The sequence below is a fragment of the Pogoniulus pusillus genome, chromosome Z (assembly GCF_015220805.1).
Source record: "Pogoniulus pusillus isolate bPogPus1 chromosome Z, bPogPus1.pri, whole genome shotgun sequence".
Classification (NCBI taxonomy): domain Eukaryota; kingdom Metazoa; phylum Chordata; class Aves; order Piciformes; family Lybiidae; genus Pogoniulus; species Pogoniulus pusillus.
The window spans coordinates 93,631,337-93,775,515 of record NC_087309.1 but is presented as its reverse complement, the minus strand read 5'-3'; the positions used below and the strand labels follow the sequence as shown (position 1 = coordinate 93,775,515).

At 41.9% G+C, this 144,179-nt stretch overlaps 2 protein-coding genes across 2 annotated transcripts in view; one reads left to right on the top strand and one right to left on the bottom strand.

The window, feature by feature from the left end:
- Positions 1 to 35,559: 35,559 nt before the first annotated feature.
- On the top strand, positions 35,560 to 107,059 carry GRAMD2B (GRAM domain containing 2B). Its single transcript, XM_064139996.1, has 14 exons — positions 35,560 to 35,713; positions 59,367 to 59,489; positions 60,630 to 60,717; positions 61,002 to 61,068; positions 61,482 to 61,585; positions 86,925 to 87,020; positions 93,732 to 93,803; positions 93,995 to 94,075; positions 94,665 to 94,776; positions 96,835 to 96,957; positions 97,516 to 97,603; positions 98,008 to 98,109; positions 99,624 to 99,714; positions 105,768 to 107,059. The coding sequence occupies exons 1-14, from the start codon at positions 35,622 to 35,624 to the stop codon at positions 105,807 to 105,809; spliced, it is 1,281 nt and encodes a 426-aa protein (XP_063996066.1). The 5' UTR covers positions 35,560 to 35,621; the 3' UTR covers positions 105,810 to 107,059.
- Positions 107,060 to 129,898: 22,839 nt separating this feature from the next.
- ALDH7A1 (aldehyde dehydrogenase 7 family member A1) overlaps positions 129,899 to 144,179 on the bottom strand; it is a 15,373-nt gene continuing 1,092 nt past the window's right edge. Inside the window, exons 3-18 of the mRNA XM_064176783.1 lie at positions 143,839 to 143,904; positions 142,466 to 142,546; positions 140,751 to 140,874; positions 140,062 to 140,194; positions 139,440 to 139,484; positions 138,396 to 138,473; positions 137,504 to 137,601; positions 136,499 to 136,540; positions 135,288 to 135,382; positions 134,374 to 134,458; positions 133,706 to 133,812; positions 132,884 to 133,000; positions 132,342 to 132,439; positions 132,110 to 132,183; positions 131,175 to 131,250; positions 129,899 to 130,419 (exon numbers count right to left, since the gene is read on the bottom strand). Coding sequence (XP_064032853.1) covers positions 130,365 to 130,419; positions 131,175 to 131,250; positions 132,110 to 132,183; positions 132,342 to 132,439; positions 132,884 to 133,000; positions 133,706 to 133,812; positions 134,374 to 134,458; positions 135,288 to 135,382; positions 136,499 to 136,540; positions 137,504 to 137,601; positions 138,396 to 138,473; positions 139,440 to 139,484; positions 140,062 to 140,194; positions 140,751 to 140,874; positions 142,466 to 142,546; positions 143,839 to 143,904 — 1,374 coding nt within the window. The 3' untranslated portion in view covers positions 129,899 to 130,364. The remainder of the gene's footprint in view (positions 130,420 to 131,174; positions 131,251 to 132,109; positions 132,184 to 132,341; positions 132,440 to 132,883; positions 133,001 to 133,705; positions 133,813 to 134,373; positions 134,459 to 135,287; positions 135,383 to 136,498; positions 136,541 to 137,503; positions 137,602 to 138,395; positions 138,474 to 139,439; positions 139,485 to 140,061; positions 140,195 to 140,750; positions 140,875 to 142,465; positions 142,547 to 143,838; positions 143,905 to 144,179) is intronic.

The following is a 144,179-nucleotide window of genomic DNA, read 5'->3' as shown; positions in this document are numbered from 1 at the left end:
TCACAGGGATATTGTTTATTGGGTTTGATATTCAGGAGTCTCACCCCTGTGACTTCTAATTTTAATAATAATCAGTTCTTCGCATGGTCATGGAAGCATACAGAGGAATAACTAGATCTAGAAATAGTAGCAAAAATACAAATGTTAATTGAACTGGAAGAGGTTCTTGTGGTAAATATACCACTTGCGGTAAATTATACTACTTGTCCACTAGATGGATACAGAGAGCTCCTTTCTGCTTATGGCAGAAGGTAACTAGTGAATTACAAGAGGCTGTAATTATTTACTCACAAAATTATCTACTGACTCATGGGACTAGCTACAGCTTCAGACAGTACCCAAATGCTTTCAGGGAATTCTGTTACTGTGCTAGTTTGAAGCTAGCTAGAATGTTTTGGTCAGAAGGACTAGATTACAGGCTGTGAAAGGGAAACAAGGATGATGTCTACTTCACTCATAGGCTTGCTGAGAGGTATAAAAACAAGAATCCAAACATAGATAAGGGAGTTGCTCTTTGTCCAGGATGTGCGCCAACCCTCCATGCTTCCTTGGGGCACAAGGCAACATCTGGGGTAAGGTAGGCGAATGGGAGAAGGTAGAAGGGTGGTTGGGAGCCCCTCCTGGGGACTCAGTTTTCTGGAAGGGGTGTTGTGTTTCTGTATTTTCTGTAATAAGCTTCATTCAATTTCCAGAGCTGGCTGAGTCTAGTCTGGGTGATTTTCCAAAATGTGAGGGGGTGGGTAACACCCAAACCATCACAAGGACAACATTTAAAAGAAGGGGAAAAGTTTTCGAAGAAGGGAAAAAAATTGGAAAATGTGCAACAAATCTTCTTGTCTACACAAAACTGTTGACAACCTAGGAGATTGCTGGAATGACTGGAGAATAACTGCTTAAACTACTTAATAGCTCTACCACAAGGAATATGATAACAGACCTGTTGTTCACCAATGAGAGTGAGCTAATCAGTGATATAAAGATTGGATGCAGCCTGGGCTGCAGTGATTACACGCTAGTGGAGTTCAAAGTGCTGTGGGATACGGGCCAGGCAAGGAGAAAAAAACTGTGAATTTTAGGAAAGTAAACTTCTAGCTCATCAAAGTTTGTCAATAGGAACCCCTAGGAAATGGCCTTCAGGGACAAAAGAGTAAAACAGTGCTTTTAAATCTGTAGGGATGCTTCCAGAAAGTGCAAGAGCTCTCAGTCTGCAGGTGTAAGAAATCAAGCAAGCAACACAAGAGACAAGCACCACTGACCTGAGACTCATTGGTCAAACTAAAGAGCAAGAAGAACACAAACCAATGGGAAGCAGGACAATGGAAGCAAGGACACGTACCACAGAATGGTAGGGGATGGAATAGACCTCTGGAGATCATCTAGTCCACCTCCACACTGCTAAAGCAAGTATGCCTAGATCAAGTTCCACAGGAACACATCCAGGTGGGCTTTGAAAGTCTTCGGAGAAGGAGACTTCACAACTTCTCTGGGAAGCCTGCTCATGTTCTTCCACCCTTGAAGTAAAAACGTTTTTTTTCAAATTCATGTGAAACCTACTGTGTTTTCCTTTGTACTTATTGCTCTTTGTCCTATCACTGAACACCAGTTGAAAGAGTCCACCCCATCCTCATGACCTCCTCCCTTTAGATATGTATATGCATTTATAGAATCATAGAATGGTCCAGGATGGGAGAGACCTCCAAAGGTCACCTAGTCCAATCCCTGCTGCAGTCAGCAGGGACATCCTCAGCTAGACCAAGTTCCTCAGAGCTCTTCTCAGCCTTCTCTTTCCATGTTACACAGATCAAGCTCTCTCAGCTTCTCCTTACAGGACAGATGGTCCTGTCATCCTTGTTGCCCTCCATTGGACTCTCTCCAGTAGTTCCCTGTACCTCTTGAACTGCAGAGCCCAGAGATGGACACAATACTTCAGGTTTGGCCTCACCAGGGCAGCGTAGAGGGGGAGAAGAACTTGTCTCAACCTGTGCTAGTTTGAAGCAGGCTAGAATGTTTTGGTGAGAAGAACTAGATTACAGGCTGTAAAAGGAAAACAATGGTGATGTCTACTTCGCTCACAGTCTTGCTAAGGAGTATAGGCATAAGAAACAAAAATATTAGATGTTCACTCTCGCTGTTGCTTCTAGCTGAACTGCATCTCTCTAACCTCACCCTCCCTTTTGGGCTAATCCACTTTGCTTCTTAACCTCTGGCCAAACCTCTGTTCTTCCTTGGGACTGAGGTAAGGTTGAGAGGGGTAGGGGGAAGGTGAAGGGGTGGTTGAGAGCCCCTCCTGGGGACTCAGGTTTCTGGGAGGGGAGTTGTGTTTCTGTATTACCTTTTTACCTTGTCTATTTCTGTATATAACTGTATATACTGTAAATATCTGCTTGTATATTGTGCTAGCTGTAAATAAATAGCTTCGTTCATATTTCCAGAGCTGACTGAGTCTAGTCCAGGTGATTTCTAAAGTGGGGGGGGGGGGGGGGGGGGGGAGGGGGTTGGGAACACTCAAACCATCACACAATTTGCTGGCCACACTCTTCTTAATGCACCCCAGAATACTGTTGACCTTCTTGGGGCTGAATGGTCGTTGATGAACAAGCTAAAAAAGACTGGATGCAATCCACAGTATTCACAGACCTCCAACTAGACTGTGCACCCCTGGTCACAACACTGAGTGCTCTGTCATTCAGCCAATTCTCAATCCACCTCACTGTCCACTCATCTAACCCACACTTCCTAAGTTTACTTATGAGAGTCTTACGGGAGACAGTGTCAGAAGCCTTGCCGTTATCGAAGTAGACAACACCCACTTCTCATCACACCATCATAGAAGGTTATAAGATTGTTCAAGCATGATTTCTCCTTCACAAATCCATGACTATTTCTGATGATCTAATTTTTTTCCATGTCCTTAGAGATGACCTCCAAGACAAGCTATCCCATCTACCTTTACAGGCATGGAGGAGAGAATTGGCCTATAGTTTCCTGGGTTCTCCTTCTTGCTCCTTTTGAAGATTGGAGCTACACTGGCTTTTCCCCAGTCCTCAAGAACCGACTTTGTTCTCCATGACCTTTCAAAACTGATGGAGCATGGCTTACCCATAACATCTGTGTGATGGTTTGGGGGTTACCCCGCCCCTCCCACACTTTGTATTTGCCCCAGCTAACTCAGACGGACCCTGGGAATATAGATGAAGCAATTTATTTACAGCTAGCAGAATTTACAAGCAGCTATTTACAATATATACAGTTATATACAATTATATACAGAAATATACAAAGGATAAACAATATGAAAGCACAACTCCCCTCCCAGAAACCTGAGTCCCCAGGAGGGGCTCTCAAACCACCCCAACACCTCCCCCCGGCCCTCTCAACCTTACCCCAGTTCTCAGGAAGAAGAGAGGTGCAGCCAAAAGGTTAGGGAGCAAGGTTAGTAGGAGCAGGGTTAATGAGATGTGACCAGGTCTAAGGCAAAAGCAAGAGAGAGAGACAAAATGGAGAATGTTTTCTTCTTCTTCCCAGAGTTCTCAGCGTGACTGTGAGAGAAGTAGACACAATTGTTTTTCATTTCACTGCCCGTTATCTAGTTCTTCTACCAAAACATTCCAGCTTGCTTCAAACTAGCACAATCCACCCCTTGTCTACTTCGCTCAGAGTATCGCTGAGAATTATCCAATCTAATCTAAACCAATATTTACACTAAAACAATATATACAATTCAGTTCACACTTCAATCAGATGTAGGTGATTCAAAAGCTCAGAACAGGGACTCCCAGGTGATGTTGGGTTTCGTGCTCACGTACTGTAGATTCTATCGTAGATTCTCTCAGTGTTGGGCGCCGATGTTACCTAGAACAGAAAACTCCTAACAACTTGAATTTAAACTCTCTCAGCTAAGGTTAAATTTCTCTGTGGAATACACTGGATTTCACCATTCTCCTGCATTACCCAATATGTATGACCAGGACCTTCAGCAGAAACCACCCCTCGGACAGGTTTCCCTTTGCCCGAAGGAGAAAATACCCAAACAGTTTTCCCTAACAGATTCTTCTCACGTACAACAGGAACTTTATCACCGTCTACTGTTTGGACTAAATCTGATTGTGCAGGTCCTGCTCTGTTTACTGAACCTCTACTATTTACCAACCAAGTAGCTTGTGCTAAATGTTTGTCCCAGTTTTTCAGAGTTCCACCCCCCATGGCTTTTAGGGTGGTTTTCAGCAAACCATTGTAGCGTTCAATCTTCCCTGAAGCTGGTGCATAGTAGGGTATGTGATAGATCCATTCAATACCATGCTCTTTGGCCCAGTTTTTTACTAGATTGTTCTTGAAATGAGTACCATTGTCTGACTCGATTCTCTCTGGAGTTCCATGTCTCCACAAGATCTGTCTCTCCAAACCAACAATGCTGTTGTGTGCAGTAGCATGTGGAACTGGATAGGTTTCCAACCATCCAGTGCTGGCTTCTACCATCGTCAACACATACTGCTTACCAGAACGAGATCGAGGTAAAGTGATGTAGTCAATCTGCCAGGCTTCTCCATACTTGTACTTTGACCATCTATCACCATACCATAAGGGCTTGATTCGCTTAGCCTGCTTAATAGCAGCACAAATGTCACAGTCATAGATGACTTGGGTGATAGCGTCCATGGACAAGTCAATTGACCTATCGTGAGCCCATCGGTATGTTCCATCTCTGCCTTGATGTCCAGATGAGTCATGGGCCCACCGAGCTAAGAACAGCTCACCTCGGTGTTTCCAATCAAGGTCAATGTCAAGTTCAGAGTTGGTATCAACTTGAGCAATCTTAGCAGCTTGATCTGCCTTCTGGTTATGTTGATGTTCCTCAGTTGCTCTGCTCTTAGGCATGTGTGCATCTACGTGCCGCACCTTCACTGGAGTTTTCTCCAGCCGTGCATCAATGTCCTGCCATAGATCAGCACACCAAATAGGCTTTCCTTTCCTCTGCCAACCATTCTTCTTCCAGTCCTTCAGCCAACCCCACAGAGCATTGGCTACCATCCACGAGTCGGTGTAGAGGTAAAGGGTAGGCCAATTCTCACGTTCAGCCACATCAAGAGCAAGTTGAACAGCTTTTACCTCAGCAAACTGACTGGATTCTCCTTCTCCATCTTTCGTTTCGGTAACTCTCCTGGTTGGACTCCAAACTGCAGACTTCCATATTCGCTTGTTCCCAACAAGACGACAGGAACCGTCTGTGAACAAAGCATAGTTCTTTTCCTGATCAGAGAGATCACCATAGGGAGGAGCTTCCTCAGCACGAGTTATTTTCTCCTCTGGAGGTTTGGAACAGTCTGTGCCTTCCGGCCAGTTGGTGATCACCTCCACTAGACCAGGTCGGTCAAGATTACCCATTCGCGCTCGTTGGGTTATCAAAGCCATCCATTTGGACCAGGTTGCATCTGTGGCATGATGTGGTGATGAACCTTTGCCTTTGAACATCCAGTTAAGAACTGGCAGTCTAGGAGCTAAAAGCAATTGTGACTCAGTTCCAATCACTTCAGAAGCTGCTTTCACTCCCTCATAGGCTGCTAGAATCTCTTTCTCAGTTGCAGTGTAATTTGTCTCTGAACCTCTGTAACAACGTCCCCAGAAACCAAGTGGACGACCACGTGTCTCATTTGGAGCTCTCTGCCAAAGACTCCAAGTTGGACCATTGTCACTGGCAGCCGTGTACAGAATGTTCTTAATGTCCGGACCAGATCTCACAGGTCCCAAACCCACTGCATGGACTACTTCTCGCTTAATCTGATCAAAGGCTGCTTGTTGTTCAGGTCCCCACTCGAAATTGTTTCTCTTACGAGTCACATCATGCAGAGGTTTGACAATCTGACTGAAACCAGGAATGTGTAGCCTCCAAAATCCCACCACACCAAGGAAAGAAAGTGTGTCCTTCTTACTGGTGGGAACTGCCATGGTAGAGACTTTGTTGATCACATCCTGAGGAATGTAACGGCGACCATCCTGCCACCGCACTCCCAGAAACTGAATTTCTTTGGCAGGTCCTTTGACCTTGTCTCTCTTAATGGCAAAACCTGCTTGCAACAGAATGTCAATGATTTTGTTACCTTTCTCGAAGACTTCCTTAGCGGTTTGGCCCCACACAATGATGTCGTCGATGTACTGGATGTGCTCTGGAGCTTTACCTTTCTCCAGTGCATTGTGGATGACTGAGTGACAGATGGTTGAGCTGTGTTTCCACCCCTGAGGCAAACGGTTGAACTGGTACTGGATTCCTCTCCAGGTGAATGCAAACTGAGGCCTGCACTCCTTTGCTATGGGAATAGAGAAGAAAGCATTAGCAATGTCTATGGTTGCATACCATTTAGCCTCCTTCGATTCCAGCTCGTACTGGAGTTCCAGCATGTCCGGCACAGCTGCGCTCATGGGTGGCGTCACCTCGTTGAGGGCACGAAAGTCAACTGTGAGTCTCCAGTCGCCCGTAGGTTTGCGCACAGGCCAGATGGGACTGTTGAAAGGTGAATGAGCTTTCTCGATGACAGCCTGACTCTCCAGTTGACGAATCAGCTGATGAATGGGCAACAAAGAGTCACGGTTAGTTCTGTACTGCCTATGATGAACAGTTTGAGTTGCAATTGGCACTTCCAGGTCCTCTATGTCATGATGTCCCACAACTGCAGATTCATCAGAAAGTTCAGGTCTAACAGACAATTTCAATTTATCATCCTCAATCTCTACAGATGCTATTCCAAAAGCCCATTTGTGACCCTTAGGATCTTTGAAACAACCTTGTCTCAAAAAGTCAATTCCCAAAATGCAAGGCGCATCAGGACCAGTTACAATAGTATGTGTCTTCCACTCTTTACCAGTTAAACTGATCTCAGCCTGTATCTTAGTTAACTCTTGAGATCCACCAGTGATTCCAAAGATAGAAATGGACTCTGTCCCTTTGCAATTTGATGGCAATAAAGTACACTGAGCACCTGTGTCAACTAAAGCCCTGTATTTCCGAACTCTTGAACTGCCAGGCCACCTAATGAATACATTCCAATAGATTCGGTTCTCTCCACTATCCCTTTCCTCCTCCTGGCTGGAGGCAGGGCACCCCTAATGCTGAACATGGCATGTGGGGTGTACACAATGATTGGTGTTGTTGTGAGAGGAACTGCAACTGTTGGAACAATTGCAGTTGCTCTCGGGAGCTGAAGAAGTGACAGCTACCTTTCGGGCATTGCTGCCTCTGTTTCTGCCACTCTGCAGATCCCTGACTCTCTTTGAAAGAGCTGAAGTAGGTTTACCATCCCATTTGTTCATGTTCTCACCGTATGTGTCACGCAGAAGTATCCACAGTGACGCACGTGATTGCTGCTGTCTGGGTGGAATTTGTCTCCTCCTAGGCTGGAATTGCCTTGCAGGAGGTGGGCGTCTGTTCCTGACTGCAGAAACATGCACCCATTCAGATGATGCAGGAATGGTATCCTTTACCAGATTGGTAATGTTTTTGAGATCCTCCTTCAGTTCTTTCATGCCATTTCTAATGCCATTCTCAATACTATCCTTCATCTCTGTAGTCATAGTCTTTATGGCACAGATTATACCAGAATGTGACAAGCTATCCTCTATCTGCCTGAGCTGGTCAGTGAATTCACCAACAGTGAAAGATCTTCCATTATCACTCCTTGCTAGAAACTTACTGGCCAAGATATTAGCATAGGATGAAGGAGCAAGCTTAATCAGCTTCTTCATGAGACCTGTTCCCAAAGGAATATCGTCAGGCTCATGAGTACCATGATCTCCATAAAGCACTTCCTTCACAGCAAACTCCTTCAGAAGCTTAATTCCCTGCTCAATGGTGTTCCACTTCTTGGCAGCCCATGGCAAATCATCTCGGGAAGGATATCTCATAGCCACAGCCAATAGAAGGCGTGTCCACAAGCTAACCCTACCAAGAGGACTTGCTAGGTGTTTGTCCACTCCACTCTCCTTAGTGAGTGGTCCCAGCTGCTTGGCAGACTTGTCTCCTACCTGCAGAGCATTAGCACCAATGCCACGGCATCTCACTAGCCAGCTTAGGATTGGCTCACCTGATTCCCTTGTGTATTCCTTCCTAACTTCCCTGACCTCTCTGAGTGGATCCTTGGAGCCTTGGATGTCATCTTCCTCCTCTTCCTCCTGTTGTTCTGGTGGTGCCGGGCCTAACACAGTCTTCCTCATAGCATTCCTAAACTCATTGGAACCATTCTCTCTCCTGGCAGCTAACCTCACAGCACTCCTCTCACTTGAGTATTGTTGTCTCAGCACATCTACAAGGTCTCGCAGACTAACTGCCTCCTCTTCCTCCTCTTGCTGCTGATCACCAGAGGTCCCCTGTCTTACATCCTCCTGCGAACCACTCTTGGTCTTAGCTTTTGCCTTAGCAGGTGCCAGAAAAGCCTGAGCAGCAACAGACTTGGATGTGTCTGCTGGAGGATTTGAATCTTTAGGAGTCTGACTTGGAGGGTTTGAATCCTTAGGGGTCTGACTTGGAGCATTTGTATTACTGGCTTACCCATAACATCTGCCATCTCACTCAATACTCGTGGGTGCATCCTTTCAAGACCCATGGATTTCTGATTGTCCAGCTTGTCTATGCCATCTCTAACCCAGTCCTCCTTCACAAATTGAGAGTCTTCCTTCCTCCAGACTTTCTCTCTTATCTCCACAAACTGAGAGCTTGCCTTAGAAGTACAGACTGAAGCAAAGAAGATGTTCAGTTACTCTGCCTTTTCTGTGTCCTCTGTCATGAGGTCACTCATCTCATTCAGCAGTGGACCCACATTTTGCCAAGTGTTCCTTTCCTTGCTAATGTACTTGAAGAAGTCTTCTTGTTTCTTTTTACATTTGGCAGATTTGATTCCAAGAGGGCCTTCAATTACCACACACTCTGGAAATGTTCCTGTATTCCTCCTCAGTGAACAGTCCCTTTTGCCACATAACATGAACTTCCTTCTTCCATCTGAATTTTTCCAGAAGCTCCTTTTGCATCCATGAAGGTCTCCTTCCAGTTGACCCACCTGCCCTGCACACTTTGCCTATGCCAATGGCAGTGCCAACTGCTGCACCACACCCTTCTGACAGGCTTGCACAAGAGAGTATTTGCTGCTGCCACCCTTGCTCCTGCCCATGCCAAGTCAGAGATGCTGTTCATCAGGAGCTCATCCTCCCACTCTGCAAGGAAGACTGGGGATGCCTTCTCTCTCCCTGTGCCTTTGCACTTTTTCTGCATTTTTTCCACTTTAGGGAAGTTCCTCCACTTTGATTCACTGCTCTGGAGCCCTTCACTTTGGTGACTTCCTGGGAAGAATAGATGGACATTGCCCAGTTGTGTAGGGATGGGCTCAGAAAGGCCAAGGCTACAAGCTGAACTTGGCAAAGAATGTTAATAAAAGTTTCTACAGCTATGTCATCCAGAAAAGGAAGGTCAAGGCAAGCATACCCCCATGATGAGCAAGGCTGGCAAGTGCACTGAGGTACTCAATAATTGTTTTCTTTTGCCTCACTCTTTACTGGCAACCTTTCTTCCCATACCTCCTGAGTTAACAGACGGCAAGACAGAGACTAGGTGAGTGAAGTCCCTCTGACTGCAAGAGTTTAGGTTCATATCCACCTAAGGAACATGAACAAATACAAGTATAGGGGACCTGAGAGAACTGGCTAATGAAACTGTCAAGTCATTCTCCATGATCTTTGAAAAGTCATGGCAGTTAGTGAAAGCCTTAGTGAAAGGAGAGAGAAACTTTACACTATTTTTTTAAAAGGGTAGAAAAGAAAGCCCCAGGAACAACCAAATCTGTTAGTCTCACCACTGTTCCTGGGAAGACCATGGAACAGATCATCTTAGAAGCTAGCCTAAATTCCATGGACAACAGGGAGGTGATTCAAGACAGGCATCTTGGCTTAACCAAGGCTGAATCCTACCTGACCAAATTAGTGGCATTCTACAATGGAGTGATTATATCAATGGATAAGGGAAGAGCTATGGATGTCATCTATCTGGACTTCTGTAAGGTCTCTGACTTGGTCTCTCAGAACATCCTGTAGCAGCTACCTGTTTGCTTCTGCGAGAATGTGATCAAAGCTCACACAGATCAGTGTGATCAGAATGATGCCACATGGACTCCAGATGATTCAATGTGAATTATACCAGAGACCTTTATTGATCATTTTGGCTCTCATTATATAGTCTTGAGCATAGAGCGCACACCTACACATTAGCACACACACACATTAGCAGATGATTCAATGTGAATTATACCAGAGACCTTTATTGATCATTTTGGCTCTCATTATATAGTCTAGAGCATAGAGCGCACACCTACACATTAGCATAATTAGGCAAGAACAACCCAGTCTTTTACATACACCACACTTCGTTTTTCTCGTTAATGAGATGGCCACTTATCTATCCTTCTCCCCAGATAAGTAGCCTGCAGCTGTGGGAACCAAGGTCAGCTTTCACTTGTTATTATCCTTCTCACATTGTATTTCCACAACATCCTTCTCTCTAAGTTGGAAAGACAAGTATTTAATGGGTGGACCGTTTGATGCACATCAAATTGATCGGGTGGTTGAATCCACAGTGTAGAGGTGAATTATTTGATAGTCAGATGGAAATCTGTGACAAGTGGTGTCCCTCAGGGTCCATACTTGGACCTGTGATTTTTAATATCTTCATTAATGACATAGCAGATTCATTGCAAGTTTGCAGACAATAAACAAGATGACCAACATAGTTGACACACCTGAGGGACAGGATGTCATCCAGACAGACCTGGATAAGTTTGAGAAGTGGGCCAGTGTGAACTTCATAGGATTTAACAAGGCCAAGAGCAACAAGTCCAAGCCCTGCACCTGGGCTAGGACAATCTCCAGTATCAATACAAGTTGGGGAATGATGGAATTGAGAGCAGTTCTGTGGACAAGAACTTGGGGATACTGATGGATGAAAAGCTGGACTTGAGCTCGCAATGAGGTTTTTTATGGAGGGTATTAATGATGCAAGATGGGATTTTTTCAAAATTAATATAATTTCTTAATTTTGATATTCAGAACTCTCACCCCTGCCCAGTAATTTTTAATAATAGGTTCTTTGCAACAATCATGAAAAACATTACATAGGTGAGAAAAGAATCTAGAACATTTAAGAAATAACTAGCAATAATACAACAAATATTAAATTGTCAGAGATGGAAAGAAGTTCTTGCAGTCAATTATACTGCTTGCCCACCAGATGGACTGGGGAAGCTCATTTCTGCTTAAAGCAGAAGGTACTTGGATTCACTTAGAGAATTTACACATTTTTGCTAAAGAGGCTTTTGAGTATTTACTTACAAAAACTATTCTCTGGACTCCCAGGATTAACTACCGTTCCCAGACAGTACCCAAATGCCTGCAGGGAGTTGTCAGTCATTAAGTCTTCTGATCTTCCCAAGCTCTTAACAAGGTTGCTGGAAGAAAGGCAGATGATCTCTGACCTGATCCTGGTTTGTCTTGGCTCCAGACTCGGCACAGAGGCTTGCAGGTGTAGGAGGATGTCTTGCAGTCTTGGCACAATGTCACCCTGGCTAAGCAAGCCTATTGCATAAAGGCACCTAAGGCCTATTCCTGGCAAACTCGGAGCAAAAAAGCAAAATAAGTCAGATTGCTGAATTACTCCCACAGATCTCTCAGCACAGTCCTAACAAATAATGCATTGTTATGAATAGGCACTCTCCAAGTGCAAGCTTGGCAACAGCCTTCACACCAACTTTGATCCACTGTGAGATTATTGCATTATCTGTATCTGCAAGCTTGTATCATGCAATAGGCAGTCTGGATTAGTGTTTGTCATTTTAACAAGTGTATTCCAGAAAGTAGACAAGCTATAGAGTATATAGCTATCACAAAGGGTTTGTGATCGAGCATAAATTCCTTACCATACACAAAAACACTCAGAAATTTCTAAGTCCAGGTTACAGAACTAAACCTTCTTTGATTATACTTTTTTCTCCTGTCATATTCAGAACATTCTCAACTCTCACACAATCAGACCAGATTAGGATCTAATATATGTCACTCTCTATAATTCACTTCAGATGTGCAATTTAATATATCAGACACTGAATATTTTAAAGCTCTTGCATATGTATTGGAGAATAAGAAATACCCTCCCAGAGAACTAGGGGAGATAAAAAGGCACATTCAACTACACTTTGCTAGCTGACAAAGCTAAAGCAGAGCACAGACTCAGCAATTCTGCAGCTAACTAGCCTTCTCAGAACTACATACCTTCTCAAGAGTTTTCTTCCTCCACTTTCCCTTTTTTTTTCCCCATGAATGCTCAAGCTCTTAATTCACTGAGGCTAGTTATCATCCACAACAACCACTAAGCAATGTATGAATTATTCATAATAACTTTCATAGCTTTCCTTACAATCAACTAATCAGAAACATCACTAATGAGCTACTGGTTACTTAGGAGGATCTCATTAGTACTCACTCATACCTGGTGGGCACACATTCTACTCTGTTATTCAATAATCTCAGATGAAGAAAATGCAATACTGTCAGAAAATGTAGACAACACACAGTAAAAACCAGCATAACAACATACCTCTACTATAGAGAAAATCTGTATGAGACTTCCTGCAATTTGTAGATTTCTTACTTTCTGACATTTTGTATTAAAATCAGCAAATAACTCAGAACAAAATCACAGAATATATCTGGTTGGAAGAGACCTCAAAGATCATGCACTCCGATCCTTGACTCAGCACTAAAGGATCAACTTTAAACAGTGTCCCTAAGCACCAGGTCCTCATGCCAATTGAACACCCCCAGGGTTGGTGACTCCATCACTGTCCTGGGCAGACCAATGTTTGATAACCCTTTTAGTGAAGAATTATTTCCTAACATCCAGCCTAAACCTCCCCTGGAGCAGCTTATAATCATTTTCTCTAGTCCTGTCACTTCACAGTATCACAGTATCACCAAGGTTGGAAGAGACCTCACAGATCATCAAGTCCAACCCTTTACCACAGTGCCCAAGGCTAGACCATGGCACCAAGTGCCACATCCAACCTTGCCTTGAACTGCCCCAGGGACGACGACTCCACCACCTCCCCAGGCAGCCCATTCCAGTGCCCAATGACTCTCTCAGTGAAGAACTTTCTCCTCACCTCGAGCCGAAATTTCCCCTGGCGCAGCCTGAGGCTGTGTCCCCTTGTTCTGGAGCTGGCCACCTGAGAGAAGAGAGCAACCTCCTCCTGGCCACAACCACCCTTCAGGTAGTTGTAGACAGCAATAAGGTCACCCCTGAGCCTCCTCTTCTCCAGGCTAAACAACCCCAGCTCCCTAAGCCTCTCCTCGTAGGGCTTGTGCTCGAGGCCTCTCACCAGCCTCGTCGCCCTTCTCTGGACACGCTCAAGCATCTCAGTGTCCTTCCTAAACTGGGGGGCCCAGAACTGAACGCAGTACTCGAGGTGTGGTCTGACCAGTGCAGAGTACAGGGGCAGAATGACCTCCCTGCTCCTGCTGACCACACCATTCCTGATGCAGGCCAGGATGCCACTGGCTCTCTGGGCACTTGCCACCAAGAAGAAGAAGCTCTCCCCCTCCTCACTCCAACTTCTCTTCAGGTAGTTGTAGGGGTCCCTCCTCAGCCTCCTCTTCTCTAGAATAAACAAACCCAGCTCCCTCAGATACTCCTCATAGGTCATGTGCTACATGCCTTTCACGAGCCTTGTTTCCCTTCTTTGAACATGCTCCAGCACCTCAATATCCTTCCTGTAGTAAGGGGCTCAGAACTGAACACAGTGCTCATGGTGTGGCATCACCAGTGAAGACTACAGGTGGATGATCATTTTCTTATTCCTGCTGGCCACAGTGTTTCTAATATACGCCATGACAGCACTGGCTTTCTTGGCCACCTGGGTAGGCTGTTGGCTTGTATTCTAGTGAATTATCAAAAAACACCCACAGGTCCCTCTCCAAGTTGCAGTTTTCCAAACACACATCCCCAGGACTATATCTTATCATGGAGTTATTGTAACACAGGTGCAGGACCTGGTACTTGGCCTTCACCCATTGGTCTAACTTGCCCAGACCCCACCGTAAATCTTCCCTACCCTCTAGCAGATCAACACAGCCACCCAGCTTGGTATCATCTGCAGACTTACTAGGGTGCACTCAATCCTCTCATACAGATCATTAATAAAGACATTAAAGAGCACAGGCCTCAGTCTGGGAGACACCACTAGTGACTGGGCATCAGACAGATTTAACTCCATTCACCACTACTCTTCAGGTGCAGCCAGTCAGACAGGTTTTTATCCATACAAATAAATTACCAAGTACTTTTTTTTGATATCTGGCTGCTTCTGAATTTCAGCTTTCTCATTTGTTCCATCATTCTTGGTTCAATCCCTGAAAGCAGCCTTAGATTCTAGTCTTAGAAAAATAAACTACACTTAGGTAAGCATCATTTCATGAGTTAGAAGGGTTAATGGATCACAGCTGAGAAAATTGATACACTGAGCTTTTGCACTAATGTTTTCAAAACTCACTGTAGGACCTGCAGTTTATCGTTTTTATTCGGTATCCCAAGCAAATGGGAATTAGTAACTGCAGTATCAACAAGATAGCTGGTGACGTGGGTTCCCAACCCTGGCTCCGCGGAAGAGAAAGGCAAACGTCCTCCGCCACAAGCCACCAGATGGTGTTGTTCGCCTGCGTATTTGGATCTTTGGCTTTGGGCGGTGGCGGGGGGGGGAGGGCCAGGAGGAGGTTGCTCTCTTCTCTCAGGTGGCCAGCTCCAGAACAAGAGGACACAGCCTCAGGCTGCGCCAGGGGAAATTTAGGCTCGAGGTGAGGAGAAAGTTCTTCACTGAGAGAGTCATTGGACACTGGAATGGGCTGCCCGGGGAGGTGGTGGAGTCGTCGTCCCTGGGGCAGTTCAAGGCAAGGTTGGATGTGGCACTTGGTGCCATGGTCTAGCCTTGGGCACTGTGGTAAAGGGTTGGACTTGATGATCTGTGAGGTCTCTTCCAACCTTGGTGATACTGTGATACTGTGATACTGTGTGACAGGGATGGACAGAAGGAAGGCTAAATTAAAAAAAAATTGCAGAGAACAGAATGTGACCTTTTACTTCCTTTTTTTTTTTCTGAATTACACAGTGGGAAAAGTTATGAGGTCACTGCACACAAAGAAAGACTTTTTTTTTCCAGATGGCCTATTCAATCTTGTCTTCATTTCAGTGTAATCCCTTCCATATCCCTTGAGGGCATATCAAGGCAGGGAGACGAAGACAGTATTTTCAGAAAATTTAGACTGTAAAATGTCAGTAGAATCACAAAAGGTGATAGTTTTTCACTGGAAAATTAGGAAAGAAAGAAAGAAAGAAAGAAAGAAAGAAAGAAAGAAAGAAAGAAAGAAAGAAAGAAAGAAAGAAAGAAAGAAAGAAAGAAAGAAAGAAAGAAAGAAAGAAAGAAAGAAAGAAAGAAAGAAAGAAAGAAAGAAAGAAAGAAAGAAAGAAAGAAAGAAAGAAAGAAAGAAAGAAAGAAAGAAAGAAAGAAAGAAAGAAAGAAAGAAAGAAAGAAAGAAAGAAAGAAAGAAAGAAAGAAAGAAAGAAAGAAAGAAAGAAAGAAAGAAAGAGAGAAAGAAAGAGAGAGAGAAAGAGAGAAAGAGAAAGAGAGAAAGAGAGAGAGAAAGAGAGAGAAAGAGAGAGAGAGAGAGAGAGAAAGAGAGAAAGAGTAAGAGTGAGAGAGAGAGAGAAAGAGTGAGATAGAGAGAGAGACAGAGAGAGAGAGAGAGAAAGAGAGAGAGAGAAAGAGAGAAAGAGAAAGAGAGAAAGAGAGAAAGAGAGAAAGAGAGAAAGAGAGAAAGAGAGAAAGAGAGAAAGAGAGAGAGAGAGAGGAAGGAAGGAAGGAAGGAAGGAAGGAAGGAAGGAAGGAAGGAAGGAAGGAAGGAAGGAAGGAAGGAAGGAAGGAAGGAAGGAAGGAAGGAAGGAAGGAAGGAAGGAAGGAAGGAAGGAAGGAAGGAAGGAAGGAAGGAAGGAAGGAAGGAAGGAAGGAAGGAAGGAAGGAACAGTGGGGGGCAGGTAGTAATACAGACATTGAATTATTATCAGGAGAGGAATAATAGGTTGAGTTGTAGAAAAACATTACTGGAGAGGGAAGGGAGAAACATGAGAAGAATACTAAGCCAAAGAAGGACAGCAAAACACATAGAAAAGATCAGTCCTAATAAAAAACATTTGCAGTTTCAATAGAACTTTAAAAATAAGTGTCTTATTGCTGAAGGCCTAAATAAAATGAGAGGAGAATTCAAGACAGAAATTGCAGATGGTCAGTTAAGAATCACATTATAACCTACCTTTCCTAGCTTCTAAAAGAAATCTCAAACCCAAGGATGAACCCAAGGTTGAACATATATCAGGCAAAGAACAAATACTCTGCTTGCCTGAATAAATAATACACAGAAAACAATCCGCTGATGAAAACTGCTTATTGTACATGCAAAGTTCCATCACACTTGAAGAACCTAGTATAAAACAAAGAGTTTTGATGGCACTTTCAAGCATATAGCATTAATATTACACCATAATAAGTGATGTAAAACCAAACTTCTTAAACTAGGCAACAGTTCTGATTATATACCAAAGCTGATTCTGAGAATGACTGCAGATCTGTATTTCTGATATTTTGTGTCTGTTCTTTACAGAAGTACTTTACTGCCTGATAATATCACTCCAAAATCAAATTAATAGGTAGTATTTATTATTGTTAAAAATTGGTAGTAATTCAAAATAATGTTAATAATTTAAATCTAGGTGTTAAAAGCCTCACAGCATTGCTTCCAGTTTCACTGGAACACTGGGCTATATCTCCTGTTTAAAGAGTTTTTTTTCATTTACAGTACAATTCTATAATCAATAACAAATTGGTAACTGGGCATAGTGAACTGACCTACAAATCTATACTTAGCTTTAAACGTACAATTCTTTTCTGGACACATCAACAACTTATTTTGGCTTCTTTTAGCTATTAGCTTAGGCAACTTGTTGCATCCTTTTTGTTCTGGATAGAGAGCATTTTTCAATACAGCATAATACAGAGTAGTGGTCTACAGGGATCTCTAATTTCAAATAAATGTGTAACCACTGGGAGATACAAAATGCTTGTTGCACAGTGATTCTTCCACATATTTTCAAACACATTTCTGCATTTACTAACACTTAATACAATTGTTATTTTCCGCATTAATTTGTTTTATATTTTATTCACTCCCACTTAAGGGATATGAAAAAAAATATCCAAAGAACATAAAATCAGATATACAAAGGAGGTTGCTAAAAGTGTGACCAATTACCATCATCTGAAGAATGCATGCAGAGATGAACAGACCAATATTACCATGGTTCAGCTCCTTTAAGCAGTGATGCCTACTGCAAATTCAGATGAATAGCTTTATGTAATTATTTTGAAGCATGAGGAATCCTAAGGATACAGTCCTGTATTGCTGATCAAACTGACAGCTGTAATTTGAAAGGCTTTCCCTGCCTCACTTATCTGAGTGACACAGGCGGCCTGACTAGGCTTTTCAAACATTTAGCAGTAACTGGTAACAGAGACTAGATCAAAATCAGCTGAGTTCTTTTAACCTTCCCCAAATACACTCACATCTTCAAATTTCACTTAATGTAATTGTGAAAAGAGGTCTACTGTTATTCAACCCCCAAAAGTGGCATTAGCTTCATTAGGTGCTGTTTGTACAATGTTTTAAGCTACTCATTAGAACAGGCACTGAAGTATTTTAGACTAATGAGGCTCTACTGTTATAACCTGTCACTGCCTAATTGCAATTTTGTTTTAAGTAGCTGATGTGGTGCAAATGCTTTTAAATGTTAAACATTGACACAACAACCAGTTTTCATTTGTGTTCTTTAAAATACGTCTTCCCATATAGGCTACAGACTGCGTGACTACTGCAGTCGACTGCTTCAGTCAAAAAATCCTTTTAAAAAATGTGTGACCAACACCTCACCCATTTGCACAGCAGTGCTGTCGCCTCCTTATTTCTCTGTGCTCCCACTACAGAACCTGAACTGGTGACTCGAGACTCAGCAGCAGCAGACAGGCTCTACAACTACTGCTGAGAAACAGAGTCCGCTGCACTCCCAATTGTGGTATTCAGCGGGAATCTTCACTGGCAGTTAAGGTGTTTCACCACCTCCACTCATGCTAGAAGACAAGCAACCCATGAGTTCTGGACAGTCTCCTCTTTGATAACTGCGCAATAACAAGAGCTAAACCATATTACTGCAGTTGTGCTCATGATAGCAGGAAGGACAGATCAGTTAACTTAGCAAATGCAGCAAGTAATGCCATAGGCAGGACAACTACTTATGATAACTCATGCACAACATATAGGAGTGTTTTGGAATGAGAAAGTTAAGCAAATTGGGGGCAGGGGATTGGTGCAGAGGGGGGAAATTAATTGGTGCAAGATGATATTTTATGAAAATATATAATAATTTTAATATTCTGAACTCTCACCACCCCCAACCACTTAATTTTAATATTAATATTTGTTCATTAAGATGGTTATGGAAGACATTCTAGGAATAACACCAAACAGAACTATCATTATCTAGTAAACATTCAAACAATAAACAGAGAGAAAGAATTTCCTTGCAGCCAAATGCCGCTTGTTTACCTGTGTACCTCCTATTTATCAGATGTGGGCCAAGATTAATGGCCCATTGGCCACCAGAATGACCAATCAGCTTGGCAGTTAACCAAAGCACACCATAATAGGCAAGGGCCACAGGCCTGGCCCTCCAAATATGGGGAGAGCATGAGCCTTGCACCCGGCAGGCCATAAGCTAGACACATGGGCTTACACAACTGCGTTACACAACCTGGGTCCTGGGCAGGCCAGACTTTATGGCGTCTGGTCTATTGTGCCCCTTTTGTGCTCGTTTGTGTCCACTTAATGTGTTTACCTCTTGTGTGGGAAAAAAAAAACATGTCCAGGCAAGGTAAAGCATGTATATGCCTATTTTGGGCCTATGGGCCCTCCATGACAGAGGGGAGGGGGTGTTGGGGAAGGCAAATTCAAACAAAGCAAATAGGGAATTTGCTTGTGCAATCACTCTCCAACCCTTTACACTACTGATTGTGTTATACACAATAAAAATATACAATAAAAGGTAGGAAGGGAATGTAACAGCTAGAACCATGTTCTGATCAGGACTACAACAGAGTAGAAAAGGTCTGAAATCCTGGATCTGTTTACTTTCCTTGAGGGCGAGTCTGATGACTTCCTGAGAAAAGCAAAGCAATCAAATCCATGATTTGTTCAAACTGTCTTTATCTGTCACTATAGACAATTTTCTATCAAGTGAGGCTTATTTCCATGCTTCTTACCTACAAGTTAAGTTCATTACTGCAGCACAGGATTGCATGACAATGATCTAAAGTCTGTTGAATCTTCTGTTCATCTAGGTGGTAATTTGTATAATGTCTCAAATGTCCTTCCCACTTTAATGATTTGCTACACTGACATATTTCAGGTGCCCTTGTTGGAGTTTTATTCATATTACCACCTGGTAATACTGACAACTGTCTTACCAGATGCTAACTCACTGACTTTATTTCTGTCTTGTGCATCTTCCTGGTGCTGCTACACTAACTAAACGTTGTTGGAAAATGCTGTTTTATTCCCTAATGCTTTTGGCCATGCAGCCCTTCAGATAGAGTGTCAATGCACAGCCCGCAAGGGTATTTTACACTGTGCCTACCAAAGGGTTTGATAAAGCAGGAGTCTAGATGGAAGACAGATAGCATAAGATTACCTCAGAGATGACAGTACTATGGGTAAGCAAATTTTTCAATACTTTACAGCACTGCTTACTGAATTTATTACTTCCTTTTCTGTCAGCAGCCACCAGTTTAGTAGAATACTGCCACTTCTCATTTTTTGGAGCATTTTATTTCAGGTCTGTCTGCAATCCCTATCAATATCACAGAAAGTTTGAAAACATGACTTTGACAAACTTGTCAGACTCAAATGTATAATAGAAAGTTGTTGGCTTGGGTTATTTTTTCATTAACTTCCTACACTACTTAGAAAAGTCAGGGCAGAGGAAATAATTTTTTTTCTTGAATTGATAGTACTGCAAGCCTCTAAAGATGACCTCAAGAAGTAGAAACAAAGCCATTTACAAACCTATTTTTCTTTCCTCTTTACAGCATCCATAAGGCAGAAAACTGGCCACTCAAACAAGCAGCACCCTGCACAAATCGGATGCTAGCAGCTTGTTTCACATGCTTATATTGTCTTGTTTACACTGTCATTCTCACTTAAGCTGTTCAAGCCAGGGTTATTAGTAGCAGGAGTCCTTCAATCAAGCAGAAGATGTGATTTTGTTTGTTTAGGGGGGGTTGTTTTGAGGGTTTGTTTCTTTATCAGCCTCTAGTATGAAAACATTAAAGCTGTACTTACATCAGCTTTTTAAACTTCGAGATTTCCTCATGTTACAAGAAAACTTTTTCTTCCTATCCAATAACAAGATAATTATAGTAAAGATATAGGGACTTAAAACAGACAAAACACAATTGCCATTGCTAATGTATTTCAAGAATTGAGAAAGTTAAAAAACACTAACATTTCTCTTCCTAGATTAACTCACTTAGAAAAAACACAAATATAAAAAAAATCACAGTAGTCACGAGGATAAAAGAGCTGCAACAGCTTTTCAGTACAGCTGTTGCAGGCTGAAAATAAAATTGTATGAGGTTCAAGGACATCAACCACTATTATTTCCCCTCTGCCCAAGAGAAACAATTTCAACAGCACTAGATTCCACAAGATACAGTCTAGTAGGTAAGTGATAACAGTGTCAGTGACAAAGGTCAGAATTAAAGGGCATCATTTGATAACTGAGAAAAATGAGGACATGCTTGGCAAATATGCATATAGAGATGAAAAAAAAATCATTACAGCAAGAGAAACAAGAAATAAAGGGGAAGAGATGTTTTCATGTAAGACAGAAAATGAAGAGTCAAAAAATGTATTTGAGCTTAGAAGCTACTGAGTTAACAATTTCTTCAAAACAATTCTCTAGGGAGAAGTTGTGTACAGTAGATAGCCACACCATCGCAAGTATCAGCTTCTCTCCACACCTGATCCTCCACATCAGAAAGTGAAAAGATATTGGTATCTGTTAACTACTGTTAAGAGATCTGAACCAAGTAGCCAAGAAAAGTAAGTACTGTATCTGGCACTTGTCTCTATAGCTGAAATTTCTGCAGCAATTTAAACCACCTTTGGAAAATTTTATGGATACAAGAATCAGAAAGGCAGGGAGAGATAGACTATTTTTAAAAATTGCATAGTGATTATAAACTACAAGTTTGCATCAAAATGGGGCAATCCCAAGCTTAATCATACAGCTTAGATACACTTCCAATAAAAGTGACACAAATTTCATACTTTTTACATAGACACCACCTCATCAGCCCTTTCATCTAACTGCAAACTATCAGCTCCCTCTTTGACAGACCCCAAACAATCTCCAAAAAGTCTCAGTATTACAGTTGTGCAGAGGCACTAGAAATCAATAGTAAATGCAATTTGTCTGAGTCTGATAATGTGAGGAAAGTTCCATCCCTTCAGTGTATAACATCACTGCAATCAATGTATTTCTCTGTTCCCACCAGAAGTGCATCTGGTAGGCCTGCTCCTCTTCTTTCTGTCAATCCAAGCAGTTACTGCTGCCATAATCAAGAAAAGGTGAGCCCTCTTAAGAAGCAGCTGGAGTCTCCAGGCACTGTCACACAAGCCTGTTTTGCCTCAAGTGGCCATACATAATGATAATGTCATTGCAAAGAAGTTTATCTGGTAGACTTGGCAGTATTAGACTTACAGCTGGACTTGATGATCTTAAAGGTCTTTTCCAACCTAAATTATTTCATTGTTCTATGTATTCAGGCCTGAGCTAGTCCTAACTAGCTCAGTAATACCTGCTGTGTAGCTGCAAGAGCATCTAACCCACCAGCTAAATACCTGACCTGGTTGCTACAGGACTAGCATTGGAAAATATAGAAGTCCTTCAGTACAGGTATACACAATGCAGTCATATAATTGCAGGCTGGAAATCACAGTCAGAGAGGGGCATGGTGCTCTGCAGGAAAACTTCACTGTTTTGTGGACAATAGCAAATATGCATAAAATTGAAGGAGAGAAATCATGTAATGATTGTTTCTCACAAAAAGTATTCTTGAAATTATTAATTCAGGGAAAAAGTCTATTGTCCTCTATCTGTACTTGCAGTTTTACATACAGAAGGCACATAGATGCCATTTTTACTTTAATTGGTTTTGTTACATTTTTACTAAACAGGTTGTTTTAAAATATAAATACTTCATAGTCACTATTTACAACCTTACTACTTCAGTTAATTTTTATATTCCATTTTAAAGATGTTTATTTCTTTAAAAAGCATAAAGACTCCCTATTCTACATGCATAGATGTGAACAATGCACCAGAAGCCAAAGTCAATTCTCCTTGAGACTAGCAGAGAAAAATAGCTTTTGTTTACTGTATTTGTTCACTTGTTTTATGATGAGGAATAAAGTACAGAGACTTTGCCTAGGTGCTCACCCCTGTGTTTGCAATCCATCCATGGTGTCATGGGATCAAGTGGATTCAGTAACAGGGCCTAGGTGGCATGAAATCCAAAGATGTAGAGCATAGCTACTGAAGAAGTCTTTAATTCAGAATATTTAACTTGGGAAAAATAAGTCCAATTTGATTTCCAAGCAGATTAAATACTACTCTTAAGTACAAGTGTTCATTTTTTTCTATTTCACGGGGAATATCTAAGATGGAAAAAATAAGTGCATATTTCATTCCTATTTCTGCCTTTTTTCTTTCAAGATTTCTCACATTAGTAATTCTCACTAACATGGAAATGGCTGTTTCATTCTACCTTTGCTTATTTGCTATTATGTTAATTCTGTATTTTAATGGTTACTGTTCCTCCTCTTGTTTGTAACATTTATAGATTTAGTTACAGCTTGCTTAATACTGATCACAAAACAATTTTATATTTAAAAAAGTAAAGAGGCACTAAAGTCCTGCAAAGAAACCACTGTGGGGAAAAAACCCTCAAACATGGAGAAAGACATCATAATTTGACCAGATATCTTCAAGCTTACAAGTAAAACCTGGGAACAGGCCAAAGGCATTTTTATTGTTTCACAGACCTGTTCATAGATGCTAAGAATAGAAAGAAGACACTACATTCTATATGTTTTTCAGTCTCGCAGACAAAGCTTTATTGCCATGGTTCTAAATTAAAGCCCTAAATGAAGCCTAACAGAATTTCTGGAGGCCCTGGAATGATGGTTTGGTGCAAGAGGACTTTTAGCCTGAAAAGCCAACATTTACCATCTATTTCCATGACTAACCTAATCATTTTCAACAAACAGAAAATTGTGTTTGTAGTTAATATTTGCCAATTCTTACAGAAAAAAAAAAAAAAAAAGTTAAAAAAACTGGGTTTGTTCAGTTGGGGGTGAGTGCATTGAGAATGAAAAGATTTCCTGTATCAAGCTGAACTACAATAACATCACTTTATAGCAGCTATGTGCACCAATTTGTCAGTGGGTAAGTGTAATATACTATTTTTTGACATATCAGGATAGGTGGATATAGACACTTCTACAATATATACAGTTATGTTATTCAAACTTTGGGAATTATAGGTAGATAATTTGCAAAGTAGAATTTATGACAGATCACATTACAGTTTTTTACACAAACTTGTCAACAAAAAAACCCATTTGAATTAAAGTTCTTGTTTTGCATTAATTCTTTAATCCACCAGAAAGAGTTACTGCTAATAATACTGACATTCCAGAGACATATTTTTGTTTCAAGTGAACTTATGAAGCGTTACAGATAAAACCAAAAAAACTCCCATGATGTCACATCAGTATGTTACTCATTAACTGATTTTAAACCCTAGCCCAATCTGGAGCCAAGACTACACTTCCTATAGCAGTGAAAGGCTGTGGATTTGAAGAACTGATCTAGAAATAAACTTACCTAACTGCAGTTAACAGCATGAAAATGACGAGAAAAAGGAGTTCATTGGAGGATGACGTTTTTCATTCAGAAAGTCAGCACAGTTTCCAGAAGTCAAGTAACATCTCCCCAGTCAGCCCTCCAGAGAGCTTCAGATCAGTGTTTCTAAGGTAAATCCTGATGTCTTTGAGTGTTCTGTAGGTACTTGATTGGGGTGATGGGGGAGGGAATGACGACAGGGCAGCAACACAGGAAACTGGGATAAATATACCCATAAAAATAGCACAAGGAAGAAGCTTAATATATGAGAAGGCATTGCACACAAAAATGGTAATTGCAATCAAGTTATGGATCGTGCTGGGAAAGTAAGCATTACTGTAAAGGGCAAATTTTTAACAGAGGACAGAAGGGTGTTGTTCTTTATTTCCTTATCTACTACACTGAAGTAGGGCTTTGAATGTGTACACTGTACACTAATAAACACAAGTCTGAAAATTAACTCTGTGAGGCCATCTAATACTATCTACGTTGTCTGAGTTGATCTTTGTACCAAACAAATGTAAGCTGCGAGAGCAGGGAACTTAACAAAAAGTGTGTTCTAGCCTACTTGAAACTTTACAGTGTTTAATGTTTAAAGAGAAAAATGTTTTCAGATTTTGGAAGAGTAGATTCATTGGATTGCAGACTCATGATGTAGAATTTATTGCAGTGAAGAGTACTGAATAAATCATGCACATTTTAGACAATACAGATAAACAAGAGAAGGCAGTGTCAGAGGGTTACTGATATTTGCCACTTATTCTTTCTATATATATTGCATGAGAGAGACAAACATATGTAGTACTTATGTCAACTCATTATCAATAAAATAGCTTTTAAAAGCTATTCAAAGTAGCTTTAGGTTTTAATCAACTTGGAGATCCCTTACCAACTGCAGTCTTTAGTAACTGGTTAATGCCCAGTCACCCTAGAGAGTCACTCGAAGTGAACCCCTCTATGTAGTCTTTGTGTGGGTGAATTACATTTCCTTGTAGCTGTGCACAGATGCTTTACGTGGGGGGACAGCTCACATGACTGATTGAGTCACAAGTATAAAAATGCCTGCCAGTCTCATTTTTCCTCTTTTCCTCTGTTCAGCCCAGAACACCAGGAAAACAGAGTTGCCTACTTTTTTGCCACCAAATAAACAGTACACAAAAAGCTACCATATACACCCATAAAAAGAATAGAGTCTTTTGCTTCAGATTACTCAATAGTGAATCTGTCTGCCAAGTAGCAAGCAGCACAGACAGGCCTTCTAGAAAATCAGCTTAGTCAACTGCTGTTCGAAGTATAATACAATTATAAAGACCCAATGTGAAACTATACCTCTGTCAATAGCAGTAATAGAGAACCTAATAAAAAAGAATGCAGCACTGCACACAGAGAGCTAGTAGCTGCACTGAGCTCTAACCAAACTTTCTTTTCCTGTGTTTGTCACAGTCTGGATAGATTTACCCCAAATGAGATATATGAAAAATCAGGTGAAATGCTTTTGAGAAAGAGAAGTGTAGACCTTTCATTTTTACGTACTATTTTCAATACATTCCTATTCACGTAGAACACATTTCCCACATAAGAAGATCCAGAGAAAATCTTCTATACTAATGATTGATTTTGTTTTTCTTGTGTATCTATTTATGGCTAATGACAAAAACTGACTGTACACTGCAATTGGCACAACGTGAATGAGTACTAATTTGCCAGAATCTGGTGGGTTATTAATATTTCAGAGAGGACAGCTCAGAGTTTATCACCATGGCAGTAGGTTATTCCTGACAGGACAGAACAGAAATGATTTCAGAAGCAAATAAGGTTTCCAGAGCTATAGCGGAAGTGTCAGCAACAGACCAGATATTTGTATTGATAAAAGTACTGGCCACATGTGCTGCATTTTAACAGCATGAATGCATAGAGGTTTTATAACATAAGAATAAAACATTTTCCAGCATTCCAAATCAAAATACTGATAAAACAACAGGGACTTCAACTTCCACCTAGAAGATTTACAGCAGGATCTGGTCAGGTTAGACTGACAGGCCAAGGCTAATTGTATGAAGTTTAACAAAATCAAGTGCCAGGTCCTGCACTTGGGTCACAACAACGCCATGGAGAGTTACACTTGGGGATGTGTGGTTGAAAAGTTAAAACTTGAAGAGGACCCGCAGTTTGACAGTTAACTGAATATGGCATCCTGGTGTGCTAGTTTGAAGCTAGCTAGAATGTTTAGGTGAGAAGGACTAGATTACAGGCTGTGAAAGGGAAACAATGGTGATGTCTACTTCACTCACAGGCTTGCTGAGATGTTTAAGAACAGGAGTGAAAACATAGATAAGGCATTCAGGCACGGCCTGGGCTCTGGGCTGCATTTTCTCTCCAACCTCAATTGCCATCTCTAATTAATCCATTTGCTTCCTAACCCCCCTGGCCGACTCTCCATTCTTCCTTGGGGCACAAGGCAACGTATAGGGTAAGGTAGAGGGATTGGTAAAAGGGCGGTTGGGAGCCCCTCCTAGGGGGGTTTCTGGAAGGGGTGTTGTGTTTCTGTATTACCTTTTAACTTGTATATTTCTGTATATAACTGTATATACTGTAAATATCTGCTTGTATATTGTGCTAAGCTGTAAATAATAAGCTTCATTCAATTTCCAGAGCTGGCTGAGTCTAGCCTCGGTGATTTCCAAAGTGTATGGGGGTGAGTAACACCCAAACCACCACACCTGGCTTGTGTCAGAAACAGGGTGGCCAAGGGGAACAGTAATGTGATCATCCCCCTGTACTTAGCACTGGTGTGGCCACACCTCAAGTATTGTGTTCTGTTCTGGACCTGTCACTACAGGGTGGATATTGAGGTCCTCAAGCATATCCAGAGAAGGGTCTCATGAAGCACCTAGGGCACATGACCTAGAAGGAATACCTGAGGGAGTTGGGATTGGTCAGTCTAGGGAAGAGGAGGATGAGGGGGGAGCTCACTGCTCTCTAAAACTACCTGAATCAATGACAGAGTGAGGAGGGGGTAGCCGCTTCTTCTTGATAACAAGCAACAGGACTAGAGGAAATGGTTACACACCACACAAGAACACAAGAACAATCTTGTGTTTTTGAACACAAGAACTGAATCTATACATTAATGTTTTCTCTCTGAAGATTTTTGGATGAGAATGAGATTTCTTTTTTATGGGAAGTTTACTTCTATGTTGAAGTTAAATCCCTCAGAAAAGTCCAATGCATTATGTAAGGCTGAAGCTTAGATCAGACTCATCCAAACAGTAGTAGAGACAAGCACGTACTTACCATCTTCCAAAAAACTTGTTGTATATACAGCTCCATTACAAGCACCAGAAACACCATCATGCATTTTGCTGGTCAGTGGATTGCAACTGTGATTAGGCTTCCACCCTTTGTGGCCTTGCAGAGCAAGGCCACAAAGGGTGGAAGCCTAATCAATCTATGTTTGATTTTATTGGTTTGGTTCGTTGTTTGGTTGTTTTGTTTCTTTGTTCTGTGTTGTGGGTTTTTTTTTATTTTGGTTTGGGGTTTTTTGTTTGTTTGTTTGTTTGTTCTCCCCAGAGTAATATAGCTCTTAGCTCTATATAAGACAAAACACTAAGTCTAGCTGGATCAGTAGAACAGCTTATTATTCCCAACCCACCTGGTGTGAAGCTCAACCAAAATCATGATTCATTCTCCCACATTACCTTGTGTCACTCACTTCCTCTCCTCAGGCTAAGAAAAATTCTTTTCTAAGTTCCTGGAGGTCTGGGCACTAGTTTTTCTTGTGGAAGATCCATTTATTCTCAAAGCAGTTTTGATAACTTTCACTTGCTTATGCATTTTAAATACTACACTGCTGCTCTTCAGAGACTTCAGATGACTAAAGGTTTCTTTTAACAAAATGACCACCATGTTTAGATATATCATGCAAGTCTGCCTGCAGGCAGGCATATGTGGTTCAAAGTATCCATGTGCACTCCTTTATCATAGACAGATTCAATATTTACTTACATGCATGCACATTATTCACTAGATGCAAATAATCTGTTTGATGCTTTAAACACACTAGTGCACCTGCACTGAAATTTCTGTCCATGTTATCTGATACAGAGAAGTTATACTTGGATGTCACCAGGATTTCCTTTAGACATTTATAAGCAGAGGATGCCAAATCAAACTAAAAGAATCCACCAGAGTAGAACAAATAACATTTTAATTAATCTTTTCCTTCCTGGCTAGCCAATATATTAAATAACGCTTATATATGTAGAAAAATGCTTTTCATTGCCAACAGATTTGGTACATTCATTATAAATGGCAAGATCTAGACATCGCAACATTTTAGCAATGCCCTCTGTGAGGTGTCCGGGGCAAAATATTGTTTGAGAAATCTGCTATGAGGTTTTTTTTTCTTATTAACTAAGTGGAGACAGTGACTGTGTCAGGTAGCATATCACAAGGTTGTTTTTTCAGAATATGAGAAAGTTGCTGTGAACAATTTGGAGTTAGATGGATGGTCCTTTACCAGTTGTGTCATTAACCCTACTTCCCATATTATTCTTCCAATCTGTACAACACAAAACAAGACCCATCAGTAAGACAAACAGTATGCAGTGTGTCTTCTGTGACTCCACAGAGCAAGGTGTGTGTAGGTCACTGGTATCAAAATGGCAGTAAATGTACTGTTGTAGTACACATACAATGTGTTACACATGCACTCTAAGTCGGGCTGACACCACATATATCCCAGAAGTCTAATGTGAGAATTTCTCTCCTTTTTACTACTGGGTGCTACAGTACATAATTGTAGAGTAGTCTATTTCTTCCAGTTGTTTAAATATTCAGACAAAATGAAGAGTCTCAGCATGCTTCCCCAGGTTTGGTGAGAAATACTCCAACTAGCTTTCAGCCTGGCATACTTCCTTCATGTGCCCTATGTACTTTTCTGTCCGAAGGGCAGTTCAACCAGTAATCCAATCAATACAGTAATCTAGGCTCCCTTAAACACACACACACAAAAAAAAACCCCAACAAACCCACAACAGAGTGCACAGGCATATGTGACTTTCTACCCAGTATGGATGTATTTGTAAAGATATCTCACACTTGAAAAAAAAACCAAAACATAAAAAAATTTATTAAGCTCTTCATCCACTCAAGGAACTTCTGTTCATTGGCAAAAACTGCTTTTTTGGTCCTTAAGAAACTGCAGTACTCACTGTGTTCTGCCACTAGTTATCTTCTATGAACTATTTAGAACTTTATCGTACTCCATTTATTCTGAATACATTTGAAGTATGCCAAGTAATTTGCAGATGCTTTCAAAGATGTCCTGCTTGAGACAGGGCTGTCAACAACATCAGATAAAATTTGGTATGGCTTTACTTAGCTGGGTCCTGTAACATCTAAAGAGTACACAGTCTCCCTGTGCAACTTCTTCCAATGCTGCATCACTCTTCAATGCACTATTTTTTCGATCATTTTTGGTCTGCACTTCCCAGGCTATAAGCCATTTCATTCTGGCTTGTGGCTGACTTATGTAAATTCTAGAAATCACATATTTCAACTGTTTCAATGCCTTTCCAAATGCCTTTTAGTTTGTGACTCATACTGTTGCATCTCCTGTTTCTGTGCTAGCCACATGACTATTTTCCTAACATTTTCCGATACAGTAATATAAGGACTTATTTAGCAGTTCTTCATCATTTAATAACTTCCAAGGTGCTTGGGCAGTGTAGAGTATCATATAGGAAACTGAAGACAAGACATACAGTGACCTATAAGCAAAAAGTACATATATTCAAGTATTGTTAGGTTATATCTCTTCTTGCACCTGCAAAGAAGTACAGAAAAATTCTCTATTTAGAAGAAATGTTCTCAAAGTACACAGAATCACAGAAATGTTCAGGTTAGAAAAGATCCTCAGGATCAGTCAGTCCAACCAATAATCCTACTCTACAAGGTTCACCCCTAAACCATATCCCCAAGCACCACATCCAAACAATCTTTAAGTACATCCAGGGTTGGTGACTCAGCCACCTCCCTGGGCAGCCCATTCCAATGCCTGATCACTCTTTATGTGAAAAAATGTTTCCTAATGTCCAGTCTAAACCTACCCAGTTGCAGCTTGAGGCCATTTCCTCTTGTTCTATCACTATCACCTATGAGACAAAACCAACACCAATCTCTCCACAACATCCACTCAAGTAGTTGTAGACAGCAATGAGGTCTCCCTTCAGCCTCCTCTTTTTCAAACTAAATAGCCTAAGTTCCTTCAGTCGTTCTTCGCATATAGAATGACAGAAATCACTGTACTAGTTTCCTGCTTTGTTCTTTCCCAAGAGTCTCCCTACATCCACATGTGATGATACTCACCACACAAGATGAGAAATACTTAAATGAACAGTCCTAATGACTGTAATGAAGCAAAACCTCAAGACACACAAATACAGTTGATTACAACAGTTTCCAACACTGTTAATTTCCTATTAGATTGTCTTTATCATTTATCAGCAATATCCTATCCATGAATCTCTAGGCACAGATAGCACTTCTACTGCTTTTTTCCTTTCCAGTGTGTCTGACTGGAGTCCTTTACCTTTCCTTGCCTCACATCCTTCAAGACAGGATTCATAATTATTCTGATAAACTGAAGAAAGTTGTTTTTTTTTAAAAAAGAGACATTCAAAAACTATACACAGACCATATTTAGTCAAATCAGCTGCTAATATATCAGAGAGTAAGATATCTGTGTCCTTTATAAAAACTTCACCAGGTCACAGTGGTTCAACAATTAAACCTAAGCCAGCCTCACAGCATGTAAACATGTACTACAAAATACAAACAATGTGTAGTGTGTATAGGACAGATGAACAAATATTTTAATCTTGCCTCTATGTAAACTTAGTAAAGCTTCTGGTGTCCATATGGAGTGATGCACCTCAGGAAAGATCCAAAAGTATTACAGACAGTTCACAGGGAAAAAAGACCAGAAAACACAATTAATACCTTTTACTTGAGGCTAAAGAGAGCAAGAAAATAGAGGAAAATGAAAAATAGCTTTCCATCGCTCTTCATGATGAATAAATTAAGAAGTAGTGGATTTTAACTTCACCAAGAAGGATTTAGGATCATGTTAACACGGTGAACTTCCCCTGGAATTGATTGCCTTGATATTGCTGACCTTTAAAAATACCTTACATAAGAGTCTTGCTAGGAATAACACAGGAATAGACCTTGTCTTGAGATATGGAATGAGCTTGATGACTTAGTCCCTCCCCATTCTGCTTTTCTGTAATGTCATATGTATCTTCAGATCTATTTTCACAGTTAAAGTTTCTCCTATTACTTCATCTCATCCTTTGCTGTGTTACACGTAATGTAAAAAGCCCCGATTACCAAAAACTTGCAAGCCTGTCTTAGGTTTAATGTAGTAACTGCAGAGAAGGAATGATACTGTGGTCCTGCAGCGTGCTCAGAGAAAAGCAAAAAGGCCGATGAGGGGTTTGTCATACCAGGAGCAGCAAAGGGAACTGTGGTTGTCAAACCTGGAGAAGAGAAGGCTCTCTACAACTACTCGAAAGGAGGTTGTAGTGAGGCCAGTGTTGGTCTATTCTCCAAAGTAACTAGCAACAGGATGAGAGGAAAAGGGCTTAAGTGGTTCCAGAAAAAGTTTAGACTAGTATCAGGAAAAAAGATCTTTACTGAAACAGTAGTGAGGCGTTAGAACAGGCTGCCCAGGAAGGTGGTGAAGTCACTATCGCTGCACATGTTCAAGAAGCATGTAGATGTGGCACTTCAGGATATAGTACAGTGGTCATAGTAGTTGGATTACAGTTGGACTCAGTGCTTTTAAAGATCTTTTTCAAACCTAATGATTCTATGACTCTATTTTTACCTACATGGCATCACTGCAAGCATTAACCAGTAACCCCCAATTTCATAGTACAGTAATTTCTCTCTCTCATCTATCAATACTTCACCAGTTAGAGAAAAGCAGAGAAAAAACATTGTGTATCAAGTATATTCCACTTTGTTAAGAAGGGGACTAGTTGAAATCTGAGTTTGGGGTAAAATGCAATGAGACTGATTAAAAAGTTATTAAATAATTTATTAATATACACAAAATAATTCCCCAAACTTATTTACAACTATCCACACAAGTTCTTTGATGCAGTTAGCAGAACTATTTTACAGAATGTCTACATACAATGGAATTTTGAAAGATTTCAGAAAATGTCTTTAATAGAGAGTCTGGCGGCTTAATTCACTGCTTGTGAGGTTGATTAAAATCCTTTAGCAACTTGAACAAGAGTTAAGAATTACTCACTAGTCCTAATGTCCGTGGCCCAAAACAGACAGGAAAATATTCAACAGAAGTCCTGTGGCGAATTCCACCTGGGCTACAAAGTGGAATCAGCTGCTGGCTGAGGTGGCTTGAGGCAGTGGCTGAGGTGACGGGCGGGCAAGCAGCAGGTGAGCGAGGAACGAACGAGCACACAAGCACCTTATTCACCTGTTCACCCCCATTTATAGGGTAATGGACAAGGCTAATGATCTCCTTGGCCACACAAGCACCCAATCACCTCTGGCAATCACCCAAGTAGACCCAAAAATGGAAGAACCCATAGGCTGTTGTCTTCCAAAAATGGGGGGTGCATACACCTTGCAAGCGACAGGGGTGTGCTCCCCATGAAACCCCTCTCAGGCAACCGGACTAAACCAGACTAAGCTGCCTGGGTTTCTTTGTCTTGTTTTTCCCACCTCTGGCTGCAATGCAGACAGGCAGGTAAATAAAACAGGACATGCTTAAAACCATTTTATGTCCTTTAGGACTATTCACCACACACTCACATGAGCAGCTGCGCATGTGATTGTTTAACATAAAACACACTCCTCACTATGTATTACTGAGAATCCTGGCATTCAGGACTGTTATTGCTTGGGAACATGTCCTCTCACTCTGAAACTGCTACACCATGCAGTTCAACAAAATCTGACCACAGAGTTTCTTTTTCAAAACTTAAAAAATTACTCAAGATATAACTCCATATTACTTTCACTGTCATTGAAACATAGTAACAAAATGCAATAAGGAGGCAGGTACTGAAAATTTGCCAGAATCAAGTCTCTAACAAGAGTTACAGTACCATAACATGGAACAAAGTATTTAATAAAAATCCATTTTCAGTGTCTAGGCTGCAGGTATCAATATATTAGAAGGTAAGTTTCTTCTACAGTAAATACCTTGATAATTAAAACAAAGAGCTTTGCATACCTTCATAACAGAGACAGGTGAAATTAAAACACAAACTCAGCTGCTCAGTGGCTCCTTTCCAGTTTTTGCACCATTGTGGTAGAGGCCAGAATCTCTGGAAACTCAGGGGTAGCCAGATCTGCCAGAGGCTGAAAATCTAAGCACCCAAAAGGTAGCTGATTTCATTTGTTCAAATATCTGTAAGTCAGATTCTCAGCTCCTGTAAACCAGCATTGTTCTGCTGGAGTGGGTTGAGATACACAAGAGTCACTCAGCTGTTAAGTCTGCCTTCAGCATCAAAAAATAGGCCTGAAATAGCAAATGGTGCCTTTCGAGTGTAAAAAGATGCCTCAACAAATGAGATTAAAGGTAGGCAGTCACTTTTCCAATTGATTCCAGACATACTGTGAGTGTCTTGCTAGTACACAGTGATGTGACATCTCCCAGTGAACCCAAAACCTCAGAGGCTGCTGCGACTGTCCTGGGTCCTGACAGAGAATGACAATCTGACACTCCCAGGCTCTTTCAGACCCAGCCCTACCCACAACCCAGACAAGCTGCAATTTTATCACTTGGATAAACGGGATGCCACTATATAGGCATAAGGAGGTGGGAAAGGCTCTGCAATGCAGTGCCAAACCTGCTCAGGCACTACAGAGGGGAACATAAGACAGCAACCAATATTTCACAGATGCAGGACCTGAGCTTTCCTGTAAGTTATATCTCATTGCTTTACATATGTGCTTTGGTTTTAATGATTCTATAAACATTGGTTATTTATGTCTCCCAGAAGTACAGTCATTTTAAACATCTTCCTTTCTGCACAGCTTGGTACACAGTCTTTTTCATTTTTCCTGGACTTGAGGTAATTAAACCAACCTGGTCTAGCTCAGACCACAAAACAATTTCACATTTTCTGCAGGATCTGTTTGCCCAAGCAGCTTTGGCGAAAGTCCTGGGACTTTTGACCTTTAACGTCTTTTTTTTTTTGTGCAGAAATGCCTAATACTTGGTTCTTGCACCTTCAAAATACCCTTTAAGTATAAAGCAATCCTAACAATACCACTGGGAGGTGGTTGATTTGCTTCATACATCTTTTAATCTGAAATGTGTGTATCTATCTCCTACCCCAATGTTCACTAATTGAGCCTACTCCCAGAAGTTAAGAAGATAACTTATTTTACTATATATTTTAACACATTAAATTATGAAAACAGATGTTCTTCTAAAGATGCTACTTTGAATTGTCATCTCAAGGTTGGCATTCCTTAGACAGCACAGACTCCATCTTAGCCTTGTAAAAACCTTAGAGGTCAACAAACTGTACCCTGGCCTGGATATTAACTAGGTAACAAAAACATTTTTCACACACACATTGACAACTGCATCTGTCATACATGATGACTTGTGCCAAATGCTGCCATCGGACCTGAAGGTGAACAACTTCCCCACCAGCCCTACCAGGAAAAGCCAGAGCATGGCTGTGCTCATTCTTTCTGCATGCTACCAGATCATTTGCTCGGCAGACACACCAGCCTAGCATGCTGCTGAAGAAAAAGGAAACAAGAAAAACCGTCTGAGACAGACTCAGATGTGTTGGCTAATCACCACAGTTCTTGTTAGCACAGCCGTCTGGAGGCACCATGGGTGTCTGGACTACTGCCGGCTTCAGAGACACCAGGGAAATGCGCTAACAGAAACCAATGGGAGTCATTACTCCCTGCCAGGCTGGGCCGTGACACCCTGCAAGCTGCATCCTCCCGGCCAGCTGTCTTCACCTCAGGCCCCAGTTTTCATCGCAGCCCAGTTATGTGCGAAATCGCAGCTACCGTACCTCCATATGAAACATTAAGGACGCCCTTTGTTCGAACAGCGGGAGGCAGCGTCTCACCCCACAACGTTCTCACTAAATAATTTAAGGCGCTTAATAGATCGGCCACGCAGGGAACGTGGGTTTCCGCGCCACCACCCGGGAACGTCAATCACTTCGCAGACAGAACCGACCGCTCTGCCGCGTCCTGGGACGGTAGCCAGATACCAGATTAACGCGCTGAACCCGACTTGAGCGACTTCCCACCTCGGCAACTCGCACCGCCTTTAACCGTCCCAAGACAACGGCAGACTTGTGGCCCTCCCCGGGGCAGGGCTGCCGGGAAGAGGGAGGGCCTGCCCGAGTCATCGTTTTGAGTGCCGAGCGGCGGCGGGCTGTGTAGCGTTGCGGTGGTGCCGATGGTGCTTATGACTGAGCAGGGGTGCGATACTGACGAGCCGAAGGTTGGGCGAGCTGCCGGCAGGCGGGAAAACAGGGGCGTTTTGCGGCTGTGAGTACTGCCTGCACCAGTAGGTACGGCCGACTGCCTGCCGGGACTTATGCGGGGGACGCGGCCCCAGCCCGGCCTGCCTCGCCGGAGAGAGGCGGCAACGTGAAGCTACTTGGCGGAGTCACGGTGGCCGCAGGGCCCTGTGGGGCGGCGCCGGTGGGGACGAAGGCCTCCGGGGCGGCGGGCGGCGGGCTCGGCAATGAGATGGGCGCTTCGGTGTTGTGGGCGTTTGCTTTGGTTTAAAGTTCATAGGGAAAAGTCACTAAGAGGTCTTTGCTTCCAGGTTCAAATTAAGCATGAACATCTCTGCTCAGCCGATGGCTGCCTTCTTCAAGAGGCAGCCCTGAGCACAAATTTGAAGCCGTACTTTTAGGAATAAGACATACACATAAGTAACTGAAGCAGTAAGACAGCAACCTGGAAATCGTTATCAGCTATGGCACAAGAATCCATCAGCCGTGCTTTATCACTTAATCTTTGTCACTTTCAGTAATGTGCTTGGGCTCCAATGGGAAACTGAACCTCTTTTCCGTGTGCTGAGAAAACCCAGAACTTCGTTGAAAGTTAGCACACCTTGATAGAGGCAAGATAGAGAAAGATACGAGTCCAATCTGACTTCTGTCCCGGAGAGAGACTGTACTGACCACTCTGGCAAGGTGGTGCGCACTCGCTTGCCTCAAAATGGTTCCCCGTCTTCTTGTCCAGCATCTACCTATGACTGACCTCCAGCTTTTTAACCCAAGACATACTGTAAAAAGTGGACAAAGAGATCAAAAGTCATTGATATTATTTGGGAAGACGAGGAGGAGGTCACAGACCTTACTAACCTGATGGTTCCAGAGGAAGTCGGGAGTTAAAGGCTGCCTCGCTTTCATTGGCATTTGGCTTCATGTGGAGGTTCTCAGGTTGTTTAGCTGCTTACATGCTATGGTAGTTACCATAGTATGAAAAGCTTGCTGCAGTCAAGCAGCTGTCTGGTTCTGTATTGGAGGTGCCAATTCGAGGATGCTGTTTGAGAAGTGAGATGTTTGTGAAACAAGAAACTAAAAAATCTGGGGATTTCTCAGCACACTCCCCCAAAATGTGCTTTCTTCCAGTCTGGGGTGATTCCCTGGCCCAGAAAACTTCTCTCTAAAGATGTAGTCATGAACAGCCTCCAAAATAAAGGACAGCAAGTTACTGGCTACCAGCTCCTTCTCTATAAACTCCCAAGTCTGTGGCTTGGGGTTGTTTTCTGGTATGAGTTGTGTGGTGTTTTTTTTTTTTTTTTTTTTTGGTTTTTTTTTTTTTTTTTTTTTTTTTTTTTTTTTTTTTGCGGGTGGGGGAATGGGGAAGGTGTTATTTGTGTTTGGTTGGGTTTTTTTTGTGGTTTGTGTGTGGGTTGTTGCTCTTGCTTTGATTAGAGTTTTTTGTTATTGTTGGATTTTTCCCCCAACTCTTGTATCTCTGGTCTCTAAGCAGGTGTATTCCCAAAGTACCTATCATAGTGAAATTTGTTGCCAGAAATAACTTGCTTCTTAAAGAGCACTGGGAATCAAACTGTCTTCTGAGTGTCCTTTATCCTGTTTGGTGTGGTCGTATCAGTGACTTTGCTATATGAATGAGGCCTAATTCCCCGATCTGGACTCTAGTCTTCTGAATTCAAGCCTTAGGTCCTGACGTTGCCCCTTCAGACTTGTGCCCATTAACTTAGTGAAAGTTGTTCAGGTATGCAGATCTGTACCTGACTGTCCAAAACAAGTGTATAGAAAGCATGATGTCAGAGACGTAGCATATATATGCCAGATAATCAGACTGGCCCTCTGATTTTCCCCAGGTGTTTCATCTTTCCATGCTGACTCAGCTACACTTGTAGAAGTGAGGTTGAGCTTATCCAGAGTGATAAGTGGAGAAGTCTCACTTGTTATGACTGTTTTTTTTTAGCAATCAGTTTTTGCTGTTCAGTGTGAGGTAGGTGTCAAGTGCTGTGTTCAGCAGTACTCACCTGGGTGGCAGGAGGGTAAAAAGACCAGGGTAGGCAAAAAACCTTGAAATGCCTTTTCTTTAACTGGAAAATTGCTTAGGCTTCTGCCTGCTGCAAACAAAGTTGTTGGAATTTACTTGCTTATCCCATTTAACTGGTAGCTGGATCATTCTGAGAAGCTGCTCTGTTCACTTGACTAAGAACCTCAGAAACCAAGTAAATTTGTCTTGACTGATGTGGCACTACAGGAGTAATTGCTCAGCTGAAGAACAGGAACAGAATCTTGGCTTCAGTTCAGTTAGAAGTGAACTCACTGTAAGTTAGATTCTGTAAATTAGAATGTGTGGTTATGGTGGTATTTTGTTCCCTTTTAGTACTTTCAGAGCTCATGCTGATCTCTATGTGAAAGAAATCCTAGTAGAATTATAGAGGTTCAAAGACTCTTATATGTGTGCTGTAAGTATATTTAAACTGTCTTCCAGTACAGGTAAAACTTCATAATTCAGTGGGCATCTGCTGCTGTCATAGGAGTGTCCATAGGAGTAGATGCTTCTGAAGGATTGAAGCTGAAGAAATATTCTAGTTTTAGGGGGGATTGTGGGTTTTGGTTGGTTTGATGGGGGGGGGTTTGTGTTGGCATTTTTTTTTGGGGGGGAGGGTGATGGAGGGTGTGGGATTTTGGTTTGTTTTGTTGTTTTTTTTTTTTTTTTCCCTATTGAATTGGGATTTTTATTAATGATTTCAAGATCTGAGAGGATTGTTTGACAGTGATTCAGGAACTTTGTTGATTCAGAAAACAGGTTTCTCTGGCTTAGTTTGCTATAGTTGAATCTTTGCAGAGTTTGCAGTGCATCTGTGTATGCTACAATCCTAGAGATAGCACTGTGTGATGGGCACTGTTACTATGCAGACAGAACAGCAATGTACTGAAAGTTCCTCTCAAGCAAATCAAAAGTGCCTGGCAAAGTGGAAAGCACCTTCAAAGTGGTGTTTCCTGACCATTAATTACATCCTGATATGGCCTCAGGCCAAAACGAAATTAATCCCTGTGTTTTATTTTGAGGGCATTTATTTTACATGCTCGGAAGTGGAATGTTTTGTTTGTGGTGGTGCTGGGGAACCTGCTTCAGAAGCTATCAGTGCTGCTGGAACAGCCAGTGGAACAGAGGTTATATCATTGCAAAAAATGTGCAGTACATTGAGGAGAAAAGCCAAGGTATAATAACCAGCATTTCCTATCCCATGTCAGAAACCTTCTGCTTCTACACGTACTTGTTTCTTTTGACATCAGTTGAATGTTTTCAGATTTCTGCAGTCAGTATTTGGCCGAGTGCAATTAAATCAGACTTAGCACAATGTGCTGAGTTACTGTGCGGTAAAATAACTGCTAGCATTAAGGGGTGCATTCTGTCCCTTTACAGCACAAGGCAATGTCTGCATGCTGAGTATAATTTATAGAAATGAGGAAACTAGGACTTAGTACTCTGACAGATATGCAAAGTTTTAGATTTTATTTTTTAGCAGTCATATATTGCTGATACTATGGAAAATATGGTGCTAAAAGCAGTGGAAAATGCTTATAGGCAAAGTGCATACTCCAGGGAAAAGAGAGAATGTTCTTTTAATGGTTGGTATGACGTGTTATGCTACTATAACATCTGTTTCTTAGTTTATCAGCTGATAAGTTAAAAAGATGATTATGTGAAGGTCAGTTACAACTCACTTTTTTTCTTACTTCAGAGAAATACAAATGAAGAAAAGAAAGGGGAGGTTATTTATTACTGATTCAGAGTATTATTTCAACGTGAATGCAGTTTAACTCCTTTTGGTCAGCCAAACTGCTGCTGCTTTTGTGACATGGAAAAGGTATAGGTATATGTCTATGTTAGTCACGTTCTGTACTTTGAGCAGATGAAAATGATAACATACATACCATCTTCTTTCATTCTTTGTTGGTAGTCCTTCCCTAGTTGGTGGCAACTTGTAGTTCATAATCTGAAATGAATGATAGGACTGCAAAATGAAACATTTTAGAAAAAGGCTTCCAGTCTGGACTACCCTTATGATGATTTTTTTTTTTTTTTTTTTTTTTTTTTTTTTTTGGTAGTTGCTCCTATTTTTTTTTTCTTTCTTCCTATCATTCTCACTTTGTTCACTGTACGTGTGTGGTTAAAGTATAAAACCAGCTTTTTAAAAACAACTCTGCAGTGTATGAATGCATGCTGTGAATCTCAACATCCTTTTCTATGTACCAAAGTCCTCACTAGCTAATCTGAAATACTCCCAAATGTGCTGCCTTCACTGGTTACATGCAGTCTCTAAGAAATGCTTATTAAGCAACATAATACTGTGGATGAGCTTTGAGCTGCGGGATTTATTGCTGCCATTTGACAGATAATGTGTAAATATAGTATCAGAGTATTGTCTCCTTGCTAATGTGTCCATACATGTTGCAGTCATGTGGTTAGAAATTAATTATGTGCTTATGTAATGATACTACAGCTAGAACTAATGGTCTTAATGCTCTGTGCATAGCTGTTGCCAAGTCCATATATATCCCTTCTAGTTAACTTTTTCAGATTGGTGTTACTGATCTTACTGGTGTTACCAGAGAGATCTTGCATTTGGTTCTCTTTACAAAAGATAAAATTTTGACATTTTTGATGAAAATTGGTAGATGTCTGGAGCCAATTAGGCTGATCAGCAAAAGTGACTTCAAATACTGTCATCACAGAGAGTTTCATTTCTATGGAGATAGTAGGAAAACAGTAGAAGTTATCTTGCCCTGTTTCTCCACTTTTCCTTGAAAATAAAGTTCTTGCTTTATAACATCTCTGACCTACTCAATATTACAGAAACAATATGTTTTCTTGCCAAAAATCTGTAAACAACTATTGTAAACATAATTTTTAAAAAATTTCCAGATAGTGCAAGGGTCAGTGGGAGAATGCAGGAGGACATGGGCCACTGCTCCCTGCCAGACCAGAGGAGACTTTTTGTAAAACAGCATAATGTGCTCTACCATGCTGAAGTGATTGTTCCAGAAATGAGGTTAAATACTAGGAGAACACTTGAATGAAGGAAAAAACAGGGATATTAGGGGTATGTAAATGCAGAACTGTTGCCTCTTCTTACTTACCTGGTAACTGAGCTTCAGTGCAGTACTGAACTATTCACTTCTGTCATAAATAACAGGCATAAACTTGCGTTCATGCAAGTTAAGGCTTTAATGGAGTTGCAGGAATCAAGCAATGTACAGGCCTGGGTGCGCAGGGAGGCTCTGCTCTACCCTGGTGCTCACCTTTTGTTTTCAGTTTTCTCTTTTTATATCCTATTCTATTACATATTCATTACTAATTCTAAGAAAAGGTTGGGTTTTGCTTATCAGTTCTAAGAATGGGAGGTGTCTCTTCCACGCATGTCTCTTTTTACTCGGTGGTCCCTCTGGTGGTCTTCAGGGATGAAGTAAGGGATCTTCCTCAAGTGTCTGCTCCTTGAACTCCAAACTAGTCCTCTGTTTGCTCATGCACAAAGGCTGTCTCTTCCACCTGCCTCACTCCTCCACCAAGCTTTCTAGCTTCTAATTATTTATTGCTGTTATCTTAAGCCAAGTGTATGCTTCTGTGATGGTTGTGCAAAGAGGAGTGCAGCTCCATTCAAACCCCCCCTTCCTCCCTGTCTGTGGCCTCTTGCCACGAATTGATCGGATCAAATATATATTTCTTACAATCCCCCGTTTGCTTTTTGATCAGATTGATTCATGTCGTGGTTTCAAATCGGACAATTACTTGCTCTAGAGAGTTTAACTCTCTATCTTTTAGCCTTTCTTTTGTCGCCTCAATAATCATTGTAGGTTGGGGTTTGGTTCTCTCTGGGTTATCGGATACAAGGGTCACTTGCATCCCTTGCACAGCCATCGTGATCAGTCTTACAAAACATGGAATGAGACAGGGTACAATTAATACCACAATCAACACTCCCCCTCCCACCAAGGCCAATTTAGTAAACCAATCGCTTACTCCCAGGTTATTCCACCAGTTCCCTAAGTTTACCCCATTCCAGGTTTGTACCGAAACGTGAGCAGTTTTCTTCATCTCTTTTACCAGTTGGTTAACAGCATTTCCTTCATCATCTATTTCCAGGCAGCAGATGGTTAGGTTGAATTTCCCACACACACCCACTTCATGAGCTAGTAAATAGTCTAATGCTAATCCATTTTGATATATTTACAATTAGTTCTACTACTGCTTCCAGTCTAATTATCCTATTAAGCATATATATTGGGGTTCCATAACCCCAAGATCCATCTTCTGCCCGTGTTGCAGGATTATAATAGGCAATGATTCTTTCAGGAGGCCACTTGTTGTCTTTCCAGTTTCCTATTTGGAGATCCCTCCTGGCCCTTCTTAACTCATCAGTCTCAGTATACAGCTGTACACCTAATCTTTCTCCCTTGGAGATAGGTAACAAGAAGAAGCTGGGTCTGATTGTTCCCAATACACGTGATCCTACCCAATTTTTTGGGTAAGTGAACATAGGTTACTCTCCCACATATCCAATAAAATCCACCCAGGGCTGACCACCCATTTCCAAATTCCCTATAAATTGACCAGCAGCTCCTTCCAATTTTACTGGTTTGTGGGACACACTGCTGCTTTCTGTTACCTCTCTCCACTTTCCAGGTGTTAGAATCAGAGATGTTCATTTCCATTGATTTCCAGGGCCATCGATCTTCTTGATTGGTACCTCCACAGACATAACAATTGGTTACATTCAATGATTTTGCAATATTCTCAGCCAAATTTACAAAAAGGTTTTTAGCAACTGTTGGAATTTCATACTTAACTCCTGATTCTATTTCATGATAAAATGAATGAAATACCAAATGTTGTGATTTTCCCTATGATACTGGCAGCATTGGCCAGGATCTTCTGGGCAAATCTATTTTTCTTGCCCACTATAATAACATCTCCACCCCATATTCCCACAGTTTGAAGCACCATCGTTGTCAGTAGCCTGGCAAGCATCAGAGGTTACCCACAGGGGCTGACTGCGGTTGGTGGTCATTTGGCTTCTTCCTAACAATTTCCCTTTCCCATCATTTGCCCTTATTTCTACCCACCATAGATAGGGAACTTCCTTTGGATCATAACAAGTGATTTTTCCCTTCTCATTACATCTGACATATTCTGTTTGGTTGTGATAACAGGGATCTAACTTCTGTCCTTTCCACTCGTAAATTGTATGGTATACCAATGTTTGAGACACAGTTTTGCCCCTCCGAGTTGCAGCAATGCAGTCACTGCAGTTCTGGTCTTGTTCCAGGGCTAGGAGGCTTAACCCGGATATGCACAGCAGAGGTCCGGTCAGGGCCATGTTACTCGGCGGTCACAGCCCAGAGGGGTTGCAGCCCTCAGCAGACCTTCTTCAGCCACAGCACTGGTTCCCACTCCGGTCTTGCCCTCTTTTTATTTCCTTGGGTGCCTCTCACTGCCCTTTTGCTTTTTCTGAAATATGTGTCTCAAATTAAAATAAAATCTTAAACCAAACAACCAAACAACAAAAACAAACAAACAACACCAAAAAAACCACAAAAAAACCCTAAAGAAAACAAAACCAAAGTCCTCCAATTTTCCCCCACTAAACAATCCCTCTTGTTTTTAACAATTTCAACACCTTTTGTACTGGTTCTGAAGTCCCAATTAGTCCCATAGGAGTGATGAGTGTTTAGAAATTCCACCAGTGCTTATCTTATTGCCTCTTTAGTGTCACTTTTGTTTCTCCTGGGTCTAAAGTCACTTGCCACTCCTGGACAGGTCCTTTTACTCATGAGGCGTGTGTTCATCCTTCTGCTGTTCTGATGGCCGTTTCTGTGGTGAGCAACACAAGAAAAGGGCCTTTCCACATAGTTAACAAAGTTTCTTCTTTCCAAGTCTTTATCAGTACCTTATCACCAGGTTTAATTTTATGGATTGCAAACCCCAGAGGTGGAGTTTGATCTAGCATCCCCCTATTTCTGGATGTTCTCATAATTCATTCAACTTTCCCTGAACTCTAGGGGTGCCACAGAGTGTGATATTCCCACGAAATACCTAAGATTTCTAATAGTTTCCTAATTATTTTTGAAGTGAAATGTGTCCCTTGATCTGAATCAATATGTTCCACTATTCCATACCTTGGTATTATATTTTCCAATAATACCTTTACCACCATATGTGCAGTTGCTCTGCTTACTGGGTAAGCTTCCACCCATTGGGTTAGGTGATCTACTATAAATAATAAATATTTTATCCTTCCCGCTTTAGGTAATTCTGTAAAATCTATTTGCACTCGTTCAAATGGTCGATATGCTGTTTTTCTCCCTTCCCGAGCTTTTTGCTTAAATACTGCCTTGTTTACCCTTTTACAGATTAGACATCCCTGTGTGATCTGTTTTGCTATATCGTATATCCCTACACACCCATACTGTTTCAGGAACTGCTCTCCTCATGCTTTGGTTCCCCAGTGGGTCTGATTATGCAGTGTTTGAAGAATTTGTCGGCTGCATGCCTTGGGCAAAATCTCCCTCCCGTCCGGGAGCTGCCACTTCCCATCTTTAAACTCTGCTCCCATCTTCTTGATCTTATCCTCCTCTTCCCCTGAAAACTTTTTCCCCATAAATGTGTTAATTTCCTGTTCTTGGTGAAGTGTATAGGTCCCACAAGGGCTGCCTTCACCTTGAACTGCAGCCTTTTGGGCCGTTATATCAGCCCTATTGTTTCCCCAAACTCGTAAATCAAATCCTTGTTGGTGGCCCTTTATATGTACTACAGCAACCTCCTTTGGTCCCCTTAGTTCCTTTAATGTCAGGGTTATCAATTCCTGATGGATCAATCCTTTCCCTTGGGTATTTATGAGTCCTCTTTCTTCCCATATTTTCCCAAATGTATGCACCACTTGCTTATAGTCTCCATCCTTGAAAAACAACCCACAAAGGTGAGGAATTTTTCTAAACTTCCAGAAAGAGTGGCAGGAAGTAATGTGCAAATTGCAGATAGACAGCAGGTAAACTCAAAGGTATAGAATGTAGAGGCAGACTGCCGTGTTCTTCCTCTGTGAATAGATTAGCAAAAAACTGGTTCCTTTATGAGAAACAACACTTCCTGATGCCCCTTCAAAAATCAACCATACTTAAGGCATATCCTCTGTGAATATTCACTCCTGTAGGCACCTCAGTCGTTTAATGTTCTGGGAATCTTGGTTTAGACTGCTTATGAAAGACAGACCACCTAGGCAAAATACTTTTGATGTAATTCTGTAGCTAGCTACCATTTACGCTACCTGAGTTCAAGAAGAGCCATGTAGATTTGTTAAGCATTTTTCTGGAAAGGAAGAAACATTAGAGTTCAAAAGTCCACTAAACTAAAGTATGTCTAAGGCCATTTTTTTGTTTGTTTGTTTTTTATTATGCAAAATTAATAATCTGTATTAATTTTGATGTCCAGGCAAAGATTGTTAATAACTGTGAAAATGGTTTATTAACACTAAAACTCACCAGAAAACTTATTCACAAAGGTTCAAAAAATGCATGGTTTGGAAATTTATACACAAAGGGAACAGGCAAAACTAGAACACATATTTCTTAAAGTGGCAAATGCAAATGTTATACTGGAAGAGAGGATTCTTGCAGTCAATTATACCACATATCCAACTAGAGGACATAGGAAGCTCCATCCTGTTTATGGCAGAAGGCAGTCAATGAGTTAGAAGAGGTTTTAAGTATTTACTCACAAAATGTTATCAGACAGTACCCAAAGCATGTGGAGGGGTTGCTGTCGGCAGTCTCAAAGCTGTTAGAGGCTTTGGAGTTTTCCGGGCTCTTTTTCTCAGGAAGCTGGGAGTCTATAGCATAGTCTCTGACCTGGTTGCTCTGATCCTGATTCAACAGAAGCCTTGCAGAGGGCAGGCAGGATGGAATGAGAGAGCAGCAGCAGGGACAAATAGAAGGGCAGAGCACACTGTGTTTACCTGCATATTTCTTTATCAATATGTGCCGAGACTAATGGACCTTTGGATGCAGAGTAGCCAATCAGAATGGCAGTTATCCAAGCTTGACCATATTAGGTAAAGCCATAGTCGTGTTTTACCTAAATTTGGGAAAAGTGTAGGCCTTGCATAAGGTAGGCACAAGCAAAGTGCGTGTAAATTGTTTACCACAAGATGTAAAACAAGTCTGGGCAGGCCAGAGTCCTTAGACTCAGTGACTCGAGGTTCTTTTGTCTTCTTTCCCGCAGTTGCTTTTTCCCAAAACAGAAGGAGGAAGAGCAGAAAAACATGCCTGGGCAAGCCAGGACATGTATAAGCCTATTTTGGGCCTATCAGGCCTACCATGACAGCTGTGACCAGCATAGGAGAGAGCAGATGTTGCCATGAAAGACAGCATGGGGCCGAAGGTAAAGGCATTTGGTGAAGAAAGAGAATGTTTAGATTCAGTATCCTAGTGAGACAGAAAAGAGAAAGTCAAGCTGTCCCTAGCAGAGATCTGGCCATAATGTGTCACATCTGGTTCTAGTTAGAAAATCTGTTTCCCTGATTTCTGAAGGAAATTGGTTCCTTATGTACAGAATGCAGTCAAAGGTACTGTTACAGTCATTGTCAGTGAGACCCATTCTTAGAAGCTAGTATTTTGTATTGTGAAATAATAGCTTTTGTATTAGGTTATCTACATAGTCTTTTCCATGAATGCTTAGTCAGGTCTGTAAGAAAAATCACAGGTTACAAACACAATTCTGTGAAGTTCATCGTTGCTACACTCTTGGTGCACAGTGATTTCACTGTGACCTGCACCTGTCCTTATGGAAAATGTGATGAAAATGGAACATCTAACTGTGTCAGTTTACCCTGTTTCATCTCAGTTAATGCATTTGCTTTTGGCTTTTTTGTGCATTATTCTTGCTAGGAAATCTACAGATAGTACTACACTACGAGTTCCTTTGAAATACCTACTTTGAATTTCCCCTCTCAATTGATGTTGCCTTTTAAATACGGAAATTCATTAATCCTTGTGACTTGTATGTTGTCAGTGCTGCATGATCAAACACAAACGTTGTTGTCTTTGTGTATAATCTGTCTTAAGAAACAAATTATTTTTTGATTAATGAAGAAACTTTGTGTACAGCATGTTGAAGCATTGTGTGCAGCATATTGAGTAATTCTTTCTAATAAAAGTGCCATAAACAGCACAAAAAGTACAAAGATGTTGGTAAGAATGTTCCCAAACTTCCCGCTATCATCTCTGTCTTGTATTTTCAGTAGCAGTTGTTAAGAAAAGGCAGACATCAGCAACTTTGTGGTCATTTTTTGGGGTGTTTGTTTGGGTTTTTTTGGTTGGTTGGGTTTTGTCTTTTTGTTTGGTTAGTTGGATTTGGATTTTTTTTTTTTTTTTTTTTTGAGGGGGCTTATTTGTTTGTGCTTGTATTTTAATTCTAACTTTTTTTTCATAAACACAGTGCTGGAAAGCTGGGTGCCAAGTCTTCTATCATGTGGAGGCACGTTGGTCTGGAGTTCTTAGTTAAAGAATAAAGTCAACAAGACCTGTAGCTTCAGATAATGCAGTCTTTATGCTTTTATTCTAATGATCAGGCCTAATTTGTATAAGTCAAATGGGCAAAGGTTGTTCCAGAGTTTTGTGTTGTTTCTGCCCAAGTTAAAGAGCAGATCTCATTGATATATGCTGCATAGATGCAGCATTTTATTTTTTTTAATTGAATTTGAAACAGAACATTTGTTAGATCTGACACTTTAGTACTTTTGTCCTTTTCTCTGCACCCTGAACAAGTTGTAGATCTGAAATTTTTTCCTCTTTCCTGTTTCCTGTTACATCTGGAAGCTAAAAATGTGATCTGATTAAAGGCTGTTAGTAGGGTTAGAAGACAAGTTTGGCTAAGACTAGGAGATAGAAAAAGCTTTCCTCCTAAATAATGCCATTCAAGTTGAAGAATGAAAAGAATACATGCTCCAGTCCAAAGCACATGAATGAGTATCTTCTCTAAGGTCTCTTGATGAATATTTTTTTCCAGAAATGCATCACTAAAGATTATTTTTCGTGTGTAAGAGTCAACCGTGCCTATTTTCAGACAAATAGTTGTTGGTCAGCCAGGTAAGACTCCCATTAACAACTGTATGATGGGACTCTAGTCTAGTTGATTGAAGATACATATGAGAAGTCTTTTGCTTTTTGAACTGGATATCTGAAATGGAGAGTGTTGAAGACAGGAGAGTTAAATGGCTTGTGTTCCTGCTCTTGTGTTAACTTAATAAAATACCTTGTTACAGTATCTCATGTTTCAGAGTGCAGGGAATTCTTCTGTGGATTTGGTTGTTTGTATTGTTTTGGTTGTTTTGTTTGTTTGTTTGTTTGTTTTTCTGTGGAACTTGATAGCAGTCTGGTTTTGATTAGACAGGGAATACAGCCAGTTAATAATAGATGGTATTTAGAGCAGAGAATTTACATACTTGCTAATGACGTCTGCAGTGTCACAATGATCTTGCTGATGTCTAAGTGGTAAGGTAGTGTGAAATTTGATCTGGTTATTGTGCGAAACGCCTATTCAGTTGGGGGAAAAAAGCCTGCTTTCTCTGCCCTTAACAGTATTGAGGAGTTTCTGTTTTCATATTAACTCTAAAATTTCATTCATCCATTTAATAAAAATACAGCAGCACAGACATGCAACACCACTCACGAATGACTCTGTTTGAAGAGATAGTGAGGAAATAGATTATAACATGTGTTTCTGAAATTAATTACCTTGATAAATAAAATAAGATTCACTGTTTTTAACAATTGCATTTATTCCACTTCCAGTGCTGACTCCCTGTGCCTGGAAACCTGCTTCATCCTAGAAGCACCTAAAGGAACATATAGTATATATGAATGTGTGCCCACCTATGTACATATGATATTTGGTTTATGTGCAGATGTATAACTTAGCCTCCATTGCACTGTGTTTGCCTGTGATCCCATGAGAAGACAAAAAGCCTGCTCTTTGAAGAGACTGAGGTAGTTTAATCTTAGTCTGGTTCCTTCCTAGTCATATTAACAAACTGACTATTCCTTTGTTTAAGATTTCACACCTCTGCTCCTTCACTGGTGCTTTTCTGTTCTCCCTCTTTGGTATAAACACGTAACCTGGGTGTACATCTGTTATACAAAATATATCAGAAAAACTGTACGTTGGAATTGACTGCTTTCTTCACATTTAACCTTAAGTACAGGTTGCAAACTAAGCATATGGAATTAGCCATAGTGTATGCATTTGTTATCTGTATATCTGTAGCATCTGCAATACCAGCTATTCAGCCACCTTTGCTGCTTTGTGATTAGAGTAGCTGTAGCTAATTTTCTATCTGTTTTGATACTTTTGGAGTCAAAGTGATAGAGTTTGGCTTTCCATTTGCATGGTAAAACTGATATTTGGTCATAAAATCAGATTAAATGATAATGTTTTTCTGAGGTGTGTTTTTTCTAGGATATGTGGGTTTTTTTCCTATAGGCAGGGACTTGTAATGCTGGAGCATGGCTGTAGCTACTGGAGGCATTTTGCTTCTGAGTGACCGGGTTTTGTAGAGGCAGACAATATCCTCAACTTGAGCACTGTTAGTTTGTCTAGAAGAGAACACACTCTAATCTGCTATAAAGAGGACAGCAAGCGAGTTTCTAGTGGGAAAAAAGTATTTTCTTTCTTCCAGGGGTAAAATAATTTAACTATGTAAGGTCTGGAAGCAAATTTATCAGGAAAGCACTCTGGATTCTGATTGCATATCTGAAAAAAGCTTTGTCCAGACTTGTGCAGCATAGAAAAGAGTGGAACAATGGGACGTACCTTCCAAAAGGAGATTGAAGACTTTAGCCCAGCAAAAGGAAGGTCGAGATGATTGCACCTTCAGGATATGGTAATTCAAGGAAATTGTGTGCTGAGGAGGAGGCTTCTTGACCTGAAGGGTGTCCTTTCAAGCATTAGCACATTTTATCTGACTACCTGCAGTCTGCTTGAAATACATTAACAGCATGCTTCTTGGATGGTTCCTGGATAGCTCTCTTAATTCTGCTATATTTCCTCTGCTTGTAAGCCTTCTGAAGTCCATTATTTTGATTTGGGATCCTGAAATGTTGAGCCTCTCTCTTTGGCTTTTCGTTTCAGAAAGAATAACCACTTTCTCCAACTCCAACCCATGTCTGGGAGTAAGAGTAGCTTAAACAACACTATATTTTAGTATTTGGGCCTTTTGCACTGTTTTTCATTCTTTTGTCAAGTCCTTTGGGTCTTGTAACAGCTACCCAATGAGTCCAGTAGTTACCCAAAGAACCAACAGATACAGAGTATCATATTTGTGATGTGTATTTCCACTTACGTTGTACTAAGCATGGTTATGGACTGGAGGGGAGAAACTACTCCACACTCTTTCAGTTGATTGTTCAAAAATACAATAGTCTAATACAAAAAAAAAAGATTAATTTTGCCACAGCAATTAAAGAGATAAAGCAGGATAATGAGACTTCCAAGGTAACTTGATGATTTGATATATATACTGCATCCACAAAGAGAATATTGCATCAGTGTTGACTCATGCTAAACCCTAGGGAAATAATTGGTTTGGCTGCAGTTTTGAAAACAATTGAAGTTGTAGCTACCGTCTTTGCTTATTAAAGATGCCTTTTTCCTCCTACATGATTGATCTACTGTTTGTGGACTGAGGAACTAATTTGTTAAAATTTATTTTGGCTTCTGGACTTTTTATACTTATGTGGGCCAAGTAACGTGGATGTCCTTTGGAGTGGATCTGATTGACAAAAAGTTTTATGCGGTAACAAGGCATTGACAACAGTAACCACTGTGTAGTTCTGGAGTGTCTGATATTTCCTGCATATGCCTGAGAATTGTTTATGTCTGGTAAGACTATGCTGGAGTTGTTGGAGGCAACAGTTGTGCTTTAAGGCTTATTTTGCAAACTCTGGTCTGTTAGCACATCTCATTAAGCATTTTTCTTTAGTGCTTCTGAGGTTTGAATTAGTTACAAGTGTTACTGGTCCATATTTAAAAGGAAAATAAATGTTTATTGCAAAATTTAGAGTGCTTGCAACTAAAATTTATTTTAACTTGCTTAGGTACAAGATAAATTCCATAGTAAGTACAGGCTTTGAAAATGCCCCTTTTGATAACCATTCTTTATTTGGAATCTAGAGACACTTATTTTAGCTGGTTTTTTGAATAGACTTGGTGAAATTACCAAATAAACTGATATGAAAATAAAATTTTCAGATTGAACATATGCTAAATCCTGATGTTGCAAAGTTTACATGCTTTGCCCTGATACTTGCAAATACAGTCCACTTCCATGCATCTGTTGCTAACAGCTATACCAATCATCACTTAATTTCTTGAGTGCACTTCATCTAATTCTTTGGGTTTTAGAATCATACAATGGTTTACGTTAGAAGGGACCTCAAATATCATCTAATTCCAACCCCCTGACATAGACAGGGACACCTGCCGCTAGAACAGGTCACTAAAGGCCTCATACCACCTGGCCTTGAACACCTCCAAGGAGGAAGCATCCACAGTCTCCTTGGGCAACTTGTTCCAGTGTTTCACTACCCTCACTGGAAAGAACTTCCTCCTAGCATCTAGTTTAAATCTCCTTTCTTCCTGTTTAAACCCATTACCCCATGTCCTGTCATTACAAAACCTTGTTAATAGTCCCTCCCCAGCCTTCCTGTAGGCCCTCTTCAGATACTGGAAGGCTACAGTAAGGTCGTCTTGAAGCCTTCTCTTCTCCAGGCTGAAAAGCCCCAACTCTCATAGACTGTCCTCATAGGAGAGGTACTCCAGCCCTCTGATCATCTTCATGTCCCTCCTCTGGACTCACTCCAACAGTTTGATGTCCTTTTTTTTATGTTGGGGGATCCAGAATTGCACACAGTACTCCAGGTGAGGTCTCTTGAGAACAAAGAGGGAGAATCACCTCCCTTGCCCTCCTTCTCTCGATGCATTCCATGACATGATTGGCTGTCTCGGCTGCACATGCACACATTGCCAGCTCATGTTGAGCTTTTCATCAACCAAGACCTCCAAGTCCTTCTCCTCAGGGCTGCTCTCCAGCCATTAGCCACCCAGCTTGTATCTGTGCTTGGGATTGCACTGACCCAGGTGCAGGACCTTACACTTGATCTTGTTAAATGTCATGAGGATATCCTGGGCCTACCTCTCTAGCCTGTCCAGGTCCTTCTGGATGGCATCCCTGCCCTCTAGCAAGTTGACTGTGCCACACACATGGATTGCTGACTTCTGTGCTCTTTTTACAAACCATTTAAGAATACTAACTTGCATATGGAAATATAAGGACTACTGTAATTTGCTTGTGACTCAGTGAACACTATTGTACTGGATTTAGGTCATACCTATGATTATAGGTATGATTCTTCAGAAGGTCTTCTAGAGACTTCATATGACTACTAGGAGCTTAGTGGTGCGATAGTACAGATGTGTGAGGACAAATCACTATGTCGTTTTTCACTGTGAAAGCATATGGGAGCTAGGCTGAAGAATAGACATAGTAAAACCTATTAACTAGTTGGAGTTAGTACCTAGTTGAACAGTAACATTACTGTCAGTAGCATGTATTACACAGGTGAGTCTCCTCACACCTGTCGTGTTTTTAGGGAAACTCTTGCTGTGCCAAGGTATGGTGGTTTGGCTTCTATCCCACCCCCCCACACTTTTAAAATGCGCCAGCTAACTCAGACAGACTCTGGGAATATAAATGAAGCTATTTATTTACAGCTAGCACAATACACAAGTAGCTATTTACAGTATATACAGTTATATACAGAATGGTGTTACGTGCAGTAGCATGTGGAACTGGATAGGTTTCCAGCCATCTGGTGCTGGCCTCTACCATCGTCAGCACATACTACTTGCCAGAACGAGATCGAGGTAAAGTGATGTAGTCAATCTGCCAGGCTTCACCATACTTGTACTTTCACCATGTCTCACCATACCATAAGGGCTTGATTTGCCTAGCCTGCTTAATAGCAGCACAAATGTCACAGTCATAGATGACTTGGATGATAACGTCCATGGACAAGTCAATTGACCTATCATGAGCCCATTGGTATGTTGCATCTCTGCCTTGATGTCCAGATGAATCATGGGCCCACCAAGCTAACAACAGTTCACCTTGGTGTTTCCAATCAAGGTCAAAATCTAAGTTAGTATCAACTTGAGAAATCTTAGCAGCTTGGTCTGCCTTCTGGTTATGTTGATGTTCCTCATTGGCTTTATTCTTAGGCATGTGTGCATCTATGTGCCGCACCTTCACTGGAATTCTCTCCAGCCATGCATCAATGTCCTGCCATAGATCAGCACACCAAATAGGCTTTCCTTTCCTCTGCCAACCATTCTTTTTCCAGTCCTTTAGCCAACCCCATAGAGCATTGACTACCATCCATGAGTTGGTGTAGAGGTAAAGGATAGGCCAGTTTTCACGTTCAGCCACATCAAGAGCAAGTTGGACAGCTTTTACCTCAGCGAACTGACTGGATTCTCCTCCATCTCTTGCTTCGGTAACCCTCCTGGTAGGACTCCAGACTGATGACTTCCATCTTCACTTGTTCCCAACAAGAAGACAGGAACCATCTGTGGACAAAGCATAGTTCTTTTCCTGATCAGAGAGATCACCATAGGGAGGAGCTTCCTCAGCAGGAGTTATTTTCTCCTCTGGAGGTTTGGAACAGTCTGTGCCTTCCGGCCAGTTGGTGATCACCTCTACCAGACCAAAAGACATCTGAAACTTTAGCTTTAGCCTTCTTATAAGCTAAATCAATAAAACAAGCAACAATTTGAGCCTTTATCCAATTAAATGCCAAGAACACGAAGCCAGACCAGAGTAACGCTCCAACCAAATACAATAGCTGCGTTACTAGCTTCGTTTTGATTCCCAGAATTAATTAACAGTCACTCAAATGAATTAGCCCCACGTTGGTCGCCAAATAAAAGATGTGGTGGTTTGGCTTCTATCCCGCCCCCTCCCACTTTTAAAATGCCCCAGCTAAGTCAGACGGACTCTGGGAATATAAATGAAGCTATTTATTTACAGCTAGCACAATACACAAGCAGCTATTTACAGTATATACAGTTATATACAGAAATATACAAAGGAAAAGTAATACAGAAGCACAGCTCCCCTCCCAGAAACCTGAGTCCCCAGGAGGGGCTCTCAACCACCCCTGCACCTCCCCCTGCCCCTCTCAACCTTACCCCAATCCTGATAAAGAATAGAGGTGCAGCCAAGAGGTTAAGAAGGAAGGTTAGTGGCAGCGAGGTTAATGAGATGTTGCTCAGTCTAAAGCCAAAAGCAGAGTGAGAGACAAAATGGAGAATGTTATCTAATGTTTACTTCTTGTTCCCATACTTCTCAGCGGGACTGTGAGAGAAGAGACACAACCATGTTTTCCTTTCATAGCCAATCATCTACTTTCTCTCACCAAAATATTCTAGCCTGCTTCAAACTAGCACACAAGGGATATTCTCTCAGATGCAGAAGATGATCCTGGAGAGGTGATTAGACTAGCATGAGATAGTTCAGCATTTACACCCACAACAGTCAGCAGAATTACTGTGCTGGGTTGCCCAAGCTCTCCAGCATCTGAAAGCAGCTACAGGGAATGAGTTCAGACAGTAAAGATTCAGGAGGAGTAGTAATTAACAGAGAAGACAGGGTAGAACTGGATCATAGGTTTAACTAAGAAGCAGGAATTAATTTATGGATGGGGGAAAGGGGAATGCAAGTGGTAAATATATTTAAGAGCAGTGAAACATCTGACTGAAGGGAGATGTAAGCGAACAACAAAACTTCTGTTTCAGGTATTTTTGAAACAGGTTGCTGGTATGGAGGTCTAAGTGTGATACAGTCACTAGCTTTGCCCTGTGAGAACAGCAGGCTGCCCATGGAAGTTGAGAACACTAGTCAAGCTCCAGACAAAAGCAACTACACTTTACAATCTTACTCACTTGGATTTCCAAGTTGTGCTCCTCTTTTGAAATGTGGTTGTGATTGACTTTGCCAGTTTTGCTTCACCCTATTCTTCATCCCACTCCTGCCTGGTATTCTCTGGCCTCCGTCAAAGCCCAGGAGAGCAGTAAAATAACAGATTGCAAGACTGATTAAGACATTTGCAGGATTTGCAGACTTTTGGAGTGCAAGCTCCTTTATATTTGGGGGGGGGACCTTGAGTTTACAGTTATCTCAGCTTAAAATCTCCAACAGCATAAAACTGCTTATTTAAGGTTCTCAGACAAAAGATCAGGTTATGCTTGAATCTCTTGAATTGCCAATTTAATTATTTTTTATGTCATCTGAAAAGAAAAGTAGGGCTGATCCAAGATTTCCTAGTGGGGAACAACTGGTTTCTTCCTTACTGACTGTGGTACTCTAACTCTTCTACATATACAAAAGACGACTTAGGAAGAGTCAATTTAGTGCTTTGTTGGTGCAGGTTACTAAGTGTTGAGGAAGGATTTGATAGTTGCAGAGTGTAAGCATAAGATTCTGTGAGAATAACTCTCTGCACTAGTAAGGCAAAAGTCCTGTGTCCAAAGTTTAGCTTTGAGGTAGAGTATCTCCTCATTAGGTCTCAATTATTATGATGTGAGGTGTGTCTTCTGATTTTATTCACCAAAGTGTAATGAAAACAGTGGATCTTCTACACCCTTCATAAAAGAAAGAGGATAAATTTAGCCTGGGAACCTCTGTCAACAAAACTTAAATCCTAGTAGGAGAAGAAGTTGTTTACTGTAAACCACTCCCTCATCATAGCAGTAGCTGTGTTGTTGCTAAAAAAATTGCAGAAACTAAACATTATAATGGAAAGATTCTGTAAATGGGGTCATTCAGAACAGATATTAAATGAATGGGCAGCATAGATTATCATTATTCAGATCTTGCTATTAATGACAGCTTTTTCCTGTAGATGTTTAAAGTCAACGTTTTATTAGAAAATTTATGCAAATGGAAGCCAAGGAAAGACTCTGATGGCACATCTTTTATCCCTCAGATTCTAGGTCCTTAGCCTATGTTTCTGAGGCAGTGGCATGCGCTGTGAAAAGGCAGTGCACTGTGGTGGCAGTGCTGCTTTTCTGAAACAAAACCAGTCCTTTTCACACTTAGATTAGGACCTTTTCTTTTGAAAACCCTGCAGACAGACTTTCAAAGAGATTGAGGAAGAGGCAGAATGAGACCCACTTTCCTGTTGCAACACAGGGCCACAAATAATCTGTTATACACTAGGTACTCTCACACAGGATGTTTTTATTTCAATCTGCCAGTCAAATTAATTTCCATTAGTCATCACATCTGAGTACTGAACTTGGAATGCATTTTTCCTAAACAAGACATTTCTATTTGGATCAGAAGCTAGAGATAAAAGTGTTGAGTGATTAAATACCCACTGCAGTATTTCAGTTTTCCTCTCTTCACTGATGAAATTCCAGTACTGGAGCTCAGGATACATATTGAATATTCAGATACAGCCTGTCATGTGAATAAATTAAGACTCTCTAATTTTTTTTCTTCAAAACCTAGCAACTTCCTTGAACTCTTCCTGGGACACCTCCCCTCTTTTTCAAAGGTGATACACTCTCTTTTTAATCTTTAATTCCTTTAGCAGCTCTTTACCCATCCAGTCTGTCTGCCTCCCTCGTCGGCTCATCATCCGGTACAATGACACAGCCTGCTCCTGTGCCTTCAGGAGTTCTATCTTGATGTCCAACTTTCCTGGACCCCTTTGTTTTTAGGGGCTCTTTCCCAAGGAACATTCTGAGTTAGTTCCTTAAATAGGCTGAAGTCTGCCCTTCAGAAGCCAGTGTGGAAGTTCTGTTGATGCCCCTCTTGGTTTCTCCATATATTGAAGACTCCATAATTTCGTGGTCACTGGACCCAGGCAGCATCCAACCACCACATCCCCTATAAGGCCCTCTCTATTTGTGAGCAGCAGGTCAAGCAGGGCTGCCCCCCTGGTAGGCTCATGTAACAGCTGGGATAAGAAGTTGTCTTCCACGCACTCTAGAAACCTTCTAGACTGCCTCTTCCCTGCAGTATTAAAGTCCCAGCAGGTGTCTGGTAGGTTAAAGTCGCCCACAAGAACAAGGGCAGGAGATCTTGAGGCAGCATCCAGTTGTTTAAAGAGTAATAAGTCAACCTCTTCTTCCTGGTTGGGTGGTCTATAACAGACTCCAACCAGGATATCAGTCTTGTTGGCCTTCCCCCTAATTCTCACCCATAAAAACTCAACTTGATCATTCTTGATTTCTACCCCCATGACATCCAGAGCATCCCTAATCTACAGAGCCACTCCTTCACCTCTTCTCCCTTGCCTGTCTCTCCTGAAGAGTCTGTAGCCATTGATTACAGCACTCCAATCATGTGAGCTATCCCACCACGTTTCAGTGATGGTGACAACATCATAGTTTTCCTCCGGCACCAAGGCTTCCAGGTCCTCTTATTTGTTACCCATACTTCATGCATTAGTGTACATGCACTTCATCTGGGTTGCTGCTTTTACCCCTATCTCTGGCCTGCCATCCTCAGGTTCCTTTGGTTTATCTCTAGTGCTATCATGTTTAACCCCCTCCCCTTCCACTCTAGTTTAAAGCCCTCTGAACAAACCCAGCCAGCTCATATGCCAGGGTCCTTCCCCGCTCTGTGTCAGTTGTACCTCATCTGTTGCTTGGAGACCTGTGGCAACATAAAGTTCCCCAAGATCAAAGCATCTAAAGTTTTGTTGAAGGCACCAGCCTCTGAGCCACTTGTTTATCAAATACGCTTTCCTATTCCTCTCTGCATTCCAACCTGTGACTAAGGGTAAAGATGAAAAGACTACCTGTGCCCCTGCTCCCTCAACTGCTTTTCCCATTTAGAACTTAGGCTGGCCACAGCTGTTAAGGAAAATAAAAAATGTTTCTATAAAATAAATTAAGGGCAAGAGAAGGACCAAGGACAACCTCCAGTCCTTATTAGATAGAGAGGGGAATATAGTGACAAAGGATGAGGAAAAGGTAGAGGTGCTTAACACCTTCTTTGCCTCAATCTTCAATAGTGGGACAGGTTGTCTCCAGGACAACTGGACTCCTGAGATGGCAGATGGAGTCAGGGACCAGTATAGTCCCCCTGTAATCCAGGAGAAAGAAGTAAGGGACCTGCTGAGCCACTTGCATCCTCACAAGTCCATGGGACCAGATGGGATCCACCCTCGGGTGCTGCGAGAGCTGGCAGCTGAGCTGGCCAAGCCACTCCAACAGTCCTGGCTCACTGGAGAGGTCGCCAAAGGCTGGAAGCTGGCCAGTGTGATCCCCATCCACAAGAAGGGTCGAAAGAAGGAGACAGCTACAGACCTGTCGGCCTGACCTCAGTGCCAGGCAAGGTCATGGAACAGGTCTCTTGGGTGCCATCACAAAGCACCTACAAGGTGGCCAAGGGACCAGGTCCTGCCTGACCAACCTGATCTCCTCTTATGATCAGGTTACCCACCTGGTGAATGTGGGGAAGGCTGTAGATGTAGTCTGCCTGGACTTCAGCAAAGCCTTTGACACCATCTGCCACAATAAGCTCCTGGCCAAGCTGGCAGCTCATGGCTTGGACAGATTCACTCTATGCTGGATCAAGAACTGGCTGGATGGCAGAGCCCAGAGAGTGGTGGTGAATGGTGCCACATCCAGCTGGCAGACAGTCACTAGTGGTGTTCCCCAGGAATCAGTGCTGGGCCTAGTCTTATTCAACATCTTTATTGATGATCTGGACAAGGGGATTGAGTCCTGCATCAGCAAGTTTGCAGGTGACACCAAGCTAGGAGCAAGTGTTGATCTGTTGGAAGGTAGGAGAGTCCTGCAGAGGGACCTGGACAGGCTGGATGGGTGGGCACAGGCCAATGGGATAAGATTTAACAAGGCCGAGTGCAGGGTTCTGCACTTTGGCCACAACAACCCCAAGCAGCGCTGTAGGCTGGGAACTGAGTGGCTGGAGAACAGCCAGGAAGAAAGCAACCTAGGGGTGCTGGTAGATAATGGGCTGAAGATGAGCCAGCAGCATGCCCAGGTGGCCAAGAGAGACAATGGCATCCTGGCCTGTATCAGGAACAGTGTGTCCGGCAGGACAAAGGAGGTTATTCTTCCCCTGTACTCAGCACTGGTCAGGCCACACCTTGAGTACTGTGTCCAGTTCTGGGTACCTGAATTCAAGAGAGATGTTGAGGTGCTGGAACATGTCCAGAGAAGGGCAACAAGGCTGGTGAGGGGCCTGGAACACAAACCCTATGAGGAGACGCTGAGGGAGCTGGGATTGTTTAGGCTGGAGAAGAGGAGGCTCAGGGGTGACCTCATTGCTGTCTGCAACTACCTGAAGGGAGTTTGTAACCAGGTGGGTGTTGGTCTATTCTCCCAGGCAACCAGCAATAGAACAAGGGGACACAGTCTCAAGTTGTGCCGGGGGAAGTGTAGACTGAATATTAGGAGGAAATTCTTTACAGAGAGAGTGATTTGCCAGCTGCAATAATTTTGTCCTTTAATACGTGTTGTATTGTCAACATGTTGTAGTGGCATTTGACATTGGTATGAATCTCACAATACACATTTTTGTCTCTCTTTAACTTCCCCACCACAGTTCAGATGGAGAAAATGGACCAGATGAAAAATGGAAGACAGGAAAGTCACCTACTGCACTGCTGCAGACCCCTTCCAGTGAAATGTCGTATTTTGATGACCAGAAAAAAATTGATGTTGCTAGGTAATGTCAGTGATTACTTTTCCTGGTTATATAATCATAGTGCTTACAAACTCTGCTATTAGAAGCAGCCAGAACAGTTGTAATTCAGACTTTGGGATGACTTAGTTTTCCTGTCCTTGAAAAAAATACATTGCTGTCTTTGATGCCTCTGCTAGCTGCATCCCAGTCAATTTGACAGAGCCCAGATGAGCTGCAGTTTGAGTCCTGGGCTCTTCCATACTTACATACTGGAGGTATTCATTGTCTGTGGTGTAACTGCAACAAAAGTTTTAATTTGGGACTCTGCAATTATTGTAATGTCTCTGCAAAAACAGTCATCATTCCTTTGGAAAATGAGAATGCATCTGAAACCTTTCTAAACAAAAATAAAATTAAATCATCCTTTGTGGGCTTCAATACAAATTTTGCAGCCAGTGCAAAAGTCACCAGTCAACCTGACACTGGTTTTGGTCACAAGGTAGATTATTAAAAGGCAGATGATTAAAAAATCATCACTGTATTTCCTGAAGCATCTTCAAGAAGATATTTGAAGAAATATGTGAGATGGCTTTTTTCTTTTCTCCAAAGCACTTCTTCCAGTCTTACCTCTCGCATGCAATGTGATTCACTGTGTTGGTGAGGGATTGGCAGATTGGCATCTGTTGGTTTTCCTTTAAGTCTCTGTGCATTTCACTTTGACCTGTATTTACACAGGCACATGAATATGTGTTTAGATGTATTTTGGAGTTTTCCTCTGTGAAACAGCACCTGAGACATGCATTTTAAATGCAGTCTCTCTGCTATCTAAATCAACCATGCTGTACAAACTCCTTCCTAAATCCAGTGGTATCTCCATTAAGCGTGATAGTTCCATTCCTTTCACCCTTACAGTTTTTAGTGGAAATCCTTTCAAGTCTAGGAAAGTAAAGAAGATTTTTTGTGCTGTGTAAGGTACAGTAGTGGAAACTTTTTGTTGAATCTTTGGCACAATGTATTCTTCATGCCACTGAGTATGGAGTCCTGTGTTTTTGTTTTTCCTTTTGTTTTTCAATCTGAATCTGAAGGCCTCTGTGAAAGAGATACTTTATAGCATGTTGTTAACTTCCAAGACTAATGGCAACTAATGCCAAGATTATGTGAAATGCCTTTTTTAATCTTCAGGTCAAAGAGCAGCACAGATAGTTCAATCCTGACAATGGATATCAAGAGTGATTCCAAGACTGAAAGGAAAAAACATGCTTCAAATCAGGTAGGGCAGAGGATAGACTTTTTTTTTGTTTCTCTACAATAGCAGTAATTGCATAGCTACCATGAGAGCAGTATCATAGTTCATGGTCATATAAGGATATATGTTCCTTTTTCATCAGTATGTTAGTCTGGGCCTTAATAACCACGTGGCAAAAATGAGGACTTACTGCAAAATAAGTGGGCACAATGAGAATGTGTTGGGAGGACAAGGAGTGGAATGAATTACTTGATTGTAAGACTATCTAATAAAGTGTGTGTCTTCTTGTGTGGCATTTTGTTTTTTAGCTGAAGGCAAATGCACAATTTCATAAGCTATTTCTAGATGTTCCCATTGATGAGCCACTGAAACAAAGTAAGTATTAAACCTTTTATCATTGCTGGCTGTGGGTCTAAGGTAATGTTGCCTGCCAACTAGCGATATGCAAGAGGGACCACCTTAATATAAAAAAATTAAACTCCATCTGCTGGAGCTATGAGCCCTTCATCCACATGCAGTTTTTTTAGTCTTTCAATACTGAAATTTTCAGATCTTGGGCATATTTGTGAATTGTTGCCCACTTCACGTTTCTTAGAAGAGCAACTGCCTGTGAAGTGCTCTGAGCTTGTCCAGTATTAGTTAGAGAATATTTCAAGTATTGGCAATCTTTATCAAAAAGCATAGATATGACTTTGGAGAAAAAAAGAAAGAAAAACAAAAGGCAAACCAACAACAGTTGGCTTGGGTTATGGTTGTTTTAAATATGATAGAGTATCTGTTTGTTTCAGGCTTTACGTGTGCTCTGCAGAAAGAAATTCTGTACCAAGGAAAGTTATTCCTTTCTGAAAACTGGATCTGCTTCCATTCCAAGGTTTTTGGCAAAGATACAAAGGTTAGTAAAATCTTTGTGTACATAAAAGTAATGCTGTTCCTTAATTTGTACATCATCACATGTTCACATATTATACAAGACTAGAATGCTACTAAAACTCCTAAATATTACCAAATACAACCACTGTTCATAGTTCATCCCTGGAAGTCAACTCTAGAATTGGAGTACTGTTGTTGTTATTAAAGATCCAGTCTCTCAAGGTTTTTCTGTCTGAAAAAAATAGATTAAAGGGTAGGATCTGACGTGCGTCAGTGAGAGCATTGCCACCATGCAGCAGAAACTCACTCTTGTGGTAAGTATAGAAAAGAGGAAGAGTGAAAGCTAAGAAGTGTAAGGAAGCAAGACTGTACTTGGGGAACTGGAAGGGAAGTATAAGACATACCAAGGCAAGCAAAGGGGAGAAACTGAAACTGGCTTCTGAATTTAATGGCAAAGGTCTGTAAGGGATTATTGTAGCACTCCTGTTCTGTGTAAACAGATAATAGGGAAAGAAAAAAAATTGTTTTATTTTCACTTGCAAGCCTAATATGAAAAGCAGAAATGGGACATGAACAGTCAGGAACATTTTACTTTATAATATCATTTCCTCTTTTGGTGCAGAGAAGGCTCGTCTAAGGCTTGAATGCTCTGGGGTGAATGGTTTGTGTTCCAGTTGATTTGGAGGTTTTGGGATGGTTTTGTTTATGTAAACTCTGCTTTGGTTTCGGGCTTTTATTGGGAAGTGTGGCAGTTTGAGCTGATCCTCTAGCTCAGACATAGGGGAAAGACGAACATTCCAGGGATAGGCCACATAAATGACAACAGTAGATAAATTAATATAGTTTCATTGGAGCATCAAGAATGTTCATCCTTCCCCTATGTCTGAGCTCAAACGGCCACAATCCACCCCTTTAATATAATTTACCATTGCAGCATCAAGTCATTCTATGTAACTAGGGATAACATCAGTATCGTAGATGGTCATTTTCCAGGCTTCAAGTATCTTTCTTCAATTTTCGGTCATTCATCTTCTTATTTCCGTCTGTCTCAGGCATTGGCTAGTTCAATGTTTATTTTCTAGAACAGTCAGATGTTTTTCTTCAATGAGCGGAACAGAGCAGGACTCTTGGCACTCTCAGGGCTCATGCTCATGGATAGTGGGCTCTTCATGGCTTTTGGGCTCCACAATCATCTGCAAAAGAACTCATAACAACATATCTACATTCTTTCTGCCAATGTCAGAATCTTTTGTGGAACACATTGTATATCACCGTTTTTCTGCATAACCCAATATGTATGACCAGGTCCTTCAGCAGAAACCACCCCTCGGACAGGTGTAGCCTCCCCCAAAGGGGAGAATACCCAAACAGACTTGCCCAACAAATTCTTTTCACGAATGACAGGAGCCCTGTCACCTTCTACCTTTTGTAAGACCTCTGAATGAGCTGGGCCAGCTCAGTTGGTAGAACCTCTACTATTCACTACCCAAGTGGCTTGGGCTAGATGTTTCTCCCAGTTCTTTAAGGTTCCTCCCCCCATTGCCTTTGAAGTTGTTTTCAGCAAGCCATTGTAGCGTTCAGTTTTGCCTGAGGCGGGTGCATAATAGGGGATGTGATAGATCCACTCAATGCCGTGCTCTTTGGCCCAAGATTTTATGAGATTATTTTTAAAGTGGGTACCATTATCTGATTCAATTCTTTCTGGAGTGCCATGTCACCACAGGATTTGTCTTTCCAAGCCCAAAATGGTGTTACGTTCAGTCGCATGGGAATCTGGATAGATTTCCAGCCGTCCGGTGCTTGCTTCCACCATGGTCAGCACATATTGCTTTCCAGTCCGAGAACGAGGTAGAGTGATGTAATCAATCTGCCACGCTTCACCGTATTTGTACTTTGCCCATTGCTCACCATACCACAAGGGCTTCAGACGCTTGGCTTGCTTAATAGCAGCACAAATATCACAGTCATGTATAACTTGTGTTATAGCGTCCATGGATATGTTGATTGCTCTGTCCCGTGCCCATTGGTAGGTAGCATCTCTGCCTTGATGTCCTGAGGAATCATGGGCCCACTGGGCTAAGAACAGTTCACCTTGATGTTCCCAATCTAATCCAAATCAAAATTCACATCGGTTTGAAACACCTTGGCAGCCAAATCTGCCTGATGGTTGTACTGATGTTCCTCAGTAGCTTTACTTTTGGGCATGTGAGCGTCTATGTGTCGTACTCTTACGGGGATTTTCTCTAGATGGGTAGCAATGTCCTGCCATAAGTCAGCAGCCAAAATTGGCTTTCCTTTCCATTGCCAATTATTTCTTTTCCAGTCCTTTAGCCAACCCCATAAGGCATTAGCCACCATCCACAAATCAGTATAGAAATAAAGCATGGGCCAATTCTCACGCTCAGCCACATCAAGAGCAAGTTGGATAGCTTTTACCTCTGCAAACTGTCTCGACTCACCTTCTCCAGCTTTTGCTTCAGGCACTGCTCATATAGGGCTCCAAACTGCAGCTTTCCATTTTCGCTTGTTTCCAACAAGGCGACAGGAACCATCTGTAAATAGAGCATAGTTCTTTTCTTCTTCAGACAAATCACTGTAAGGAGGAGCTTCCTCAGCCCGACTTATTCGCTCCTCTGGAGGATTTATACAGTTTATGCCTTCCGGCCCGTTGGTGATCATCTCCACTGTGCCAGGTTGTTCAAGGCTCCCCATGCGTGCTCGCTGTGTTATGAGAGCCATCCACTTAGACCAGGTAACATCGGTTGCGTGATGTGGCAATGACCCCTTTCCCTTAAACATCCAGTTCAAAACTGGTAATCTGGGAGCCAAAAGAAGCTGAGAGTCTGTTCCTATTACTTCTGAAGCAGCTTTCACACCTTCATAAGCAGCAAGGATCTCTTTCTCCATTGGAGTCTAGTTTGCTTCTGACCCTCTATATCCTCTACTCCAGAAACCAAGTGGTCGGCCACGTGTTTCTCCTGGGGCTCTCTGCCATAGGCACCAGGTTGGACCATTATCACTCACAGCCACAGACAGAAGGTTCTTAATGTCTGGACCAGTTCGAACAGGCCCCAAACCCATTGCATGAACTACTTCCTATTTTATCTGATCAAAGACTGCTTGTTGTTCAGGTCCCCACTGAAAGTTATTCCTCTTTCGAGTTACATCATATAAAGATTTTACAATTTGGCTGTACCCAGGGATGTGCAGCCTCCAAAATCCAACTGTTCCCAAGAAAGACAATGTGTCCTTCTTATTTGTGGGATTTGCCATGGCAGAAACTTTGTTTATCACATCCATTGGAATGTGACAGCGACCATCTTGCCAACGAATTCCCAAGAATTGAATCTCTCTAGCAGGTCCCTTCACCTTGTCTCGCTTTATGGCAAAACCTGCTTTCAGCAGAATGTCAATTATTTTGTTACCTTTCTCAAAAAACTTCTTGTGCCGTGTTCCCCCAGACGATGATGTCATCAATGAACTGCAGATGCTCTGGAGCTCCACCTTTCTCCAATGCATCATGGATCACTGCATGACAGATCGTTGAACTGTGCTTCCACCCCTGGGGCAAACGATTAAATGTATACTGAATCCCCCTCCAAGTGAAAGCAAATTGAGGCTTGCATTCTTCTGCTATCGGAATAGAAAAGAAAGCGTTAGCAGCATCTGTGGTTGCATACCATTTGGCCTCCTTGGATTCCAGCTCATGCTGGAGTTCTAACATGTCTGGCACAGCAGACCTCATGGGCGGAGTCACTTCATTTAGGCCGCGAAAATCAACTGTAAGTCGCCATTCTCCATTTGCCTTTCGCGCAGGCCATATGGGACTATTGAAAGGTGAATGGGTCTTTTTAATGACGTCCTGGCGCTCCAGATGACAAATCAGATCATGTATGGGTACCAAAGAGTCACGGTTTGTTCTATATTGCCTGTGGTGTACAATTTGAGTGACAACTGGCAACTTCACATCCTCTACATTATGCTGCCCAACAACTGCAGACTCATCTGAGAGCTCAGGCCTAGCAGACAACTTCAGTTTATCTCCAACAGCTTCTACAGTTGCTATCCCAAAGGTCCACTTAAAACCCTTGGGATCCTTAAAGCGCGCTTCTCTCAAAGTCATTTCCCAAGATGCAAGGTGTATTTGGACCCGTTACAATGGCATGCCTTTGCCAATCACTCCCAAACTCATCTCTGCCTCTAACCTTGTCAATTCTTGAGGGCCTCCTGTAATTCCAGAAATAGTAATAGACTCCATTCCTTTACAGTTTGAAGGCATGAAAGTGCATTGTGCACCCGTGTCCACTAGAGCCCTGTATTTCTGAATTTTCAAGGTACCAAGCCCTTTAACATATACATTCCAGTATATCCTGTTGTCTCCCTGGTCCCTGGCCTCTGCCTGGTAAGAGGCAGGGCCTCCCTAATGTTGGCCATTACAATTGCAATTGGCACAGTGTTTAATGGTTTTAGTTGAATCATCGCCAGAACCATCTGAGTCATGTGGGGAAACTGAGGCAACTACTCTTTTAGGCTTCTCACTTTGTAACTCTCTCACTCTTTTTAGGAGAAGTGAGGTAGGTTTTACATTCCATTTATCCATATTTTCACCAAACTGGTCAGGTAAGATTAACCAAAGATACCCACGTGACTGTTGTCTATTTTTTAGTGAGTTAGGCTGAATTGGTCTTCTAGGAGGACGCCTATCCCTGATGGCCGAGACATGTACCCACTCTGAGGGTGAAGAAGAAAGTTCACTGTCCTTTGCCAACTGGGATATGGAGGTTTTAAATTCCTCCTTGAGTTGTTTCATGCCATCTTTAATCTCTTCAGTCATAGTATTTATGGCTGACACCATAGCATTAACCGGGTAAAACTGCCATGTGCCAAGTGCCAGCTATCCTGAGGGAAACTTCGAAGGGAACCAGCTACTAGATGGTTCAATTAGTCTTTCGCCCCTAGACCCGGGTCAGACTACCGATTTGCATGTCAGGACCACTACGGACCTCCACCAGAGTTTCCTCTGGCTTAAAAATGTTCATCTTTCCCCTATGTCTGAGCTAGAGGATCAGCTCAAACGGCCACAGGAAGCAGTTCTGTTTGCTGCAAGGATTTCCTCAACTTCTTTCTCAAGTACTTCCTTGAACAAAAAAACATCCTGTGTAAACCCTCAGCTCTTTTGTTAGTGAATTAGGTGCTGGAACAATTCTAGCAGTTGTCAGTGTCTCTTTTCGTAGTGTTCCCATTTTGAGGGAACACTATCTACCTTTCAAACAGCTTCTAAGAAGGTGTTAATAATTTTAAGCAGTTTTTAATTCTATTCCAGTGTGTTTTTAATAAAGACGTTATTGGTTATGTTTTACTGCTTGGACCAAGATACTGAGTTGTTGATTCCTAGTTAGGGAATTGTATTAGTCATAAGCAGCACACTAATGCAGATAGTGTATAGGTCACTGAAAGCCACGTGGCACAAACAAGGAAATCAAAATTAACAACTTCTGTCATTCGTAATTAGTAACCACTACCTTGGCAGTTAGTTTCATTAGAACTGAAGCTGCAGTACTAACAATTTCCTGTTCACTGCTTGCAAATATGACTACTTCATACTGTGGGGCAGCTTTGTAACTTAAAACTAAGCTAAATGTATACAAAAATGTAGTGAAACTCTACCAAGTAGATTAGAAATACTTATGGTAAAAATATAGAATGGTAATGATGTAGTGCTGGGAAAATATCATAGTCAGTAGGGGTTTAAATGTAGGAATATGTATGTAATGAAAACAGTGTTACAAGATAGGGTAGAGTAGGCAGTATTTGAATTTGGCAGCCATTTGAATATGGCTGTAGTGGTATTCCAAATTAGTTCTAGGTTGTTTTCAGAAAACACTGCAGAAAAAATTAAGAGTGAAAGGAAGGCTTGATCGTTCCTTCCAGCTGTCTTCCCTTGCCTTGCAATACACACTTCAAGCTTTGCACAGTCACACATAGCAGGCAGAAGTTTTAGGTGCTATCATCAACACAAAAAAGGGCAGGAAAATCAGGGATATAATGAAAACATAAATGGAGGTGGAAATCAAGCTTAACAGGAAGCAAAATGTTCTTAGCATCAGATACACTGACAAAGTTTCCAAGACACACAACCTGTATTACTTAGAACTTATTTTACAAGTTAGCTTAGTGTTTAAATGTTGTATTGGAAATATAGTGGGGCTACACAGTCTAATAAAGTTTTTAACTTGAGCTCTTCTACTTCCAGAATTTCTTTTATTGAAAGGTTTGGAAGGAATAGCTGTGCAAGTCAGGAGATTTGTGGGTAATCAAAAATAAAACTTGATTCTACAGGCTTGAATAGGCTTTGCAAAACGTCACTGCCTTTTCAGGTAGTTCTGGGTTTACTGTATATATTGGCCTTGAGTCTTTCATGAGCTAAGCATTATCTTGTGTATTTCAATTCCTTTCCAAGTTGCCTGTAGGTAAACCAGAGTAATAATTATTACTCTGCTTAGAAACAAAGTACATTGCAGTGATTTTACTATTCTAGTCTAATGCTGGGATAACAGTGTTATAAGGAAGTACTTAATCCCACTTAAGTACACTTTAGTCTTGATTACAGTAATGTTATCCATTAAAATAGCATGCAGTAGAATGCCATTAACATCTCTGATTTAGAGTTCTTTGAGGTGAACTGAACCAATAAGAAAACTTCTATGCTGATTTTTTTAATCATTACTATTATGAGGATTTCAGTTGAAAAGTCTTTTGCTTCAGTCTCAGTTCAGCTTGTTGTTTCGTTTGTTGTTTTTTTTTCTGGGTTTTTTTTTTTTTTGTTCTTGTTTCTTTGGATTTTTTAAGTTAGGAAGATTTCAGTTCTGACTGCCTGAAGATTCTTTGTTTTTCCTGTGAAACACATCGTAGCTGCTCCCCACTCCCAGTAAAACATGTTTTGAAAAGTGTTGCAAAAACTTTGTGCAAGATCCAGTTTAAGAAGAAAAGGTATAGTGCAGGACCTGTTAAATTACCTGTTTTTAAAAGGCAGGGTAAATAGTCAACATGTTAAAAAAAATCAGTAGAAAAGATGACAGACAGATTCAGATTCTTGGACCCAGGCCTGGAACTGAGTGTCGTAGATGTCACAAAAATTAATTTTAATATTTTTATTATGATATTTATTAATATCAAATTATTGTCTAGAATTTAATGACAATATTTACAGCTTAGATGTTCAGTTGTGCCGACTCTACCCCCTTGTGTAAATCTACAGACAAACAAAGTGTTAAACAAATTTCAAACCATCTAGCAAAACTAGCAAATACAAACTAAGCTTTTGGAAAGACATTCTTTTGGTGCAATACGCTACTTGCCCTCTGGGGTGACTCAAGAGGCTCCTTTCTGCTAAAGCACATAAAGTAGAGAGAACTTCACAAAGCATAGAACTTATTACGAAGAGACTTTCTAGAATATTTACTCACAAATTAGTATCTCTGGATTTCCAGGACTGCATTATAGCCCAGACAGTACCTAAAACACTTGGAGGGGTGCTGTCATTGGTATTGTAACCACTTTTAGTTTTCCCAGGACTCTCGCAAGGTCTGGTGCTTGCCTGTCCTCTTCACCTGGTCTTAGTCCATTCTCAGGCAGACATTGTCCTCCCAGGACTCGAGGCTTGGACGTTCTCAGGTGTGCAAGCAGACATGACGTCTTGTGGCTTGGCGTTAACCTGCTCTCCCTCACCATACAAACTGCGGTGAGGTCTATGTAAATGGGTGCTCAAGTTAGGAGCAGCTTACTCACTTTCAGTAGCTGTAATTGCTAGTGGCAGTAATGCAGCTTGCTCGGGGGCACTTGGCTCTCCTGATCTTCTGCACAGTCTAGGCTGTCATTCAAACTATGGCTGGCCAATTTCGGTCATCTTTCAGCAGAGACTGTTACCTATGCTTCTCCCTGGTAAACTGAGGCACATCTCTCAGCCACTTTGTTTCCTCCCAACACAAATCATGCTCTTATTTATCACAATCCTCCCCTCTTCTTTTTCCATTTATTGATTTGTGTTTCTTTCTCAAATGTATTCAGCATCAAACCAACCCTTTCCTATTTATCGGATCCCTGAACTGTGAAACTTCATTTAATGATAGTAGTAAAGAGAGGTAATAAACAACCAGAAAACACAATTATTATTAGACCTAAAAATATTCCTTACTTGAAGGCCCTTTTCTACAATCCGTTAGTTACAAACAAGTTTCTTTGCAGTAGTGGGAATTTCATATATCACTTCAGTGGCCATTTCTTGATACACAATCCCAACCTATAGCCCTACAATAATTCCAGTCTTATGGTAAAACAGTGTTTGAGTTATTACATTGCCTTGGCATTGTTTAGGCTGGATAAGAGGAGGCTCAGGGGTGACCTCATTGCTGTCTGCAACTACCTGAAGGGAGGCTGTAGCCAGGTGGGGGTTGGTCTCTTCTCCCAGGCAACCAGCAGTAGAACAAGGGGGCACAGTGTGAAGTTGTGCCAGGGGACGTCTAGGCTGGATGTTAGGAGGAAGTTCTTCACAGAGAGAGTGATTTGCCAGTGGAATAGGCTGCCCATGAAGGTGGAGGAGTCACCATCCCTGAAGGTGTTCAAGAAAAGCCTGGATGAGGCACTTAGTGCCATGGTCTAGTTGACTAGATAGAACTGGGACATAGGTTGGACTGGATGATCTCTTCCAACCTGGTTGATTCTATGACTTCAAACCCGATCCTTTCAAAAGGCCGGTAAGCTAACCGCCTTCCCAGCAAACAGCCTGGTTCGGCAAGAGAGAGCAGGGCCGAGGCTAGCTCAGCTGAAACGCACTTTCTCGAAGCCTTTTTCTCCTCCATTTTGCTGCTCTCTCAATCCGAGGAGCCCAGAAGGGGGCAGGGAGCGGCAGGCGCTAAGTGTTCGCTGGGATGTGAGGCAGCGGGCGGTGCCTGGCGAACGGCAGATTTAAACGAGGAATGCAGGTGTCCAGGCGACTGGAAGTGAGGAGTGCTGGAGCCTGGCACTCGAAGTCGAGGGAGACACAGGCATTGGCTGCATTAGGTGTGAGCAGATTAATAGTCTGCTTAACCTAGTGGCTGAACTCAAGAGAGAGGTGGAACGCCTGAAGGCTGAAAGGGAATGTAAAAGAGAGCACCATGCTCTGCAGTCCCCTTGCCAGAGGGAGATGAACTAAGCAACCAAGGAGAATGAATGCATGTGCCTGCCAGAAGGGGCAAGGGTAAACCCTTCCAGCCATCCTCACATCCTCAGCTGCCCTTACATAACAGGTATAGGGCACTAGAGGTTGAGGATGAGGTGATCTTGGAGCAGGCAGAAGCATCACCAGCTGAGAGGGCAACTGAAACAAATCAGTTGCCCTCTCTGTGATGGTTTGGGGGTTACCCCGCCCCTCCCACACTTTGTATTTGCCCCAGCTAACTCAGACGGCCTCTGGGAATACAGATGAAGCAATTTATTTACAGCTAGCAGAATTTACAAGCAGCTATTTACAATATATACAGTTATATACAATTATATACAGAAATATACAAAGGATAAACGATATGAAAGCACAACTCCCCTCCCAGAAACCTGAGTCCCCAGGAGGGGCTCTCAAACCACCCCAACACCTCCCCCCGGCCCTCTCAACCTTACCCCAGTTCTCAGGAAGAAGAGAGGTGCAGCCAAGAGGTTAGGGAGCAAGGTTAGTAGGAGCAGGGTTAATGAGATGTGACCAGGTCTAAGGCAAAAGCAAGAGTGAGAAACAAAAATGGAGAAAAAGTCTTTCTTCTTCCCAGAGTTCTCAGCGTGACTGTGAGAGAAGTTGACATCAATTGTTTTCATTCCATTGCCTGTTATCTGGTTCTTTTACCAAAACATCCCAGCTTGCTTCAAACTACCACAATCCACCCCTTGTCTACTTCGCTCAGAGTATTGCTGAGAATTATCCAATCTAATCTAAACCAATATTTACACTAAAACAATATATACAAGTTCAGTTCACACTTCAATCAGATGTAGGTGATTCAAAAGCTCAGAACAGGGACTCCCAGGTGATATTGGGTTCGTGCTCACGTACTGTAGATTCTATTGTAGATTCTCTCAGTGTTGGGCGCCGATGTTACCTAGAACAGAAAACTCCTAACAGCTTGAATTAGACACTCTGAATTTAAACTCTCTCAGCTAAAGTTAAATTTCTCTGTGGAATACACTGGATTTCACCATTCTCCTGCATTACCCAGTATGTATGACCAGGACCTTCAGCAGATACCACCCATCGGACAGGTTTCCCTTCGCCCGAAGGAGAAAATACCCAAACAGTTTTCCCTAACAGATTCTTTTCACGTACAACAGGAACTTTATCACCGTCTACTGTTTGGACCAAATCTGATTGTGCGGGTCCTGCTCTGTTTACTGAGCCTCTACTATTTACCAACCAGGTAGCTTCTGCTAAATGTTTGTCCCAGTTTTTCAGAGTTCCACCCCCCATGGCTTTTAGGGTGGTTTTCAGCAAACCATTGTAGCGTTCAATCTTCCCTGAAGCTGGTGCATAGTAGGGTATGTGATAGATCCATTCAATACCATGCTCTTTGGCCCAGTTTTTCACTAGATTGTTCTTGAAATGAGTACCATTGTCTGACTCGATTCTCTCTGGAGTTCCATGTCCCCACAAGATCTGTCTCTCCAAACCAACAATGGTGTTACGTGCAGTAGCATGTGGAACTGGATAGGTTTCCAACCATCCGGTGCTGGCTTCTACCATCGTTAGCACATACTGCTTGCCAGAACGTGATCTAGGTAAAGTGATGTGGTCAATCTTCCAGGCTTCACCATACTTGTACTTTGACCATCTATCACCATACCATAAGGGCTTGATTCGCTTAGCCTGCTTAATAGCAGCACAAATGTCACAGTCATAGATGACTTGGGTGATAGCATCCATGGACAAGTCAATTGACCTATCACGAGCCCATCGGTATGTTCCATCTCTGCCTTGATGTCCAGATGAATCATGGGCCCACCGAGCTAAGAGCAGTTCACCTCGGTGTTTCCAATCAAGGTCAATGTCAAGTTCAGAGTTGGTATCAACTTGAGCAATCTTAGCAGCTTGATCTGCCTTCTGATTATGTTGATGTTCCTCAGTTGCTCTGCTCTTAGGCATGTGTGCATCTACGTGCCGCCGCACCTTCACTGGAGTTTTCTCCAGCCGTGCATCAATGTCCTGCCATAGATCAGCACACCAAATAGGCTTTCCTTTCCTCTGCCAACCATTCTTCTTCCAGTCCTTTAGCCAACCCCATAGAGCATTGGCTACCATCCACGAGTCGGTGTAGAGGTAAAGGATAGGCCAATTCTCACGTTCAGCCACATCAAGAGCAAGTTGAACAGCTTTTACCTCAGCAAACTGACTGGATTCTCCTTCGCCATCTTTCGTTTCGGTAACTCTCCTGGTTGGACTCCAAACCGCTGACTTCCATCTTCGCTTGTTCCCAACAAGATGACAGGAACCGTCTGTGAACAAAGCATAGTTCTTTTCCTGATCAGAGAGATCACCATAGGGAGGAGCTTCCTCAGCACGAGTTATTTTCTCCTCTGGAGTTTTGGAACAGTCTGTGCCTTCCGGCCAGTTGGTGATCACCTCCACCAGACCAGGTCAGTCAAGATTACCCATTCGTGCTCGTTGGGTTATCAAAGCCATCCATTTAGACCAGGTTGCATCTGTGGCATGATGTGGTGATGAACCTTTGCCCTTGAACATCAAGTTCAGAACTGGCAGTCTAGGAGCTAAAAGCAATTGTGACTCAGTTCCAATCACTTCAGAAGCTGCTTTCACTCCCTCATAGGCTGCTAGAATCTCTTTCTCAGTTGCAGTGTAATTTGTCTCTGAACCTCTGTAACAACGTCCCCAGAAACCAAGTGGACGACCACGTGTCTCATTTGGAGCTCTCTGCCAAAGACTCCAAGTTGGACCATTGTCACTGGCAGCCGTGTATAGAATGTTCTTAATGTCCGGACCAGATCTCACAGGTCCCAGGCCCACTGCATGGACTACTTCTCGCTTAGTCTGATCAAAGGCTGCTTGTTGTTCAGGTCCCCACTCGAAATTGTTTCTCTTACGAGTCACATCATGCAGAGGTTTGACAATCTGACTAAAACCAGGAATGTGTAGTCTCCAAAATCCCACCACACCAAGGAAAGAAAGTGTGTCCTTCTTACTGGTGGGAACTGCCATGGTAGAGACTTTGTTGATCACATCCTGAGGAATGTAACGGCGACCATCCTGCCACCGCACTCCCAGAAACTGAATTTCTCTGGCAGGTCCTTTGACCTTGTCTCTCTTAATGGCAAAACCTGCTTGCAACAGAATGTCAATGATTTTGTTACCTTTCTCAAAGACTTCCTCAGCAGTTTGGCCCCACACAATGATGTCGTCGATGTATTGGATGTGCTCTGGAGCTTTACCTTTCTCCAGTGCATTGTGGATGACTGAATGACAGATGGTTGAGCTGTGTTTCCACCCCTGAGGCAAACGGTTGAACTGGTACTGGATTCCTCTCCAGGTGAATGCAAACTGAGGCCTGCACTCCTTTGCTATGGGAAGAGAGAAGAAAGCATTAGCAATGTCTATGGTAGCATACCATTTAGCCTCCTTCGATTCCAGCTCGCACTGGAGTTCCAGCATGTCCGGCACAGCTGCACTCATGGGTGGCGTCACCTCATTGAGGGCACGAAAGTCAACTGTCAGTCTCCAGTCGCCTGTAGGTTTACGCACAGGCCAGATGGGACTGTTGAAAGGTGAATGAGCTTTCTCGATGACAGCCTGACTCTCCAATTGACGAATCAGTTGATGAATGGGCAACAAAGAGTCACGGTTAGTTCTGTACTGCCTATGATGAACAGTTTGAGTTGCAATTGGCACTTCCAGGTCCTCTATGTCATGATGTCCCACAACTGCAGATTCATCAGAAAGTTCAGGTCTAACAGACAATTTCAATTTATCATCCTCAATCTCTACAGATGCTATTCCAAAAGCCCATTTATGACCCTTAGGATCTTTGAAACAACCTTGTCTCAAAAAGTCAATTCCCAAAATGCAAGGCGCATCAGGACCAGTTACAATAGTATGTGTCTTCCACTCTTTACCAGTTAAACTGATCTCAGCCTGTACCTTAGTTAACTCTTGAGATCCACCAGTGATTCCAAAGATAGAAATGGACTCTGTCCCTTTGCAATTTGATGGCAATAAAGTACACTGAGCACCTGTGTCAACTAAAGCCCTGTATTTCCGAACTCTTGAACTGCCAGGCCACCTAATGAATACATTCCAATAGATTCGGTTCTCTCCACTATCCCTTTCCTCCTCCTGGCTGGAGGCAGGGCACCCCTAATGCTGAACATGGCATGTAGGGTGTACACAGTGATTAGTGTTGTTGCGAGAGAAATTGCAACTGTTGGAACAATTGCAGTTGCTCTCAGGAGCTGAAGAAGTGACAGCTACTTTTCTGGCATTGCTGCCTCTGTTTCTGCCACTCTGCAGATCCCTGACTCTCTTTGAAAGAGCTGAAGTAGGTTTACCATCCCATTTGTTCATGTTCTCACCGTATGTGTCACGCAGAAGTATCCACAGTGACGCACGTGATTGCTGCTGTCTAGGTGGAATTTGTCTCCTCCTGGGCTGGAATTGCCTTGCAGGAGGTGGGCGTCTGTTCCTGACTGCAGAAACATGCACCCATTCAGATGATGCAGGAATGGTATCCTTTACCAGATTGGAAACTGAGGTTGTAAGATCCTCCTTCAGTTCTTTCATGCTCTCCTTGATGCCATCTCTTATCTCTGTACCTAGAGTTTTTATGGCAGAGACTAGGCCAGAATGTGACAAGCTGTCCTCTATCTGCCTGAGCTGGTCAGTGAATTCGCCAACAGTGAAAGATCTTCCATTGTCACTCCTTGCTAGAAACTTACTGGCCAAGATGTTAGCATAGGATGAAGGAGCAAGCTTAATAAGCTTCTTCATGAGACCTGTTCCCAAAGGAATATCATCAGGCTCATGAGTACCATGATCTCCATAAAGCACTTCCTTCACAGCAAACTCCTTCAGAAGCTTAATTCCCTGCTCAACAGTGTTCCACTTCTTGGCAGCCCATGGCAAATCATCTCGGGAAGGATATCTCATAGCCACAGCCAACAGAAGGCGTGTCCACATGCTAACCCTACCAAGAGGACTTGCTAGGTGTTTGTCCACTCCACTCTCCTTAGTGAGTGGTCCCAGCTGCTTGGCAGACTTGTCTCCTACCTGCAGAGCATTAGCACCAATGCCACGGCATCTCACTAGCCAGCTTAGGATTGGCTCACCTGATTCCCTTGAGTATTCCTTCCTAACTTCCCTGACCTCTCTGAGTGGATCCTTGGAACCCTGGATGTCATCTTCCTCCTCCTCTTCCTGTTGTTCTGGTGGTGCTGGGCCTAACACAATCTTCCTCATAGCATTCCTAAACTCATTGGAACCATCCTCTCTCTTGGCAGCTAACCTCACAGCACTCCTCTCACTTGAGTATTGTTGTCTCAGCACATCTACAAGGTCTCGCAGACTAACTGCCTCCTCTTCCTCCTCTTGCTGCTGATCACCAGATGTCCCCTGTCTTACATCCTCCTGCGAACCACTCTTTGTCTTAGCTTTTGCCTTAGCAGGTGCCAGAAGGGCCTGAGCAGCAACAGACTTGGATGTGTCTGCTGGAGGATTTGAATTTTTAGGAGTCTGACCTGAAGGGTTTGAATCCTTAGGGGTCTGACCTGGAGCATTTGAATTATTGGAGGTCTGACTTGGAGCATTTGTATCCTTAGGGGTCTGACCTGGAGCTTGTGAGTTCAAGTCTGCCTTGCTTTTAACAGGAGGATTTTGGTTCTGGTCTGCTGGCTGGGGGTTCAAATTGGCTGAGCTGGTGTCATTAGGATTTGGACTGACTGGGCTAGCGTTACCAGCACTAGTAGTATTATTAACATTAGTGGGATTATTTGCCTGTCCTCCTGGGATGCCTGCCAAACCTGAGGTGTTTTCATTTTTGCTAGGAACATTCTGATTTTGGGTACCTGCCTGCCCTCCTGAGGCTCCTGCTGAACTCTGCGGCCTGTTTTGGTTATCCTTATCATTGTTTACGTTATTGGCAGGAACACTGGCTGTGTTCCCAGCACTTGGAGAAGGAGGGGCAGAGGCTGGCAAGGGGGAAGCCGATAACTGTGTTCCCTTGTTTTGCTGTGAAAGAGACTGCTTCTGAGACACAGAATTTTTCCTAGCTCTTACAGAAACTGGTTTTGAATTTTTCACCAATAATGTCAAAATTAATATGAATATTAAAATCATGAGGCAAATATTAAAAACTGTGAGAAGAAAAACAGTTTTACACGAGCATGTGCCTATACAAACAGTTGGAATTCCTGTCTTAGGCTGAATAACTCTCATTAGAGCCATATTTAAAGCAGAATTTCCATTGATTGTCACATTATTGACCAGAGCTCCTGTAATATCCTTTGTAATATTCTCAGAGATATTAAAACCAGCATAACCAAGAATTAAATCACCCCAGCTCCAGAACATATCTGAAACCTTAGCTTTAGCCTTATTATAAGCCAGATCAATGAAATAAGCAACAATTTGAGCTTTTATCCAATTAAATGTCAAGAAAACAAAACCAGACCAGAGCAATGCACCAACCAAATACAATAGCTGCTTGATTAGCTTCATCTTAATTCCCAGAGCTAATTTCCAGTCACTCAAAAATATCTAGCCCCACGTTGGGCGCCAATTAAAAATGTGATGGTTTGGGGGTTACCCCGCCCCTCCCACACTTTGTATTTGCCCCAGCTAACTCAGACGGACTCTGGGAATATAGATGAAGCAATTTATTTACAGCTAGCAGAATTTACAAGCAGCTATTTACAATATATACAGTTATATACAATTATATACAGAAATATACAAAGGATAAACGATATGAAAGCACAACTCCCCTCCCAGAAACCTGAGTCCCCAGGAGGGGCTCTCAAACCACCCCAACACCTCCCCCCGGCCCTCTCAACCTTACCCCAGTTCTCAGGAAGAAGAGAGGTGCAGCCAAGAGGTTAGGGAGCAAGGTTAGTAGGAGCAGGGTTAATGAGATGTGACCAGGTCTAAGGCAAAAGCAAGAGTGAGAAACAAAAATGGAGAAAAAGTCTTTCTTCTTCCCAGAGTTCTCAGCGTGACTGTGAGAGAAGTTGACATCAATTGTTTTCATTCCATTGCCTGTTATCTAGTTCTTTTACCAAAACATCTCAGCTTGCTTCAAACTACCACACTCTCACATCAGAACAAGTACCCAGAAGAAAAAGAGGAGGGCAATTGTTATTGGTGATTCCCTTCTGAAGGGAACAGAGGGCCCCCTATGCCAGCCAGACCCCTTCCACAGGGAGATCTGCTGCCTCCCTGGGGCCCAGGTCAGGGATGTTACCAGGAGGCTGCCTACTGCAGTGCAGCCCTCTGATTACTATCCCTTATTAGTTATACAGACAGGGAATGATGAGGTTAATAACAAAGGGCTAAAAGCTATCAAAAGGGACTTTAAGACACTGGGGAGAGCAGTTGAGGGAGCAGGGGCACAGGTAGTCTTTTCATCTATACCCTTAGTCACAGGTTGGAATACAGAGAGAAATAGGAAAGCGTATTTGATGAACAAGTGGCTCAGAGATTGGTGCCTCCAACATAACTTTGGATTCTTTGATCTTGGGAAACTTCATCTTACCACAGGTCTGCAAGCAACAGATGGGATACAACTGACACAGAAGGGAAGAAGGACCCTGGCACATATGCTGGCTGGGCTTGTTGAGAGGGCTTTAAACTAGAATGGAAGGGGGAGGGGGTTAAACATGACAGGACTAGAGATCAATCAAAGGAAATTGAGGATGGTAGGCTACAGATAGGGGTAAAAGCAGCAGCCCAGCTGAAGTGTATGTACACTAATGCACGCAGTATGGGTAACAAAACAAGAAGAGCTGGAAGCTCTGGTGCTGGAGGAAAACTATGATATTGTCGCCATCACTGAAACGTGGTGGGATGGCTCACGTGATTGGTGTGCTGTAATCAATGGCTACAGACTCTTCAGGAGAGACAGGCAAGGGAGAAAAGGTGGGGAAGTGGCTCTGTATATTAGGGATGCTCTGGATGTCATGGAGGTAGAAATCAAGGATGATCTAGTTGAGACATTATGGGTGAGACTTAAGGCGAAGGCCAACATGGCTGATATCCTGGTTGGAATCTGTTACAGACCACCCAACCAGGAAGAAGAGGTTGATTTATTACTCTTTGAGCAACTGGAGGCTGCCTCAAGATCACCTGCCCTTGTTCTGGTGGGCGACTTTAACCTACCAGACATCTGCTGGGACTTAAACACTGCAGAGAAGAAGCAGTCTAGAAAGTTTCTGCAATGTGTGGAAGACAACTTCCTATCCCAGCTGTTACGTGAGCCTACCGGGGGGCAGCCCTGATTGACCTACTGCTCACAAATAGAGAGGGCCTCATAGGGATGTGGTGGTTGGATGCTGCCTGGGGTCCAGTGACCATGAAATTAAAGAGTTTTCAATACATGGAGAAACCAGGAGGGGTATCAGCAGAACCTCCACGCTGGACTTCCGAAGGGCAGACTTCAGCCTATTTAAGGAACTAATTCAGAAAATTCCTTGGGAAAAAGCCCTTGAAAACAAAGGGGTCCAGGAAGGTTGGACCTACTTCAAGAAAGAACTCCTGAAGGCACAGGAGCAGGCTGTGCCATTGTACCGGAAGATGAGCCGACGAGGGAGGCAGCCAGACTGGATGGGCAAAGAGCTGCTAAAGGAATTAAAGATTAAAAAGACAGTGTATCACCTTAGAAAAAGAGGGGAGGTGTCCCAGGAAAAGTTCAAGGAAGTTGTTAGATCTTGTAGAGGAAAAATTAGAGAGGCAAAAGCCCACGTGGAGCTCAGGCTGGCCATGGCTGTCAAGGAAAATAAAATATGTTTCTTTAAATATATGAATGGCAAGAGAAGGGCCAAAGACAATCTCCAGTCCTTATTAGATAGAGAGGGGAACATAGTGACAAAGGATGAGGAAAAGGCAGAGGTGCTTAACGCCTTCTTTGCCTCAATCTTCAATAGCGTCTCCAGGACAACTGGACTCCTGAAGTGGTGGATGGAGTCAGGGACCAGTACAGTCCCCCTCTAATCCATGAGGAAGCAGTAAGGGACCTGCTGCGTCATTTGGATCCTCAGAAGTCCATGGGACCGGATGGGATCCACCCTCGGATGCTGAGAGAGCTGGCAGCTGAGCTGGCCAAGCCACTCTCCATCATTTATCAGCAGTCCTGGGTCACTGGAGAGGTCCCCGGAGACTGGAAGGTGGCCAATGTGATTCCCATACGCAAGAAGGGTCGTAAGGAGGAGCCAGAAAACTACAGACCTGTGAGCCTGACCTCAGTGCCAGCAAGGTCATGGAACAGGTCATCTTGAGTGCCATCACAAAGCACCTACAGGGTGGCCAAGGGATCAGGCCCAGCCAGCATGGGTTTAGGAAGGGCAGGTCCTGCCTGACCAACCTGATCTCCTTTTATGATCAGGTTACCCACCTGGTGAATGTGGGGAAGGTTGTGGATGTAGTCTACTTGGACTTCAGCAAAGCCTTTGACACTGTCTGCCACGAGAAGCTCCTGGCCAAGCTGGCAGCTCATGGCTTGGACAGATTCACTCTGTGCTGGGTCAGGAACTGTCTGGATGGCCGAGCTCAGAGAGTGGTGGTGAATGGTGCCACATCCAGTTGGCAGCCAGTCACTAGTGGTGTTCCCCAGGGGACAGTGCTGGGCCCAGTCCTGTTCAATATCTTTATTGATGACCTGACAAGGGGATTAGGGGATTGAGTCCTGCATCAGTAAGTTTGCAGGTGACACCAAGCTAGGAGCAGGTGTTGAGCTGTTGGAAGGTAGGAGAGCCCTGCAGAGGGACCTAGACAGGCTGGATAGGTGGGCAGAAGCCAATGGGATGAGATTTAACAAGGCCAAGTACAGGATTCTGCACTTTGGCCACAACAACCCCAAGCAGCGCTACAGGCTGGGGACAGAGTGGCTGGAGAGCAGCCAGGAGGAAAAGGACCTGGGGGTACTGATAGATAGTAGGCTGAAGATGAGCCAGCAGTGTGCCCAGGTCGCCAAGAGAGCCAATGGCATCCTGGCCTGCATCAGGAACAGTGTGGCCAGTAGGACAAGGGAGGTTATTCTTCCCCTGTACTCAGCACTGGAGAGGCCACACCTTGAGTACTGTGTCCAGTTCTGGGCCCCTCAATTCAGGAAAGATGTTGAGGTGCTGGAGCATGTCCAGAGAAGGGCAACAAAGCTGGTGAAGGGCCTGGAACACAAACCCTATGAGGAGAGGTTGAGGGAGCTGGGGCTGTTTAGCCTGGAGGAGAGGAAGCTCAGGGGTGATCTTATTACTGTCTACAACTACCTGAAGGGACATTGTAGCCAGGTGGGGGGTGGCCTCTTCTCCCAGGCAACCAGCAGTAGAACAAGGGGACACAGTCTCAAGTTGTGCCGGGGGAAGAAGTATAGGCTGGATGTTAGGAGGAAGTTCTTCACAGAGAGAATTGGAATGGACTGCCCAGGGAGGTGGTGGAGGCACCGTCCCTGGAGGTCTTCAAGAAAAGACTGGATGAGGCACTTAGTGCCATGGTCTAGTTGACTGGCTAGGGCTGGGGGATAGGTTGGACTGGATGATCTTAGAGGTCTCTTCCAACCTGGTTGATTCTATGATTCTATGATTCCCCCACCAGGGACTTGATGCATGACCACCTTATTTACTTTCTGGCAAGTCAGTCATGGGTAATTTGCTTGGCCAATTCAAAAATTCCAATAGATCCAAAATTTCACAAAAATGGATTGCAAGGAGCCTGAGTTCCCCAATGCATGCGTCTGTGGATCCTTTTTAAGGTCTGTTTTTCTGTAGGCTGGCTTGGGAACTGTTTCCCATCCATCATTCAGAAAACACTTTCTTTCAATTTCACTTGCCCCCAAGTCTTTTTTTACTTTTCACTTAGTAGGATTAAATACACCTGACTCTGGTGTTAAGTTTCCCTGTGTCCACCCTAACTTGAAATATCTATATTTCCTCTCCTTCTGATGATTCCTTTGCTATTTAATCAGACAGATTATTTCTTCTTATTTGGAAGGCCAGCACCTTTTGATGGCCCTTTACATGTTCTACAGCTACTAAACTTGGCCACTTCAATGATTCCAGTATTCATTTGATTAATTCCCCATCGATCAAATCCTTCCCCTGCATAACGATTAATCCTCACTCTTTCCCGATCTTGTCAAATGTATGCACTACCCCATAAGCGTATTTTGAATCTGTATAAACGATCTCCTTTTCCTGATTCTGTTTGTAAGTCCTCATGGACCTTGGTCTGCATTTGTCTAAGGCTTAGACAGTCATGTTCTCATGTTCCTATTCCCTCAGGACTAGCATACAAGAACTGAGCAGGATTAGTTGTTGAGGTTACAACCAATTTCAATTCCCCATTATGTAACAGAATAGTGGAATATTTCAGTATTCTGACATCAGTTCCAGCTGCCTTTCCATGTTTTGCTTTAGAATGCTTCTCACACTATGTGGGGTATATACTGTTAAAATGCTCCCAAAAGTAAGTTTCTGGCCCTCTTTGACAAGCAAGGCTGTGGCAGCCACAGCCTGGAGGCAAGTGGGCCAGCTGTGGCTTACAGGATCTAATAGTTTCAAGAAATATGCCACAGGCTTCTGGTGACCTTCCCAATCCTGAGTAAGAACTCCATATGCCACCTGTTTTTCTATATTTACAATCAACTGGAAGGAATATTTCAAATCTGGCAAGCTTAAGAATGGTGCTGTCACCAGTGCCTCTTTGACTTTAACAAACTGTTCATCATATTCCTGTGTCCACTCAATGGTATCAGGTGCAAGTTTTACATATGTAAATTTTACCAACTGAGTGTACCCTGAAATCCACAGTCTACAATACCCAAATAAACCCAAAACTCACCTGATTTCCATTTTTGACTGGGGAAGTGGAAGGGCTAATATTCCTGAAACCCACTGGGGATCTAATTTCTTTGATTCCCTTTCCAATAAGTGACTCAAATATGTCACCTCCTTTTTGGTGGACTGCAGTTTTTGTTTAGAGACCCACAACCCTCTATCACCAAGGAAATTTAGTAGTCTGATTCCTGAGTCTCTCCTGCTACCAATAGATCACCCTGGGCAATGGATTGCCCAGGGAGGTGGTTGAAGCCCTATCCATGGAGGTGTTAAAGGCCAGGCTGGATGAGGCTCTGGCCAGCCTTGATCTAGGGTAGGGTGTCCCTGCCCCTGGCAGAGGGGTTGGAACTAGACGATCCTTGTGGTCCCTTCTAACCCTGCCTGATTCTGTGATCCACATATTGAACCAGAACCACCTTTTCAGATATTTCACATGCTTTCAATAATTTCTCTAGGGTTTGACCAAATAAGAGATTCTGGAAATCCTTGGAGTAATACAGTCCACCGTAATTGTTTCATCCAAGTCTCCAAATCCTCCCATTCAAATGCAAAAATCTCTACTTTCTTTATCCAATGGACAAGCCCAAAATCTATCCTTTAGGTCTATCACACTATACTAGGTATATTCTGGAGGTACATAGTTATACCATAGAATCATAGAATCATAGAATCAACCAGGTTGGAAGAGACCTCCAAGATCATCCAGTCCAATCTAGCACCAAGCCCTATCCAGTCAACTAGACCATGGCACCAAGTGCCTCATGCAGGCTTTTCTTGAACACCTCCAGGGATGGTGACTCCACCACCTCCCTGGGCAGCCCATTCCAATGCCAGTCACTCTCTGGGGTTGTTGTGGCCAAAGTGCAGAATCCTGTACTTGGCCTTGTTAAATCTCATCCCATGGGCCTCTGCCCACCTATCCAGCCTGTCTAGGTCCTTCTGCAGGGCTCTCCTACCTTCCAACAGCTCAACACCTGCTCCTAGCTTGGTGTCACCTGCAAACTTACTGATGCTGGACTCAATCCCCTCATCCAGATCATCAATAAAGATGTTGAACAGGACTGGGCCCAGCACTGTCCCTTGGGGAACACCACTAGAGACAGCTGCCAAATGGATGTGGATCATGGCCTTGCATCCATCTGTAAGGCTGTATACAAGTCAAATGTCTAAAACCATGACATTGTCTGACTTTTATTATCAATCACATTTGTGTTCTGAAGAAATAAGGCTTCTTGTCTATGCAACTATAGTGCAATTTCTACGCTACCATCACTTTAGAGAAAAAAACAAAACAAAAATCATACAGTATGCACGACTCAATAGAGTGTAAAGATTTGGCATTAATGGAAATCATAGAATCAGTCAGGGTTGGAAGAGACCACAAAGATAATCTAGTTCCAAACCCCTTCCCATGGGCATAGATACACTACCCTAGATCAGGCTGGCCAGAGCCTCATCCAGACTGGCCTTAAACACCTCCAGGGATGGGGTCTCAATCACCTCCCTGGGCAGCCCATTTCAAAGTCTCACCACTCTCATGATGAAGAACTTCCTCCTCACATCCAGTCTGAATCTACCCACCTCCAGCTTTACTCCATTCCCCCTAATCCTGCCACTACCTGAACCAGGTGACTGCTTTCTGGTTTGGTTTACAGCTGGAAGTCTTGTACCAGTCTGTAGGTGCCATCCTCTTTTCTTACCAGGAGTATGGGGTATTATGTACTGACATGCAAGGTTCTAGGGTCCCTTCCCTGACTAATTATTATGGGCTTTAGCCCTCTCCTCCCTTCATATGAGATGGGATACTGCTTTACCCTTATCGAGTTATCTGAATCTGTGATCCTTATTTTAGTTGGTTCTATATGTAATTTTCCAAAATTACCATCTGTGGCCCACACCCCTGGGTTTATGCATTTCTCATCTTCAGTTGTTAACTTCTTTAGTTTCACTACCATTTCTTTTTCTTTAGGAATCACTCCAATTCTCAATGGGATCTGGAGATCTCTGCCTAATAAGCTGCATCCTGCCTCAGATACAAAGAGTAGATTTGTACAATGATCATCTCCCCAGTCCTCATCCTTACCTTTGTAATAACTGGTACTTCAAACCCTTCCCCACTAGCCCCAGTTACCCTTACAGTCTCCTTTCCTTCTTTATACCCTTAGGATATCTGTGTAATACTTGATCTTTCTGCTGCAGTATCTACTAAGAACTGATGTTCCTCCTCCTGGGGTCCAATTTTTACTTTTATCAAGGGCTCAGTCTTGTCATTTACCCCCAAGAGGAAGAGCCCCTGAGCCCTCTAATCTTGTTCTGCCTCTTGGAATCTCTTCAAATCTTGCTGTCATCTAAGACAGTCCCTCTTTAGGTGTCCCCTCTTCTCACAGTACAAGCATTCCCCAGCTTGCGCATTTGTTGTACTCGTTCAGGGCCGCTCATACAACTCTTTGGATACACCTGTGCTTTCCCTGGCTGCCCTGTCCACTGGGTCTCTCTGACTGCCACCACAAAGATCTTGGCTTTATTCTTTGCCTTTTCCTCATCCCTCCTAACATACACTTTCTGTGCTTCTCTTAATAATTCCTGTAAACTTTTTTCCTGCCACCCTTCCAATTTCTGCAACTTTTATCTGATGTCCTAGTTGGAGCGACTCTCAGAATTTGCCTTTAACACTACCTCACCTGCTGGGGAGTTGAGGTTTAACCCTGAATACTGTTGCATATCCTTTTTAAGTCTCTCTAGGCAGTCTATGGGAGACTCATCCTTTTTTTGAGTAGTGTTAAATGCTTTAGCAATATTCTGTCTCCAAGGGACTGTTTCTTTTATTCCCATCTTCATTAATGTTCTATAATCTGCCACTTCTTGTCAGTCGCTTGGTCGTGATTCCAGTTAGGATTAATGACTGACATTGTTTGATCCCCCAGGGGTCCCTGCTGATTGTTCCTCTCCTGAATTCTCATTTCAAGGCCAATAAAGATCATCGGGTCTTCTTTTTCCCTCTGGCTATTCTATCATACAATATTCTATCATTTTTGCTTTATCTTTATTTTTAGTATATTTTACATCTCTCCAATTAGAAATCATTACCTTCAGTGAACTATTAGGAGGTATATTCTGCCATGCCTTCTTGCTCCCCTGTCCTTTGGGGTCCTTAGCCTTTCCAGCACCTTGCCTGTTCCTGAGTGTCTCCCACCACCAATCCTCACCCTAATCCCAGAGAGGGCCAGTCAGTCTCCATATTCACTTCATCTTTTCACCACCCAGTCAAACACAGTTAGAAAGACTCAGCATATGCTTGTACTCATGCACTGACCTCTATTTCTCCCACCCAACCAGGCAGTGCTACTTGCTGTCTGGTGACTTCCTGGAGAGCTCAAATCTGTCCACATTCACAGACTTTTATTCTTGAGGTCTCCACCACTGATCCTTCTCTAATACTTGCCATCCTGTGACTTCTTGCCTGGGTCTTCATCCACTTAGAATTACAGATACTTTATGGCCATTCCCTGGGGAGCTCTTTTTCCTTGGTTCTGCTTTAACTGTATGTGTTCTACACTCCCGCGTTTCCTGAAGAGCGCTGACAGGCCACCTAAGGAGGTGGGGGCCCCCCTGTGTGGGTCCCAGTCATCCAGGGGCGAGGAAGATCACATCCAGGATCACCAGGAATTATTATAAATAATCTTAGGCACAAGCCAATCAATACCAAAGACAATATAAAATTTATTTGTTAGAAACAAGCAGCACTGGGCATGAGGGGAATTTGTGCTCTACCAACTCATGCAACGAGCACACATTCTTTCCCATTTATACACTCAGTTTATGCATATGTATCAAGTATGTAAAAAAGTCCTTGAGATTCTTGCTATGCCAGAGATCTTTCATGTGTCTGTGTCGTTTGGGCTGCTCAGGGTCATCCAGTTACCTCTGATGGTTGTCAGAGATCTTCTCTGTGTGTCATTCTGACTCTGACCCCCCCAGTGCAAGCGCACAAAAAAAAAAAAACAAAAAAAAACAACAAAACCAAATCACCAGTTCCTACCACTAATTCTCCATTCCAGGGAGGCAAATCTCCTCCCATCCTTTGTTTCCTCCCAACACAAATCATGCTCCTATTTATCACAATCTGAAACTGTACCTGCTCCATGTAACATATTAGTAATCAGGGTTATATCACAGAATTTTTTTTAAAGGAAGTGTTGAAGACTGATTTGTCATGGTTGTTAGACTGGCACCTTGTGAAAAAGCATGCATATATATATGCACATATTTGGACTAATACTACATTGGTGTTGTTTCAGATTAGTATACCTGTACTTTCAGTGACACTTTTGAAGAAAACCAAAACTGCTCTTCTTGTGCCAAATGCTCTGATCATAGCAACAGTTACAGACAGGGTAAGTACTGCTGAAGAGCAAAGGTACTGCACTCTCTGCTTGCAGCCCTGAAGGGTGTGGTTTCCTATGGGATGAAGATGGGTTTGAATCTGGGCTAGGTGTGAGTTATGATGAGGCTGATATAAAAATGATTAGTTTATTAAATATATAAAGACATTTTTCCCCAAAGTTATTTACAGTTAACACACACACAAATTCTTTTATGCAGTTGGTAAAACTAATTTTGCAGAATGTATATGTACAACCAGATGGATTTTTAAACAATTTTAGGAAAGGTTTTAGAACATTTAAACAACTGCAGAGAGTATTGCAGCACATACTGCCACTTAAAAGTTAAACATAAACTTTCACAAATTTTAGAAAAGAGAGTTAGTTTACTCACTGGTCAGAGTCTCAATATTGATAGTCCAAAAGTATATGTAGAAGCATGAACAAGGAAAAATATAGTCCCAGCCACATGGTGGCCTTCCACTAAGTTACTGTGCCGAGGTTGGCGGGGAGCAGGTTGCTGTTTGCATAGTTCAAATTGAGCACGTTGTCTGAGAAGATTCATGGACAGGAGGCAGATCCTCTGATTATCAGGAGGTCATTGGAGCAGTTAGCCACCTGGGCGAAGCAGGATCCAGATTTATGGGGGCCGGAGCAGTCTGATGCATGCTATGTATAGGAAAGGAGTCGTCCCTCGGGCTGGAGCTGTGGGCCGGCAGGTCCTGATGTAGTAACTCGGTGCTAGGCTGTTGCTAGGTCGTTAGCTAGACTCGGCTAGAGTCACACAGATTCGGGCTTGGCTGAGCTCAGACAGGTAGCTGCTCCCAGAACCAGGCAAGTGGTTTCAATCCCTTGTCTCAGTTCCAGAGACAGGCAGGGTCAACATGTGTTTGTGAGAGAAACAAGACAAGTAGCAAGCAGCAAACGCAGCAGCAAACAAACAAGTTGGCTAATTTTTAAGCATTTTGGCAAATGTTGTTAACCAATAGCAACAGATGGAAACACCCCTAGAGCCAATCCTAGGTTATTTCACCAAAAAGGGGAGTTGCACGTGCCTAGCATCCATAACCTGTGCTTGTGAAAAACAAAGTAGGGTGCAAAACAAGATCAAATATGGTGTCTCCAGCTTCCTACTGGGAAAAAAGGTGGGGGGCAGGGGAGAAGGACAAGGTGGGTATTCAGGTAGGTGTTTAGGACATGCAGACATATGTCTTGGATACACATTTTAGATATAATTTGGACCTCCCACCACAGATGTTTCTAGGTTTTCTTGCTTGCATTGTTGTGATAGGCTGGGACCATTTTTAGGGGGTTTTGGTGTGGGTGTGTTTTGTCGTTTTTTTTGTTGTTTGTTTTTTTTTTCTTCAGCTTGCAAACACCCTGTCTTATTCCTTTGGATCTGCAATAAACACAGTTGTATAGAACTTGGTGAGAAAATAAACAGAATCTCTTTTTGCCAGCTGCTCTGTAATCTATCATTCCCCAATTTTTGAGACTACTGTGTAGTGGTAATGAAAGAACTGAGACTGCTGGATCAGAATGTACATGCACAAAGGATTACCTGCCTTATTGGCAGCTCTGGCAGTATTCTTTCATTTAGTTGTCCGTTACATAAGAAACAACACCTTAAATGCACAAAACATAATTGCTTACAATTATACTCCATGTAGTGCTTTGGATGTTATCTGCCCCACACACACACACTTTGGAAATCACCCAGACTAGACTCAGCTGGCTCTGGAAATCTGAATGAAGCTTGTATTTACAGCTTAGCACAATATACAAGAAGATATTTACAATATATACATTTATGTACAGAAATATACAAGGTAAAAGGTAATACAGAAACAACACCTCTCCCAGAAACCTGAGTCCCCAGGAGGGGCTCCCAACCACCCTTCCACCTTCTCCCCACCAATCTCAACCTTACCCCAGTCTCAAGGAAGAATGGAGGTTTGGCCAGAGGTTAAGAAGCAAAGTGGATTAATCAGAGAGGTGGCAGAGCGGTTAGAGAGAAGTGCAGCTCAGGCAGTGCCCCAGGAAGAAGAAGTGCCTTATCTGTATTTGGATACTTGTTCTTATACATCTCAGCAAGCCTGTGAGTGAAGTAGACATCACCCTTGTTTGTCTTTCACAGCCTGTAATCTAGTTCTTCTCACCAAAACATTCTAGCTTGCTTCTAACTAGCACAATCCACCCGTGTCTGTTTCACTCAGAGTATTGCTGAGAACTCTCACGGGTTACTTTCTCCTCTGAAGGTTTTGTGCAGTCTGTGCCTTCTGGCCAGCTGGTGATCACCTCCACCAGACAAGCTCAATCAAGATTACCCATTTGTGCTCGTTGGGTTATCAAAGCCATCCATTCAGACCAGGTTGCATCTGTGGTTGCATGATGTGGTGATGTACCTTGCCTTTGACCATCCAGTCCAAAACTGGCCATCTAGGAGGTAAAAGCAATTGTGACTCAGTTCAAATCACTTCAAAGGCTGCTCTCACTCCTTCATATGCTGCTAGTATCTGTTTCTCTGTTGGGGTGTAATTTGCCTCCGAACCTCTGTAGCTATGCCCCTAGAAACCAAGTGGATGACCACATATCCCATTTGGAGATCTCTGCCAGAGGCTCCAAGTTGGACCATTGTCACTCGCAGCCGTGTACGGAATGTTCTTAATGTCTGAACCAGATCATACAGGTCCCAAGGCCACTGCATGGACTACTTCTCGCTTGATCTGATTGAGGACTGCTTGTTGCTCAGGTCCCCACTCAAAATTGTTTCTCTTACGAGTCACATCATGCAGAGGTTTGACAATTTGACTGAATCCAGGAATGTGTAGTCTCCAAAATCCCATAGCACCCGAAAAAGATAGAGTGTCCTTCCTATTTGTGGGAAGTGCCATGGTGGAGACTTTGTTAATCACATCCTGTGGAATGTGATGGCAACCATCCTGTCACTGCACTCCTAGAAACTGAATTTCACTGGCAGGTCCTTTGACCTTCTCTCTCTTAATGGCAAAACCTGCTTGAAACAGAATGTCAGTGATTTTGTTACCTTTCTCAAAGACTTCCTCAGCAGTTTGGTCCCACACAATGATGTCGTCGATGAACTGTATGTGCTCTGGAGCTTTACCTTTCTCCAGTGCATTGTGGATGAGTGAGTGACAGATGGTTAAGCTGTGTTTCTACCCCTGAGACAAACATTTGAACTGGTACTGTATTCCTCTCCAGGTGAATGCAAACTGAGGCCTGCACTCCTTTACTATGGGGATAGAGAAGAAAGCATTAGCAATGTCTATGGTAGCATACCATTTGGCTTCCTTTGATTTTAGCTCATGCTGGAATGTCTGAGACAGCTGCACTCATGGGTGGAGTCACCTCTTTGTGAGCACGAAAATCTACTGTCAGTCTCCATTAGGCTTGCGCACAGGCCAGATGGGACTGTTGAAAGGTGAATGAGCTTTCTCAATGACAGCCTGACTCTCCAGATGCTGAATCAGCTCATGATTGGGCAACAAAGAGTCACAGTTGGTTCTGTGCTGCCTGTGGTGTACAGTTTGAGGAGTAGTTGGCAGCTCCAGATCCTCTATGTCATGATGTCCCACAACTGCAGATTCATCTGAAAGTTCAGGTCTAATGGACAATGTCAGTCTACCATCCTCAATCTCTACAGATGCTATTCTAAAAGCCCTTTTATGACCCTTATGATCTTTGAAACAACCTTGTCTCAAAAAGTCAATTCGCAGAATGCAAGGCCCATCAGGACCAGTTACAATAGTATGTTTCTTCCACTCTTTACCAACTTTGCCTGCAACTTAGTTAACTCTTGTGATCCACCAGTGATTCCAGAAATAGTGATAGACTGTGTCCCTTGCAGTTTGATGGCAATAAAGTACACTGACCACCTGTGTCAACTAAAGCCCTGTATTTCCAAACTTTTGAACTGCCAGGCCACCTCATGAATACATTTCAATAGCTTCAGTTTTCTCCACTATCCCTTTCCTCCTGCTGGCTGGAGGCAGGGCACCCCTAATGCTGAACATGGCATGTGGGGTGTACACAATGATTGGTGGTGTTGTGAAAGAAATTGCAATTGTTGGAATAATTGCAGTTGCTCTGAGGAGCTGAAGAAGTGATAGCTACTTTTCTGGCATTGCTGCCTCTGTTTCTGCCCCTCTGCTGTTCCCTGACTCTCTTTGAAAGAGCTGAAGTAGGCTGACCATCCCACTTGTTCATATTCTCCCCATAGCAGTTACGCAGAATTATCCACAGTGACACATGTAATTGCTGATGTCTAGGTGGAATTTGTCTCCTCCTGCTAAGGTGGAGTTGCCTTGCAGGAGGTGGGCATCTGTTCCTGATGGCAGAAACATGCAGCCATTCGGATGACGCAGGGATTGTATCCCTTGCCAGATTGGAAATTGAGGTTTTGATTTCCTCCTTCAGTTCTCTCAATACTATCTTTAATGTCATTCTTTATCTCTTTCATCTCTGTAGTCATAGTTTTTATAGCAGAGTCCATATCAGAATGTGACAAGCTGTCCTCTGTCTACCTGAACTGGTCAGTGAATTCACCAACAGTGTAAGACCTTCCATTATCACTCCTTGATAGAAACCTGCCAGACAAGCTGTTAGCATAGGAAGAAAGAGCAAGTTTAATAAGCTTCTTCATAAGACCTGTTCCCAGAGGAATGTCATCAGGCTCATGTGTGCCATGATCTCCATAAAGCACTTCCTTCACAGCAAACTCCTTCAGAAGCTTAATTCCCTGCTCAGTGGTGTTCTACTTCTTGGCTGCCCATGGTAGATCATCTTGGGAAGGATATCTCATAGCCACAGCCAACAGAAGGCGTGCCCACAAGCTAACCTTACCAAGAGGACTTGCTAGGTATTTGTCCACTCCACTCTCCTTGGTTAGTGGTCATAGCTGCTTGGCAGACTTGTCTCCTACCTGAAGGACATTTGCACCAATAGTACAGCATCTTACCAGCCAGCTTATGATTGGCTCTCCTAATTCCCTTGAGTATTCCTTTCTAACTTCCCTGACCTCTCTGAGTGGATTGTTGGAATCCTAGATGTCATCCTTCTCCTCTTCCTCTTGTTGATCTGGATGTCCCTGGTCTAGAAACAGACCTTTCCTTAGAGCACTCTTAAACTCATTGGAACCGTCCTCTTTCTTGGCAGGCAATCCCGCAGTGCTCCTCTGGTCAGAGTACTGAGATCTAAGTATGTTTGCCAGATCTCGAATACTGTATGTCTCCTCTTCCTCCTCTTGTGCACCAGAGGTACCGTCCCCTGAGTCCTCTTCTGAATCACTCTTTGTCAAATGTTTTGTCTTAACCTGGGCTTTGGCTGGCACCAAGAGAAACTGGGCTGAGGTTCCCTCTAGTGGGTCTGAATTACTAGGGGTCTGACCTGGGGCCTGTGAGTTCAGATCTGCCTTAGGGTCTCCTACTGCTTAAGGAGTTGAACTGGCTGAATTAGTTGAATTGGTTGAAGAAACATCTTGAGTTTGAGTAGTTCTCTGTGTTCCTAGGCATTGTGCTATGTTATTGTTTTTGGTGGGAACATTGACAGCTTTCCCACTATTGAAGGGAGGAGGTGTAGTGGTGCCTCCCCAGTTGCTCTCCCCCATCAAGCTATCAGTGTTTACATTTATATTGCCGTTTATCTCACTCTGTTTGTCATTTGTCTGGTGCACCGGCCCCTTCTTTTTACTTCTTAAAGGCATCACACTCCAATTTCTCTTACGTAATGCCAAAATTAATATGAAAATCAAAATTATAAGACTGAGATTACACATGACAGAAATACCACAGTCTCATCTGAATAAAATTCAGGACAAGGGTTTGGTGCCTGGGTCTTAGGTAAGATTACTCACATTAAAGCTGTAGATAAAGCAGAATTATTTCCATTTCCTGTAATGCTACTGGTAAATGTTCCTGTAGTGTTACTGGTAAAAGACACAGTGATGTTAAGCCCTATATTGCCAAGGATGAAATCCCCACAACTCCAAAAAATGGATGTAAGTTTGGATTTGATCTTCCTCAAAATGAAATTAAACAAAAGGTAACCAGTTTTGGCTTAGAGCCAGTTGTAAACATGAAAGCAGAGGACAGGCCATGCAATAGCCTCCCTAAGAAAAATAGCTTCATTAGCTTCATTCTGATTCCCAGAGTTAATTAACAATCACTCAAAATCAATTTGCTCCAGGTTGGAGTGCCAAAATTCGAAGGATGTGATGGTTTGGGTGTTACCCACCCCCTACACAGTTTGGAAATCACCCAGACTAGACCCAGCTGGCTCTGAAAATTTGAATGAAGCTTCATTAGCTTCAACAGTAAGCACATCAATCAGTAGCAGATGTGATTACCCTTAGTCCAGCTTTTAGGACAAACCCTTTTTCCTGGCGTAAATACTTTGTGGATGCAGGAGATTGTGCAAAAAAAAATGTTTTGTTTACCTTTCTGAAGTGGTAGGTAAAACATTGCATGAAAAGATTTCTAAAATAAGAACTGATCTGAACTATAGTCTGATTCCTGCAGCAGAACATAACTTTTACATGCCTGTGCTGTGCTCCTTGTGATTGGCCTCAGGTCATAGGCTTCAGTGGCGTTTTTTCCTGCAACACAGAAGTTCTGCAATTGTTATTTGGTCATCAAAGCCACCAGGTTAAAGCAAGCTTGTACTGTATGTCTTTTCTCAAACAGTTGTGGAATTTTTGTTTTTCAGTACATGTTTGTGTCCTTACTCTCCAGAGATACCACATACAAGCTGTTAAAATGTATCTGTAGACATCTTGAGGTAAGTACTAATGGGAGTGAAGAGGTTATGTAGCTTTATGTTCTGTATTACATCACCCTTGTTTGTCTTTCACAGCCTGTAGTCTAGTTCTGCTCACCAAAACGTTCTAGCTAGCTAGCTTCAAACTAGCACAAAATGCTAGGTCATTTCTGGGTGTGTTCCTTGTTAACACTGCTGCTTTTTTTTTCCAGAATAGAAGCGTGGGCAACAGTCCAAATCCATCTTCTGCAGAGAACAGCTTCGGAGCTGATCGTCCTACAACCCTGCCCCTGGTAAATCACTTAGGTGTTTATTCTTTTGTTCCGTGGCATTTTTCATTGCAAGTACTCCCTAAAATGACTGAAGAAAGGAAACTGAAGGAAATCATGACATCTGTTTCTAAAAGTTCCACAAGTGTTTTAACATTAGGAAGCAGCTGGAATGACTAGCATAAGTATAATACGATCTGATTATATGCAGTGTATATACATGAGTATGCTTTGGATGTATTCAAGGTTTGTGTACTATACATATCTCTATGTAGCAGTCAGGTTTCACCATGTTCTGTAGTGATATAACCTTGCTTCTTCCTCTGCTATGGACAGTTTTTCAAGCTGGGAACTTTACACTGTGAGCCAGTTCAGACATCTGAAAGAGCTATGTAGCCACATGTGATAACCATAGTCTAGTTCTAGTAATCTCTGTCCTAGACTTCTCAATTTGTCTAATGTAACAGACTTTTTTTTCTACAAACACTCTCTTCATTTAGTTGAAGGCAGGGGATGAGGCTTGGATTCTGATAGTGATACGGGGCTTATTTTGCTAACTCAATATCTACATGATGATATCAGTTATTGCTTCTCATGACTTTCTTCCCATCAGGATTTCAATGAAGACTATTCTGATCTGGATGGAATAGTACAGCAGCGGAGACAGGAGATGGGAGAGTCCAGCAGTACAGGCTCTCAGACTCCAGAGCTGGAATGCTTCCAAGGTGACTGGAATCATGGGGCCCCAAGAAAATTTGAATGGCTTAGCTTAGTTTTTAAGATATTCCTCAAAGCCATGATAGCTTTTTCCATTATTGCATCCCTTTGCAATCCAGACTTGGGCAATGGCTTGTCAGCAGGAGATCTGATATGTCACTACTGCTTCCAATTGCTTATTTATGTACTAACCACTCCTCACATCCCTCATCAGTTATGCTAGTAGATACAGAACAGGAGTTTTTTGGAATTTAGCCCCAGCTGGCAAATAAGCACCAGAAGGAGGTAGAGAGTTGGGGAGAAGAGAGACAGGTAAAATTCATGGGTTGAGATAGGACCAATTTAGTAACTACAGTATTGTTGTTGTTGCTGTTACTATTATCAGTACCATTACTGTAATAATGAAAATTAGTATACCAAAAAGAGAGAAATAAAAGCCAAGAAAAAGCAAGTGGTACACAATGCAATTACCCACTCACCCATACTCAAACAGTGTTCTGTCCCCACTGGCCAATGCCCTCCAGTTTATACACTGAATGTGATGTTCTATGGTATGGAATATCCCTTTAGGTAGTTCAGGTAGACTGTCTAGGCCATGCTGCTTCCCAGCATGTTGTGCACCTGTTCACTGGCAGAGCATGGCAAACTGAGAATTCTTTAATTTAGTGTAAATACTACTTAGCAGAAATCAAAACATCAGTGTATTGTCAGCCCTGTTGTCACACCAAATCCAAAATCACATTACTGTACAGCTACTGGGGAGAAAATTAACTCTCTACCTGGTTTTGGTCATCAAAAAATTATTTTGGACATGTTTTTCTGGGTTTATTTTTTAAGCCTTCATTTTACTCTTTGTCGTTTTAAAGACACTTGAAAATGCTGTCCAAACTTGTTCATTCTTAACACTGTTCTTTGTAATCTCATATCCCTCAAGTTCTTCACCTCATTAGAAGAAATACTGTGTAGGAGCTCGCTGCATGTAAGTTTAGCACAACCTAATTTATGTAGCACTCACTGAATGTTGTTTGTAAAACCCGGAGTGTTATTTTGCTGTACAATTAATATGCGTTAATATAGTAACCTGTCATCATGCTGTTTTTACTCTCAGTTCCATCTTGACTAGAAGAATTTATATGATAAACTCTTAAAATTACTTTTAAATGTAATGGTTTTCAGTCACATTGGCTTTTTATTGTTTTCCTTTTTTGTTATCTTTCATTCAGGAGTATGATTTGGATCTATTTGCTTTCACTGGTCTCTGGTATTTACTGTGTATGTATTTTTAGTTGGTGATGTTTGTGAAGCAGTGACTAAATTGTGGTATCATTGCTTACTACATTGATTGTAAACAATTATTTAACTTGCTGCCTTGGTTCTTTACAGTTAATAACTGCTTCAACCCTTACTGCTTTTTTTTTTCATAAGTAAAAACCCAATATCCAATTCAAGAATCACCTTAAGCAGAAGAATTGAGGGCTGTGGGGAGAACACCTGTCACTTATGATTCTGTTTACTATGCATCATTAGAGAAGTCCAGGATGAGCAAAATTGAGTGTGACTGGATTTTTCTGTCCCATCACTTTTGAGACATCTGAATTTAAAAAACAGTCATGAAAGGGAGTTATAATTTCCTCTTTAAGGTAACAATGCAATATCTTCATTTGATGTTGCTGCTAAAGCAATTTGGAATTGTTAGTCTAGCATATTCAGGCCTTTTTTAGAGATTTTTTTTTTTTTTTGTATGTGTCATCTTCTGACTGGAAATTCAGTGATAATAGTCAAAATTTGCACAAGTTGCCATCTTTCAAAGGTGCATACATCATCATCCTCAAGTCTAGTTGCTTCTTTGTTTTGTGATGTTATGTAATTACTGTGTAATCTGTTTCAGGGGTACTAAACCAACTGCTGCTTTATATCCCAAGTCCAGAAATCCACCTTTTAAAATCCTTCCCTTCCCCTCCATACTCCTTGTCTAATTTAGGTTACCAACAGCTTCCTTTAACTTCGTATCACAGTATCACAGTATCACCGTAGTTCAGATTCATTAAAAATCTTGCTTTTGACAGATTATCATGTTGTTGAGACACAGACTCAGTTAAAAGTTTCCAAGACCGAAGCGAAGTCTGCCCGTTCAGATGCACACAGTAAATGCGGACCTGATGGAAGAGCCCGGAGCAGTCCTCAGAATGGTAAGATATCAAGGGTAGATTTTGAGCTGACATTAGTTGAAATCACAGAATCATAGAATGGCAGGGGCTGGAAAGGACTTCCAGAGATTGAGTGCAACTGCCTTGCAAAGCAGGACAACTTAGGACAGTCACACAGGAACTGTGTCTTCAGTGCTGAGATGAAGGATGCTGAGAAATAACAGTCCTGTCCATTTCCTTTGGGGAAAAAAAAAATCAAAATTGTTACAGCTAGAAGTCAATTTTGGGTAATTTTTGTTTGGGTTTTTCATTTGTTCCTTTTTTGTTTTTCTTTTCAAACAATGCAATCTACTACACATCCTGAAGACCTTCCTACAGTACGATAAATATGTCCCTACTTTCAAAAGCAACACAAGAAGCAGAATAAACTTTTTTTTTTTGTTAAATTCTCTCTTAAAAACTGTGTATCTTGGTCAGTTCACATAATTTGGAAGACCACCTTCTTATTTTTCCCTGTTTATTTTGTCTGTTTCATGCTTCAAAACACTGTATGCCATGGTCTTCCTTGATCATAGTAACATTTGGTTTTTCCCCTTGCAGGCCATGCTAAAGCCTTTGGATTTTTCAAAAAAGTGAAGTCTCAGAAGCTCTTATCTCTGAACCACATACTTATATTTTATGCCATTCTGTAAGTTAGCAGTTCATACTAAGACTGTCCAAATAATAGGCTTTTCTTGTGTTTACATAGATTAATACAACCTAAGCTTCACTTGAAAAAAGGGAATTACTGAGAATTGTGGCCTGCATACTCCTGAGAAGTAGAAATACTAGTGAAGGGCTTACTTAGTGGGCTTTTCACTTTTTTAAACCAAAGAGTCATTAGTTTAGGAAATGTTTAATTGCTTGCAAGTTCATTTTACCTGTCACTTAGGAAAGCCATAATCAAGGTTGGGTATGTCTGAATGACAGTGATGGGTTTTCCTGAGATGCTTTGAAAAGTACATGTAACAATGTAAGCTATTTAATATTAGGTTTTTCAGGTGCCTCTGAAGTTTCCCTTAATGGATGTACTTTATTTTTTCTCTCTTCCAGTGTTTGTGTATTAGTATTTTCTACTTGTTACATGAGATACAAAATCAGTATCTTGGAGGAACGTCTTCTTTCCATCACATCCTTTGATTCACATATTAAGGAGTAAGATAAATTGATTGTGAAGACTTGTAAAACTTTGGGGGTTTAGAATCTTTTCCCAGTATCTATCGTGCTTATATATTTTCTCCAGCAACCACTGTGATACTGTAGTGCTGTTGTGATACTTTAGTATCCTGTAGTTCTTGTATCTATACTAACCTCACTTCTACTTTCTTTTAAAGACTTTTAGTATAGATGTGGTGTATCATGGTGTACTACTGCCTTGATAATGTTTCCAGCAGCTGTGAGTAACTTTAGTATAAACTGCTGAAGCAATTCCTTACCAGGGCATTGGTTCTGTGGAAAAGTTATAACTTCTGTCTTCAGTCTTAATGTCATGTAATTGGCCTAAGATGACAAAAGATACTTCATAATATTTCAGCTTATGTATCTCATGTGCTTGTATAATGATTTCTAAAGCTCTTTTAAAACTGTCATGCTAATATAAATGTTTTTTAAAAATGTAAAAACCAAAACCACACCAAAAACTAAAATAGAAGATATCCCAAATGCACTAAGCAGAGACTGTATATTTGAAGACGAAATAGGGAAAGTGACACAGTTCCATAGTTCTGTTCTGTAGCCTGGCTGTCATCTGACTATCTGTTTCTTTTTATTTTATTTTTTTTTTTATGTTCATATTCATGTTGCATGGACAAGAAATATCAAATAGAGAAGTTATACTGCGGCATACAAAATTTGCATGAACTCTTCTCCCCTTCTTGTAACTGATTTTTTTTTTTTAAATTTGAACTGCTCTGCAAAAAATATGGCTTCAAAAGTCTCTTAATTTGTCTTCATTTGGTCATCCATGACAAACAAGTCACTCTGACAATGCACTTGTGGACATATTGAACAATGACTTTGCTGCTTAGGGACCAACTGCTCTCAGCTGTCTTCTGTGGAAAACAGTAGAATTTTTATGCGTCAGCCAGAGACAGGTGTTTGGTGAAAAAGGAAGCAAAATGCTCTATATTGTAAACAGGCTTGCACTTATATTTCACCAATAGCTCAAGGAGAGCCGTACACCTGCCTATTACAGGAGGCAATGTCAAAGGCTGTTTTCCCCCTTTTGTTGTGTTTTTGTTAGCAAGGTGCTGTGCACCTCTTACAGAAGCGATCTGTTTTCTATTGCTCCAATCATGAGCAGTACAAGTTACACTTATAATGTGCACTTCTACAGTGTCGAAGGGGTGGACTTTTTGATTTCCTCTAAATCACAGGAAGTGGAACTTAGGCAACTTTTTAACTTAATTTCAATGGAAATCACGTTAAAGTTTTCCATCCAGACTTCTGGTGAATAACAAATGTAACATGTAACAAATATGTTAAATTAAAATGTAACATATAACAAATGTAACACATAGTAAATGTATCAGATTAGGAATTAGTCATTTGTTTCTGTAAACAAGTGCAGTTTACCATGTTGCCTCTGTATCTCCATGTATATATATTTCTCAGTTCTGTTTCCCTCTTTTTGGTTTCTGTTACATTCACTTCTTCATTCTATTTGACAGAAGCCCAGCACAAGGTTTGGGATCTCATCTGCAAATTAATACCGATGCTCTTTGTGATGAGTTAACTGCTAATCTTATAGTATTGGAAAAGGTAATTTCCTACCATGTAATGCAAATGATAATATACAGTTGGTTTATTGAAGAAATTCTATGATCTCTTATTATGAAAAGTGCAACATTACTCCCAGATTTCATACCAGAAGCTAGCATGCTTTCCTAGACAAAGAACTTGTTTTCTGGACTATACATCAGTACAAATATTGGTGTGAATTAATGTTCTGCCTTGATGAGGCTTACAGCCAGGAATAGTAACGAGCTGGACACTTCTAAGTGATTATTGCATGTAATGATCTGTCTACCTCTTTTCCTCCATCAAGGCTGAGGGCTCTGTACTTTACCTTTATTGCTATTTAATGAATTTTCTATCTGGGGATTGTGTCTTGAGTTTTTTGCTTTGATTAAGAGAAGCAATATTGATATGCATATGTAGCCAGTCTCTTCGTATGAAGTGTCCAGAATTTGCCTGTTTCACTTCAGTGGCACAAATGCTGCTGTACCCATTGAGTAACTCCCTGTACTTAACCTTGTTACCACTCTCTCATTACAAAAGTAAATGCATTTACTGGCTTAAACTGGAAACCTATGCAAAACAAAAGTGAGTGTGCAGACCTTACTTCCTCTTTAAGGGTTTTGGTGGGCTAACTTTAGCTAGTAGTTAGATGCCCACCTATCTGATCTCTCTCTCTCTTCCTAGCAGGGCAGGGGGAGAAAATAGAATGCAAAGAGATAAAGTAATGGAAATTGCTTACTAGTTTGTTGTTGCAGGCAGAACAGACTCAACTTGGGGAAAGGTGATTTAATATAGTGCCAGTTAAAATATATTTGGACAAACAATAGAACAATGTGTTTACCCTGTCCCAGGCTCAACTTCACTTTTTTGCTTCCAACTTCATGCCTCATTCCTCATCCCCTGAATACAGCTGGTTGGGGTCACAGTCTGTACATAGCAATTTCCTCTCTGGTGTGCCTTTCTTCAACCTTTCCCCCCACTGCTGCAGCATGGACTACTCTAAGAGCTGCAGCTGTTGAGGAATTAACCACCTGTTTTGCCATGGGTTCTCCATGGGCTACATAATGAACATCACAGTATCACAGTATCATCAAGGTTGGAAGAGACCTCATAGATCATCAAGTCCAACCCTTTACCACAGAGCTCAAGGCTAGACCATGGCACCAAGTGCCACATCCAATCCTGCCTTGAACAGTTCCAGGGACGGCGACTCCACCACCTCCCCGGGCAGCCCATTCCAGTGTCCAATGACTCTCTCAGTGAAGAACTTTCTCCTCACCTCCAGCCTAAATTTCCCTTGGCTTGAGGCTGTGTCCTCTTGTTCTGGTGCTGGCCACCTGAAAGAAGAGAGCAACCTCCTCCTGGCCACAGCCACCCTTCAGGTAGTTGTAGACAGCAATAAGGTCACCCCTGATCCTCCTCTTCTCTAGGCTAAACAATCTCAGCTCCCTTAGCCTCTCCTCGGAGGGCTTGTGCTCAAGGCCTCTCACCAGCCTCGTTGCCCTTCTCTGGACATGCTCAAGCATCTCAACGTCCCCCCTAAACTGGGGAGCCCAGAACTGAACACAGCACTCAAGGTGTGGTCTAACCAGGGCAGAGTACAGGGGCAGAATGACCTCCCTGCTCCTGCTGACCACACCACTCCTGATGCAGGCCAGGATGCCACTGGCTCTCTTGGCCACCTGGGCACACTGCTGGCTCATGTTCAGGCACCCCCAGATCCCTTTCTGTTTGGCTGCTCTCCAGCCACTCCGCCTGTTATGGAATGGAGTTTAGGGGAATTTATGGGGAATAACATGCAAGGCCGAATTTTAAAGGAAAGTTAAAAGGTTTATTACTAAAACACTAGAAATCCCCTTCCCCAAACTTAATTATAACTATCCCACGTAAGTTCTTGGTTCGCAGTTGCAGATTAAAATAGAAAATGGCAAAAATGAAGAGAGTCTGTGATTTTTAAGAAAGTTCTTTGAGTCTTGAGAGATTATTCAGTCCCTAAATAAAAGTTTGTCAGTTACTCACTGTCCAAATGTAGTTCAGAAGAGTTTCAAAGTATTTATGAATTTCAGGCGCGTTGTCTGAGCCTCCTGCAGGTCCGGGCTGAGCTCGTCCCTGGCCCCTGAGGCTGATGAGTTCGTGCCGAGTTCGTGCCGAGCTGGCCGTAATTCTTAATGCTGCGGTGCGAATGCCGAGCGATGCATGTGCAGGCAGGGTGCCATTCAGAAGGAGAGCAGGGTTGAGAGCGAGAGGGCAAAGAGCTCTCTATTAAGGCAAATGCAGCATTTTTATAGTGTTCAAAAGTGGTGTGTTTAGCCAGTTCAGGTGATTTTATGTTAATTTTACAGATTGATACAAAGTTATAATCCATTCATACAATTGGACAATTCTTACCCAAAACCAACCTGTAGGACCACTCAGGGGTCAGCCCCCAACAGATGTTCACTGGGCGATGGGAACCAAGGTCCCTTTCTCAAAACATAGCCAATGTTTACCTTTTACCCTTCTGGAGGAGAAATCTTCTCAGAGGCTCTGCAGATGCTGAACAGCAGATAGAAATATTGTTTTGATTTTACGATGACTTGGTCTTTCTGTGAGCCACGACCCTGTGTACAAGTGGGGCCTGCAAAAGGGCTCTGCTACCTTCCATGACAAACCCCAGCCTGTAGCTCTGCATGGGGTTGTTGTGGCCCAAGTGCAGCACCCTGCACTTGGAGCTATTGAACCCCATCCCATTGGACTCTGCCCATCTGTCCAGGTGGTCAAGGTCCTGCTGCAGAGCCCTTCTACCCTCCAACCCAGCCACATCTGCCCCCAGCTTAGTGTCATCTGCAAACTTGCTGTTGACTGACTCCATGCCCTCATCCAGATCATCTATGAAGATGTTAAAGAGGATGGGGCCCAGCACTGATCCTTGAGGGACACCACTAGTGACTGGCCACCAGCTGGATGTGGCACCATTCACCACCACTCTCTGGGCTCATCCCTCCAGCCAGTTCCTAACCCAGCACAGAGTGTTGCCATCCAAGCCATGGGCTGACAGCTTAGCCAGCAGTTTGCTGTGGGGGACAGTGTCAAAGGCCTTGCTAAAGTGCAGATAGACCATATCCACAGGCCTCCCCACATCCACCAAGTGGGTTACCTGATCATAGAAGGAGATCAGGTTGGAGAGGCAGGATCTGCCCTTCCTAAACCCATGCTGTCTGGACCTGAGCCCTTTGCCATCCCTCAGGTGCGCAGTTATTGCCCTCAAGATAACCTGCTCCATCAGTTTCCCTGGCACTAAGGTCAGGCTGACAGGTCTGTAGTTCCCAGGTTCCTCCATCCAACACTTCTTGTGGATGCCTTTTCTTCTCAGACTTTGCTCCTGCAACTGTTTTTCACTGTTACACTGTCCTACTCATTGTTTGGTGTTTTTCCTCTTTCTTAAATGCACTTTACAGACACTTGACCACAGTCTTGGCTGAGGAGTTCAGCTATCCCCATCACAGCTTCCATTTCTCGCTGCTGGAGCAGCTGTGTACAGTAAGGGACAGCCTCTCTCCTCTTCCCACAGCAGATGCCCTTTCAGCCCCTTGTCCCAGCTATGCCCCCAAACCTTGACAACTGCAGCCAGTGCAGATGTAAGAAATGGAATGTGTATGTGGCCAAGCATATAAAAAAAAAAAAAAGTGTAGCAAAAATAAAATTGCATTCCTGTATGCTTAAGTCACATGGGTTATTTTTGCCTGTGATTCTAAAATGTGAGTGCATGCCAAGGTGTTTCAGCACAGTTTTGTTTTGTTTTGTTTTGTTTTCCCAAACCAAGATTCTTTAATGGCATAAAACTAGGATTATATAATGTCATAATATAATATATTTACCTGTGTTGCACAGGTTTTACAGAGACTGCCAAAAAGAGGTTTCAGTCCCCCGCATCTCTAACCCCCTGACTTTGAAAGTTTAGAATAATCCTAGTTATAGACTCTTTGTGTGCTCTGGATAATAACAATATGTTAGAAGGGGAAGCTGCTTGCCAGATGATTAGCAGGTACAATCTTTAGCCAAATTTGGTTGTTTATAAGGTTACGGCATTCCAGCTGCTGAGGCAGGCTGGCAAAATAGTTCACAGAAGACCTCACTTCATTTTTGTGGGAACCCAGCCAGCCTTTTGCAGCAAAGCTGGGCACTCTTCCACTCCCTTATATAGTCTCTCATTGAAAGCAGTAAAAGGTATCTGGATAATTTGATCATCCCATCCAGCTATTCCCAGAGAATGTCCTGAATTAGAGTCTTACGTCATTCACATGCTTTCAGTTAGCATCTACAGGATTGGACCCTTAGATCTGCAAATTACTTAGTATACAATCACCTGCCTTGCTTACAGACTAAATTAGTATTGCCTGTGGCTGCATACAGAGCCAAATCCCAAGCATATCTGATCCCCAAGTTGTTAAAGCAGGATGTTTGACCCTATTCTTCTGAAAAACTGATAGAAAACATCTGAGATGTGACTGCAGTTGCTTAACTGTTTCGTATACCCTAGTGAAAAGTGCTAGTAACTGGTTGCATCCGGCTTCAGCAGCGAAAGTGGCATAAAAGTTCAGTCTAGCTTTTTGCCTCGCCCATTGCTTCCTGTGCAACCACAGCATTTTAAACTAGAGCACAGAAATTAGCTAGGTTAAAAACTAAAAATTACTCTCCAGATGAAGAATGTTCAGTGCAAGAGTATGTTACAGTATCACAGTATCACAGTATCGTCTGGGTTGGAAGAGACCTCACAGATCATCAAGTCCAACCCTTTACCACAGAGCTCAAGGCTAGACCATGGCACCAAGTGCCACGTCCAATCTTGCCTTGAACACCTCCAGGGACTGTGACTCCACCACCTCCCCGGGCAGCCCATTCCAGTGTCCAGTCACTCTCTCAGTGAAGAACTTTCTCCTCACCTCGAGCCTAAATTTCCCCTGGCGCAGCCTGAGGCTGTGTCCTCTTGTTCTGGTGCTGGTCACCTGAGAGAAGAGAGCAACCTCCTCCTGGCCACAACCACCCCTCAGGTAGTTGCGATGTTGTGACGACTTTTTCCAGTGTGACCTTGTTATTTTACAAGCACTTCTTCATACTTAGAGTCAAGGAATTGCCATGGATTAGTGGAATTTTGCTTTGACATTTGTGTATTTAATAGGTTACTGAAATGCTTCATGTCTATCAGATGATAAAGTGTTAAACAGAGGAAGAAAACATGACATAGCCTTAATGTTGCTCATTCTCTTACCCTAATGTAGCTAGCTAGAATTAAATTCCAGGGTATGTGTTAACTGACTTACAAAATTACTTTTTTTCTTTCCCCAAAATGCTTCTCCTGAAAAAGTTTTACATCATGAGGTAGGATTAAGAAGTGGTGTACTTGAAATGGAAGTACAGTGGCTCCTCAAATTAAGCCCTCAAAGTATCTCTTACTAACCTTCTATACTCAGTGATTGTTAGTTACTAACATGTGCCAGGACATGAGACCCTCCCTGTTTTCCCTATATCTGGACAAGGAGGCAAAAACTGGATAAACAGTCAGTGCAAAATAAGTCTGTGGAAATCACCCTTGAAGATTTGAGTGGCTGGCATTGCCTTCACTCCAACCAAGGAATGATAAACCACAATACACTCAATCTGCTAGAAGGAACATATTTGCTGATGTTTAGACCTTAATTTGCTGTGCATGCTTTGTAGCCAGCTGTGTCTGAAACTGTTACAACACTATTTGAATTATCTACTTAAACCTAGAAAGTGAGACTTTGAGGCTTTTACTGAGTTCTGATCAAGTAAAAAATAATTGGATTTCTTGTACCTTTCTTTATAGTTTTAGTTCTTTCCTATCTTATTTCTTCATACCTAAGGAAGGAGAGAATCTACAGGAGGAATTGCAAGAGTTACTCATAATATGAAAACCAGGAAGCATTCCACATGACTTCCACTGGTATGAATAGCTGTGACAGAATTAAAATGCACACAGACATTCCAAAAAGTAGAGTGTGTCTTTTTAATGCAATGTAATACTTCCTGCTGCCTAGCGTTTGGTTTTTTTTTATTATTATTATTTTTTTTAGATACAAAACAACTTACAAAAACTACTCAAAGATGGTGAATGAAATACCAGTATTCTTGGATGGCTTTAGACTTCATTCTTCTCTCATCATACAATTGTTTCCTTTGGAAAAGACGTGAGATTAAGTCCAAACTATTCCAAAGGAGATCTGCTGGCCAGAGTTCAAACTTCTTTATTTTCAGTCCAAGCCAACTGTAAACTACTGTAAAGCTCATGTCATAATGCAGAAAAGTCACTTTGTTCTCAAGCGTGTACCTGTATGTTTTAAAAGCATGTATGTTTTGATCTACATTTATCTATGTTTCGAAAATAAGGGGATTTTCTTTCTCTGTGTGTGAATTAATGACTGTTATACCTTATTTGGTTCTAGACATACTTATACCAGTGCAAAGCTGCTGCAACTCCTTTTATATCACCGTTTGCTTTCTGGCTATTGTCATAGAGATGTAAATAGGAAGAATTTTAGTTGTGACTCCTGTGCTGAAGTACTGTGTAAATAAGCTGGTGTGTCACAATGGTTATGGATCAGTCTTATGCTCTTCATTTTTACTATTGTGTGCCCTTGCATCTTAAAGAAATCAAACACCTGGACTGGATTATGTGACGTTCTGAATGTTCAACGTGTTCTCTGATCTCAGCTGCTGTAAAACGGCATAATTCCACTTTCTGTGGTATTGCATCACTGAGGGTAAGGTCTGTTACTACTGGGCATTCAATTTTCATTAAGTCAAGCTTGGAATATATGTGTACTTGCCATTTTATAATCAGGTTCCTTATGAATAGCAGTATGAGTGTGACATCTGCACAAATAAGGAGAACTGCGAGGTCCACTCATTATCTCTGTTCCGTAAAGTAATCAGTATGAAGACTCTCAGCCAGCTGACTCCCAGGTCAGCTTTCTTTGGAGTTGTGTGGAGATTTGGTTAGTTGAACAAGTGCAGTTTTGCTCCAGTTGATGAGAATCTAGTCTTGATATGCAGCTGCAGAGACTGGGTATTTCTACATAATAGGAACTAGCAAATTAACGATGCAGCAATACAATCAGAGTGAATGCAGAAGTAGACATCTGCTTTGTTATGCTATTATTTTCTTTCTTCACAGTGCCTAAGTTGGGATAACTGGGGATTTTGGGTTTCTGATTCACCAAGCAGGTTGCGTAGTTTTTAAAAAAGTAATATTTAGGATAATAACTAGTATCTGTAAAATGACAGTATTGTTTATAATATGCCATGTGTTTTATAACCATTTCTGTGAAATGTGCCTATGGTGTTTAAATAAACGTTTATAAAACAATTCTCAGTACTGTATGGATGAAGCCAGTTCCTTCTGTTATTTTAGGCAAACATGCTACCCACTAGTTATGAGTTACAGTTATGAGTTAACTCGCAGTACACATTTTATCCAGCAGAAAGCATTAGGAACTGCATCCCTTATGTGCATCCTCTTACTCAGCTGTACTTGAGGTCTTCCCAGACTGCAATGACAGAGCAGTAGGAGCAAATTCGGGCCCCAGATTTTTGAGGAAATTTGTGTGGTTTCATTAAATGATTTGTCCTTAAAGGATAGTATTGTAGTGTTCAGGCAGTGTAGAGAGCACTAATATGCCTGTCTGGCTCGAGATTCCCTGTAAGCATAGCCTATCAAAAATCTATGATATTTGACTCCATACTGCAGCCTCTGCCTGTCCTTCTGTAGCTGTCATGAAACTGTTGGAATATTCAGATTCATAAGAAAACTACTGAACTAAAGTTTTGTTCATTGGGGGTTTTTCCTACTGTCTGCTTACAAAGTTATGCAGCTTATTTAAGTTCCAGACCCTGACCTCATCCTTTCTCTTTGCTAGTTACGTCCTTTTAACTCTGTATCAGTAACAAGAATCTGTAGTTCTGTTTATGGTTTAAAACTTGATGCCGGGAGTCACCTTTATCAAAGGAACTTTAAAGAAACTTGATTATAGCCACCAGGTGAACTGAATTAGTGTGTTACTCCATTACATCAGCAAGAATATGCTATACTGTAAGAAAACAAGGAGAGAGATAACACATGGCATGTGCCTTACGTGATGCAGTCAGGCTAACCCCTTATCATTAGCTATAAGCAGACAAAGTGATTGCCAGAATGAATGAGTAATCAAAGGTGTTATGTGTGCTCTTTAGCCCATTGCAACAGGACACAAGAAAAGGTGAGTCTAGGCAAAAGTGTAGCCATGCCTTTCAAATGGAGAAGCAGCAAGTTGCACCCCAAAGAAACAACTAGTGTTTGGTGTTGTAACTGTAGTCATATCAACTCAGATGCAATTCAGAGTGGCCATTTCTTTGGCTTGTACCCTCACTACTCCTTTTCCTAGAAAGAGGAGAAGGATATCTCTATGTCATACTGTTCAGAAGTCACTGCAAAGTTGTGCAGTGGTATAGCACTGCAGTATTGCCAGACTAGGTGACAGAGCACATGCAAGACCCCAGTGAGGCAAAGTTTAGAAGTGGTAGTGAAGTGGTTTCAAATGTGGGCTTCAGTCTTGTGACTGAAGGGGAGGGTTTTTTCCCAGTCCTTTTTAGGGAGAGAAGTGATCAACAGCAATGACGAACAAGGAAAATCTGCTTCCTGAAAGAGTGGGAGTCAAAGAGTAAAGGGGCTTGTCCACCCAGCATCTGTGGTAGGTGATGCAAACCAAAGCAACAAAAAGGGAGTTTGCTTTTTCTCAAAGATGCTAATTTACAGAATTAGGAAAAAGAGATGTGACTTCAGGCATCAGACATCTATGGTAAATGTTTAGTACATGGTGATAATAATACTTATTTGTTGTGTAGGTTGTGTCAGAAAAGCCAGTCTTCTTATTTATTTTGGTTTTATTTTTCCAGATTTGTCTGCCTGTTGTTCCTGGCAGCATAGAGGCTAGGAAAAAAAAATGTTTCACGTAGCCATGGAGGAATTAATAGTAGTACCACATTCTGACAAGTCATTTTTAAACTGGCAATGCTGTAGATGTATTAAAGGTAACAGGGTCACATCACTAATGTTTTCTTCAGCTGTAATTGGTGAGACAATTATTTTTCTCAACAGTCTGAGTCAAATTTTCCCCAGTTCGTGTATGTGATGGTTCTAAGTGAAAGGGAGAAAAACAAAAAAAAACAAAAAAAAAAACAAAAAAAAAAAAAAAAAAAAGGGGGGGGGGGGGGGGGGGAGGGGCAGTGCAGAGGGCAAAGAAATAAACATAAACAAACCCCAACCTTGATTTCTTTTTTCAGAAAAATGAGAACACTCCCAAAGTGGAGTTGACATTTCCGTGTGCATTCTGCCAGTGTCCAGCAGGTGGACTCCTTTTTTCCAAGTGAGACTGGTTTAAAGTGTTTCATTCTGCCTGCCTAGTATGAACGTATGCCAAGTATCAGTCACTGCGGCCGAAGTGAAACAGAGAAGTGTGTTATAGGCATGATTTTCTGGTGTTTTGGAATTCATCTGTCATCAGACTACTGTCAATATGAAAAGTCCTTCCTATTTCCATTCCCAGTGGTGACTTTCTTGTGCATTCTCACAGAGAGCAGAAAGGAGGGTGAGAATATTAATGTGGAATGTTCTGCCAGATTAGTTGCCTGAATTGGCTTGGGTTTGGAGATAAAAAGTTTATGAGAACTTGGTGTGAAGAATGCCACTAAGTGCTCTAAGAAGTGGAAGAAGTATAATGCCACCTCTCAGCAGAACTTGAAAGTCAGCAAATCCCATTAGCGTTTGCAGAAAAGATGGTCAATTTTGTCCATGTATGCCTGTGTTTGAATTTAATACTGTTGCTGCTTTCACCTGAACCTTCACGCAGGTGTGCACTGCACTTTGATTTCCACCTTACAGCCAGCTGACAAATGCTAATTGAATCTCCATATTCATGTTATCCAAGCCTTTGTGGGCTATTGCTCAGCTTGTTCAGCTGCAGCTGCTGGTGAGGTGTTACTTCCAAGGACATAAAGATTTTGCCTTTACAGAGCAGATGGAACATGCAATGAAGATCATGAAAACCCTGGCTATTTGGACAGAAAAATCAGTTTAACTGTGTCAAGCAGACAAACTGAACTGAACTGTTGTTCCTTTTGTGCTCAGTGCTTGTGTGTATGCTTCTGTAAACATCAGATGAATAATTCTGTTTGAAAGGATTTTGCAAGCACCTGCAAAAGTCTGGTTAGTGAGGCACTCTGAGTCTGACATGGAAATTTCCTCAAAAGGGAAAATTAACTGATGTCATTTGACGTGTCTAGTTTTACAAGGTTACAAAAGGGCTTTTTTTTTTTTCCTTTATTGGGTTATGAGTGTAGAGGTTTGTGACAGCCTGTTGTTCAGTGAACAGCCATAACAAAATAGACACATTAAATTTCTTTTAATTGTCTCTTAAGTTATTCCATGTTAATCAGTAGCCTTCCTGGACTATAAAAAAAGACCTCAACTGAAGCAGTCAAATACATATAATAATGTACACTGTATGCACTAACTCAGCAGCACTTAAAAGAGTTTATTGTCTGAGCTTTGCACAATGTTATGATGCCTGTAATTATTCCTGTCCAAAATACAGGCATTTCACTGCTACATACACAAATGCTCTAGAGACCTTCTGTTTTTTCCTCATGGTGTCTCTACTGACTCTCAAATTTCCCTCTAGTGAAACTCACCAGCAATACTAGTGTTTAGATTAAGTCTAAAATTATTTGGATGTCTAGGCCTACACCTTTACAGCACTGTGGTTAGGAGTCTTTTTCTACACCTGCTATTGGTAATGTCACCTTAAAAATCAGGCTTTACGTCTCTAAGAGGGCCTTTAAGGCTTCTTGTCTAAGAGATTCTTCCAGAAGACCCTCAAAGAGGATGAACCCAAGAAACAAGAGAAAAATGCTGTGAGAGTGTACTGGCAGGATTGGTACAGTAATTGTTGTCTTTATTCTGTACCTAATATCATCTCTGGTATAGTTTACAAACAAGAAGTCTTAAGCAAGAAGACTTCAAGCAGGGATTCACGGCACTCCTATGTTCAAGGCAACTTCCCTGATTTTTCATTTTAATAACAAAAAGTAGAATAAGATACCAGCTACTCCCTGAGGAGTTTACACTTGATGCCATGGATCACTTCACTTTTTATTTTGCAATGGGCAGGTTTTGTGCTAGAAATCTTCCTTCCGTTGGAATGTCCAAACATCCTTCCAAAAGTGTAACTGTTAGCATAAGGGAGAACAACCCTATGTTGAACATGTTTGTAGTGATTAGACATTTGTTGGGGGGGGAAACACCACCAAAAAGGTGGAAGTTACCTCCTTGAATATGGCTATTACTGCCTTCAATGTGCATTTCAAACTGTCTAGGCTTAATAGTTGTCAGCCTGTGAATTCACTCTAGATAGAAAAAAAAAAAAGTCTATATTTTATTGTATATGTGCCCTTCTTGCCTTGCCAATCTTTGTACTGAGTTACTTTGGATACTGCTTAAAAAAGTCATTACATTCTTAAAGGTGAAGCTATATCTTTTCCCAGGCTTTACATTATAAACAACAAGCTCACAGCATGATGTGTGATATAGTGACTGCATTCTGTTCTGGAGCTGTGACAGTGTATATTAAACTTCATAACAAGGATTTCTTAGTCTTTGGAAATGCAGGTAGTTTGAACTGTAAAGCCTCTTCAACTGCTGTTCTTAACAGTATTGATAAGGTAATTTTCCACTGCATAGGCATTTTAGGAGCAGTTAGCAAATTAAAGGAAAATCATTCCAATGTGCCTTCAAGTAGAAAATTTAAAACCAGCTCTTCACACTATCTGCAGATAGACGGACAAGAGATTCTCCCATGCAGAGAAAGTAATGAGTGACATGGTTATAACTGCATTCTGGACCTGGCTCTGAACCTGTCCTGAGCTTACAGCTTGCTATCATGGCAATATGCACATGTGGCCACGTTCTGGAGCAGGGACAAGGTGGGAAGAAATGCAGCTTTTACTAGCAGTTGATTCCATAACACATGTGGTGAACCATGAACCTCTCTCTGGTGAATCATATGAAAAGTGCATTATAATGCTAGAAAACAATACTTGTGTGAAGAAATGTCCTTCTATGTTTTCACCCACACATGTTCTAAATGATGCCATTAACAGCACATATGAAAAAGAAATACATAAATCTACATAAGATTATAAAGATCCTGAATAATGGTAATGGCTGTAGACAAGACAGTTGTTTAGCTGATAGACAATAAGGTCTTGATTATGGAAACTCATCTTCCAAGTCTAGCCCAAGGCCTTTACACATGTGCTAGTTTGAAGCTAGCTAGAATGTTTTGGAGAGAAGAACTAGATTACAGGCTGTGAAAGGAAAACAATGGTGATGTCTACTTCACTCACCGTCTCGCTGAGAAGTATGGGAAGAAGAAATGAAAACATTAGAAAACACTCACCATTTTTTCTCTCACTCTTACTTGGGCTGCTGGCTGAGCAACATCTTACTCTCTGACGTCCCTTTCCATTTGGACTAACCCACTTAGCTTCTTAACCTCTGGCCGAACCTCTGTTCTTCCTTGGGACTAGGGTAAGGTTGAGAGGGGCAGGGAGAAGGTGCAGGGGTGGTTGAGAGCCCCTCCTGGGGACTCAGGTTTCTGGAAGGGGAGTTGTGTTTCTGTATTACCTTTTACCTTGTCTCTTTCTGTATATAACTGTATATACTATAAATATCTGCTTGTATATTGTGCTAAGCTGTAAATAATATGCTTCATTCATATTTCCAGAGCCGACTGAGTCTAGTCTGGGTGATTTATAAAAGTGGGGGTGGGGAACAACCAAACCGTCACATATTTTTATTTGGCACTCCCAACGAGGGGCAAATTCATTTTGAGTGATTGTTAATTAACTCTGGGAATCAGAATGAAGCTAATGAAGCAGCTATTTTACTTAGTGGGGGCTACTGTGTGGCCTGTTTTCTGTTTTCTTGTGTATAATTGGATCAAAGCCCAAATTGGTTATTTATTGCTTAATGTAATTTTTAAGAAGGTCAAAGCTAAACTTACAACAATTTTCTGGAACTGGGAGGATTTCATTCTTTGGTATGCTGGATTTAATGTCACTGAAAAATTTACTAGTAATATTACAGAGGTATTTACCAATAATATTACAGGCAGTGAAAGTACCTTATTTTGCTTTATCTATAGCCCTGATGAGAGTTATTCAACCTAAAAGTCAGGCAGATCCTTGTTCAGAATTTTGTTCATGTCAGAATGTGGTATTTCTGTCAGGTGTGAATTTATGTCTTGTAAAAAAAATTCTAAATGCACTTCCTGTAAGTAATAGGAAGCTCTCTGTGTCCAAGACAAAAGGGACAGTGTCGCATAAACAATGTACCAGTGTAAACCAAAACAAAGATAACTCAGGGGCACAGCAAGGGACAGCCAATATTACACCTCCCTCTCCAGATTCTGGGAAAGCTGCTAATGTTCCTAGTGGGAATGATAACACAGCAGGATTGGCAGGATTCCCAGGAACACAGGTGACTACTCAAGACCAAGATGTTCCCTCTACTAATAACACTAATTCAGCCAGTTTAAATCCCAGCCAGCAGACAACCAGAACCTTCTACCTCTAAGGCAGATCTGAACTCACAGGCCTCAGGTCAGACCCCCAGTGATTCAAATCTTCCAGTAGACTCGTCAAAGTCTGTCGCTGTGCAACATGCCATTTTGGTGCCAGCTAAGGCAAAAGCAAAGACACCACATTTGACAAAGCGTGATTCAGAAGTAGATGTAAGAGAGGGGACCTGTGGTGAGCAAGAGGAGGAAGAGGAGGCACATAGTCTTTGGGATTTGGCAAACATGCTCAGATCCCAGTACTCTGATGAGAGGAGCGCTGTGAGGTTGGCTGCCAAGAAAGAGGATGGTTCCGAGGAGTTTAAGAGTGCTCTTAGGAAAGTTCTGTTTCTAGGCTAGGGACATCCAGATCAACAAGAGGAAGAGGAGAAGGATGACATCCAGGATTCCAATGAGCCCCTCAGAGAGGTCAGGAAAGTTAGAAAGGAATACTCAAGGGAATTAGGAGAGCCAATGCTAAGCTGGCTGGTGAGATGCCGTAGCATTGGTGCCAATGCTCTTCAGGTAGGAGACAAGTCTGCCAAGCAGCTAGGACCACTAACCAAGGAGAGTGGAGTGGACAAATACCTAGCAAGTCCTCTTGGTAAGGTTAGCTTGTGGACATGCCTTCTGTTGGCTGTGGCTATGAGATATCCTTCCTGAGATGATCTACCATGGGCAGCCAAGAAGTAGAATACCATTGAGCAGGGAATTAAGCTTCTGAAGGAGTTTGCTGTGAAGGAAGTGCTTTATGGAGATCATGGCACACATGAGCCTGATGACATTCCTCTGGGAACAGGTCTTATGAAGAAGCTTATTAAACTTGCTCCTTCTTCCTATGCTAACATCTTGGCCAGCAAGTTTCTACCAAGAAGTGGTAATGGAGGGTCTTTCACTGTTGGTAAATTCACTGACCAGCTGAGGCAGAGAGAGGATAGCTTGTCACATTCTGCCCTAGTCTCTGCCATAAAAACTATGACTACAGAGATGAAAGAAATAAAGAATGACATTAAAGATAGCATTCAGAATGGCATTAGAAATAGCATGAAAGAAGCGAAGGAGGATATTAAAACCTCCATTTCCAATCTGGTAAAAGATACCATTCCTGCATCATTTGAACGGGTGCATATTTCTGCCATCAAGAAATTACCTCCTGCAAGGTAATTCCAACCCAGCGGGAGAAAAATTCCACCTAGATATCAGCAATCACATACATCTCTGTGGATAGTTCTGCATGACCAATTTGGTGAGAACATGAACAAGTGGGATGGTCAGCCTACTTCAGCTCTTTCAAAGAGAGTCAGGGAACAGCAGAGGGGCAGAAACAGAGGCAGCAATACCAGAAAAGTAGCTATCACTTCTTCAACTCCCGAGAACAACTGCAATTATTCAAAAAACTGCAATTTGTATCACAACAACACCAATCATTGTGTACACTCCACATGCATGTTCAGCATTAGGGGAGCCCTGCCTCCAGCCAGGAGGAGGAAACGGATAGTGGAGAGAACCAAATCTATTGGAATGTATTCATGAGGTGGCCTGGCAGTTCAAAAGTTTGGAAATACAGGGCTTTAGTTGACACAGGTGCTCAGTGTACTTTATTGCCATCAAACTGCCAAGGGACAGTCTATCACTATTTCTGGAATCACTGGTGGATCTCAAGAGTTAACTAAGTTACAGGCTGAGATAAGTTTAACTGGTAAAGAGTGGAAGAAACATAAAATTGTAATTGATCCTGATGCGCCTTGCATTTTGGGAATTGACTTTTTGAGACAAGGTTGTTTCAAAGATCATAAGGGTCATAAATGGGCTTTTGGAATAGCATCTGTAGAGATTGAGGATGGTAGACTGACATTGCCCATTAGACCTGAAATTTCAGATGAATCTGCAGTTGTGGGACATCATGACATAGAGGATCTAGAGGTACCAATTGCTACTCAAACTGTTCACCACAGGCAGTACAGAACTAACCGTGACTCTTTGTTGCCCGTTCATCAGCTGATTCGTCAACTGGAGGATCAGGCTGTCATTGAGAAAGCTCATTCACCTTTCAACAGTCCCATCTGGCCTGAGCATAAACGTAATGTAGACTGGAGGCTGACAGTTGATTTTTGTGCTCTCAAAGAGGTGATGCCACCCATGAGTGCAGCTGTGCCAGACATGCTGGAACACCAGTACGAGCTGGAATCGAAGGAAGCCAAATGGTATGCTACCATAGACATTGCTAATGCTTCCTTCTCTCTTCCCATGGCAAAGAGGTGCAGGCCTTAGTTTGCATTCACCTGGAGAGGAATACAGTACCAGTTCAAATGTTTGCCTCAGGGGTGGAAACACAGCTCAACCATCTGTCACTCAGTCATCCACAATGCACTGGAGAAAGGTAAAGCTCCAGAGCACATACAGTTCATGGACAACATCATTGTGTGAGGCCAAACTGCTGAGGAAGTCTTTGAGAAAGGTGACAAAATCATTGATATTCTGCTGCAAGCAGGTTTTGCCATTAAGAGAGACAAGGTCAAAGGACCTGCCAGAGAAATTCAGTTTCTGGGAGTGCAGTGGCAGGATGGTCACCATCACACTCAAAAGGATGTGATCAACAAAGTCTCTACCATGGCAGTTCCCACCAATAAGAAGGACACTCTATCTTTCTTGGGTGCAGTGGGATTTTGGAGACTGCACATTCCTGGATTCAGTCAGATTGTCAAACCTCTGCATGATGTGACTCATAAGAGAAACAATTTTGAGTGGGGACCTGAACAACAAGCAGTCTTTGATCAGATAAAGTGATAAGTAGTCCATGCAGTGGCCTTGGGACCTGTGAGATCTGGTCCGGACATTAAAAACATTCTGTACACAGCTGCCAGTGACAATGGTCCAACTTGGAGTCTTTGGCAGAGAGCTCCAAATGAGACACATGGTCGTCCACTTGATTTCTGGGGTCGTAGCTACAGAGGTTCGGAGACAAATTATACTGCAACAGAGAAAGAGATACTAGCAGCTTATGAAGGAGTGAAAGCAGCTTCTGAAGTGATTTGAGCTTAGAATTGCTTTTAGCTCCCAGATTGCCAGTTCTAAACTGGATGGTCAAAGGCAAAGGTTCATCACTGCATCATGCCACAGATGCAACTTGGTCTAAATGGATGGCTCTGATAACCCAACGAGCACAAATGGGTAATCTTGATTGACCTGGTCTGGTGGAGGTGATCACCAGCTGGCCAGGAGGCACAGACTGTACCAAACCTCCAGAGGTTATTTGCTGAAGAAGCTCCTCCCTATGGTGATCTCTCTGATCAGGAAAAGAACTATGCTCTGTTCACAGATGGTTCCTGTCGTCTTATTGGGAACAAGTGAAGATGGAAATTAGCAGTCTGGAGTCCTAGCAGGATAGTTACCGAAGTGAGAGATGGAGAAGGATAATCCAGTCAGTTCGCTGAGGCAAAAGCTGTTCAACTTGCTCTTCTTGTGGCTGAACGTGAAAATTGGCCTATCCTTTACCTCTACACTGACTCATGGATGGTAGCCAATGCTTGGTGGGGTTGGCTAAAGGACTGGTTAGGAGAGGAAAGGAAAGCCTATTTGGTGTGCTGATCTATGGCAGGACATTGATGCACAGCTGGAGAGAATTCCAGTGAAGGTGCAGCACGTAGACGCACACATGCCCAAGAGCAGAGCCACTGAGGAACACCAACACAACCAGCAGGCAGACCAAGCTGCTAAGATTTCTCAAGTTGATACCAACTCTGATTTTGACCTTGATTGGAAACACCAACGTGAACTGTTCTTAGCTTGGTGGGCCCATGACTCATCTGGACATCAAGGCAGAGATGCAACATACCAATGGGCACACGATAGGTCATAGACGCTATCACCCAAGTCATCCATGACTGTGACATTTGTGCTCCTATTAAGCAGGCTAAGCATATCAAGCCCTTATGGTATGGTGAGCGATGGTCAAAGTACAAGTATGGTGAAGCCTGGCAGATTGACTACATCACTTTACCTCGATCTCGTTCTGGCAAGCAGTATGTGCTGACGATGGTAGAGGCCAGCACTGGATGGCTGAAAACCTATCCAGTTCCACATGCAACTGCACATAACACCATTCTTGACTTGGAGAGACAAATCATGTGGAGACATGGAAATCGAGAGAGAATCAAGTCAGACAACAGCACTCATTTCAAGAACAATCCTGTGAAAAACTGGTCCAAAGAGCATGGCATTGAGTGGATCTACCACATACCCTACTATGCACCAGCTTCAGGGAAGATTGCGCGCTACAACGGTTTGCTGAAAAACCACCCTAAAAGCCATGGGGGGTAGAACTCTGAAAAACTGGGACAAACATTTAGCACAAGCTACCTGGTTGGTAAATAGTTGTCGTCAAGGGCCTGTAGGCCCGAAAAGAGGCTTATTTATGCCTTGCCTTGTCTGGACGTGTTTTTCTGACAGGACCCCTGTTTGTAAACAGGTTGTGTAAGCCCCAAACACCCAGCTCGTGTCTCCCTGGGGTAAGTCCATGTGATCCCCGTAATAGGCCTTTTGCCTATTATGGTAAGTTTTGGCTGATTGCCAAAGTGATTGGTCATTCTAGTGGCCAAAGGGACCATTAATCTCAGCCCACATTCAATAAATAGGGGTGCACAGGTAAACAGTGTGCTCAGATCAGACCCTCAGGCACAGACCCTGCATAGCTCAGCCACTCTGACCCTTACTTGCAGCACTCAGCTGCTCAGATGCTACCTTGATAGCTCAGAGGCCCAGACCTCATGCTCTGACTGAATCGCAGCTCACCTGCCTGTGTACCTTTCTTGCAGAGCTCATTTAAGCCTGTACATATATATGTGTATATATATATATATATATATATATATATATATTTATATATGAGGAGCCTATAGTCTCCAGCCAGCTGTGCAGATCTGCACACTACTGTGTTAACAGGACCAGATCCTGCATTGCCGTTACCTATGGAGCTCAGACTCCCAGCAGCCACGCACACTTTGCATGCCCACTGCCTATCATTGCCTGGTAAAAGCCACTGCCACTAAGATAACCAGGAAGCAGATTCTGAATTGTCTGCACACACACCCGGCCTGCTAGCTGTGAAGAACCGTGCCAGAGACAGCATGATATTCTCAGATCCTGTCAGCTGAGGATTCCTGGACACAGCGTCCAGAAGAAGCCAGCATTACCAAAGGCAGAGATTGCCTTTTCGCCAGGAGAAAAGGTTAGAGAAAACCTCTTTCCCCAGAAGCTGGGAAGATTCCAGCCTCAAAGTCCACGGGCAAAGATCCCCTGAAGTCTGGACATTAGACACAGGCTGTGACGCAGTGCTGGAGTGTGATTAATAATTAATAAGAGTTATGAGTAAAAGCTTTAATACTTCTGTAATGTCTGTTGCCTCTGCCATAGAGCAGAATCAGTTTCAGCTAGCTCTGCTGGGCAAAAAACATAGAGACCCCAAACGGCATTATGCCACGGGGAAAACTCCTCTCTCTGTTTATAGTTTGAATGTTTGCTAGTTAATTAACCAATTCCTGTACGTATTTTATCCTATGTTTTCATAACCGTGTACTGACATTTAATGTTAATATACAGTGGTTGGAGGTGGCGAGAGTTCAGAATATTGAATTTAATAAATCTATATTTTTATATGAAATTATATCGCCCAAATTAATTTTCCCCTCTGCCAGATAGGCGTAGGTACCGATAATCCCCCTCTACAAAAATAGTAGAGGTTCAGTAAACAGAGCAGGACCTGCACAATCAGACTTTGCCCAAACAGTAGACAGTGATAAAGTTCCTGTTGTATGTGAAAAGAATCTGTTAGGGGAAACTGTTTGGGTATTTTCTTCTTTGGGTGAAGGGAAGCCTGTCCAAGGGGTGGTGTCTGCTGAAGGTCCTGGTCATACCTACTGGGAAATGGAGGAGAATGGTGAAATCCAGTGTATTCCACAGAGAAATCTAACTTTAGCTGAGAAAGTCTAAATTCAGAGTGTATAATACAAGCTGTTAGGAGTTTTCTGTTCAAGGTACCATTGGCATCCAATGAAAGAATCTACGAGAGAATCTACAGTACGTGAGCACGAACCCAACATCACCTGGGAGTCCCTGTTCTCGTCTCATCTGTGAGGAGACAAACTGTTTTCTGAGCTTCTGAATCACTTACATCTGAGATAGCCGGAATGAAGTGTGAACTAAACTTGTGATATTCATTAGTGTAAATAGTGGTTTAGATTAGATCAGATCTCAGCTCAATACTCTGAGTCAAGTAGACAGGGGTGGATTGTGCTAGTTTAAGGCAGGCTAGAATGTTTTGGTGAGAAGAACTAGATTATAGACTGTGAAAGGAAAACAATGGTGATGTCTACTTCACTCACCATCTCGCTGAGAAGTATCCGAAGAAGAAATGAAAACATTAGATAATACTCTCACCATTTTTTCTCTCACTCTTGCTTGGGCTGCTGGCTGAGCAACATCTTACTCTCTGACATCCCCTTCCATTTAGACCAACCCACTTAGCTTCTTAACCTCTGGCCGAACCTCTATTCTCCCTTGGGACTGGGTTAAGGTTGAAAGGGGCGGGGGGAAGGTGCAGGGGTGGTTGAGAGCCTCTCCTGAGGACTCAGGTTTCTGGAAGGGGAGTTGTGTTTCTGTATTACCTTTTACCTTGTCTCTTTCTGTATATAACTGTATATACTATAAATACCTGCTTGTATATTGTGCTAAGCTGTAAATAATATGCTTCATTCATATTTCCAGAGCCGACTGAGTCTAGTCTGGATGATTTCTAAAAGTGGGGGTGGGGAACAACCAAACTGTCACATTTTTATTTGGCACTCCAAAGAGGGGCAAATTCATTTTGAGTGATTGTTAATTAACTCTGAGAATCAGAGTATCTCGCAGAATCACAGGATGTTAGGGGCTGGAAGGGACCCAAGGAGATCATCAAGTCCAGCTACCCTGCCAGAGCAGGACAATACTATCTAACAAAGATCACAGAGGAACACATCCAGATAGGCCTTGAAATTCTCCAGAGAAGGAGACCTCACAACCTCTCTGGGAAGCCTGTTCCAGTGCTCTGTGACCCTTGCAGTAAAGAAGTTCCCCTTTGTGTTGAGGCAGAAAGTGTTTTGCTGCAATTTACACCCATCTCATCAGGGCCCGTGAACTTGTGAATATCAATGTTTATAACTGATCCTTAATCCAGTCTTCATTGACTAGTGGAGAGTCATTCCTTCTTCCGGTTTCCTCCCCGTCTCTCTAGGGGCTGGAGCTCATAGGGGAGATCAGTATTGGGAGTAAAGACTGAAGCAAAAAAGATAACTAGCAGCTCTGCCTTTTATGCATCTTCAGTTATCAGGGCTGCCTTCTCAGACAGCAGTGGGTCCACACTTTCCCTATTCTTCTCTTTACTACTGATATATTTGAAGAAAGTCTTCTTGTTCTCTTTTACTTCCTTTGCCACTTCAAGTTCAAAGAGGGCTTTGGGCTTCCTTGTTTCCCTCCAATGTACCCTGACAACTTCTCTATAGCTCTCCCAAGTGACAAGTCTCTTCATCCATGAATTGTGAGATTCTTTCTCCCATGAGATTACCTTCAGAAGCTCCTTGCTCATCCATGAAGGTCTCCTAGCACATCTATCTGATTTTTTTACTCAAGGGAGCACACCTATCTTGGGCTTGGAGGAAGTGCCATTTGAAAATTCACCAACTTTCTTGGTCTCCTTTACCCTCTAGAGCCTTAGCCCATAGGATTCCTGCAAATATCTCTCTGAAGAGTACAAAGTTAGCCCTGCAGAAGCCCGGGGGTTGTAATCTTACTTACTGCCCTGCCTCTTACCTCTATCATACTAAACTCCACCATGTCATGATCACTGTTGCCAAGGCTGTTTCTGACCTTAAGGGCCCCAAACCAGTCCTTCTTTATTAGTTAATACTAATAAAGGTGCACTAATAAAGTGCACCTCTCCTTGTTGGTTCCTCTACTACTTGCATCAGGAAGTTATCATCCATACACTGCAAGATCCTTTTGGACTCAATGTGTCTGTATGGCCTCTCCAGCAAACATCAGGGTGATTGAAGTTCCCTATGAGTACTAAGGAATGTGTTCTAGAAGCTACCTACAGTTGGCTGTAGAAAGCCTCATCAATCTCTTCTGCTTGATTTGATGGTCTATAATAGGCACCCACAACAGTTTCACTTCTCTTTCCACATCCCTTAATTCTCACCCACAAGCTTTCAACCTGGTCTACTTCCTCCCTTGGATAGAACTCAACACATTTCAGTTGCTCTCATACATAAAGAGCAACACCACCACTTCACCTGGCTGGTCTGTCTTTCCTGAATAGTACGTAGCCATCCATGACAACATTCCAGTCATGGGAGTTGTCCCACCATGTGTCGGTGATCTCCAACTCCTGCTCATTCCCCATGCTCCATGCATTGGTATATAAGCATTTCAGGGAGGGATAATCCATTAGCTTTCACTCTTGCCATCCAACCATTCTCAGCCACTTACATGCCTACCCACCTACCAATGAGTCCTGCACACGCCCTCGTCTCAAACACCACTCCCACAGGCACTGGCATGTAGTATTCAGGCTCCTTTCTAGTGACTCCGGTTTCACCTGTGTCCCCCTTTGTACCTAGTTTAAATTTCTGACAATGAGCCCTGCCAAATCCCTTCCTAAAACCCTTTTCCCCCTATGGGATAGGCTATTTCCATCTGTTGCAAACATGACTGGCTTCTTGTAAATCGAGCCACGGTCAAAGAACCCAAACCCCTGCCAGTAATACCAGGCTCAAAGCCAGGTATTAATCTGCTGGCACATCCTGCTTATATTTACAAGTACTCACAATTATATAGAAATTAGAAATAATACAGAAATTCAGACTCCCTCACAGACAAAGGAAACTGCCCAGAAGGACTCAAAGCTACCCCCTCTTTCTCTCTCTGCTTTCCCAGACAGACAAGCAAAACAACCAGCAAAGCTTAGCTGTTTTCTCTTAGCCAAGATTAGTAGAAAGATATTAGAGTGGAGAGGAAGCAGAGAGATCTAACAACACAGATCAGAGTTGGCAAGTGTTGTGGAGGCAGGAATTAATGTGTGGCCAAGTCAGGAATTTTATACAAAAATAGTTATTTTATTTTTCCAAAAACCCGTCCCCAAAACTATATATACAAAGATTAATTTAGTTTAATTAGCAGACTCAGTCGCATGAGAATTATCTACAGGGATACCATCAATAATCTGACTATTTTGGAAGTCAGAAGTTGGAAAAGGCTTTAGCTATTAATTAATAGCGGGTTTCTTACTAATAAAGTTGAGCCAAAATAACTCCCGATCAGGCTAGCTTCCTGGTGAGGTTTGTCTCTCTGGTTCTCCCCCAGAAGCTGTCGGAGAGTCATTAAGAAGTATACAGCTCTTACAAAGGTGTCAATGGGGAAACAATCCTTTGAGCTTTCTGTATTCACCTTAGGCAAGCGAGGTGGGGGGGAGTCTCAGGCAGACACGAACATCCAGGCAGTAACCAAGTCCAAGGCGGGAACCCCCAAAGGTGGGAAGCCCCCCAGTTTATACCCTTGCTAGACAAAGGGCAGAGTTACCACACCTTAGTCGTGAAAGCACACAGCCAATCCTGGCTCAATCCCAGCGCAGGCATTGCACGGGGCACTCCTCGTGTGGGCAGGACCCCTTTGCTCACCCCCTTCATGCCTGCGGGGCAGGCGAGGGGGGAGAACCAGGCGGCTTTCCCCCTCCCATTCAAGCCACGGAGAAAGAGGAATTTAGGGGTACACAGGACTTCCAGGACAGCAAGATTTACATTTTGTCTCTCAGCAAATATTTTCACAACCAACGATCTAAACTCTCCAATTAAAATACTCCAGTTAGCTTCAAAACAGCACACTGTCCTTGCCTCCCCCTTCATTCTCCTGGCTGTCAACTCCCAGAGCCCCATAATCAGCAGCAACTGGGTAGGTGTGAGAGTCTAAATCCTCTCTCTTGTTCATCAACAAAGATAAAGATTGCACCGTCTCTCCCTAATCAACAAAGATAAAGAGTGCCTTTGTTAACCCCTTGGGATCTGACTAGGTGCTTGGCTGAAAGATCAGGGATGCAAATCAACAGACAATGCCTTGGAAATTCCGAGACCTCAACCTGGCTTGAATGCTCAGGATGTGTACATCTTATGTCAGCTACCCCGAAGAGAAAAGGCTTGTGTATTTGGAGTACGGACAATGTCATGGAGGGGTATTCTGCCACCTACACTGGTTGTGGCGGAGGGGAGAAATTAATTGATATGAGAGGATATTTTATAAATATATATATTAACTGCAAGATTTTCAACTCTCGCCACCCCCAACCACTGGACTTTAATATTAGTATTTGTTCTACACGGTTATGAAGACATTATGGGAATATATCAAACATTAACTATTACAACAACTAGCATACATTCAAACTATTATAAGAAAGAGTTTTCCCCACAGCTTAATGCCACTTGGGGTCATATGCTACTTGCCCAGCAGGGGTGGGCTGAAAGCTATTTTTCTGCTCTATGGCAGAGGTAATAAAAATTATTTACTTACAATTCTGATTAAGCAATAATCACCCTCCGGAGCTACATCACAGCCTATGCCTAGTGTCCAATTCTTTAGGGTCTCTGCCTGTGGACTTTGAGTCTGGAATCCTCAGGCTTCAGGGGAAATGACAGTCTCTGACCTTATGCTGCTGATTTCTTCTGGATGCTCTCTCCAGGGATACATAGGCAGGATCTCAGGTGCAGAGGCAGGATGCCGTGCTGTCTCAGTGCAATGTAATGCTGGCTACTCAGGCCGATTGTGTGCAGACAAGTAGGTCTGCTCCTGGCAACTTGTGGCAATGGTACACACCAGGTAATCATATAGAGACAGGAATAAGTGAGCTATGCAAGTATGTACACAGGCAGGCAAGCAAGCAATTTGGGGAAGCAAGCATGTGAGCCTATGTACCCCTATTTATTAAATGTGGGCTGAGAATTATGGTCTCATTGGCCACTAGAATGACCAATCAGGTTGGCAGTCAGCCAAATCTTACCATAATAGGTAAAAGCCACAGGCCTGGGCTCCAAATATGGGAATCACGTGGGCCTAGCACTAGGCAGGCACGAGCTGGGCATGTAGGGGCTTACACAATCAGGTGTCCTGGGCAGATCAGACTCTATGGCAATAGGTCTGTTGTGCCCCTTTGTGCTTGTTTAATATGTTTACCTCTGGTGCAAGCAGAGAGACATGTCCAGGCAGAGCAAGGCATAAATAAGCCTATTTTCGGGCCTGCAGGCCCTCCACAACAGACAGGTACAGTGCAGGGAGGGGGCAGTACTGTGCAGGCTCATTTGTACCTCATGCATTAACCACGACAATGCCCTCAGCTGCATCATTCCTTGTGCAGGTGTATGAGGAAGCTGACCATGTGTTCTGGTAGGCCTGATAGGTCTAAAACAGGCTTATACATGTCCTGCCTTGCCTAGGCATGTTTTTCTGCTCCACGAGATAGGCAAGGGCGGGAAGAGGACACAGAAGAATCTGTAGCTGTTGAGTCTGGCCTGCCCAGGGTCTGTGGTAAGGTACACCCTTAGCTTGTGCATGCCTAGTGCAAGGCCTGTGCGTTTCCCAAATTAGGAAAAAGCGAGCCTATGGCTTTGCCTAATACAGTATGGTCTGGCTAACTGCCATCCTGATTCTTGTGTCCAAAGGGCAATTAATCTCGGCCCACATTGATAAAAGGAGAAACGCAGCTTTGCTTCCCTGCTTTTGCTCTCCTGCTCTCTCTGCTGTGCTTAGCCATGCCCTGCCATTGCCTGTTGCAATTACGTACTGCCTTATTGTTTACCTGGTAAACTCCACTGCCATAAGTTACCAGGAGAAGACCCTGGATGCCTGCACGCAATTGGCCTATGTGGCCAGCGTGACATCATGCTGAGACTGCACAACATCCTGCTTCTACACCTGAAAGTCCTGCTCATTAGTCCTGGACATAACAGATCATGCAGAAGAAGCCAGGAAACAAGGTCAGAGACTGTCTGCATCTTTCCCCAGAAGCCAGGAAGAATTAAGTCTCAATGTCCGACAAGACAGAGTCCCCTGAAAGCATTTGGGCACTGTCTGGACTGTGGCTAAACCCCTATGAGTTGGGTAATAATTTGTGAGTAAATTCTTAAATGCCTCTTTGTAATTCTTCATTGCCTTCTGCCATAGAGCAGAAAGAGCTACTTGAGCCCATCTAGTGGGCAAGCGGCATAGTGACCGCAAGAGGCACTTGATCGCAGGAACCTTGTCTTCCAGTTCAATTATTGTTCATATATTTTAGTGGTTATTACTAGATCTAGATATTACCCATAGAATGTTTCCATGACCGTGTAAGAACCAAACTAGTATTAAAATTAGTGGTTGGGGGTGGTGAGAGTTCTGAATATCAAAATTACTAAACAATATTAATTTTGGAAAAAATATCATCTCACATCAATTAATTGCCCCTCCACAACACTGTGGTGTTCTTACTCTCCTTCCACAGATGACTGCGCTTTGAGAAGTGGCATGTTCGCCTTGTAAGCAGGGCGTCATAGTCACCATCATGCCAGAGCAGTTGATGCTCATCTCACACTGGTCCCATCAGGGAATGTGGAAGCCCTAGAAGGAGAGGGCTGTTCCTCCCTATGTTGACCTTTACACAAAAATTTCACAAGCTTGCTGACAGGCTAACAATCACAACCAGTTACTGCAGCAGTCTTATCAATCATACTAGCATGAGAAGTTTGCAACATTAAGCACAGAGGTTTACCATCATTGAAGAGTAATGAGGATGTGCAACTTAAGCAACTTGAGTTGCAGATATTTTATGCACTGGAATGAAATCTTCATATTTCCTCCAATATATTGGTCCTTTTATCTGTCATCAGTAAAAAACTAATTTTTGAAACTATATTTAAAAAGTTGGTAGAAAATCTGCCCCATCAGAAACTAGGCATTAGCAACCTAGCCTACCTATTGAATACATGATCAATAGTCTAAAGGACAGAAGGCTTTGCATTGTGATGGTCTTTCTTTGGACTCTTGGGACGTTTCTCCACTACTTTGTACCACATTATCTTACATAACATATACGATAATGTAGTTTGAGAGTGAATTGCTGCAGTCAGAGTATTTTGTCTCAGGGGTCTGAGCAAGCAGTGGCATCTAGCTCAGAACACTGACTTTTTTTTGGCAGCAGTTCAAATAACAGCACCTGAGAAGCAGCACTGTGCAAGTTGCTGCCATGCTTCTACTTAGGAAGGAAGGAAGGAAGGAAGGAAGGAAGGAAGGAAGGAAGGAAGGAAGGAAGTCGATAGTATTACTACCGAAACCTCGTTGGTATAGAGGCACAATTCAGGAAGTGCAAATGAGCCATATAAAATAAAATTAAAAAATCCATTCGCACTTCTGTTGTAGTGGTTCTCCTCATTCCTTTAAGCCAAGTGCAATCAGCACATTCCTCTCCTAAGGTTGATCAGTAGTTGCTCACCCAGCCAGGCTTTTTGGCAAAAGCACATGTCCATGAGCTAAGCCACAGCAGTGCAAGGCTTAATAACTGTGCTGCCTATTTTTAGTGGCTCCTCTCTAGCACCTGCAATGAGCAATCCATCACAAAATATTTGCGTGTTCTAGTTATTTATTGCACCATTCATCAGCATTGCCTGATTCTTAAGGATTCAGTCCTAAAGCTGCCCAGGTCACATCAAACACATGCATATCTCCATCTCCTCTACCATTAAGCACTTGAGGCAGACTGGCAGCTATCCAACCTGCCAATCTGCTTACATTGCAGATCTGTATCACCGCCACCTCCCTCCCTGGTAGCATGCTGCTACTTCCCATCCCCACTACTGCAGCAGTGGTGCCATCTGTATCTCTAATTTGCTTCCAAGAAAATCAGCTGGGGTTGTTCTGTGCAAAGTACAGAGTGCAAAGGTTTGTTACATCTCCTTTGCTGTATCAGGTCTGCTAAATAGATCAGAGCATGTGAGGAACTAGCTTGGTAGAGGACTGGAAATGATGAGTATCTAGGGTAAAAACTCTTGGTAGATGTGGAAGATGCTACTTTAGACGTCTAACTCCCTTTTACCAGCAACTGGCTCTACTGATGGGAAACTGGGAGGACTTGGGCAGTGGCCATGGCTGCAAGCTCACCCTCCATCTCTGCCCACTGCCCTGGTTAGTGGAGGAATTCACAGTAGGGCAGCTCGGGGCACAAGAAGAGGCAGCCAACTTTTCTCATCTCCTGGTCAGAGCAGCAGAATAGTATATGGTGGTAAAATACAGCAGTGAAGGAGACAAAAGTTGAACAGTAGTTTACAACAGAGGTTAGAGAGAATCTGATTTGTGCTTTGGCTGTGCTAATGGTGTTCACCCTCTCTTGGTAGAAGAAAGCAAAAATCAATACCTTGAGTCTTAACTGTCTGTTAGAGCCACACAGATCCAGATTCTGCAGTCAGCAAATATAATTCTGGATTACACAGAGTTCAAACAGAAATAGCACTAATCTAGAGCAATGAGTGTTTTGGGGGTTTGTTGAGGTTTTTCCACAGGTTTGTATGTTTTTTAATTATTTGGGGTTCTTTTTTGGAGGGTCGGGTATTTTATTGTTTATATTTTGTTGTCTTTGGGGTTTTTTTTTGTTTGTTTTTTATACAAAGTATGTTGGATGACATTGGGACAATTTTTACAGTAAAGAAAACATTAAGAACTTAGCCATCAGTAACATTTCTTCTGCACTGAAATGCTTTTACTTTGTAGTGGTTTGATCTTTCCCCTAATCACAATATGTGGTTTTGAAGTTCTGTCCTACTGCAAGACTCATACTCCAAATGAGGGAACTTTTAACCAGTTTGAAGGTTTAAAATTATATTGTTCCATAGCCAATATGCCTGTGTTTTATCTGCCTTAATTACCACCTGATAGCTTAAACCACATCTTGCTCCTTCCCCTGTTCTCATCATCCAGTGATTTTCTTTTCAGCTTTTTTATATTAAAAAACATCCTCTTTTGATAGATTGTGGTTTTGTGCACTTCACCCTACCCTCTACATGCAAGACTCTGACCTTACCTTCCCCTACATTCATAATGTAATATACAGCCTCTAAAATCCTAGTACTGTGTCTTTTCCCTGCAATGCTGTCTGTGTGTTTCACAAAAGCTTCATCACCTCCTTTGGTGGTGCCTTTGAATTCTCAATCCTCATTTTCAAGGGCTACCCTTCATCTGCAGCCCATGACCAAGTGTTGCCTTCCTATGGGTTTCCTTGCACAGCTGTGATGCTTATCAGATTTTACAGAGTCACTTCAGCATTAAATTAACAGGGGAAAAAAAGAAATCACCACAGCTAACATAAAACATAGAAAGGAAATTGTCAGGCAAGTCAGAGTCACAGCAGCCAGTGCTAGTTAAGTCTGCCTTTTAATAGGAATTCTTGACTCACCAGGATTTCCAACCTTGTGCTCCATCCCCAACCTTTTTCTTTGTGCCATTAGTTTGTCTCCTTTGCTGTTACTCCTAAATCTATGGATCCTCTTCTTCAGCTAAGATACTCATGCTATTTTTTCAAAAACAGCAAGATGCAAAAATATGATAACACATTAAAGCTGTGCATTGTGAAACAAAAACAAAACTTTACTCTGCTATTTGCTCTGCTTTAAACCAAGGCCTTAAAATCAAATGCCATCTGGGTCAAATTGATAGGAAGAGGAATCTGTTATTATGCAGTAAATATACAGCCCTTATTTCTGAAACACAATCATGAGCTTGCAGGGTCATAGTAAATAGTGTCACATATGAACTAGAAAGCAGTTTACATTCTGAAGTCATACTGTACAGTTCTAGCGATGTGTTAAAAACCACAGAAGTGCCAGCAAGTTCAGTAAAAAAAGCAGTTAGAAGAAATCCAACTCAAAGGTGATGTATGTGATGTAGCTTTTAAATTGAGCTGCTGTATTAGGCTGACATCTATGATATAAACCTGTCGAAATCACAGGTCAATAAGTGACCTTTTTAAGCTCCTTAAAGTCCATGAAAGACCAGAGATGGTAGCCCTTCATTAATAGTTTGGGGATTAAATAAAAGTCTTAGGAGCAAGAGAGGCTATATTTATTCTGTTTTCTTCCTCAGTCTCACTTCCAAACTTGAATGCTGTCATTTCATTACCTCTGTAATACGCCGCTAAATGAATACGTGATGGTAACCTTGCTACTGCATCTATGGAGCTTTGGGACACCTGTAAGAATTGTGCCAGGAAAGCATAAGACAACTTTGAGCTTTCAAGACTTCAATGTAATGAAAAATAACACCTTTTCAGAGATTTGTCTTGAACTTTGTGTTCTCTTTACTTCCACCCTGAAATCAAATTTGCAGGAAAACTGTGGTATTATACTGGAGAACAGTAACAGTATGTGAAAAGCAACAGTCATCTGAATATTCCTGCTCCAGAACAATGAAAAAAAAACAAACCAACAACCAACAAACCAAAAAACAGACGCCCAAAGTATCACTCAAAATGTACTTTTATTTGCACTTTGAAAAATAGCTCTGTACTGCCCAGCCTCAGCCTAGCACCAGTTGCCTGTTGGAAACTCAGCACATGATTTGAAGTAGGGATACGCTATCTGAAAATACCAGCTAATGGCGGGGAGGCAGAAGATACAGTGAGTGTTTATAAGTGGTGATAAGGCAACAGAGTATCCAGGCCACTTGAATCCAAGTTTGTTACTTTCAGTCAGCCTTTCTTCTTCCCAGAGACCACACACTTTCCATCTGAAGACTGAAGTAGTAATTTCACACACCGATACTGAAGCAGTTTTAGGGTAGCTGATTTTTTTTTTTTTTTTTTACAAAATTGGTATCTTTGTTGCAACTAAGTTTCAGATATTTAATTTTCTTCTCCATAAGGCTTAGAAGGTGCTTAATTCTGAAATGCCAGGAGAGTTCACAGCATCCCCATTGATAAGGCTGTTACTGAAACTTGATTCCCTGAGCCAATGGCAAATCCTTGCTGTAGTTAATTGTACTGGAAGAGAAAGAAGTATATAATGATCATATTTGATCACTGTGACAGGTGATACAGTCTGTACAAAGCTTCTGATTTCTGTCACTTGTATACAGGACACTCCTGTAAGCAGTTTGCTCATTTTAAGATTAACTGACTTCAGACTGATTTTCATTACAGTAAGCACATATGGAGCAAGACAACAGTCACCACTATCTCTTTCTTGATAGATCAAAGGGAATTATCAGCCTCTTCTGAACCTCTTGCTAGGATAACATCCAAGCAGAAAAAAACAAGGTGGGATTCCTCACATTCCTAAGCCTTTGCATAGAAACCAAAGCTAGCACAGGTAAAGGCTAGGGAGGCCAGCATAGTGGGAATGGTCAACCACTACAGGCTGTCAGGAGATCTATGGACAGATATTCAACATCTGTCTAAATCACCCATCACTGACAATAGCAGCCCCCTCACTGGTTGTCACTTCACAGATTTCCTGACAAGCTTCACTAATGTGCTTCTTAGCCACACTTAAGCAAGCGGAAACAACAACAAAATTGATTTTTTTCCTTTTGAGGAACAGTAAGCAAAGAAAATTCTTTATCTAGACCCTTCAAATAATTTTCTACTAGGAACACAGAAGTAAATTACTGCATGAAAAGGTAATTGCACTCAGATATGGCTACCTCACATTTAGCTAAAATAACCTCCCTGCAGTCAATGTTTTACACATTTTAGGTTTACCTCTAAGTTACATTTATTAAAAAGTCTTGTCTTACCAAGTAGACCGCCGCATATAAAGCTTCCAAGAATCACTTCCAGATTCTCTTCCCCCACCAGTATGCTTTTCACCACCTGAAGGACAAAGGTTGTAAATGAAAAATTATTATTTTGAAACACAAGAATCCTGACTGAGATTATTTCAGGCATATCTCCAGATATATCTTTCAGATATAGCTCCAAGAGTTGGAAAGAGTTTCCAAGCTGGAAAACCTATTCCTTTGCCCTTATTTTATAACTGAAAGGAATTACTAGAATAGTGCCACATACAAGTCACATAGCTAGATCTCTCCTTGTGCTTGATCTAAAAAGTATCTGCCTGGAGTTGAAAGTCTCATCATGCTGGCACACAAAGACCTTTTTTTAAAGACTTTTTTTAATACCAGAACGTGCTAGTCCTTGTACTGATAAATAGCAAGGTGAATACTTCTTTTCTCCTCCTTTCACTTCCTTCAGAATATATATAAAAGAGAAATTAAGGTAAAAGCTTATTTAAAGACTTCTCTCACAAAAATACTTTATGCTGTAGTTTTCATATATGTATGCAAACATACACAACAAAAATGCTCTGAACTTTTAATTAAAAGTGTTTTAAACAGTTTTTACTCTGCCACATCTCTAACACATTTGGAATGTATTTATAATTACTTGTGAGACAGGGAATTACATATGGAATATTCAAAACCATATACAAATATTTTTAAAATCTGAAATTCAACTACCTTTAGTCAATGTATGTTTTCTGCTAAGGCAGCATAGTGCAAAATTAACTACAATCAGATTGAACTATTTCAATAGACTGATTAAACCTTGTAAAACAAGATGAGTAGACCTATTCTCTTGCAGAGAAGTTAGAAAAAAAATACTCCTCTGTTTTCAATTAAAAACGTAATTCAACATTTAAAGAATAAACAAAAAAGCTTAAGTAGCATACCAAATGCACCTCCAATCTCTGCCCCGCTAGTTGGGATGTTGACATTCACAATGCCACAGTCAGATCCCTTAGGCCTACAAAGACAAGACAACTACTCATCAGGTTGAGGAAAGAATCCTCCCCCAAAATGAGGTCTGTAAAATTCTCAGCTAGTATTGTGCACAGGTTTACAAAAGCCAACACAGATTCTGATCTTATACTTCAAAAATGTAAAAAAATATTTAAATTATACCCAAGCCAGCGGAAAATCCTTCCCAAATCTTTGGTAAATATACTGCTGGAAAGACCTTGTTTTACTTCATTATTCCAGGCAAAAACCTCCTCTTCTTCCTAAAAAGAGCATGTATCAATGGTTAAACCATAGCCATCCAAAGTAAAGCAGTTACAAAGAAGCACTGTGAGAAAATACCCAGTATAGCAGTGCCATAGTGTAAACACTGAATGCCACCTGCAAGTACATATGCACAGTCAGGGACAGGATACCTCTATCTCTGAACAAAATACAGAAACCACTTTTGAGCATGTTGGTATTGACAACAAAAATGTATTCCTGTACAGACTCTCACCTTAACCTTCACAGAAAACGTGTAGACGTAGCTATACAGTGAGGCAAGCTATTAAAGTGGCTATCCCACAGCGCAGATCAACAGGTGACTGGGACTGTTACATGAACATGGCTTCTATCTGAAATGTCTCTCCTGACTCTTCTGTTAGCACATCTAACACCTATGTTAGTGCATCCAGCAACTGATTAATTCCCCATAGTTATTTTACCTTAAATTTCAGCACATACAGTATGGGGGCAAACGTCTCAGTGTGGACAATGGGTGCATTATGACGAAGGCCAGTCACAATGGTTGGTTCAACATAGTTTCCAGGGCGATTTATAACCTTTGAAAGACATAAAAGATAAAACAACTAAGCAAGTTCAAATCAGTACTAGTGTAGCAAGTGAATCCCTCTGGTCTGGTTGCTACACTTGTACACAGCAACTAGAAACAGGATGTCAGATCATCTCACTAGGTAATAAATTTTAGTCATCTAAGAATTTAAAATGTAGGAGAATTACTTAATTTAGTAAGAATGTAATCAAATCTCAGTTTAGCAGCTGACAGAAAACACTTTCTTCCCCAACTTGTAAGCTGACTATTCCTAATATCTTTCAAGCTTAATAAAGGAGATGCCAGTGAAGGAAAAGAATTTGCAGAATGCTAAGTCAAAGAGAATGAAACAGCCCATATGATTATGATGGGCGGCAAGTGACTCTCTTGAATCTTCAGTATTTCCTGGTCTGATATGGTGAATCTAAGGATAGAATAGCAATTTTTGTTTGTATTTTCACCATCATCTGTAACCAGGGAGTCATGCAAGGAACACCCAAAAGTTCTTAGTCATTTCTTGAAAAGAAGGTAGTTTCCAAGCTTCTTAATTCTACCCTAAAGACAGGACTGCATTTCAATTCTCAGACTAATTCAACATCCTGTAATGGCTCACAGAACAAACTTAGGCAAAATCTTTGCCTAAGCCATCACATTACTGTTATGTTTTTTTCATCCTAGAGCAATAAATGTAGCAGGAAGAATAAAAGCAACTCGCCTTTCCACCACAGACTACAGAGCCACCTTGTTGTTGTGCTTGTTCTACTGCACCAAGGAACATTTTCACTGCCTCTCTGGTATGAAGGGGCCCATATAGAGTGTCAGCTGAAACAGAAGGTTCAAAGACACTTTTAGAAAAACTGTACCTTTGCAAATATTCTTACAATTACATTTTGAGACTAATTATTTCATCTGTCCATGATGGGCAGTATTAGCCAGCCTCCTCATCCTCCATTCAGAGTTTGTCATTCTAAATGAAAGCAGCTCTCCCCACTCCCTGGTAAACTGTTACAATTAGGTATCTATGACCTATAATCCTTTGGAATGAAAACAAAACACACCACACCCCACCCCCCACCCCACCCCACAAAACACCCCACACAACACCCCACACCCCACCCCCCACCCCCCAAAAAAACCCCACCCCCCACCCCACCCCCCAAAACACACCACAAAACACCCCCCCCACCCCACCCCCCCACCCCACCCCCCAAAACACACCACAAAACACACCACAAAACCCACCCCACACCAACACCCCACACCAACACCCCACACCAACACCCCACACCAACACCCCACACCAACACCCCACACCAACACCCCACACCAACACCCCACACCACACTTGGTCTCCTAAGCCTGTGAGTTGGAAATACTACTTACAATCCCATGGATCACCGATGCGGACCTGGGCATAGGCCTTAGCAAGCTTTGCCACCACCTCATCATGGATGCTTTCATGAAGGAACTAAACAAAATGTGGTAAGAGGGTTGTGAGACAGCTCGGCCTACGTAACTATTCCTGAAGTACTACTGCACTGTGAAGAGCTGAGTGAAGTCTGCAGATAGCGGTGCTCATATTTGTTAATCCCAACGTTAAAAGTAAACACATGAGCAAGGCCTGAAACAACACCAATGGCATGAAAGGAAGACTTAAAGTCTTTACAATAAAGATTTAAAAGAAACAAAACTTGTTTTAAGTTAATCACACTGATACCATTGGTCTGACATGGCTTCTGTAAACTCTTCAGTTAAGTGTTTTAAGACAAATATTCAAGCGATTTTTATTGCTAAAACCTGAAGAATCACTGCCCTTCCTCTACACCTGAAGTTAACCCACACCAGTTTTGATGAGTATTTACCCAGTAAAGCCAACTCTGAAAAGGCTATACTGACACAGGCTAACATTGTAACACTTTTAAACTTGTTGGAAATGATTAGTCAAAAATTAGCAGTAAAGTAACCAACACACACCTCCTTGTTTTGCAAAAATCTAAAACTCACAACAAAAATTTACAGCAGGCATTAGCGAAGTTCTTACTGACAAAAGACACAGGAAGCACAGCAAGTTTTACTTTAGAGCTTTATCATCAGGCACATTTAAAAACACAGAATCTTCAGAACTAGAATTATAGCAGAAGGACAAAATATCATTTTGTTTTCTCATTTTTGAGTGTAAAAATGTCTGCAAGACTGTCTGTTATTCCCTATATATTAGGAATCGTTAGGCATTTTCTGCACTAATTTGGAAATTACAATTTAGAGCCACCTGAACTAGACAATATGCATTTACTCACCAGCCTTCTAGCAGTTGTACATCTCTGACCAGCTGTTCCAACAGCAGCAAATAGAGCAGATGGGATGACAAGGTTCAGATCTGCATCTTCAAACACTTAACAAAAATTAAAACATCAGCATGTTCAAAGTAAAGAGGTAGTATACAAAAGTTAAGACACTAAGCAACATAAAGAAACCCAACAGGCCGGTCACAAAACATTAGGAATAGACACACCGGCATAGCATACTTAAGACAGGAACACCTCAAAAATCATTTCACACCTGGAATTAGACACACACATAGGACATAAACATAGGTCTGAACCATTGAAAAGAGCCTCTTACAATAAAGCTTATAAATTATTTTAGTTTTATTTTAATTCAAGAAACTGCAAACATTTTTTTGCCATTTCCTCACTTCATATTTTTCTCACTGAGAAGTCTAGCAACATGAAGAAAGATGGTTAAGTGCATATAGATGTCATGCAAAAAAAGGAGCTAAACACACACATATATAGTAAAATATAAATGAGCTGAACAAATGCATCTGGAGAGAAGACACTGGGGTGTTTAAAGCACAGATTTTCACATGAAAAAGGAAACTATTTTCTAAGCATAATGCAAGTTTATGCTACTGTCTGTAAAGCAGCATAGGGAAACAGAACGACCTGCTCAAATGTGATTGGCAAGAGAGCTTAATGTTCTGGATCGGCGATTAACTTTGTTCAGAACTTCAGAAAAGTGGAACAGAAGGCTACAACACAACGGGACAGCACTTCAGGGATTTAACTAGCTTATATTTTATTTCTGCTGCATCACTTAGCTTCACAGTGTCTGTGTTATGCTTATCTGGGAATTAGATCATACACATAGACACTTGAAGCTGTAAAATGTGCTACAGAAATACAGATATGCATTCTATGTTATATTCTAAAATGCAGTGCTCATGATATTAGAACTAACTAAAAGCATATTGAGCCCCACCCACATTCCTTTACTGGAGCTTACTGCTTCTCATTCCTTCATCATTTAATAATAAATAAATACAAGAGCATGAACTTCCATTTTTTAATTTTAAAAACAAAATACCCTTCCACCATACCACATACCAAAGACAAAAACAAAACAAAACACCACAACATTCTACTGTATACTTTTCAAACTTCAACTGTGGGGGGGAAAAAAAGCTACAAACATTTCTATACTACCAAATTTCATCTATGGGCATTACCAATAACGGCATTGTTTCCTCCCAGTTCCAGCAGACTTCGACCTAATAGAAACACACAAAACAAGTTGTGTCATGCACAGATGTATTCACTGCACTTCATTCAGTAAGGTCACCTCTAACTACAACTAGATTTCATTAACCATATTTTTCTGGATAGTCAGAAAGTTTTAGGCATACCTGTCAACTGACCACACTAGCCAAAGCAGAGCTACTGACTACTACATCTGCCACATAATGTGATGAAAGATACCTGGAGAACATTTATGGCAGATAAAGTTTAAAAAGGTAGACAAGAATAGCACCAGAAAGGAAAAAAACAAACAAAAAAAAAACAGAAAAAGTTGTGGCAAACACAGTATGATGCAGGCAAAGAAGAGGAGATGCTGCAGAGATCAAAATGAACACAAAATTTAGCTGGGTTTACTTGTTTCTCTGGCAGCTGTTTTATCTCAAAAGCTGAGGGAAACTATCACTATCTACTTCTGTGTGGACATATTTTATTTATCTACACTCCTGCAAGCTTCAAACCTTTATGATGGGAAAATTCTGTGCACAAGTTTTTCTACTAAAAAAGTTAGAATCCAGCAATTGTGCATGGACTCAAACTTCTAAATATTTGTGACAAAACCAGTATCTTAAAATCCTGACTTTTCTCCTGTACTTGTAAGAAGTAAAAGGCAAGGGAGCATATCTCCACAAACACATTCCTAAAAGACCAGAGACTCTGCTGTTCATTCTGACTCTCCATACAATTATATTCATGGACATCTTCCCCAGACTAACTGCATGACCACAAAAAAAGATGGATTGTGACAGAACTAAGTAAAGAAACACAGATATAGCTCTGAGCTATAACAAACATCCTATTTGCACCAAGTTAACAAAACAAACAAACAAAAGGGTAACACAAGAGTTCATTGAAACAAGATGCTACTTCAAAATCCTGCAGGGCACTCCTGCCTTTTCCAGACATGGAAATAAGTAGAGGAGACCCTACACACTCACCAAATCTCTCCTGAACCATAAGTGCTACTTGCTTGCCCACTTTTGTGCTGCCAGTGAAAGACAACAGGTCCATTCTTTCATCTTTTGCCATTACTGTCCTGCACAAAAGACGCAACATCATGTTCAGTGGAGGAGTGAACAGCTGGAAAAGCTGCTTGCACATTCAACATAAACCAAGCTCAATCAGGGAGATGCTTTAAAGTCAGAGCTACTACTTCCAAAGCCACCAGTAAGTGATCGAGAAGACACAAAGAAAGCTTGTTCTTAGGCAAAAAAGAGGAATAAGGCTCTTTTCATCCAGATGAGATCAGCTCTAATTGTTATGTTCCCTACAAAAATACGTATACCTATGACTGGTTTTAATACTTACACTTATTCCACCTTTTATTGAACCACTCAAAACATACACTTGAATACACATTTTTATCAGGAATTTCCATGTTGTAATAATCAAAGAAAACAATTTTATTTGCACAGCTTCCAAGCACAAGAACTCATCTGTGAGCAAGTGCAGAGTCCTGTGTAAGTATGGATGTTCCTCCATAAGTGGTCTAGAAATTGAAAACTCTTAAATAAAAACACTGTGAGTGAAATTCAGTAGTAGCTACATTCTTTGAATGTAAGCATATGCAGAAGTGGAATATAAACTTAGTCATGCTTCTTAATTAAATAGTAAGCTATTTGTTAGCAGCCGATTGCTCAACAGTTAGTAGAAATGTGTATTATGTTTACAGCAGGGCCAGAGTTTCAGAGCAGCTGGTAAAAATGATGGCAACAGGTATGTGAATGTACTGGGAACTCCTAGAGATCAGAACAACCAATTTACAAGAGTTACCTCAATCAACATGCTTTGCTTTCTACACATCTCCAAAGAACAAGAAATGTTACTTACCCAATGTCTGCTCCACCACAAACCAGTGAACAGATTGCTCCAGGCAATTTGTTATCCTCCAAAACTTTGGCAATTATTCTAGAATCAAATGTGTAAAAATTACAAAGATTTCTTACAAGTGCACATAGAAATTAACTACTAGACCTGTCTGATCACACACATGAAGAACCTACAGACTTCAAAAAGCAGCAGTCTTGTAGTTAAATGACGTGAGGTTTGTACAATACCTAATACACTTCTCTCAACAAGGACTTCAGTGTTGCAGTCACAGCTTGCATAGAAGTAAGAGTATAAAACATAGTCATTATGTGTTCATACAAGTGGCACAACTTAAGTATTACATCAATGTGCAGAAAACTTGCTTACACACTCACCATTATAAAGAGATATTTATGTAATTTCATGGATCTATATAAAATATTCATCGGTTTCAGGCCACTGTCCTCAGATGTTAATGACAAAGCTACAAAACTTGCCAGTTTATTATTTTAAAGGAGCCTTTTAATGTTTAGCACACAACTGAAATACTAAAAAAAGCTAATGAAGTAAGGAAAATAACAATAAACCTGACGTAACACTGGCATTTCTTCTTTGAGTGACATCTTGTTTTTATACAGAAAACAATTCTGAAACCTGGAAATGCATGCTAAGGTATTACTAGGTTTGAATAATAAGGGATTGTGTGAAGGCATCTTCAGGATATAGATCTATATAGGCAGTCAGAAGAATGTGCCAAGAAAATGGACACTCATGTTGGGCTGAGGCACCCAAAAAAGGCATGAGTGCATGATTAAAGGAAGCTGAATTTTGTGAGAAATTTCTTTTCTATAAAGAAGCAAACCATATAGCTAGCTGTGCTTCGGTCCTGTGCACAGCCCTGGCCCCAGAAAAAAAAATATGGCAGTCAGTATGAATAATGCCTTACATATATGGTTTTACATTTTAGGTAACAAGAGGGAAGCAATTCTGACCACTAAGCACTACCTCAAACATAAAATAAGTTGCTTAAAAAGCAAAATAGAAAGCAAAGAAACCAGAACTCACTTTGTTACAGCAACACTAGTAAGAGATGTTGTAGGGGCACCCTTCCTACAAATAAAACAGGTAAGAATGAGATTGTTTTCAGTTGAGCATAAGAAATCATTCAAATATGCAACTTCAATGGTATGTGAATGGAATATTTTGGTTAGACTGGTTTTCAGATGCATGCTAATACAGGAATTCCAGTGCTTCTTTCCACAGCTAAGCACTATGAGCTACTACTGAAATCCATATGAGCAAGAGCTATGCAACACGCTAAACTGCAGTAAGATGATGAAGGTGAAGCAGAAGTTGGGACAGGAAATAAAGGAGTCTTAATTTTAGTTACACCAATTCTGAAACTACTCTCCACCAATGCTGCAAGACCCCAGCCTGGGATCTTTATTAAAAACAGGCCATTTGGACAGGTCTGAACATCAATACTTCATAGAGGTTATCAAAAAATATCCAAAAATAAAAGCAAAGCTCATTGACTACAAGTTAGCCTAAAAAGAATCAGAAATTAGGCCTACATGCAATAGAACCAAACATACAGAAACACCAGACATTGGAGAACAATTTCATGCCCCAGATAATAGCTCTGATTTAAAAACACTGTCGGCACATTGGAGAGCCATTAACTTACCAGAGGCAAGTATTTCCACAGATAATTGCAATTGCACTGTTCCACCCATAAACTGCTACAGGGAAATTAAAGGCTGTGATGATTCCTACTAACCCAACAGGATTCCACTGCTCTACAAGCGCATGTCCAGGTCCTGAAAGTAAAATCACTGTGTAATACCATTTGCATCCATTTAGTATGTTTTTCAAAAAGGAAACCATGTGAGCAAGGGGCCTAACAACCACCCTTTTGTCCTCCACAGCATTAACTTATGGGCTCTATATATATGGTATCCACTCTGTAGCTTACTGCAGCAAGGCTAGTTAGGCTGTGGCAACACCTAATAAAATGACAACACAGAGCTTTTCTATTTTAACTATTCAGTTAAGAGAATGGTGACTGTTAATCAACTGACAAATCAGTCTCTCATTTCTAAGCATGTAGCAAACTTTTTACATACTCTCCCCAGCACCTTCATTAACAAAGAATCAGAGAGAATCTACTGCTTCAACCAGAAGAGAGAAAAATATGATGCTTTGCTTGCTATATGCCACAGGCTAGATAATCCGTTAGGTGGTGCTATTGTTTATCAGCACCATCTATTCCCGGACAACATACACCCTCATAACTTGTAACACAGCAGTTTTGCCATAGGACACCCATTTGTACAAAGAAAGGCAAAGAACATACATACATACAGGCACACTTACTTTCTGAAGGCAAAATAGGTCCACCAATCATTCGGGACAAACCAACAGCATAATCACAGACATCAACATACTCCTGCACTTCACCAATACCCTCAACAAAAATCTTTCCCATCTCCAAGGAGACCTGAAAAAAAAGAAAGACAGAATTGTTTTGCAAATGTGGCCGTTTGAGCTGATTTTCTAGCGCAGACATAGGGGAGAGGTGAACATTCCAGGGATAGGCCACATAATGGCAACAATGGATAAGTTAATATAATTTCATTGGAGCATCAAGAGCTTTATGTCTAGAAGCACAGCTTGTTCTTTCCCCTTGCTGGCTTCTGCTGCTTGAGCTGTGCCTGCTGCTATCTTCCCCTCCTGCTGTTTTGGCTGCTGCTGCTTTTGCTGCTTTCGCTGCTGCTTGACCTCTTCCCCATCTTCCTTAAGGTTATTATATTTTTTTTCCCTCTAGTAGTTTATTTCTCTTTATACTGTTTTACTTGAACTATAAGAAATACAATTTCATCTAATAATGTCCCTAACTTGGTACATTATTTTGGCACCCAATGTGGGGCTTTCTCCTCATCATCACTATCATCCATCTCCTGAGTATATCTTCCCTTAACTCTAGCCTTTCCATTCCTTTTACCCACAAGGGTACTAGCCTTCACACCAGCCAATGTACCCTCCCCTGGATCCTCTTCCCTTTGCTTCATGAGTCGAGCATACTTCTGAAGCTCCTCAACCATAGCAAAAGGGCTCCTGACAGAAGAAAAAACAAACCAAGATGCCCCATGTTTGGAAAAGCGCCAAAATAATGTCCCGAGTTAGAGCGGAACCCTCCCCCGATAGAATAAACTCACCACAACACGGATTTTTTTTCTTTGGAAAGTCATGGAAAGATGAAACTGTATTTCTATTAGTTCAAGTATAACAGTATAAAGAGAAACAAACTACTAGAGGAAAAAAAAATATAATAACCTTAAGGAAGATGGTGAAGAGGTCAAATGGCAGTGAAGCAGCAAAAGAAGCAGTAGATAAAACAGCAGCAGGGCAAGATAACAGCAGGCACAGCTCAAGCAGCAGAAGCCAGCAAGGGGAAAGAACAAGCTGTGCTTCTAGACATAAAGCTCTTGATGCTCCAGTGAAATTATATTAACTTATCCATTGTTGCCATTATGTGGCCTATCCCTGGAATGTTCACCTCTCCCCTATGTCTGCGCTAGAAAATCAGCTCAAACTGCCACAGTAAAAAACTTCCTTGTCTCCCACTAGTGCCAAGTTTATCTGTACACCAAGTAAGACTCAACACATGTTTCTTCATTACAAGAGATTCAGCTTTTCCTGAGTTATTCACTGATTAATCAAAGATGTGTGCAGGCATTGTGGACCAGGCATGGAATAAATTGGAAAAGCTGGATTATTCTGCTCTGAAACAAAAATGGTAATGTTGCAGGGCAACAATTGCAAAACTTCTGCGGGCTGTAGTACAGGGTCAGAATGGATCACACTTTCTCTTCCTATTAATATATTATCATTTTCAGTGTAGGATGCCAGAATCAAATCTTTTATTTCCCTTTTAAAAAATAAAATTTGTTTAGACAGCCTAGCAAAACTAACAGCAGTTTAACAACTGAGGTTAGTACTGCAGAGTGATTAGGTTAAAAACTGAGAAAAAACAATCTGGACACACCTCTCCTTCCCCCAAAGTTAAGCTGCTTTTTGAAACGCCTTACCAAGCTTCCTAGAGCTTTTATTTTTTGTCTCAGGGCATCACCAATCTGTCGCACTATTTCTCCACGCTTAGGTGCAGGGATCTAGTTAAAACAGAAGGAAACAGAAGAATCTATTTGAGACAGAACATCTGTGACTTCTACTAGATAAATACTGTTGCTCTTCCAGCTCTGCAGTAAAGAATCACTGGTTTTTTTGCCCCTATCTGCCCAAGACTCGCTACCTGTTATTTTTCTCACGTGGACTGCTTGCAAGAAACTAATCCCTGCCTTACAGACACTGCACACATTTATGTCTTTTCAAAAGTTCAGTTCTATTACCACTAGAAGCACTCAGACTGTTAGTTCTATTACTTCTGTTCAACCACTCAATGCCCCCAAACAATTAGCTGCACCTTAAGAAACAATATTTTTTTACAAAGGCAATTAATAGTTTCTGAGCTTTTGAAGTGTACTTAGTATCACATTCTTTTTTTTACAGTATGACGACGGTTGAAAACATTTATTCTGTTAGCAGATGATGAGATGCCTGTACAGAAGTCTCAAATAGATTTTTTTAATGTATCAGCAAACAAACCACGCATACGCAAAACTGTTTACAGGATAAGAAACTACTGATCAACAGCAGTTTTCTGGAAAGAGAGGAGTAAAGAATACAAATGTGTTTATCCTAAACTTTGTTCTCTCCAGGCAAAGCAAACTATTTTGCTGGATAGAACACACTGTCCAAAACCTTATAAAATTCAGGTTTCAGCTTGCATAAACAAAATGGCCAGTAGCTACAAAAACCAAGCTTGGCCAGCAAGAAAATGGATGCTGACTGGACACACCTGGTACAAGTGCACTGAGAACTACAGCTTGCTAAGGAGAAATAGCTTAGCCATTGACACAGCAATGTAACATGAAAATTTTGGACTAACATAGCTGTTTTGTGAAATACCAGGACAGGTGATGAATGAAAAAAACTGTCTTCTTCACCACACAGGAACAAGATCACCATGACAAGACAGACTTGTCTGTCTTGGACTACTTTAGAGAGTTGTCCCTGGAAAAATCATGTGGCAACATGAAGTTAAGCACACCTATAGAGATAATTTTCCTGCTACAGTGTTTCTTTCTGAACTTCGGCAGACCTGTTTGGCAATAGCTCACAGGCATGCACCTGGGTAAATTTACCAGATTTTTCAAAACAAATATTTTCCACAAGTCAGAGTTCTTATCTTTGTACCTCACTGACCTCACCTCTAATGTGCACAAATTGTCTGATAATGTTTACCTTGTGGGTTTTTACTTAAATGCGACTTACACAATATGAACATTTTTTTACAGCTCCACCTGACAAGACAACTTAATATAAGAGAAATCTGTTAACTTACATCAGCCCAGACCTTCCATGCCTCTTTAGCCTTCTTTACTGTGTCTTCATAATCCTCCAAACTCGCCTAAGGAAGAAGCACGTAGACGAAAAACAAGTTAGGAAAGCCAAAATCTCAACATGAACATCACAGAAAAGCTCCTGCATCCAACTCAAGACATTTCACACTGCATTACAGAATACCACTTTCACAGGAAGTATATTACCTGCCATCGTTTTGGTACTAATATGGCATATTGAGTTGATTAAAGTAACTGTCAAGAAAAAAACATATGTGCTGCCTAAAAGGGAAAACAAAATGAAGAAACAACTCCTCCCCCCCCCAAAAAAAAAAAAAAGGTT

Excerpts from the sequence above, each read along its gene's own strand:
- GRAMD2B (XM_064139996.1), top strand. The coding sequence starts at position 35,622 with ATGGTGCTTATGACTGAGCAGGGGTGCGATACTGACGAGCCGAAGGTT. Across the intron at positions 93,804-93,994 it reads GTATCTGTAGACATCTTGAG|AATAGAAGCGTGGGCAACAG; the intron begins GTAAGTACTAAT and ends TTTTTTTTCCAG. Across the intron at positions 94,076-94,664 it reads GTCCTACAACCCTGCCCCTG|GATTTCAATGAAGACTATTC; the intron begins GTAAATCACTTA and ends TCTTCCCATCAG.